General features: G+C 39.5%; 15 protein-coding genes, 1 long non-coding RNA gene, 5 other non-coding genes and 1 pseudogene across 32 annotated transcripts; 4 read left to right on the top strand and 18 right to left on the bottom strand.

Annotated features, from left to right (window-relative positions):
• Positions 1–2,597: 2,597 nt before the first annotated feature.
• LOC135622640 (ubiquitin-conjugating enzyme E2 36) lies at positions 2,598–6,794 on the bottom strand. 2 transcript variants are annotated; one of them, XM_065124654.1, is made up of 8 exons: positions 6,632–6,794; positions 6,414–6,441; positions 6,148–6,234; positions 5,246–5,304; positions 3,777–3,818; positions 3,630–3,703; positions 3,085–3,182; positions 2,598–2,940 (listed from the first exon to the last, which is right to left on the bottom strand). In XM_065124654.1, exons 1-8 carry the CDS (start codon positions 6,665–6,667, stop codon positions 2,903–2,905), a joined length of 462 nt encoding a protein of 153 aa, XP_064980726.1. In that variant the 5' UTR covers positions 6,668–6,794; the 3' UTR covers positions 2,598–2,902. The 2 variants fall into 2 exon arrangements, with proteins under 2 accessions (XP_064980726.1, XP_064980727.1); XM_065124655.1 differs by lacking the exon at positions 6,414–6,441 and having other exon boundaries at positions 6,632–6,755.
• A 787-nt stretch (positions 6,795–7,581) lies between these two features.
• Positions 7,582–11,958, bottom strand: LOC135622639 (14-3-3 protein 9-like). 2 transcript variants are annotated; one of them, XM_065124651.1, is made up of 7 exons: positions 11,761–11,958; positions 11,351–11,657; positions 11,175–11,262; positions 9,818–9,927; positions 9,592–9,740; positions 8,041–8,102; positions 7,582–7,872 (listed from the first exon to the last, which is right to left on the bottom strand). In XM_065124651.1, exons 1-7 carry the CDS (start codon positions 11,831–11,833, stop codon positions 7,870–7,872), a joined length of 792 nt encoding a protein of 263 aa, XP_064980723.1. In that variant the 5' UTR covers positions 11,834–11,958; the 3' UTR covers positions 7,582–7,869. The 2 variants fall into 2 exon arrangements, with proteins under 2 accessions (XP_064980723.1, XP_064980724.1); XM_065124652.1 differs by having other exon boundaries at positions 8,041–8,099.
• A 2,535-nt stretch (positions 11,959–14,493) lies between these two features.
• On the bottom strand, positions 14,494–15,925 carry LOC135622638 (uncharacterized). Its single transcript, XR_010491130.1, has 2 exons — positions 15,261–15,925; positions 14,494–15,176 (listed from the first exon to the last, which is right to left on the bottom strand). It is a non-coding gene; the product is annotated as an uncharacterized LOC135622638 (long non-coding RNA).
• Positions 15,926–16,215: 290 nt separating this feature from the next.
• Positions 16,216–24,495, bottom strand: LOC135622637 (phosphoenolpyruvate carboxylase 2-like). The gene is made up of 10 exons (XM_065124650.1): positions 24,075–24,495; positions 23,114–23,505; positions 22,453–22,537; positions 22,057–22,279; positions 21,806–21,909; positions 21,592–21,679; positions 20,054–20,208; positions 18,837–19,835; positions 17,789–18,175; positions 16,216–17,087 (listed from the first exon to the last, which is right to left on the bottom strand). Exons 1-10 carry the CDS (start codon positions 24,234–24,236, stop codon positions 16,791–16,793), a joined length of 2,892 nt encoding a protein of 963 aa, XP_064980722.1. The 5' UTR covers positions 24,237–24,495; the 3' UTR covers positions 16,216–16,790.
• Positions 24,496–26,093: 1,598 nt separating this feature from the next.
• On the bottom strand, positions 26,094–30,921 carry LOC135622635 (trihelix transcription factor ENAP1-like). Its single transcript, XM_065124649.1, has 2 exons — positions 29,679–30,921; positions 26,094–26,395 (listed from the first exon to the last, which is right to left on the bottom strand). The coding sequence occupies exons 1-2, from the start codon at positions 30,559–30,561 to the stop codon at positions 26,382–26,384; spliced, it is 897 nt and encodes a 298-aa protein (XP_064980721.1). The 5' UTR covers positions 30,562–30,921; the 3' UTR covers positions 26,094–26,381.
• Positions 30,922–31,426: 505 nt separating this feature from the next.
• Positions 31,427–32,621, bottom strand: LOC135622636 (uncharacterized; annotated as a pseudogene).
• A 767-nt stretch (positions 32,622–33,388) lies between these two features.
• LOC135622631 (uncharacterized) lies at positions 33,389–38,180 on the top strand. 5 transcript variants are annotated; one of them, XR_010491129.1, is made up of 5 exons: positions 33,389–34,962; positions 35,050–35,910; positions 35,987–36,104; positions 37,777–37,832; positions 37,989–38,180. XR_010491129.1 is itself a non-coding variant. In XM_065124642.1 (3 exons), exons 1-3 carry the CDS (start codon positions 33,865–33,867, stop codon positions 36,023–36,025), a joined length of 1,998 nt encoding a protein of 665 aa, XP_064980714.1. In that variant the 5' UTR covers positions 33,389–33,864; the 3' UTR covers positions 36,026–36,440. The 5 variants fall into 5 exon arrangements, 1 of the variants encoding a protein (XP_064980714.1); XR_010491128.1 differs by having other exon boundaries at positions 37,777–38,180; XR_010491126.1 differs by lacking the exons at positions 37,777–37,832; positions 37,989–38,180 and adding an exon at positions 36,169–36,440.
• Positions 38,181–40,314: 2,134 nt separating this feature from the next.
• LOC135622633 (CBL-interacting protein kinase 19-like) lies at positions 40,315–44,420 on the bottom strand. Its single transcript, XM_065124643.1, has 2 exons — positions 42,613–44,420; positions 40,315–40,666 (listed from the first exon to the last, which is right to left on the bottom strand). Exon 1 carries the CDS (start codon positions 44,048–44,050, stop codon positions 42,617–42,619), a length of 1,434 nt encoding a protein of 477 aa, XP_064980715.1. The 5' UTR covers positions 44,051–44,420; the 3' UTR covers positions 40,315–40,666; positions 42,613–42,616.
• Positions 44,421–50,128: 5,708 nt separating this feature from the next.
• On the top strand, positions 50,129–56,191 carry LOC135622634 (shaggy-related protein kinase eta). 4 transcript variants are annotated; one of them, XM_065124645.1, is made up of 12 exons: positions 50,129–50,496; positions 51,464–51,550; positions 51,643–51,702; positions 51,777–52,049; positions 52,124–52,198; positions 52,378–52,434; positions 53,704–53,844; positions 53,934–53,984; positions 54,072–54,167; positions 54,893–54,976; positions 55,162–55,263; positions 55,895–56,191. In XM_065124645.1, exons 1-12 carry the CDS (start codon positions 50,383–50,385, stop codon positions 55,988–55,990), a joined length of 1,236 nt encoding a protein of 411 aa, XP_064980717.1. In that variant the 5' UTR covers positions 50,129–50,382; the 3' UTR covers positions 55,991–56,191. The 4 variants fall into 4 exon arrangements, with proteins under 4 accessions (XP_064980717.1, XP_064980719.1, XP_064980716.1 ...); XM_065124647.1 differs by having other exon boundaries at positions 52,124–52,202; positions 52,382–52,434; positions 55,878–56,191; XM_065124644.1 differs by having other exon boundaries at positions 50,131–50,496; positions 52,124–52,202; positions 52,382–52,434.
• A 481-nt stretch (positions 56,192–56,672) lies between these two features.
• On the bottom strand, positions 56,673–56,758 carry TRNAY-GUA (transfer RNA tyrosine (anticodon GUA)). The gene is given in 2 exon segments: positions 56,673–56,708; positions 56,722–56,758. It is a non-coding gene; the product is annotated as a tRNA-Tyr (tRNA).
• A 139-nt stretch (positions 56,759–56,897) lies between these two features.
• TRNAY-GUA (transfer RNA tyrosine (anticodon GUA)) lies at positions 56,898–56,983 on the bottom strand. The gene is given in 2 exon segments: positions 56,898–56,933; positions 56,947–56,983. It is a non-coding gene; the product is annotated as a tRNA-Tyr (tRNA).
• Positions 56,984–57,122: 139 nt separating this feature from the next.
• TRNAY-GUA (transfer RNA tyrosine (anticodon GUA)) lies at positions 57,123–57,208 on the bottom strand. Its single transcript is given in 2 exon segments — positions 57,123–57,158; positions 57,172–57,208. It is a non-coding gene; the product is annotated as a tRNA-Tyr (tRNA).
• A 139-nt stretch (positions 57,209–57,347) lies between these two features.
• TRNAY-GUA (transfer RNA tyrosine (anticodon GUA)) lies at positions 57,348–57,433 on the bottom strand. Its single transcript is given in 2 exon segments — positions 57,348–57,383; positions 57,397–57,433. It is a non-coding gene; the product is annotated as a tRNA-Tyr (tRNA).
• An 80-nt stretch (positions 57,434–57,513) lies between these two features.
• Positions 57,514–57,599, bottom strand: TRNAY-GUA (transfer RNA tyrosine (anticodon GUA)). Its single transcript is given in 2 exon segments — positions 57,514–57,549; positions 57,563–57,599. It is a non-coding gene; the product is annotated as a tRNA-Tyr (tRNA).
• Positions 57,600–58,666: 1,067 nt separating this feature from the next.
• On the bottom strand, positions 58,667–61,211 carry LOC135622137 (probable protein ABIL5). The gene is made up of 8 exons (XM_065123782.1): positions 61,085–61,211; positions 60,916–60,998; positions 60,692–60,839; positions 60,205–60,304; positions 59,920–59,959; positions 59,625–59,752; positions 59,254–59,342; positions 58,667–58,910 (listed from the first exon to the last, which is right to left on the bottom strand). Exons 1-8 carry the CDS (start codon positions 61,193–61,195, stop codon positions 58,815–58,817), a joined length of 795 nt encoding a protein of 264 aa, XP_064979854.1. The 5' UTR covers positions 61,196–61,211; the 3' UTR covers positions 58,667–58,814.
• Positions 61,212–62,761: 1,550 nt separating this feature from the next.
• Positions 62,762–70,214, bottom strand: LOC135623387 (protein tesmin/TSO1-like CXC 5). Its single transcript, XM_065126306.1, has 8 exons — positions 69,767–70,214; positions 68,932–69,039; positions 67,077–67,254; positions 66,130–66,486; positions 65,691–65,785; positions 65,481–65,575; positions 63,588–63,989; positions 62,762–63,163 (listed from the first exon to the last, which is right to left on the bottom strand). Exons 1-8 carry the CDS (start codon positions 70,000–70,002, stop codon positions 62,946–62,948), a joined length of 1,689 nt encoding a protein of 562 aa, XP_064982378.1. The 5' UTR covers positions 70,003–70,214; the 3' UTR covers positions 62,762–62,945.
• Positions 70,215–72,348: 2,134 nt separating this feature from the next.
• On the bottom strand, positions 72,349–74,845 carry LOC135624062 (rac-like GTP-binding protein 2). Its single transcript, XM_065127535.1, has 8 exons — positions 74,430–74,845; positions 74,093–74,180; positions 73,892–74,001; positions 73,483–73,546; positions 73,326–73,390; positions 73,164–73,229; positions 72,934–73,040; positions 72,349–72,601 (listed from the first exon to the last, which is right to left on the bottom strand). The coding sequence occupies exons 1-8, from the start codon at positions 74,526–74,528 to the stop codon at positions 72,568–72,570; spliced, it is 633 nt and encodes a 210-aa protein (XP_064983607.1). The 5' UTR covers positions 74,529–74,845; the 3' UTR covers positions 72,349–72,567.
• Positions 74,846–75,383: 538 nt separating this feature from the next.
• LOC135623311 (protein NRT1/ PTR FAMILY 1.2-like) lies at positions 75,384–77,542 on the bottom strand. Of its 2 annotated transcripts, XM_065126128.1 has the most exons (4): positions 77,403–77,542; positions 77,103–77,320; positions 76,486–77,036; positions 75,384–76,410 (listed from the first exon to the last, which is right to left on the bottom strand). In XM_065126128.1, the coding sequence occupies exons 1-4, from the start codon at positions 77,482–77,484 to the stop codon at positions 75,507–75,509; spliced, it is 1,755 nt and encodes a 584-aa protein (XP_064982200.1). In that variant the 5' UTR covers positions 77,485–77,542; the 3' UTR covers positions 75,384–75,506. The 2 variants fall into 2 exon arrangements, with proteins under 2 accessions (XP_064982200.1, XP_064982199.1); XM_065126127.1 differs by having other exon boundaries at positions 75,384–77,036.
• A 6,884-nt stretch (positions 77,543–84,426) lies between these two features.
• On the top strand, positions 84,427–87,797 carry LOC135622630 (auxin-responsive protein IAA21-like). Of its 2 annotated transcripts, none has more exons than XM_065124640.1 (5): positions 84,427–84,978; positions 85,999–86,228; positions 86,511–86,652; positions 87,053–87,114; positions 87,436–87,797. In XM_065124640.1, the coding sequence occupies exons 1-5, from the start codon at positions 84,626–84,628 to the stop codon at positions 87,471–87,473; spliced, it is 825 nt and encodes a 274-aa protein (XP_064980712.1). In that variant the 5' UTR covers positions 84,427–84,625; the 3' UTR covers positions 87,474–87,797. The 2 variants fall into 2 exon arrangements, with proteins under 2 accessions (XP_064980712.1, XP_064980713.1); XM_065124641.1 differs by having other exon boundaries at positions 84,433–84,978; positions 87,405–87,532.
• A 1,664-nt stretch (positions 87,798–89,461) lies between these two features.
• Positions 89,462–92,353, bottom strand: LOC135622629 (uncharacterized). Its single transcript, XM_065124639.1, has 4 exons — positions 91,951–92,353; positions 91,114–91,558; positions 90,703–90,818; positions 89,462–90,026 (listed from the first exon to the last, which is right to left on the bottom strand). Exons 1-4 carry the CDS (start codon positions 92,267–92,269, stop codon positions 89,608–89,610), a joined length of 1,299 nt encoding a protein of 432 aa, XP_064980711.1. The 5' UTR covers positions 92,270–92,353; the 3' UTR covers positions 89,462–89,607.
• Positions 92,354–97,001: 4,648 nt separating this feature from the next.
• LOC135622190 (uncharacterized) lies at positions 97,002–98,366 on the top strand. The gene is made up of 4 exons (XM_065123832.1): positions 97,002–97,256; positions 97,526–97,593; positions 97,666–97,735; positions 97,809–98,366. Exons 1-4 carry the CDS (start codon positions 97,071–97,073, stop codon positions 97,902–97,904), a joined length of 420 nt encoding a protein of 139 aa, XP_064979904.1. The 5' UTR covers positions 97,002–97,070; the 3' UTR covers positions 97,905–98,366.
• Positions 98,367–100,716: 2,350 nt separating this feature from the next.
• On the bottom strand, positions 100,717–103,675 carry LOC135622628 (mediator of RNA polymerase II transcription subunit 22a-like). The gene is made up of 4 exons (XM_065124638.1): positions 102,183–103,675; positions 102,044–102,109; positions 101,732–101,972; positions 100,717–101,242 (listed from the first exon to the last, which is right to left on the bottom strand). The coding sequence occupies exons 1-3, from the start codon at positions 102,336–102,338 to the stop codon at positions 101,733–101,735; spliced, it is 462 nt and encodes a 153-aa protein (XP_064980710.1). The 5' UTR covers positions 102,339–103,675; the 3' UTR covers positions 100,717–101,242; position 101,732.
• Positions 103,676–111,704: the final 8,029 nt, after the last annotated feature.

Genomic DNA, 111,704 nt, shown 5'->3' with positions numbered 1-111,704 from the left:
CGACAAGGTTGACAGTCGAGGTGAGCGAGGCCATGAAGAATGTCGCGCGTGTAGGATCGAATCATGACCTCTTCTAAGAGATCGTCGTGCTTTTTGATATAGTCCGAGAGCGATCATTCAGAGGTGTACTTAGCCATGAGGGGCCTTAACGAAGATGTTAAAGTCGAGGTAGGAGACGATGTTGGGGTGGTGCAGATAAAAGAGGATGGCTTGTTCTCTTCTCATGAGAGCTCGACAGACTTGACGGAGAAGAGGTGTCCAGATGTACTGCCACCGAACCATCGGTAGCGGCTCCACTACAACTATCTCGCTTGCCATGGCCTCCCCCCTCCGGACACCTCTTCTCTGTCAAGTCCATCGAGCACACTCTCTCCGTTCTCTTGAGAAGAGAGCAGGTCATCCTCTCTTCTTTGCACCACCCCAACATCGTCTCCTACCTCGGCTTCAATGTCGTTGCCGAAGCCCCTCGTGATTAGGTCCTTCACCACCTCTTCTTGGAGTATACCTCCGAAGGATCACTCTCGGAAGGACTGTATCAAGAAGCACAACGACTACCTAGAAGGGGCCGTGGTCTGGTCCTACATGTGCACATCCTTCGTGTTCTCGCTCACTTCCGTTGCCAACCTTGTTGATGTCTACTTGTTGAGTAAAGATTTGGGACAGAAGTGAATTCAACGCAGGGCAAAGTCCACGTGGGTCCATTTGTAACCGATCACATATTTATGGGTGAAATGATAAATTTATCTTGTGCAGAGAATTTCATCAAAGATATAGATAGAGCAAATTATAACATTTTCAAAATTATGTAATTGGCTCAGCTCAAAACTTTCCTCTTTATAAAATATCATATATATTTGTTTAAGGTGATTTAATCTTTTTTTATTTGATTTATTTTTGTTTGGGTTCTAAAATCGATGGTCACTAGATTTAGGTTTATTTAAAATTATAAAAAAAATTGAATAAAATGATACAACAAGTTTGAAATTACATTGGGTCACAATAATTTTGAAAATACTATAATTTTGTTAATTTTTAATGTCTTTCTTTGTTGGAATCCTCTACATATGATATCACGTGCCAAATTGGTGATTAAGTGAAGGGCAAAACATTCATTTTACCTACAAACGAGCGGTTGGCTTTGAATGACGCCACATCAACTCTTCACTTCTGCATCGAATATTCACTCAACAAGCAGACATCGACAAGGTTGACGACGGAGGTGAGTGAGGCCATGAAGGATGTCGCGCACGTAGAACCAGATCACGACCTCTTCTAAGCAATCATCATATTTTTTGAACAGTCCAAGAGCGATTCTTTTAAGGTGTACTCCCAAAAGACACCGGTGATAGAGGACTCGGCCATGAAGGGCTTTGGCAATGCTGTTGAGGTGGTGCATGGAAGAGAGAATGGCCTATTCTCTTCTCATGAGAGCTCGAGGGACTTGCGGAGAAGAGGTGTTTGGAGGTGCCACCTCCGGACCATCGGTCGTGACTCCACCGGAACTATCTTGTTTGCCATGGTCTCCTCCGAATACCTCTTCTCCGTCAAGTATGTCAAGCTCTCTCCCCACTCTCCTGATAAGAGAGTAAGCCAAGCCTCCTCCTCTCTTCTCTACACCATCCTCTCGGCTTCGACGTAGTTGCCAAAGCCTCTCATTGTCAAGTCCTTTAACCCCTCTTTTTGGAACACTCCCGAAGGATCGCTCTCAAATTATATCAAGAAGCACGATGATTGCCTAGAAGAGGTCGTGATCCGATCTTATTTCGACATCCTTAATTGCCTTACTCACTTCCACTGCCAACTTTGTTAATATATGCTTGCTGAGTGAATATTTGAGGTAAGTGAAGATTCGATACAAGCCAAAGTCCACGCAAGGCCATTCAAAACCAATTACCCATTTGTGGGTGAAATGATAAGGTCTATCCTTTACCTAATCACCAAGACAACACAATATATCACATGCAAAGAATTTCATCAAAGAAATAGATGGCACAAATTACATATTTTTAAAATTATGAAGATCTAATATAATTTTTAAAAATCCAGAAACCAATGCTAAAAGGGGCAACTCCAAGGAAAAACATGTAATTAGCCCAACTCAAACTTTCCTCTTTATGGAATACCAAGCATATTCTTTTAAGGTGATTTATTTTTTTCCATTTGATTTAATTTTTTTAGGTTTTAAAACTGATGGTTACCAGATTTAGTTTTATTTAAAATAGTAAAAAACCTTCTGATAAATGATATAACAAGTCTGAAATATATTTATTTAAAGCAATAAAAAATTTTAAAAAATAATAAAATAGCATCATTCACGGTGAAAACTCTATACGGAAAACTTCATTACTGGAGACTATGGTTGGCAAGCGATCTACTTGGCTCATGCTACCAAGGGAATCATAAAGGATTGCCATAAAGCATTGGAGGTTGGAGAGATAATAGGATTTTTGCCATTTTGTTTGAGGGCTATAAAGAATTGCCGTACTGAGCTATTCATTTCAAATACAACTTAGATATCCAGTTAATGAAGCCGAAGGTCAGATATTTGATTATCCAATCACATGCTTATTAATTTGCTACTTATATGTTACCGTTCCTAACTACATAACAGCCATCATGATCCATGTTATATAATAACAGCAAGAGAGCGCAAAATGTGACAACATAAGTTACACGAACACAGTCAAGAAATTAAAGGGTATGGGCATAATAAAAACCCTGCTAGCTAGAAAGAGACGTAGGAATATAACTTCATGACATAAATATATGAAGAGGTACCTTCAACTCAAGAAAATGATATACACCCTGCGATATGACAGTGTGACGGCCACCCTTTTTAACTGTCAGCAGCCGGCGTTGGACAAATAAACTTAGACATGTTATTAGAACTGCCTGAAGAGTTTTATGCCCCACTAGCATAGAGACGTGTCCATTCTTTTGCTGCATTATCAGATACAGTCCATAAAAAGAACCATGGTGAGAAGCTTAATACAGAGTCAAGACAACCTGATTTTACTATTTGCTGGGAATAATTAAGAACAACAAAAGCAAGGCACAGATGCAACAATAAGAGCATAATCTTACCAGTTTCGACAGCTTCTGCTTCATTTGTCTTCCAATGTTTTGCAATGTTTTCTGAAAGAGGGTCATCTGGGTTTGGGGCACTAAGAAGTGCTTGTATGCTGAGCATGAAAAACAATAATCATGCAAGATTAGATAAAAGAAAAATAAAAATTATGCAAAAACTGCTATCATTTTCCAAGCTGAAAAAGACAATGATTCTTATCATGATTCTATCAAGATTTACAGCAACACTATTTTCTAGTTTGAAAAGAATAAATTTAATTTGTAACAATGTCCTTGTTAGAGCTTTTTCTTTTAATTTAATGCCAAGAAAGAGTGTCGAGCTTAATATGACAAGTCCGGATAAGTCAAAAGGAATTAGGAAATCCATCAGTTTTCCATGTTTATCACCTCTTGTTCAGTTGCAACAAGTAACTAGATTTATTAACAGCATATAAAGAAAGCCAAAGAGAATCAATTAAATCAAATTCTATTGCTATTTATTATTTGGGAATATAATAATATTCTAGTGGTGTAAACACAATCAATTAAAACAATCACATTACCTAAGTAGTACTGTTCGAATTTGGAGGGCTGGACTCCATTTGTCCTTTAAAATGTCAAGGCATATTCTTCCAAGCTGCAGATGAAACTCTTGGATTATAATTGTTTTTCTGTGAGAAAGATAAAAGGGAAGAAATGCAACGCCTTGCCTTGTCAATGTTGGGATGATAAATTTTGGTGAGAAAACGGACCTGTTTCAAACTCAATGAAAAAATAATAGACGGATTAGTTAGATAGATTAAAGAAGCACCGACAGACAAAGACTGTCAGGAGCATGAAACACCTATATACAGGTAGTATAATTTATGTTGTCCTGCCATGTTGTCACGGACAAACTTCTAAACAAGGTGTTTGATGTAATGCTTATGTATGTCCGTGTCGTTTGGCATGTTCATGCCTTGTACAAAATGTAAAGGGGCGGCCGAAGGCTTAATAGTCCCATTTTAGTTGGGTTGGTGGCCTCTTTAGGCTTGTAAATAAAGTTGTGTCATGTAGACACGTGCGAGAGCTTTTCGGTCTGTAATGGACCATTTTACCCTTTGTTGTGCCACTGTTCAGAGCTTGTAAAGTCTGTTTGTAATTTGCATTGTCTATGAAGTGTTTTTCGGACATGTCTGCTTGTGGATCCCGATTGAGGCGTTCTTTTTAACCCGTTCTCTCTTTGATTGGTCCTAAGGGACAATGGGAGGCTTCGGGGAGGCTGACCTTTGCGGACGGACGCGCGAGGGTGCCGCACGACTTAGGCAAAACCAGCTAAGTTCGTGTCAATGTGGCAAGAAGAAATAAAGCCCAGTGCCAAAAGAGGACAAGACTACAAAGATAATACATTTAAACAGAATAGATGATTTTGTAATCCGTGGTCATGGATGGCAGGAGAAAAATGAAACTAAAAAAAAAGAAAAATAAAATGTGGCTTTTGTTTGTAACTTATAGATCAACTTCAGAATTAAGACTAGTAAACTTCCAAGTTCCAACTACTATTTAGAACATTATATTTTAAAAAATAAAATATATGTGCTGAAAACATGAGTGCATATGCAAATAGAGGGAGAGAGGGAGGAAGGGGGAGGTAACGAAGAGGTGAAACTATCAGCTTCTTGGATGTCCATTTATTCATAACTCACAAGTTCAAACTTCCTACCAATCAAAATGTCAGCAGCAAAACACAAGGATGAGGAATTGATAGCTGGCCCTCATTTCAAGAACTTAAACTCAACCAGTAAAATTAGTTTCATAACACAGCAATATCAGCAAAGAGGATTTTCAGAATGCACCATTTATTTTTTTTCTTTTGAGCTTTTGGATTAGTTAGAATTTTGATGCAGTTCCTAAAGGCTTAGGAGTATGCATGCAGCCATAGTTTGGTAATTTTATACCAAAGCTTGCTGTAGAATAGTTTCAGCTTGGTGCTGTATTGAAAAAGCAAACCAAATAAGAGAAAAAAAACACTTGGACATTGGCGACTAATTAATTATACATAGATTATCAGCCTTCTGTTTTGGTTAAAGTGTGAATGAAAAACTTCCAAAAATGTAACCGAGAAAGAATATAGGAAAAGAACCAAGACAATCGCCTTACCATTACATGATGGGCATGACATTAGCTAGTGTTATCTTACCTTTGGGGCAGCCATTGGATATTCCTCAGGCAAAAACAACTCGAGCTTGAAAACCCCTCCTGTGTAAAGGTAAAAGAAAAATAAAGTGACTACTTCAGGACAGAATCCATAGAAGATCAAAATATTTATAAATATTTGCTAACAGAAAAGACCTTTTTTTTTTTTTCAATTTATCGTCCTTAAATTATAAGCACAATTAGATAAATTAAATGCCCTGTGGTTTGAATTGTGAAATTGATAAGCTGTGCGGTAATGCAAATGCCAAGATGATATCCTAGTTTCATTCAAACCTTTCACTTCCGACTTCAACTCTAGATGCTACATGTCCTACATGGTATCACCCCTGGTACTAAGAATGGTGAGCTCTTAGAATATTGGTTCCAAATCCAAATCAGTTGGCATTAGAGATCATTCCTTAAAGATAATGGAGAAATTAGGTTTATGGGATATGGACTAATTGATTCATGTAGCCGACCCAAAATAGTTGAAACTTATGGCTTTGGTATAGTTGGATATGGACTAATTGATCTTGAATAATAAGAGTAATTTCAATTGATATCAGAGCAAAAGTACTTACAACAAATGAAATTACATGTAGAAAAAATCATTTGCAACTGAGACGGTTTCGCAAGATACACATCTATACACTGCAGTAAGTATTCATAAGCTAGACAAAGATTTAATCGCCAATATGCATCAACGAGAAAGCCAATGCCTATTTACAACTGCAGCCATACACAAGTGATTGGATACTTTACAACTCACACTCCATATCTCTAAGGCACGTTACTTCCATCAGTTTGAAAAAGAAGAAGGCGATAATCACCTAGCACTTATTTCTCATAAAATTATGCGTGAAAGATCAACAAAAGGATCCATGCTATCATTAGCAAAGTAGTCACCTTCATACGGAGACTGAGTTGGCCCAAGGATCATCACATTGAAGTAGCGCATGTTATCCTCGGACGGAGATGCACTTATGCCAGGAGCTGCCACAAACAAAGCAACGCATGAGCCAAAACCCTAACACAACAAGCAATCCCGGGATCGAAAACCTAAATCCAACACCCTGGTGTTCAAAATCTGACCACCTTGACTTGAAATTGAAGACCAAAAAACCAATTATAATGTGCAAGAAACATCCCAAAGAAGTAACACAAAATAGTACCTGGTTCGCTAAGAAGACGCTGCGTTTCCTGTCCGACCAAAAAGGATCAAGTAGCCAAGATGAGTTAAACCAAACCAGTAAGTTCCCAAGAGAAAAAGAGATCAAAACCCCATCTCTTCGTGGATCGGGATCTTGACAAATCGGAGAGTAGACGAAGAAAAAAATGAAGAAACCACGGTGACAAAATCGAATCAGAAGCTCTCCGATCGAGGGCTTACCTTGATGATCCGTCGAGGGAGGTTGCTGTTTGCCATCGGGACGATGATCTCTCTCTCTCTCTCTCTCTCTCTTACCGATCTAGACCTTCACTCTCGTATGGAAAGCCCCCGGCAAAAGAAAAAGGGCACGGCCTCATGTCGCTCGAGTGGAATGGCTTTATATATAGCCTTCTCTCCCGGCTAAAATTAATTTCTTCTTGTAGTATTCCAAAGTGGTTAATTTTTATAAACGTGAATAATAAAAATACTTGACCGTGTAATTCAAATTCGGTTCCGCGTGTAAACCTTTTTGGGCTTCTATGACTCTAGTAGAAGTTTCCGGAATCCTGGCAAATCTGTTGGAGTTGGCAGTTAACCACTCGAGCGGACACTGCTTGGCAATTGCTTAAATGACAAATTTGGAGAACATAAAAGTGAATCATATACAAGTAGTATGTAAAGATGGTCGGATAGGGTTGAGGGGGAGCATGCACCATTCTTTTACCAAAAAGTTTCAGCATCTCCCCTGCCAGCTTAGTGGACGAATCATCAGCAGGCACATGGCTTTCAGGTAGGATAGTAGTGGATGGCCACCGTGACAAAGTTCCTTCGCAGATCACATCGTCCAAGAGGAACCTTCCGGGATTCCTTCAAACGGTCAATCGATAGACCACCTGGGTAAGCAAGGAAGAGCAAGCGTTTCCCTACGCTACCAGCCAGCCCCTGTTTTGAGAAGGCTGTAACATGGGTTGCGAGTTTTATGCTCCTATGTGAAACACTAGGTAAGATGAACCTAAAATATCGACTCTGGTCTCCTACAACATGGAAAAGGTTGACCCACACAGAATAGGCACACATCCGCTTGACCCTGCACCTCGACATTGTTGAACAATGATACTATTGTCTCTTAGTGCATTATTACATTAATCTAGCGGAAGAAACTAAGGCAACAGATCCACCACAACTGATCATTGCAGAAAACAAAAAACATTGATTCAGCAACAGGGAACGCTCATGACATCACATCTCTTTAGGCAGCCACCAAACAGATCAAACACTATAACATGATAGTACCCGGACTAGACACGGAAGCAACAAGATCTTCAACCTCCAAGTTCAGATAAATTTCCTAATTCAAGTCGATTAAAATGAGTACAGGAACCAATAACAGATAATCTAAAAACTAGACCAACCGGAATTCAAATGATAAGAACAGCTTCCAAATAGTCATCCACTGGGCGTACCCAGTTCGGGCATCCTCACTGCAAAACATTTTTCAATATTGAAGGTTAGAATTCTTGGAATAATATCAGATTCAGCAGCAACTCATCTCATGCCCCTGAATAGTGCATATAACTATGCCATGGATGTGGTTTACCACGATGGTGCCGGGCAGGCACGAATTGAGATTAACATATACAGAAACCAACCTCTGCATCTTCGACTGCACCAGGCTTGCCATTACTTTCCTTTATAGGATCTTCTATTGCTGCTTAAATCAGGGGAAAACATTAAAATTGATTTAGACTTTTCTGGATGAAACCCAACAAAGTCGTAAGCAAATACTGATGTGAAAAATTAAAATGGTTGCTTTAGTAATTTATTATACAAATTACCAAGAAACAAGCTCTGTTTAACCAATTATATCGTGTTTCATACAAGATTAAAGAGTGGAAAATTTGCAGGGTTCATAAATTATTCAATCTCCAAATAATGTTCAGCACATGACCCGAGCATGCAACACTTGGTTAAAAACTAACATTGCAGTGAAGAAAATGGTTCGGGTATATTTGGCTGTGGGAAAGCATAGGGAAAATTCCAGATTCAATCAAGCAGCCATATAGTCCAATTTGGTGGGGATTTTGCATGGTATTTAAAAAAAATAACTCCAGGATGTATCAACTCATACAAACTCAACTGCAATTTTCTTCTTTATTTCTCCCCAATCAATGGTTCATTTGTGACTTCAAATGCTAATCAAGTTGGAGTCTTGTAAGTTATAACATGTTATGATCCAGATGATGAATTAATTAGAACTCTTGAATTAGCTACCCAAGAACTCAATTATCTCTTACCAATCGTTTCATCCTCATCAGACCTCTTTCTGGGCTTTTTTTGTTACCACCTTTTAACTCTCTACATGTTGGCCTATGTCATATTATAACAACTACAAGCACGAACCCACCTCCATGAGAGCTTTGGATTACTACTCCTATGAAGTAGGACCATTGCTTGCATCACTATCACTCCATAATCAAGGGTATAATTCAAATTATTCTAAAAAACAAACAAGTATGATAAAAGAATCTAAAGTCCAACACAAGCAACATTCATTGTTTTAGAACATGAATCTTTTTAAGAGAATAACTAGGGATTTCAACAATCAAAGAAATAGCAAACCTTCTTCAGCGATATGATTGACACACAAGAACATAATGTTTGGAAACCAATTTCTTTGGTAATGACATATTAATACGTTTTAATGCTTGATAATAAAAATAAAAAGTTGAGATAATCTGAACCTAGATTAAGTTCTTTGCATTGCGTCGGAGGAATTTTTCACCTATAATGGGAATAGTTAAGCAACTAGCCACAACCAAACATGCCAATGTGGCCATCAGCCACAAAGTTGACAGATGCTGGATCAGAAACTAAGAAGCATATTTTATCCATTAAGGACAATCTCACAGCATATTTTGATCTTTTACAGTAACACTAGAGACAAGCAAGACATTGAGGCATCCATCAGTCCTAGACAATCCCAAGAATCTCTTGTGCACTTCTAAATTGAACCTAAGTCCATCTCAAGAATTTCTTATGCTCTTCTTATTCTAAATTGATTTAAGCTAAAGCCATATTACTACAAAGCTTTCCTTGCAAAAAGATAGCAAATCAATCAACTAAAACAAAATTAACCTATCCCAAAAGCATGTTCTTTCAGATGCCAGCAAAAATAACCTTTGTAATCAGTTAAATATTACCTCCATCTTCAGGGATGTCAGATGTCCATAAGGTAAGGTTATCCCTCAATAGTTGCATAATCAATGTGCTGTCCTTGTATGATTCTTCACTCAGTGTGTCAAGCTCAGAAATAGCTTCATCAAAGGCTTGTTTTGCAAGGTGGCAAGCCCTGAGTTTAGAGAAGTCATTTGAAGAATCAGATAATGAGCATACATCTAACGTGCTGTTCTATAGGATGTGGCATACCGTTCAGGTGAGTTCATGATCTCATAATAAAATACAGAGAAATTCAATGCTAATCCCAATCGAATTGGATGAGTAGGAGCGAGATCTGCCTCGGCTGTACTTGTGGCTGCCTGCAACGCGATACAGGTAATACTACTTCAGCAAAAAGAGACAAGCTTATTAGAGCAACATCAAATTCACTGGGCATAAGAAAAATAATCCAAAACATCCATGAGATCAAAAACTTCTCTCCTGCAAAGCAACATGAAACAATATAAAAAATAAAAGAAGACTTGAGAGGAAATACATAATACATATATGTCCTAAAGGGCAGTCCACGAGCCATAAAGCCATATTACAGCTGAGATGGTAGAACTTAATAATGTACTTCAGTGCAAACTTGTGCATGCATCAGATATACCTCCAACAGTTTAAAATCACAAATCTAGACTTCAAAAACCATGTGAATGTTTTTAACTACCCACAATTACCACCTCTGAAGCTCGCAAGAATTACACTGTGATAATTAGTTATATACGATAGAGAGGTACGTAGTTCCTGCTCCTCATTTAGCTCCATCAATTTAACCATAGTAATGAACATGAATTAACTGAAGACAAAATTTCAAACCCAAATGCAAATTTGAGCAACAACGACGACATATGCAAGCTTCAGTTTCTTGAATATAACAAGGTTAAATAGTAGTCATACCCTTCTGAGAAATTAAAATGTTACTGCAATCATCAACTACTGAAAGGGATCCAACAAGCAACTAACTACAAGTCCCTCAGATAAAAGAAATAATCCTCAGCCATCAATATCGCTAAAGAGAAAACAGAAAAGTGATTAATGTCGATCTTATTCAAAAATAGTGATATTTTTTAACCCTCTTGGTCCACAAGGAAAACAAAACACAAGGGAACCACCACAAAATATATAGGTAAAAAAAGAGTAAAGTCAGCCTGCGGCTGACAAGTTCATTAAAACATGATGTTTACATAGTAAATCATGATGAAGATAACAACTCGGTACCACTGTCTACTGTCATTCATTAATGTATAACTACTCTGTTTAAGCATGCATGTTGTAATCAATGCGAATGCGACGAATAACGGGAGCTTGAACTACTGCAAAATGAGCACACACAAGAATGATGTTATATTATCATGAGATATTCTGGTAAAAAATTCTGCTAAATTATCGGATAGAATCATACAATAACAACAGTTCTAATGGAAACGGAACAATGGTTTTGGAGGAAGCAGATTCTAATAATGCAAAATGCTTACTAATTGGAAATACAAATGTTCTCCAACGGGGCAGTCAAACCAAATCGTAAGATACAAATGTGGGAAAGGCAAATAAAAGAATCTTGGACCTGATACGCTGTTAGAGACTGTTCTGCTACTTCTTTCCTCTCATTCCCAGCCTTGAACTCCGCCAGGTAACGATAGTAATCGGCCTTCCTGCGATCGAACCATGACGTGACTTCAGACCAAAAAAGAACAGAAGGACCAGCAAAACAACATGTAGACGATTTCAGATCTGACTCACATCTTATAGTAGAATACAGAGGATTCCCCGGCCGACGACGAAGGGATGAGGTGCTCATCGATCAGGGTAACAATATCAGTGCAGATGTTCGAGAGCTCCAACTCCACCTTCTGCCGGTACTCCTTGATGTTCTTGACATGGTGCTCGTTCCCTCTCGACTCCTCTTTCTGCTCGATCGAAGAGAGGATCCTCCAGGAAGCCCTCCGTGCGCCGACCACGTTCTTGTAGCCCACCGAGAGCAGGTTCCTCTCCTCCACGGTGAGCTCCACGTCGAGCTTCGCGACCTTCTTCATCGCATCCACCATCTCTGCCACGAGCAACACGGATCGGATCGAGGGACGGCAAAATCCCTCACCATGGGAAGAGATGGGAACCCTACGGATCGAGATCAGAGGGAAGCAAACACATACCGTCGTAGCGCTCGGCTTGCTCTGCGAGCTTGGCGATGTAGACGAAGTTCTCGCGCTCCTTCTGCGACGCCATTTCCGATCCACTCGGGGCTCTTCCCCTCGATCTCTCCCTCCTCTCCCTTGATGCTCGCTTCGGTGTCGAGAAACCAACAGGAGGACAGGGGAGGAAAGGACGGCGATGAAGTGTCTGAGCAGGTGCGGCAGCGGGGCTATTTATGGCAATTGACAGCGGTAACTTTTAGGATTGACCGGGGGATGGGATCGGGATGGACGGATTAGTTGAACCAAATCCCGTATATGATTAAATAAGATAAGATAAAATAAAATAAAAAGTCATAATAATAAAAAGGTGTAAATTTTCCACAATTGCGAGGTAATTAAAATTTAAAATAAAAATCACAAATAAATTTACTAAAAAATCAAAATAAAAAAAATATATATGAAAAGGTGAAATCCCGAAAAGATCATTAGATTTGGTTTTTTTTTTCTTCCCACAAAGAGATTTGGTCTTCTTTGCTTTTTGTTCACAGAGAATTTTCTTTTGTTTTTACTTTTCAATTTTATCATATATGTTTTCCCCCCTTTTTTTTTTTACTTTGTTTGGCCCATTAGATTTGATCCATGGGTTCAATTCAATAAATTCCATATTGGTTCAAATAAGACTGAAAATACTACTAATAATGCATGCATTATTATTCCTCGTGTTGTTTTTTTCTTAGTTGAGCCCATAGATTAAATTAAAATTTTAGCTAAAATATTAAAAGCTTTAAAATAATTTAGAATACTTGTCAAAATTAATTTCAAGATAATTTAGTGTACCTTTCAATTTTAATATTATTTTGAAAATCAAATATGTATTAAACATTGTTTATAGGTTTTTATAATTTTTAATACGAATTCATGTTTTTCTGCTTTTTTTTTATGCTTCTTGGTTTTTGTTATTAAGAATACTTTGGCGAGAAAGGTAATCGGTTATAAGAAGGTGAATGGCCATATTTACATTGCTTCGAGTAGATGACTAATTACGTGTTACCTTGTATGCTTCAATCATATTAGTATTGCGATCCCTATTCTTAAAAAATTTATATTATGATCCTTATAGTTCTAAAAGTGAAATAAATAATCTCATTTATCTTAACATTATTAATTGTATTAACGAAAACACAACATGTGAGACTGGATTAATACAAAAATGATAGAAAAAATATAAATTTAATATATTTTTTTTCTGTTTTCAACAAGTGAGATATTAAAATTATCTTTTTATCGCTAAAATCGTTGAAAATGAATTAGATAATGAAATTATCTTCTTGCTTATCATTTTCATATCGATCCGACACGTGATGTCATGTATTGTATTTTTATTAATATAGCTGACGATGTTAGAAAAACAAGATTATTTACTTTATTTTTAAAATTATAAAAAAAAAAAATAAAATTTTAAAGTACAGAAACTATGATATCAATCAAGTAAAAGAACGAATATATAATTAGCATTAGAGTAGAAGGGTTATCATTTCTTGAGGTTTATGATTGATTGGGAAAAAGCCTATGACGTGAGGTTGTTTAATAGAAGAAAGTCTTCCTAAAGGTGTCTCTCTCGTAGTTTGTGTATTTAGTTCGGACACTACATGACTTCTTCTTCCTACTTTGGTATAGTCTTAAACAGTCAACACACGCATGAATCATGTGTTAATAATACATGGATAAGTTCTTTTTGTGAGCCACCAAACTATAAAGTAGAGCAGCATCAGGCATCACTTATCTTTCTATGGTTCCACATTGTCTCTAAGAAACGTGTATGCATGGAGGTTATGGGGCAATCGAGGCTGCATGAGATTAAAGTATAATTGACCCATTGGAAAAATATCAGTGCACATCTTAGATGGGTTCGAACCCATACTGACTGAAACAACAAAATCATAACAAATGACACGACCACAATATCATAAGAATGCCAAAAATATTATTCTTGGTAGGAAAGCTTATGTTCCTCTTCAATGCAAGGCATGATGTTTATAGTTCCAGACTATGGCTTCATGCACTTGGATTCATGTTGTCATAACTGCGTATGCTTCTTATTTAATGGACGTATACGTGTATGAAATACTACTTTTGTCTGATCTATGGATTTTGTGCACGTACTCGAACACTCGACACCCATTTCATTCGTCAATGTCATATTCGGACGTTTGTGTTCGTGCAATAAGAGTTTCAATACAACTCTAACTCTCTGTCTTCTCACGTGCAAGCAAGTAGCGGATAGGCATGCCGTCAGTCATCATCCGACTAATTAAGGACGGCTTATATTAAATGCGCATGATGATGGTTGACGACAACAATTTTATGATCCAATCGTGCTGTACATAAATGACATTTCATGCGTGCATCATAAAAAGGAGCACTGTTAATGGCAGTCAAAGCAGATGACGCGTTTGTTTGGTCGGTCAACGAAGCTATCTATCTGTTCAAAGTTGACTTTATTGAAGGTACAGATGCAACTGTGATCGCTTTGCCGTCCACTACAGATTTGGCATATCAACAATTATGAGTCGAGTTGTTTCTGAGGTGTATGCAACTCCTTTTTGTTTCTCCTGTTGTTACGTGACATGGGAAAGGCTGGTCAACCTTTCCTTTGACCTTTTACTGGAAGGAAGAACTTGGTTGAGTCCTAAGCATCTTACTGAATTGTGAGATGGGCTTTGGTTAATGGTGAGTCTGTACAAAAGAAGCTTTTCATGGCGAAGTAAAGGAGATGTCCATTTCCACGGTTGGTTAAAAGATCACAAACATACAGACATCCTTTGGCTGTGGGAGCCGTACACTGTGACTCGAGGAGTAGATCCTCGAGAGTCAACGAGGTCCACGATTGTGCGTGCGGTCAACTATCGCCGGGGCCTCTGGTGTCAGGAGCCAGCGATCCATCGCCGCCGCCCCGTCAGAGTAGCCAGACGGCTGGCACACCAGGACGCAGACAGAAGGGATGGATGCGGTTGATGCGGCGGCGGAGGAGGCTCCTATGCGGTGTGCGGGGCGACCCCTCCGGCGGCCAGCGCCGACGGGAACGTTTCTGCGGAGGGTGCCGCCGGCTGTCCAGTAGCGGTGGCAGGCCTTGCAGAAGTGGCGCGGCTGGTTGACGTTGTAGTTGTTGAAGTAGCAGAACCTGGTCTCCTTGCTCTTGCACCTCGGGCACGGCAGCGCCGCCGCCTCTTCCTGCGCCTCCACCCGCTTCTCCTCTTCCTCCTTGGCTTGTCTGTCCCCCTTTTGGATCACCGTCCCGAAAAGTTTGAAGCTTACTGCTTCCTCTACTTCTGCCATCAGTTGGATTTGTTGTAGTGTTAGGCCGAGAGAGAGAGATAGAGTTGTAGTGTTTGGTTGAGAGGGATAGGGGGAGCAAGGAGAAGTGGAGAGCAATACTGCAGAGGTGACACATAAATGGTTATGGATTAGCCAAAGAAAGCAGAAAGAAGAGTACTCAAAAGAAAAGCAAAAGGAGTGACTTTGTCAAACAAGACTTGTAGTTTGGTGTGAGGGAATTGTTCTTCTCCATTCCCTTTGTAAGGTAATGGAATGGGCTTCTACTACATATAGAGGAAAGGGCTGTGTGGAATGGACATTTCCTGAGGGGGAATTTAAGATATCCGAAATGGGTATAACTCTGTTTTTGGCTTTTTATCTCGATCTTCGTCTGAAGACTATCTCCGATGACTTCTCGACGTCTTGTTATATCGATCTCATCTCATCTCATCCTATCTTGGTTAAACATGAGAGCTTACAATTGCATCATCGCAACACCTATGTATGACATGACCCTTTTTTGCGAGTTGTGACCAAGTCTTAGTTGGCTACGATCACCTCAGGAAGCGTGTTTAGCACAACTAGCCAGCTCAAAGGAAACATCCTATGGGCTTCTTCCCAACCTCCTTACTGGGTCGAGAACCAAAAAGTCGACAACCAGCAACCTCAACTTGAAAGGTGTATAGTGACTTATTCTGGAGTTTCTTTTGGAGAAAGAAAAAGTTGGGCAAAACATTTGAATAGTGTAAGACTGGGGATTATTAATATGGTTCCATTTGGACAAGCAAAAGCAAGATAAGTATGTGAAAAGTGCAAGTTGAGGAGTAGGGTAAGCAATTGCACTCGAGAACCATTGACTATAGGCATTTCTCACCTAGCAAAGTGCATCCAAGTGGTCATCCTCACAAGGGGATATGCATCTTGTGACAATCACCACATATTCTTCTTCACTCACACGATGGCTCCTGCAAATATGAAAGGGTGAGCAAAGGATAAGATCGAGTAGGGAGGAAAAGAGAGAGCAAATAAAACAAACAGGAATAGAATCAAAGTGTACTCGCAAAGAAAGGCTTTTTTAAGATGTTAATTATGATGAACGAGCACTTGTCACAATATAGAATCGAGCTTGGTTTTGATGAGAGAGAAGAGAAACACGGATTGAAGCATCAAGAAAACACATTTAGAGCAACTTCCTAAACCAGTTATCAATCAATACATAAAAGATAGGCAGCAACAACTACTCGTGAATACTGTGAACAGCTGACACAGGCAAAGCAGAAATATTCCAGTTATTCTAATCACAGTCTCTGACCAACTTAGAACGATGGCTTTAGTCCCTGGAGCACCTGTAAGGTGTAATGCAAGAGCGGAAGAATGAAAGTTAACAGAAACCTCAGTTCTGACATCATCCCAGGAAATGTATCAATCTGAGAAGCAGACCAAGAACATCTGATTAAATCATATAGACAAACAGTGCAACATATCAGAATGCCCCAGTGTGGAAGATTGGAAACATGAAAGCTCTTGGAGAGAATTAATTTTGCCATCAGCTTCCCGAACAAGGCTTATTTCTTGCCATTAGTAATCAGGTGGCAAAGCTGAAAGTGTTTCAGAACTACTGGTTGCTGTCTTCGGGAACCACAAAAGCAGCAACGCTGCCATGGCAAAAATTAGCTACATAAAATAACAGTAGTTTGCGATGCTTTATTGAGGAGATACGCAGAGCACATAATTCAACCAGTGTTCTGCAGTCCAGCAGCAATACCCTTCATCGTCAAAATGAGGGTGTCCTCTAACCCAGGGGCGTATTCGCTGCTTGGATTAAGCTTCACCAGTTCTGCAGCTGGTTTGCTGGACTCTGTTATCTCCTTTGAGAGATGAGGTCTCACAGTAACATGGTACGAAGGGTCTCTGATCCTCTTCAAAGTGTAAGCTTGGCAGGCATTCAAAGTTGTAATGTAGGCATCACGCAAGCGTAGTCTCTGCTTCAGATATGGATCCCCTTCTAAAAGATCTTTGTGACCAGCAACCTAGAATGAATAATTGCAGTAGCCTTTTCAGAACTAAGCATTTGAAAATTGATAACATAAACAATGAACTCGTAACCTTTTCTTGAAACATATTTCGAGATGATATTTCCCGAAAGGACGGACATATTAGTCATAACAGTCTCATATATGATAGTTATGCTTGAACACGCATATAAAGGGACTCTTAACTAAAGTTGACTATATAAAAGCACCTACGATCGTATAAGACATGCTGATAACAAGAGCAATCCAAGGATACTTTAGCAAACATTTGATGTGGTAGAATTACCGTGATCTCTTTCCTGGATGCTTGAAAGGAAAACTTACTTCGGTATGCTACCCAACCTTCCTCTAAAATGCATTCCATATATCTTTTTAATTCAAAGTTAAACTAATAAGAAGGATGACGTTAAAAGGAATTAAAAATCTTACTCCGAGTATAATTTCCCCTTGGTGTATTCGAAGTCATTAAGTATAACTGCTAATATTGGATAAAGTAATTTCCCTTTTTCTGAAAATATCATCTCACCATGGAAAATAAGCTTCAAACTGATGTATATTTAGTTGTAGATCAGATTGATTGGATGCATATAGATTAAAACCAACAATGACAATTTAAAGCAATCAAAACATCTTAACTTTTTGTAACAATCACAATGATCCGACTTGCAATTAAAATAAAGGTTGATGAGAGAATTTGCCTGAAGAAGAAGGCGCTTTGTTTCTTCATAGTTGGCTCTAAGTTGCTCCCCAAATTTCCACAAATCTTGAGAAACCAATAGTTTGTCATACAAAGCAGCAATTCCAGGATCTCCCTTAGCAAAAACCATCTCAACCAAATCAATTGTGACTCTGAAAAATGGCCATTTGTTGTACATCTCTTGAAGAGTATGAAGATTCCTGATATCTTTTTGCATAACATGCTTGAATGCTGCACCAAAACCAAGCCACACTGGTAGGTGAAACCGTGTTTGTGTCCATGCAAAGATCCATGGAATTGCACGTAGTGATTCGATGCCCCCGCTGGGCTTTCGTTTCGATGGCCTGCTGCCAATATTCATCCTACCATACTCCAGCTCAGGTGTAGCCTGAAAAATATAGCAGCAATTACAATATGAAGAGGGAGAAGAAAGGGGGGAGGTGTCCTATCAGGAGGATTGACAACTGAGGCCTCAGTCCATTAGGTAAAAGCTAATTATAGAAGCTTTAAATTGAAGATCAAAATTTTAGTAAACATCATCTAACAATTAAAGAACCCAAAACAAGCATCATGTAACCTGTGGACCTTTTTGTGTGTTCAATGAGCCAAAGACATACATGGAATGCAAAGGTATTTGCTAACTAAAATATGAAAATTAAAAATCAAAATCATTGATCTCATTCATAATCTTTCAAATAATACAAACACGGTACAACTTTTTTAATTTCTATATGTTAATTAAATATGCATGTACTTGTTAGTTGTTACAGAACAGCAGACGGATGATCTTTTTAATTCAAAAGATCTACAATGTCAATGATCATGTTCACCAGTCTTTGATACTCAATTTAGAGCCTCCACACACACATATACACACAAACAAAAAAGAAGTATCATTTCAAAGGTAGATGTAGTTTTTCCATAAAAGTATTGTCATGGTTATCCAGGTACTGAAACTATGGTGGGGAACTGTAATTTACACATGCTAGCTACAGGCTCAATGAATCATTTTTAAGGAATATTTCAAATAAAAAAGCTAGATTACTTACCAGGCGGAAATATTCAACAAAACGTGGTTCTCGGAAGACAATAGATCGATATTCCTCTGTGGCGACAACAGCCATTTCGTCCATCAAAGCCCGCCATTCTGGCTTTGGGGATATAGGGGGATGCATTCCATGCTCAAGAGTAGCAGCTGTGAAACGTTGGAGTGTCCTGAAGCACAAATGTTCTTCCCCAAAAGACTGCTCGATGACTTCACCTTGAACGGTAACCCGAAGAGACCCATGAACTGTGTCAGGTGGCTGAGATAGTATAGCAAGATGAGTAGGACCACCACCTCTTCCAACAGTTCCCCCACGCCCATGAAACATCATCAGTTTCACTCCATAATCCTTTGCAACTTTTATGAGCTCCTCTTGAGCTTTATATAACTGCCAAGCTGCAGAAAATCGCCCAGCATCCTTCCCTGAGTCCGAATATCCAATCATGACTTCCTGCTTCCCACAGATCCTGTTCTTGTACCAATCTATCGAGAAGAGTCGGGCTAAAGCTGCAGGAGCAGCCTCAAGATCTGCAAGTTTTTCAAACAATGGGACGACTCTCAATGGCTTTTTCACATGGCACTCACGTTGCAACAGCTCAACAGCCAAAACATCTGATGGAGCAGTCGCCATTGATATTATATAAGCCCCAAAGTTGTCCGAAGGAAGTTCTGCTATGACATGGAGAGTATCTAACACGTCAGAAATTTCATCAGTCTTGGGTAAGTCAGGGCCAAACAACGGGCGTTTTCCATTAAGTTCAGACAACAGCCATTCCTGGCGTTGCTCCTCAGGCCAGTCACGGTAGGAACCGATTCCCAGATGTTTAGTGATAGCATCAATAACATCAGTATGCCTGTCAGATTCTTGCCTAATATCAAGCCTGACAAGAGACAGACCAAAGGTCGACACTTGGCGCAAAAAGTCAAGAAGGCTACCATCAGCAATAGGCCTATCACCACAATCACAGAGTGACCTATAGCAGAGTTCAAGAGGCTCCAAAAACTGCAAAATGGCCAGTGAAAAATTAAAACAGACCATTAACAGGATGTAGCATAAATGCAGTGAAATATAAGTCCTCTTAGCCATATTCCAAGTCTTGTTTCCAGCAGATGTGTGGAACAAAATCTACTTCAAAAGATGAAGCTCCAGATACATCTTATAAGATAGAAAGATTCAACAACTCTATCAGAGATAAAATGAATACGGCTACATCACAATACCTCCTCCACATCAGTGAAAGTTGCTTCCTCAGGAATGTCAGAATATCCATTGGAAAGTAAATGGCGGGAGCGCTCACGTGTGTTGTATAATTTATCTCTCACGCCGCTGAGTATAACACGATAAGGCTCACTTGAAGGAACTTGCTTCCAGAACTCTGTGTTCGAAAGACAATGGAAAGTGAGTAACACATTAATTGATGTCCATATGTTTTTAAATTCATAAAAGCATTTGTCTCTAATATGATCAACATAAATGATATATGAGATCATTGTACAGAATCAAATATAAAGCCTTCGCTTGGACATATTAGCCATCGAATAAATGCAAATGGATTCTAAGCTACCAAAAAGGGCTCAGAGGAATAAATCAGTAAACTGTTAAGGTAGTATATACAATGTAGTTACTTGGAATGTTGAATATTCAAGATCAGTGTACAAATGCCAATACTGGGTTTGCCAATTAAGCTTGCTTCATGGTAAATCCAACTTCTTCCCCCTCGCCTACTCATCTAGCTATCGCGTTGCCTCCGTCTTTGCCAACTCACAACAACTACAACCGAATGAGAACAATTTTAGTCTAAGCACCCTCCTCTATTGCATACCATACCCTTACATCTTGAATCATTCAATTCACTGGTAAGGATGATGAGAAGCAAACTAAATCTAAAGCTCATCAATTTTTCAGATGTTTGGGTTGACTTATATTAAACCCTCCATTTACATAATTTTTCATATGTTAGTGCTTATGTTGTTTTGAACTTTCCTTAAATGGATTCAAGTAGAAATGTTTGATACACATTTCATTTATAAGTTTAACAGTAATTCCTAATCGATCCACCCAATCATATATTTCCCGTCAAGTCAATATGCAAAAGAAAACCACTCATGACTCCTTGTAGATGATCTTGCTACAGGACAGCCTCAAAAGGACCTTGAACTTGCATGGCACAAATTCCCCTTTCATGTTTTACCATTATTTTTCCCTTTCTTACTTACCTTTGGTTCCTTCCTTTACAAATGTTGGCACATCTACTTTATCTAAACCACTAAAATTTCATGATGAGATCTTATCCATAAAAAAACAGTAATCAATTTGCTGGTAATTACGATTTCCTATTTTCGAAAGTAGATCGAGACATGTCTTGGATGTACGAAGAAAATCAAGACTTCATATGTTGTATTTATGAGCACCACATGCTATTAGGATCATTTTGGAGAAAATAAAGTGACATGCTAAATTACAGAAATTATGGGGAAAAACCATGCTTCAGAAGAAACGAAGAGATCATTGAGGGCAGCGGGAAACCCACCTAGGAACAGACCATAAGCAAACTCATTAAGATGCCTTGGATCTTCACAAATGATGCTGATTAAATTTGAATCTTGAAATATGATTTTAGTTCTTTTTTTTCAGATTTCTCAGAAAATGGAGCCAAGTCAACATATGTCAAACAAAATAAGTTACGAATACGGCTACAAGGAAATAGAAACTATGCATATCTAAAGCGTCAGACCATAACAAAGCAAAGTGAAGATACCTATATAGTGTTTTGCATCCTTTTTTGAGGAACGGTGTAGTTCATCTGCACGTACTTGCAGTTCTGTATTGCAGCGCCACATAGACAGCTACAAGAAAATATTAAGTCACTGATGTATAAATCAGGAAATCAACAATATCTAATATATAACTTTCTGATTCACAAGGATGCAAAGGAAATTTCCGATAACCACAATGAGGAAACAATTTAGTACCTCAAACATTAGATCCTCAATCTGTGAATAGTACAAATTTGCAGCCATCATTCTAGCCAACAAGCATACATCTCTTGTTACTTCTGGAGTAACTCTAGGATTTCCTGCATGCATAAAGAAGCATTATAACATTATAAGTATCCCTTTCTAATTACATAATTATGTATTTTGTGAAAAGAAAAAATGGTCCTAGATAAGTAATTATTAACCAAATGAAGGTTTTTTTTAGAAATAAGGGAGATGATCAATACCATCACGATCCCCACCCATCCAAGAAGAAAACTGAATAAGAGGGGCATTATAAGGCACACGTTCATTTATCCCAATGTTCTTCAATGCTGTATCAACACGACGTAAGAATTTAGGGACACCCTTCCATATGGTTTCATGGAAATAGCTCATCCCAGCCCGCATTTCATCTTGAGGCGTTGGAGGAGTTCTTCGGATTTCATCAGTCCTAAATGCTGCTTGAATCTACACAAAATCAAACCAATTGAAAAGCAGAACAGTAAGTACATAAGAGGAGTTGGAAAGGGAGTGATATTAGAATGCAGCTTCAGGCTCAAGGAAAAAAACAATTAGGATCTAGATTGATAATATGCAATGGTTCATGACTGAAATTAAGTGCACATGTTGTGAAGAATTACCTCTCTCTGAAGGGCCTCATCAAGCTCCTGCTTGTCGTCAGGGGTAATATCTTTGGCATACAACTGAGTTAAACAAGTCCTTATCCTGAATAAAATGTCCAGTATGAATAAAAAACTGTCCCTTTTTCAGAAGATGGCACCTATTCTTACATTACAATTCCATTTGCTGGTTAAAATTCCGGGGAATGGTACACAAAAGGCATCTCTAAGACTTTCAAAGAAACATCTATCAAATCTCTGCCTCTTAGAGACATTGTCAGGATTAAAACACAAGTATGTTACACTTGCAGAGAAATTTGTAAAGTACAATAGTTCTTTGATAATAAAAATTGTATATGTTGGAGATAGGAAGCAAATATTGTCCAGTTTTACCTGGGATAGTAAGGGCAAAAGAAACTGACATGTGCCCGAAAATGACTCACCTTCGATGCTGGTATGTATTGTTAAAGAAAGACTTATGTCAAAAAGAGTACAGGAAGAAAAGGAAAATGGGAAACCAAAAAAACATAAGAAAATGATTATGCATAATTTTCAGGTATTTATACCACAAACAGACCAGGTCAATCAATGCATCTACACCGGTAATTAAAAATTGAAAAAATTTAGAATTATATGTGCAGGAGGCATTTGGCAAGCAGATGATTATCAATAAATAGCAAACCTGGCATGCTTCTGAAGCAAGGATCTTCTGACTGACTGAGTTGGATGTGCAGTCAAAACCAGATCGACTGTCTGGTTTTTCAGAGCATCAAAAACCTCTTCTTTGGACTTCTTTAGCTGCATCACGAGACGCTTGAGTGTTTCTTCTATGTCAGATTCAGTAATTGCAGAATTTTCATCAGCAAAATCTCCTTTTTTTAGCTTGATCCTCCTACGATAGGCAATCTGCACCTCCTCAGCCAAGTTGGCCAAGTTAAGCATGTGTGAGAATGATTTGGTGACCACAATTGTGTCACCCGCATCCAAACTAGTCAGCACATTCCCCAGCTCCACCAGCTTCTCAGGATCATGCTTCCCTTCATATTCAGCAGACAGCTCATACAAATCTTGAACCTGACAGCATACGACAGCCCCGGGTTAACCAGTAGTTTCGATTTGCAAAAAATTAACAGTCAATTAGCTCCCTCAGAATTCAAGAAAGATGGCATCAAATAATGAAAGCAAAATATCAAAATTGAGAGAATAACAAAGCTAAGACGAGCTTCAAATCTTCGCGTCTAATAATTACTTAAAATCACGATCAAATGACAAGGATCACGACAATATCCTTGCGTGCATTGGAACTGGCATTAGCATTTCCCCAACATCAGCCAGACAAATCTTGAATCAAGCTAAATAAATTTATTTAGAAGTTAAAAATCAGATACAAAATCACTCGAAATTCAAAAAGTCAATCCACCAACCATTTAACGGAAAGGGAAAACAAGATCCGATTCCTCCACAAATAAATGACGGATCAACAAAAGTACCATCGGACACAATACTCATCAAGCCAGTCGACCCGACCAACGGCCGTTTCCCTCAGGAATCCTCTCATTTTATCGTTCACGTCAAATCCATGGCAAAGATCGAATGAAATTATGAAGGTCAGATAACAGCGAATAGGAGCAGAGTTCGTATACCGTTTCTCTGATATCACCGCCATGCAGATCTTGAAGGATGTCGAGGAACCGATCCAAAAGGAGGGCGTCGTACTCGACCAACTTGTCGTCCTCGGAGACCTTCCCGGGGGCGAGAAGCCTCATGTGGGCATCAATGGATGCCATCTTCTCCACTCGAGACATCGCCGCGACCAATCTATCAGAACCTCGGCTTCCTGTCAATAAACAACCGTAGATCTCCAAACAAATAGCCACGGGACAAGGAGCAACGATGGGCACGAGAAAGCCGCCTTCGAAGCCCTAGATTTCTTCTCCACTCTTCGAGAGGGGAGTGAGGAGAAGCCCGTGAAGGAAGAGCAGGGGAAGGGTGGGAGAAGGCGACGGCGTGGGCTTTCGCGGGGGTCTATTTATAATGAACGAACCACCTTTTGCTGTCTCTCCTCTACCGTTTCGTTGCCAGTTAGCTTTACTCGCTGTTTCCTCACGACGAAATCCTACGCGCGCTTTATACGCACCAGACACGTTTATTCTATCCTTTTACAGTTTGAATGATTTTCCAATATACATAATATATATTAATTAAAGAGATTTATATGGCACTATAAATTAAAAGTGGTATGTGATTTCTTGATTTGTGATAGTAGTTATGATGTAAGGTGATGGTGGATGGCATGCTCTCTTATCCGACCGACATCATGAAACATGGGGCGGCATGGTTTGATAGCTTATCATTCCTCTCATTAAATTACGTAGGGGTCGTTGTTCTCATCTCCGAAACATGTTGTCTTGATGATGCCAAGCTGCACTATACGATCGGTATTATTTATCATCACTATTTCCTCAAGTAGTGAAAACCACTCATTTGTTAGTCAACTGAGGTGGCGTCACTAGCGCAATAATGCAACAAAGAAAAGAAGGGAGGCGAATGGGAATCACAAGCGTGACTCATGATGTTTCACTTCTCGATAATTGGTCTAAATAATTATTATGATACTAAATCATATGCATTGGACCAACTCTTATTATTATTATTATTATTATTATTATCTAACCATCTCCGATGCCTATAGTGTTAAACTTCAAGAGCAGGTTTTCAGGTATCAGATTCCTTGCAGGAACAATAGGATATCATGAAGCTAAGGAACGTCTTATCAAAAGAAGCCAACTAGCATATGCTTTAATGTCTCTATTTCAAGGCTTGCAGATGCACCAAAGGAATTAAATATATGAAGGCAAAGCCAGCTTTTTTTGGTCTTTATACTTGCAGAAGGCAGGCAACGTTGACAAGCACCCTCTGCAGCATGGTCTCCACCGAAGCATCTATTGATTGCACTTGTTGTGCCACTTGGTTATTCTAATTGCACGGAAAAGATAGCAGCGGAAGACAACTTTTCTTCCCACCAGATTAGGAAATGGAAACTTCAATAGAAAATGTTTCTCGATGTGTGATGCAGAAGGCTCAGACAAAACAGGTGTAGCCAGAGAGATATGGCCAAACCCATGTTGTCTCATTATGATGGATGGATAGGTGATTCCACCAAACTTTAGATATTGATGATATGTGGCTCTAAATAAAAGGTCGAGGACAGCATTCCACATGAGTTTTGCTTTTCCCCGGGAATTGCTGCAACAGCATTTTGTTTAGTCAAGAGAGAGAGAGAGAGAGAGAGAGAGAGAGAGAAGCACACAATAGGTACATGATTGACGTAAAATAAGTGCAGGTGCATGTTGCTCCCACTACTTTAGCTCGAACGGGATCAGTGCATGAAAGAAGAGCAATTATATTAGTAGTTATATTTTGTGGCCTTGCTGCAATCATTAATTCAAACAGTCGAGACCAACGATAACATGAACATAACTAGACACATCATACTATGTCTTAGTATCAAAACTGAAGGAATTCCTCGATTGTTCATCCAAAAACAAGAAAGGAACAAGAAGAAGAATACGTTGAGATGTAGATGACTCACAGCCAGATTGGTGTAAAAGCAGCATCGAGCGAGCAACGATGACGAGCTTTGTGTTCATAACCCCATGCAATCATGCGAATAAGAATATTTATGTTCTGGAATCTCGACAGACACAATGTTTCACAATGCATCAACTTCTACCTCTTCTGCCACCTAACTAATGAAAGGGTTTTAGAGTCACTGATATTTGGGCCCACAAACAAAACACAATGGTGTCATGTCAACTTACAGAACCAGCTACTAACTCTTTAGGAATACTGGTAGTGTTATGTCAAACGTGTCATCCAATTCAGGATGAAGATGGAGTTGCATGGGTTCGGCATGCATCCAAGTAGTGGCACAACTCACTGACTGCGATCTACATGTAACCGTCTGCAACATGAGAAGTACAAGAAATATCAGATCAGAACCGCTGGTCAAGCAGAATTACAAGAAAGGAAAATCAATGAGAGCTCGGACTTTAATCAGTAATCATAACAATCTAAATCATTAAAAGACATGGTACAACAATGTTCTGTCTTATTTCTCTCAACATCAGGAAAACAATATACTTTTCTCAACATTGTATGACAAAATTTTGACAATTACAAGAAAAAACTAGGATTTTTCGAATTTGGAATCCAGCTCTCTCTTGGAGGCAGAATAAGCTGCCTGCAAAGCACGACACCGTTCTTTGGCAAGCAACAGCATGGGGAATTAATATTATACATTCTGTTACTCGAGATCTTGCAGAAACGTTTGGTTTGAGTCAACAATCATAAAGAACCATAGCTACTAAGAGAGTAAGAATGATGTCTTCTCAAATGTGTTGTATCCGAGATACATACATTACAACAGCAGGAACGATTTATCTAAATATTATAAGAATCTATGGACACAAAATAAAGTAAGGTGATTTGTTTACTAAAGTGAGCTAGACTGATAAATAAAAGTCATCAACATGTCCTTAACAGAGGACAACTCCCCCAACATATAGATATACAAAATATCATATAACTTAGAATGAGAAAATAAGAGACATGTTCAATTTTGTGATTTCCAAATATCACACTGATCAGTAAAGGAAATGCTACAGCTAAGATGCAGGCAGTGCATGGACAAAAATTCAAATACAAGTTGACAATAGTTTTATGGAGCAGTGGCGAAAAGTATAGGGCTAACTGAACCTATCCCTCTAAATCATAGCAAGAGACTTATTATATTGTTTAGCTCCACAAAGCTATTGCTGGCTATTGTATTATTTGGCTTCACAAAACTTTTGTGATGAATATGAAATTAAGTACGGTCTGCCTTGCTGGTTCACACCAATGTACCGACCAACCATTGGTACAATACATACCAACCTATACCAAGGTATCGACACACTGTACAATGAAATGTATTAACAGATCAGTATGTACCACCTATACCAGCCCTCTATCAGACCGGTATGTACCACGTATACCGGGCGGTACACTATGGTATAACGAACCTTGAAATTGAAAACCATGAAAATATTCCAAAGTAAGAAACCTCTACAAAAGTAAATGGGTATTGTGAAAGCATGGTAGAAATAACAATGCTACATTATTAAATAATGAGTTATTATTGCTTCGTAAGGCTAGAACCCTAGAACCACTTCACAGTATGCCTACATTAGGAGGAACATTGCAGGAACAGGTATTCAGCACAGAACCACATCCATCATGAACTAGTCTGTGTTGAAAGTCATGTTTATATTATGAGGTTTTAGATGAATACATCTAAAACAAGCTAGATACCAGCAGTTTTGGCTCTTGGTTAGGATTATAACAAGAAAAGGAGAGTTGCACAAACTTGCATTCAAGAAGTGGAGCTAATATTGGCAATCTAGGAAGAAGTTCTATAAAAGCATCCTATTGATCTGATTAATAGAATTTGCCACATAGTGAAGGCATGACAAGAAGCAGATACAACTCAGAAAAGCAACTATTCTAATTTCAAGTCCTAAGAATTCAATTATTGAATGCAGTTAAACCAACTGGGAGCCAGTTGACACATTTAGTAAACTGTTTACTGTGTTGATTGCATAGTCTAAACCAAAACATAAGAGGATTTATAATAGCAAAAAAATCCAAAAAAAAATCTAAATATAAACACTTGAAGAACAATGTCGTGGCCAAAAATCAAGGAGATAAGCTGAAAGAAGTGCAGGGTGCCTCCAGTTATTCACTCAAAATGCACTATTTCAGGTTGGCCCATGACAGATCAATTCATCAACAGAAATAACAGACCTTCATAGTCCTACTCAGGCTTAACCTGATATGCAAATTTCAATATTTTTCTCATCCAATGCAGATGGACTTTAAACTAATTAATCAGACAATTCCTCATAAGCATATACAGCAATACTGTTGGTGTGAATGTAAATTATATTGGTCTTGAAGCCATTTTATTATCATTGGTTCCAAATTGGACAAACCTAATCATGCCTCCTCATAGAACATACATATACATGTCTCAGAAAAATATGAGGGGAAAATTCATTTAAGATAGCAAACTTGATGAATCTTAGCTTCTTCTTTTCCTATAGTTCATTTTTTTTATCACAATCCAGTTCTATCTGACATCCATCATCTACATGTTACTAAAGAGATTGGCAATCAGAGACCAAGGTAGGCACTGAAAAAATTTAGCTGGAAATACACTCCAGTTTTGTTTAGCTCGTCAGATGGAAGGAAGCTAGAAATATGTTGATATGATTAAGCACATCAACAACAACCATGTACTTCTTACTATGGTGTATTTAACAAATTGTAGCCGACTATTTATCTCTTTGCTCTGTCATTTTTTGCAAATAAAAAAGCTCAGTTCGTAGAGACCAGCAAACATGACATTTGAATTATCAAATGCTCTTCTAAGAGTGCTTATGCAGCATAATGGCATGAATAAATCAAGTCTGCAGTTATAAAACTGAAGTAAAACATTTCTACATACAAATGCTGTTCTGCCATTCCGACTTGGAACTTTATAATCTCTTATCCAGCCTAAGAACAAGTAAATAATGTGGGTCTGTTGTCTTCTAAAGTCATTCTGAGTAACTTTAACCTCTCACTCACACCATTCTCAGCTCCAAACAAGAAGAAAAGACAATATGCTAAATCAGATTGTCCATGAATTTCGTCACTCCTTTACATTGTTGCCTTATCTTTCGATTCCTCCTAGCTCTGACCGACAATATCAGATTGCTAGAGGATACTACATATTTCATAAGATCAAATGAGAGCTTACTTAAAACTAGATATCTTATGACATCATATGCTAAATTGTGATAAGTTCAATCCTGTTACACTCATGCTAAAAGGTGAGTCGAGGGGCTTAAGTTGCTAACTTAATGAATTATATATGAAGATATCATGGATACAAAACGAACATAAGGCTAAAAGGAAAGCCAATCAATATGCATCAAGTGGTCTTCTTTCCATAATAGCTCCATCCCAAACTCATCCGTAGACAACCTTCACATATAACTAATGTGTCTTGACACAAACGACAATTAGAGGATCAAAAGAGAAATGGAATAAGAAAATACTCTTAATTAGCGAAAAAAAAACAAAATTGATTCACGATCTACCCTAGCAATCAAACAAGCAAGAATGGAAACAGGGTAAGAAGAGGAAAGATCCAGCTGGGTTACCAGTATCTGATCGCTTAGCACGCTTAATCTTTGCAAGCTGGACCTGTGAATCCATAAAGATCTGCATCCGCTGGAACTCCAGCTCCTTGGAGAACTCCATCCGCTTCTTCTCCAGCTCCATCATCTGCCGCTGCTTCGCACCCTCCACCCTCTCATACATCTCAGCGAACCTTTCTATCGCCCTCGCCAGCTCACGGATTCCATCTCCCTCCTTGTCCCGAGCCCTTCTCCAACCCCGTGCAGACCTGGATGACGAACCAGAAGGCGACCCCATATCGTCGTCCTCGTCATCGTCATCATCTTCTGCCGCTGCTGCAGCAGCGGCCGCCCGCCGAAAGATCGAGTCGTCCACGGAGAAGGCAGTGGCCGCCGGGCGCTTCTCCCTCAGGTCCAACGGCCGGACGGCCGCGGCGGCAGCAACCGGCAAGGGGAAACCCTTGCGGTGGTAGGGGAGTGGCACGGCTAGCGGAGGCGAGCGGGAAGGCTTCTTCGCCAGCGCAGCGGCGGCAGCGGCTGACGATCCGATGAGGGTGTCAAGGCGGGAGAAGAAGGGCCACTGGCTGGCGGCGGCAGCGAGGCCCCCTCCGGTGACGATCCGGGCCTTCTCGATCTTGTACTTTTTCTTGAGGGTGTCGATCCGATTCTTGCACTGGACGTCGGTGCGCGGCGGGCGGCGGCCGGACGCGCCGCGGCGAGAGTTGACAGCGTCAGCGACCTCCTGCCAATGCTTCTGGCGGAGGTTGCCGCGGTTGAGCTCTAGGTAGCGGTCGCCCCAGGCGTCCACCAGCTCCGATGTTTCGCCCTCGCTCCAGCAGTCCTCCCGGTACGGCAGCGCCGGGTTCGGCGGCCGCGACGGTGCCGTCTCCCTCCCCTCCATCATCATCGATCACCCAAATCTACCTCAGATCCAGCCCTAATCCCTGGCCTTCTCTATTTTTCTCTCCCCCTCCCTTGTCGTGTTGTCGACGGAAAGAGAGGAGGGGGAAAGGGGGCGAAATAAAAGAGGGGGTGAGAGAGAGCGGCGAGAAGGGGACGCCGGCTGGCGAGGGGTGGCACGTGAGGGGCATGCGAGGAAAGGGGGGGTTGGAAGTCGCCGGGGGGCGAGACGCGTGCGCCGACGTGTGAGGGGATGGCGTCAGTGATGGACGGGGCGCGGGGTCCATCGTGGCGACGGGGCATCACCGCCGTTGGTTTTGGGGGGCGGGCGCGGGTGTCGTTGACGGGGGAAATAATGGAGAGGGGCGGGCGGGCGGGGGACGGAAGAATTATTTTTCGGTCGCGGAGAGGAGGGGATAAGGACGAGGCACACCGGGGACAGGCGGTGGCGTACAAGATTACGCAATTACCCCCGGAAGAAGGGGAAGGAGACGGGAGGGAAGAGCGTCGACGACGCAGGAGACGGAGGGGGTAGAGTCGGAAACTGGGGGTTAGATGAACTCGAGAGCCTCGGTTGCGTCGCCTGTCGCCACGCGCACGCACGGAGAGAAGGTGGAGGGGCTTGAGCTGTTACTTTCTCGCCGTTCGTTGTGGGTGGGTTATGGGGTTGGTGAAGGGGGTGGGCGTTTGGTCCGGTCGTCGGCTTGTTTTGGGGTCGCGGACGACACCGCAGGAGGGAAAGGCGCGGAAAGCCACCGAAGAGAGACGAGACACGGGACATCAAGGACCAGCGGGCCCCACCGTTCTGAGACCGCACGTGAGCAACTGCTGCCATCTGTTATAAATGGTAGTTAATGAGTTCTTACATTATCCACATTCATTCTGACATAAGCAACTGCTTGGACACGCTTTTACCGGGCTAGTTTGGGTCTTCTAATTGCCTTTACTGTCAAAGCAATTGATCGTTCATGTCGGTCATCCATGAAGGAGATGGGAACGAAAGACGAACGTAAGAGAAGCCGAGTAAGTGTATCTTTCTATGGACAACTATCACCTCATGAAGAAGCCCAAAAAACGCTTGATGAAAGAGAGATAAGAAATTAAGCAAGAGAGCGGCATGTTTAGAGCTCATTTGAACCCTCAGAGACGCTGGCCAAGTGCAGTCGCCACATCCCAGCTCTTCCTCGCCGCAAGTCCCGATAGCTCGACACCTTCTCCGAAAGGATCTCCGACAGATACCTCTCGTTAAGAAGCACGGCCGTATCGGTTGCAGTCACATTACTCTCTCCTCTTTCTTCCTCCTCCTCCTCGTCGCCGTTGCATCAGACCGGGCCTTCTCCGGCGCCGGCAACGCCACAGGCACGAGAAAGTATATCTTCCCTCTCTCGAGATCAGCATTCGGCGGCAGTGTCATGACTTTCGGTGCTTCGACGCCGCCCAATAACGCCGAGAGCGGCGGCTTCCGGAGAACATTACTTCGGGAACGCCTGCATGATGTCACCTGCGGTAACCGCGCCGCTGATCTCCTACACGCGGCCGCTCACGTGCACGATCCGAATCACGTCGAGCGTGCCGCATGGGAGGATGCAGGAGACGCAGCACCTGATGGCGTCCCTCGTGACCATCTCAGTGTGTACTCTCCTCGCCCCTTCCTTCTCGACTGCCCTATAACTCCGTCTACGATTCAGTGCAGTAGAAAGCAGAGAAAGGAAGCCAGAAAGGAAAGAAATGGATGCGAGAGAGGTAATCCTTTTCATGGTTTCATAGTTGGAAGGATGAGCTTCGTGACTGTTCTTCTGCATTCATCGGTTAGTGCGAGTCCGGGATAAACCTCCTCTGACCAGTCTACAATGGTGCGCGGACGAAGACCGCTCACGTCGCTTGCTGCGTCTGCATGCTGAACATGGTCGGCAGCCACCGTGAGGACCGCAAAGCGACCGCATGAGGACCGCAAAACGTGCCGGCAAATGGACTGGCTCGAGTCGATATGTGGAGCAACGTCGGCCAACTCAGCCACCATGACAAATACAGCTTGTGCTTTTGGTCCCATGGATGTGGCCAAACCAATTCGTCGAACCCCTGCCGAGACACAGTAAATGATGAGTGAAAGGCTCTGTTTTAACCGTACGTGATCGACAAACGCTACGTTAAATTATGATCTGATCATGCTTTGAGATGCGTGGGCCGAATCTTGTGATGCCACCGCGTTCTTCGACCCGGAACACGGTTCGACCCAATAGCACGTGGTCCGGGCTGAGACGTTTGGGTAAGGCTCCTGAGGTTGACCCAACCACGGTAGGCAAACACGTAAACCTGAGAACTATTAATTGTCAACGGTCAACGGTGACCAGCAGCCCGCGACCGACAAGAGTAACTATACGATGACACGATTGCTTCATCCGACGCCGAGGTCCGCGTGATGTGCTCCTTTAATTGCCCTTCTATCATTAGCTCATATGCACCTTCTCAGCATATCGGATTTATTATAATATCATGATTTAATTTAATCTAGATTAAGGTATTCATTTATTAGATTAAATACAAATACTAAATCGGGTTCGAGACATATTGGTATACGGTTTAATTATTAAGCAAGAATGCACTTGGCTACGTTAATCTTTGACCAATAATTAATGACACTAGTTAACTTCTTAAGCAACATGCTGACACACGATCCGAAGACTATATTCTTGAAGCCAAACCATTCGTGGCACGAAAAAGGAAAGGCAGCTAACGCACGTCCTGTGGAATCCACCGACAGTAATTCACCCTCAGCGGTGGCACCAGAGGAGAGCCACGTAGGCTGAGAAGGGTTTGGGGATAGAAATGTGGGAAACGGAGTAGTGGGGCGGTCGTCTTCATCGCTACCAGAAGTTTACGATTAGTTCCACGAACACTTCACAGTAGATCGCTCACTTCCTCGATTTCTACCGGCAGCGCTTTCGGCTTGCTCGTTCTCGACGTGTCTCGTATAAGGAAGAGGTGGGAGAGAAGAAAGCCCATATTTCGCTTCCATCTCAAACAATTCCTCGCCCCCTTTCCCTTCTCCTTTTCTTTTCTTTCCCCCTCGTTGTCGAGTCCTGAACGATTCCTTCTCCCCTTTCGTCTTTTTTCTTTTGTTTCTTTTGATGTATGTTTGAGATTTGGGGAAGGAATTTTTGATGTTTTAGACGATTGCAAAGGTTATCTGATCTAGCGGACGGTTTCCTTGAAACAGCGGAATGATTTGGTGATAGTTTGGCCGCTCTGTTGGGGTAGGATCGATAGGGTGGAGAAGGATTAGGGTTCGGATACCGGTCGTTGCGTAGAGATGCTGAAGAATCTGATGGAGGACAAGAAGATCGACTTGGATGCCCCGCTCCTCTCCGTCCGGAGATTCTCAGCGGGAGCGGTGGCGGCGTCTTCTCCGACTCCGCCCGTATCCAATGGGGAGGAGGGCGATCAACGGCCTCCGCCGCCGAGAAGGTCGTCGTTGCCTTTCTATAAGTCGGATTTGAAGTCGGGCCCCGTGCGTGTCCCTGGCGTCGTCCCCTTCGTCTGGGAACAGACGCCCGGCCAGCCCAAGGACGGGTCGGTTCGCTCCTCCAATGTGAAACCTCTGGTGGCGCCAAAGCCGCCGCCTGGCAATAGCGTCCGAACTCGTAAAGCTGTGACCTTTGCCTCTGATTATGTCACTGCCAGATCCTCCGAGTCCCCTAAAGACGATCCTAAGATTGTAGAGGGAGAGAATGTGGACAAGGAAGAGAAGGTAGGGAAGAAGCCAGAACACCAGCCCGTTCTGGCGGTGGACAACCGCGAAGAAGAAGTAGAAGAATATGACGATGACAATGATGCCTTCTCCGATGCGCTTGATACGCTATCACGAACCGACTCCATGTTCATGAATTGCAGTGTCAGTGGCCTCAGTGGAGTCCCAGAAGCAGCCAAGCTCTCAGGCAGGTTTCCGAAGGACCCCCCAGTCCGGGACTTCATGTTGGAGAGGTTCTTGCCCGCTGCCCAGGCCATGGCTTGCGAATCACCTCAGTACGCCTTCAGGAAAGCAACTGCCCCTCCACGAGAGGCTATAAAGCCTGCCGATAGGGTCCTAATTAGCGATAATAGGAGGCCTGCTCCTATTCCTTACCAGAACAAGCCTGATTACGTACCGCATTATGCTAAGGAGCTAGAACAAGTGGATAGCTATGATGATGATGAGGAAGATGAGGAATACTATCAGGATGCTGGCAATTTGTCATCGAAAGCTTGTGGTTTGCTTCCAAAGTTTTGTTTAAAGAGTTCCTTTTGTCTTCTAAATCCTGTTCCAGTTATGAAGGTACAACGACACCTGCGCAGGCCACCAAGGGGGAGAACTGGAAACCCCCAGATAAGAAACATGCATCCCTTGTCTCATAGTCGAGTTGAAGAGGAGGTAAATTATTAGTATATATATGGGATTTCTTTTGAATTTTTTTTCACCTATTATTAATCATTGTGATTTTGCCATTTTCATGTTTAGCCTTCATGGGGAGCTGTTTTTAGGCACAAATTGGAGCAGGAACATCAAGCACAAGTGGCAGAACTGAGTAGATTCAGGAGTGAATCCGATTCCCTGACACCTGATGGCTCCTCTCCCTATCAACATTCAGTAACATCTCCTTATCAGAGTGAAGGCCCTCCAACATCACTTCATGAAGAGAAGGGTCCTCTTGGAGTTGTAAGCAGAGAAAGCAAGAGTAGTAAGGCTGATGGTTCTGATGTGGGTGAGAAAGTCGTTGAGGTCCACTGGGAAATAAATCATAGCAGCCGATTGGGTTCAGGCACCATGAGCCCTGCACTGGAGAAAACTCTTTATGTGGATGTAGAGAATAGGCTGGGATCTTCAGATTCAAAGTCAAGTTCTTTCAATACTGTCAAAGACACTAGAAGTATGACGAGCTCCGGTGAGGTTGGTACAGAAAGTAAGAGAATGGAAGAAAGTTTAGTTGCCAAAGTTCATGAAAGGGATGCATTGCATCCGGAAGTCTGCAATGTTGCTGAGCCTGTTTTACCTTTCACTTTAAAAAAATTGAATCATGGGTATATAAATGGTGATACTGACCTCAAACATGGTTACAAAGATAGTGATCCACCAAATCTGAAGAGTAACCAAAATCCTTTGCAGTCACTCCTGCCTCCACCATTGCCTAAATCACCATCTGAGTCCTGGCTCTCTCGTACATTGCCTTCTGTTGCATCAAAAAATCCAGCTCCCCAGTCATTACTAGGCATTCAACTTCATCCTAGGAAACAAACCTTGCATGTATCCTCAATTGATGTGATTCAAGAAACAACTATTAAACCTTCGAAACCACGACATCGCCAGATTCGGTTTGCTGAGGTATTCCTTTCTGAATAGATCTATATTTATGATCTAATTGAGATTTCATAATTGCTTAATCAGTCTATCCTTCTAGGTGTTGGCAAAACCTGAATCTCCAAAGTCAGAAATTTGAGTTGTGAACTTACTCTTACTCACACAAGCACACTCATGTTCTACTGCAACTGTGAACCCAGATGATGAGAAGCTAAAAGGTAAACATAATTTAATTTTGACTGGATGTTTCATTCCTTTATATTTAACTATTTATAGTTATAGGTGGCTTGGGCTCTTCTTGGCTCCCTTCGGTAATCTCAAGTGCACTTGCCATGTTGTTTCCCTGCTTATGCTGCATGTAATTTGAGCTATAGCTAGTTAGCAATATTTAATTTATTGCACAATTTAATGAAAATGATGACTCAGCAATTGTCTTTATCATAGGTTAATCAAATTGTACTATAGTGCAATAAGCATGTTGTTGTAAGTCAGTTGCAAGTTGCAACTGGGTGTACACATTATGAATGTAATGTAATATTATATGTTTTGATGGATTGATTGTGTATTATTAAGCATTCTATTGATAGACATATGATTTATTCTTTTCACCTTTGATGTAGACTATTTGCTCAGTAATGATGTGTGATGGAGAATTTTAATTTTTTGGCTGGTCAGTGTTAAAGAAATCTTATAGCTGATCATCACATATCAGTTGCCAAGAATCATGAACAATTCTTGGGCTTGCTTAAGCAACAGAAATAAGTACATTGTTTTGAACAATAACCCATGTTATCCATGATAGCAGATGCAAGTTCAAACGATCAGTTTCTTGGTAATTGGACATGCGTCAAGTATAACGTTTTTTATTTATAAGCTCTTGAGGATCCTTGGATATTTTGTCGGTTTTTTCAAATAGCAAATGCTTTGTAGACCATCAAGAAGAAAAAATGCGAAGGAAGATTGAGGTTTTAGTATGTGTTTTACGTCTATCTATGAGGGAATCTGTTCAGAGTCATACCAGGTTAGTATTATTTTTAGTACTAACCTGTAAGATGTCTTATGTTGTGGTTCACTAGAATTCTGAAAGAAAGCAGCACAAATTGTATATTGATGAAGTTTATGATCTCATATCTCATTTGACCACAAAGAGAGCCTGGTTTTTGGATGCATCATGCAGTCTGAATTAGATTCCATAAGCTTGCTGAAAGCCCTTCATTGTCAGATTTTTTGTAAGAGCTGCTTCTCATAGATTTTGTCTATGTAGACATGTTGCTAATGTACCAGCATCTTCCTTGTGTATCAGCTATATTTGCTCTGTGGATCTACGTATCAGTTCTGACCAGCCGATTAGACCTTAAATGTTTCTGTTGGACTGATGAATTGTATTTAGAAATAACATGATCATATATGATAAGAAGATATCAATTGGCCAATGGATGAATTCATGTCATCTGTCTCCTTGATGTTTCAAGGAACATCCAAGTAGCCGATACTAGGGTCAAGTGCATCTACATGAAAGAGTGCAAATGAAGGTAACACAAAAAGATTATACTCTATAGAGTAGCTCTTTAGATTCTGAAGAGGATGATTTCTAAAGCAAGGGAGTGACAATTAGGATTCATTATGCAATCAATGGTATTAATATGGATAAAATGTTTCTCTGGACCAATAGTTTGTCTCTTACGAAATTCTCCATTCAGTAAAAAAAAGAAAAACAGGTCGCAAGTTAGTATATTGTGCTGCAGTCTGGACTAGTATTGTTTACTTTCTTCAATTTTCATCTATTCTCTTGTATTCCATTTTATTTTTTATTCTTTTTGTGAATCTTGCAGTTTAGTGCTTATTTTCCCCTTTCATTTTTTAATGTTGGTAGCATTTGATTGTGGCTAGTGAAGGAGTTCCTTTCAAAGATACTGTGATGTTACAAATTTGAGCTGAGAAGGCAGGTGGGCTGCATGTCAAAGAAGATGTGCTTACCATTGTGGTTGTTATTTTATTAAAATTTTGATCAATTGTCTACAATTTGGTTTCCGTTTTCAGTTCAATGAGGCAGTTAAGTTTCCTTTTCTAAATTTTTCTTGGTTTCTTTAATTTCACATCAGGTCTTGGATCATAGAACAGATGAGCTAAAAGAAGGATTTTATGATTGGCATGATTAAGGGGTCATGATGTGTCAATGGTTTGTCTTTTGTTTGAGTGTAGAAAATGGCCTTAACAAAATAATAACTTAATTGGATGCATCGATCCAATTTCTTTTTTCAAGAATTTATATGCACTGGAAATGGTTTCTAGGAGATGAATCTTTTCTTCTGTTTTTCGAAAACAGACTCAACTGTTGGTTGGTGTGATGAAGCCATATCATCTAATTTTTGCTGTATTTTAAGTCAAGGATCAACCTTGTTGTGCTGCCCCATATGCAGTAGGTGCTCTCTGAGAAATTGTCATAGGGTGTGGTATCAGCCTGTTCAATGTAAGATTCAAGTTCTGCATGGACCAGTAACAGAAATGACATGGCACACCATAGGTGAGTGTACTACTGTGTCATGTGCAATTTTTGCAGCATCTGCCTGTGCCACGGTGAGGCAGTTCATGATTAAAATGATGTTACAATTGTGTCATCTCTTTAAAATGGATTGTCTGAGTTCAGTAAGGGACAACTGTTTGTAGATTAGTCATTACAAAATGTTGGATTTGTATTGATGAATTTGCTAGAGTAAATGATCTGATGGGCTGTATACTTATGCAGCTTCTGATGTTAACTACAATGCGATATATCAGTTACCTGATTATGAATTTGTTAGTTGTTCCTTGATCGGAAGGTGTTCCTAAAATAGTCCTATAATTATTCATTTAAGGTTGGTGCCTTAGAGGTATGTCAATGTTGGTTCTGTCTATGAGTTGAGAGGTTAGAGGCACTGAGGATGGGAAATGTTTTCCAAAGGCTTGACACAGAACTCCATCTTGAGTCTTGTGAAAACTGGTTTGAGTTAGTAAAAGAATTCTTTCAGCAACATCCCTATGCACAAGTCAGTCTAATATTGTTGTAGTGACCTCCTATTGCTACATATGGCAATATCATTAGGACAAACCATTATAATCATATTCTTTTCTGCCATTGTTCTATTTTCCACTTGATATAAATTAGCCACAAATCCAGTGACCTGTTGAATTAATATAAAAGCCTAGGCAGTGGTTGCAAAGATGAGTGGCCTTTCTGTGCAATGCATATGGCACTTCTATCTTGTCTCCATTTAGGTTGGATTTGATGTCAACTCTTTGTTTCTTCAGGTGAATATAGGGCAACCTTTTGTCATCATGGCAGATGTTTTTCTGAGCCAATTATGTCATGTCTCTTCCTGCAATCTTGTGGTTTCAGTTCCTTTAGAATAATACATTTGCAAGTTATCTAGAAAATTTCTGCTTGCAAAAAGGTGCTTCAATTTCTATATTGAAGCTCTAGGTTGACCTATACCCGCCACATATATTTCTTTCTTGAGGTGTGCATTCTGCAAGAACACTTCAGAGCAGCAGAGGTGTTTGATCATCAATTTCTGGTTTTGGTAGATATACTAGATGGACTGATTGTTCTATGCAAGTATTCTGAAGTTTGTTACTATTAAAAGTGAGATTGTGTCCGGATGTAGTGTCCTCGTGCCAGTTAGATATATAATGGTGGGCATGGGCATGCATGATTAGTGGAATATGAGGTTTGGTTCAATGGTCGGTGGAAGTCCATTGGCTGCTTGTGAGCATTAGGATTTTTATTCACATCATGCTTGTCAAGGGAAGACGTCTCACTTAAGTAATGCAGTGACATGAGACCTAACTTTGTCCTCTTTGATAGTTCCTTTGTCTACAGGTTTATTAGGTAGACGGGGCATTTCATCATTCGCATCACAAGCACCGAATCATGCGGATGGTGACGCATGGCATGTTTTCAGGTAAGCAGTATCAAGTCTTTTTGATGTAGTGTTTTCCCTGATTTGCCTGCTCTCGTAGGAAGTCCACTGGTCATGTGGGGGATGATTTGTTGCAGTTTGTCTGTCTTCTTCAATAATTCGGTAGTTGCTAATTTTTTGAGTCTTTAAATAAGAACATGAATTTTCATATGAAGTAATTCCAGCTGCAATTTGGTTCCTAAATCTTAAACAAAACAAATAACCAAAAGAAAATAATAATAATAATCAGTGTTCCCCTGTTGCTGTTTTCTTTTTCTTCAATGCATAGTGTATTAAGTTATTGGAGTTTATTTATTAGCCTTTTGTTTTTCCATGTCTTCAGATATATCTTATGTTTCTGTTTAATTTCTTAACCTTTTTTAAATATCTTATTCATGACATAGCTATCAGAAACTTGTTGTTGGTTCTTGTTTTTGACTTAGACAGCATGGAATTATATCCAAAGTAGACAAAAAGATGATACAATTATCAGATATAAAATCCTTACACTAAGAATACTTCGGATTTACATAGATTGATGCAATCAGCATTAATAGCAAAAGAAACACTCATTAAAAAAAGAATTATCAAGGCATTCTCCGCATATGAATGAATTAGAATTAGCATCACAAGGATTGATTATACCACATTATAACATCATACGAGTAGTATTCCCAAAGCTTGGTAGTTCTTTGATATGGAGAGCTCGTTCCGACGGGGTAACTCAAAATGGGTCACCTGAACGGCCTGTGCTCGAGTTCGAATGAATGGGTAACTCATAAAACCTCACCAGCTACACGCAACCCAAGCTCTGAGATTGAAAGGCCTTCAATAAACATTTCCTGAATATAACAGAATGAAGTTATTTAGAAGTCCGTAATTATCTAATATTAAATAGTAAGTTAAGAAGATGGGAAATAGTTGGATAAGAAGATAACATACACTGTCAGATTTATTTTCGAAGAAAAAAATCTATTGTAGACAAGAATGACACAGATACATTCTCCATACAACCTGTCACTTTGTTCTGATTCTTTCAGATGCACTCAAGCAACACAAAAGAATTATACTCTCGACACCAAGGAATCTATAGCAAGAGTATAATGATTTAATGGGTGTTTCTGATGGAATGAACTTCATACACTCATGCAATAACCCGTATGGCTCTCAAAAGTAAAATCTTTTAACTGAGATAAACTCTTTCTGCATATTTCCACTGCCTTAATGATGCATTTTGTCCACAAAAGAGCAGATAATATAAGCAAAAGGCCAACTGATCGGGGGCTGTTCTGTCTTTTGCTTGCTGAAGCAACTTGTTTAAGTAGCAATTGAATGTTATTACTTTTCTTGCTCATTTCCTATGCCAAGTTATACAATCACTACAAACATACAATCTCATTAAGACATTAATGTTGTACAAGTTGGAAGAAAAAAATTGTACTCTCTAACTTGTATGTTCAAAAATCCATAGGTCTACTAACTATATACAAAGTTCCCTCATTTAATTTAGAAATTGTGACACTCAAAATAACCAGTGTTGAACCTTTGAGAGGAATCCTGTGAGCCCAGCATAACTGTATAGCTCATAGCTTAAAAGAGTCATGAGATAAATGAAATAACTAGGACAGTTCAAATTATCAAGTCTAGAATGCAATCAAGTATTAACAATATATTCATTAAAAAAAACATAAGGAAATATAAACCCTATTTGAACAATCAAAATATGCACAAGTTTTCTCACTGGTTTGTGTTACCATGTTGTGCCTAAACACAAGAAAAGCCATGTGTTGCTTCTGAAAGAATAACCAGAAATATGTGTGATTAGGATGATGTTTCTTTTCCATTAATGTTATCATATCTGTGTAGTTGGGTCACAGAACAGAGTCACAATACTACATAAAAATCATGATAATGTTTAAGTGTGTGTTTCCTTGTCCACATGTGTCCTAGCATAATCACTAATGTCCAAGAAGAAACAACATTGAAGAGATGCCTTTTGCCAGGAACCTCTCCCTAATGTTTTAATAGAATACTGATTACTTTTCAGTTAAGAAACCATGTTTCTTGATGGTGGCAATGCATTTACTATGAATCTTTTTTTTTTTTTTTATCAACTTCAAAAGCTTGGAGCTTTTATTCTTTCATGTTTTCAATAACCAAAAACTCCCCAGATAACCACTTGAGTTTTGCATGTTCATGTAGCTACTTCTCATCCCCAGAACTACACTGGTTTTACCAATTCCAAGATTGTACTCATGTTAAGTCATAACCATTGGGAACAGTCTGGCTAAACAAAAGAAGTGGAATCTCTGAGCTCTAATACTTTATTGTGAAACCAAAATCAAATAAGATATTAAGCTAGCTTATTCATAAAATTCCAATTGATTTTCTAGGCTGTCATTTGGGATCTGCCATATGATTTACAAAGGACTTGTCCAATTACAAGGAAACTGAGTTCTTCAACTAAAGTATAGTTATAAAGTTAAATCATTTTGTTTTTGTTTTTTGGTGTGTGAAGAAATAAGTCACTATCTCAACAACCATAGAAAAGTTTAGAAAAATGAAAATGCACATGATATGATCACATATATAAGCTACAGATCCTGACTTTTATCATTTAAATTTAAAGGTACTCTGGTCATGCACATATTGCAGTTTCCTTCGTCTTTGTTTAATTTCTCACACTAAGATCAAGTTGAGACAGGAATCAAATGTAGTAGCAGAGTAAACAGCAAATCTGTGGGATCTACTGTAAAGAACGTTGTAAGTGAGAAGAAGAGGAATTTACCTTTTTAATTAGGGCACTGTTGAGAAGCAGCTTTGGTTGCGTGGATCGACTCGTAGACGAGGTGCCGCAACCCAGGTTTCAGCTCCTTGTTGCAGAACTCCTCGTATGCCTCCCTTTCTCCTGCTTTCTTCTTCACCTCGACCACTACAATTGATGGTGTGAGCTCGAATATCTCGGCTGCAATTGTCAATGGCCCCCTCTCCCCTTCTCTCGTGCCTTCCAAGCTCACTCGACAATCCTTCCTCCTCACTGTGAAACTCACCACCTTGGCGATCTCCTCCAACTTCGATATAATGATGGGTACGGGCTCCTTGGACAGGAACCTGGTCTCCTCCCCGGTCTCTTCGAACAACCCTGAGAGGTCGAATCCCCTGGAGAAGGATATTATGTCGAATGCATTGAGACTTGGCGGCCTCGGCATCCCCTGCCGCGCCGCCCGCCTGTCATCGGACAATGCCGAGGGGCAGGAGACAACCGAGCAGTCGGATTCGGTTTCCCACGCGGTTGTGGCTTCGCTCTGTTCATCGATCTGCAGCAGGGGATCGTCCAGGGTGTGTAGCTGGTCGTCGTCCATGTAGAATTGGACATGGCGGAAGCCTTTCTTGAACCACTTATCCTCCATGATCTCCGGGATCGTGATCCGGGTCCGGGAGTTGGTGTCGAGCAGGCGGCGTAGAAGCCGGACGAGGTCCTGCGAGAACCACCGCGGGCACCTGAAATCGCCTTTGTAGATCTTTCTGTACATCGCCACGATATTGCGGTCGTGGAACGGGAGGTATCCGGCCATCAACACGAAGAGGATAACGCCGCATGACCAGATGTCGACCTTGGAGCCGTCGTAGCCCCTCCTCGACAGCACTTCCGGCGCGACATACGCTGGTGTCCCGCAGAAGGTATGTAGCAGGCCGTCGCCGCCTCGGCTCTGCTCGGCGACGGCCGACAGCCCGAAGTCGGAGACCTTGAGGTCGCCGTTCTCGTCGACCAGCAGGTTCTCGGGCTTGAGGTCGCGGTGGAAGACGCCGCGGGCGTGGCAGAAGGCCACGGCGGAGATGAGCTGCTGGAAGTAGCGGCGGGCGGTGTCTTCCCGGAGCCGGCCCTTGGCGACGCGGGAGAAGAGCTCGCCGCCGCGGACGTACTCCATGACGAAGTAGATCTTGGTCTTGGTGGCCATGACCTCGAAGAGCTCCACGATGTAAGGGTGGCGAACGCGGCGGAGGATGGCGATCTCCCGCTTGATGTGCGCGACGAGCCCCCACCTGACGATCTTCTCCTTGTCAAGAGCCTTGATCGCCACGAGCTCGTCGGTGCGGACGTTGCGAGCGACGTAGACCTTGGCGAAGGTCCCGGCGCCGAGGAGCTTCCCCACCTCGAAGCGTCCGAGGAGGATCTTGGGCTCCTTCCTCGCCCGCTTATCCGGCTGGTTTCTGGCTGCTGCCATGGATACGGAGGCTCTGATCCTCCAATGGCGACCTCGAAGCTCTCTTCTTCCCTGTTTGTCTTGGGAGCTCGTACTCCGATGGGGAAAGGAATCTGGGGAGTAAAGCAAATAGAACAATAGAATGGGAAATGGGAAATGGTGGAAGTCGGGGGTGGTACATATAGAGGCGTTGGCGGTGACTTTGCGAGGGAGAAGAAGAAGGCGACGGCCGATTCGATTCGGAAGGGACGGAAAAGAAGCAGTCGTCGGACGCTCCTCGACGACCGTTAACGGCTCAATACTTGGTGCAAGCTTATTTCATCGCCGCACGAACATTTCCGTTGGACCCCACTGACGGGTGAGCACTGGGGGACGCGTGCGTAGGTTACGAGTGGCGGGAGGAGGTTAGTCTCGTCGTTGCTCAAGTCGTTGCTCGAGCAGTAACTAAAGTCGCGGGTGGCGCGAAACTCCACAAAGCCACGAAATCGTGGTCGACGTCTCCTTTTGCGGTGGAAGAGCTGAAGACGGTTAGGTAATTAGATTATTTTTATTGTGGGTTCAATTAATTTTTGTCCTTATCTATTTGATTAGATGAATTGGCCTCGACTCATTTGTGTTCTCTTTTCTTTATTTAATTATCCCTTATCTACTATTGAATGGAAATTGGATCTCAGGGTTGAATTTTTGTAGAGAAACATATAAATTATTTTGTGGATTGGATTATGGGATACAGAAGAAAAATATATTTTAATTTCATATTATACGTTACAATGTCCATGGATCATGTTCATGTGTTTTCTCGTATAATATTGAGGCACATCATCAAAATAGAGATGTCCTTGTAAAGGAGTTGACGAAGGATATGTTGATTGTAACTATTCAATTAGGTAAGATGCTATGATCCTATTTAATTAAGTAAAATATATTATAAATTTAATTAAATTAATTATTAGTCAATAGAAAGAAAGTCCTTGATTATTATGTATTAAATTTTTTATTTTATTATTTATAGGGTATGTGAATCTAAAAATATAAAAAGAATGATAAAAAAAGATGAGAAAACGAGTATAGTTCAATCGATATCTTTACAACTTTCGAACCCGATGATGATCCGTTTATATATCAGATAAATTTTTTTAATAATATTTAAAAATATCATCTTGAAAAAGTATGATAGGATCCATATAACTTTAGTAACTAAGATATTGAGGCACACCTCAAAATAGAGATGTCGACGAAGGATATGTTGATTGTGACACTATTCAATTAGGTAAGATAGTGTGATTCTATTCAATTAAGTAATATATATTATAAATATAATTAAAATAAGTATTAATTAATAGAAAAAATATATGATTATGTATTAAAGTTTCTATTTTATTATTTATAATGGTCTATGAATCATAAAAGAAGAATAAGAAGAATGATAAGAAAAGATGAATCTAATTCGATGGATATTTCGGACCGATGATGATGATGATCCATTTATATATCAAATAAATTTTTTAATAATATTAAAAAAAATATAATCTTCATTTTGATCTATCGTTATTTGATTTTTATACTGATAGATGCTTAATTCGTTAGAAAATATTTTATGTATCACAATTTATATGTTTTTCTAATAAATTAACTTTTTGAAATTTTTTTTTTCTTTCATGAAACTAGTTGGTTTGCAGAGAATTCCACATCTCATCAAGCTTTTATTAAATAGAAATGCCACTCTTATGACTCATACAATTTCTAGATGATCATGAAATGTCATCTGTCCATTTGTACAACATACTTTTATGAAAGATATTTCTGATAACATAGCAATTCATTACAACTACCGTCTTATTAGTTCAAATCCAGCTCATCTTTCGATTGCATTAATTAAAATCGAGTCAAACACAGATGAATACGACGAGCTTCCAATCGATAAGACTCGTTGCTTGTACATCGAGTATGATCAAATATAATACGCATTCGTTCTTCTCAAACGAAGTAGGTGACATCAATCTAATGTGGATCTGATTTGGCGTGACATAAATTATTAACCTCTTAATGTACCAAAATAATTCTCATTTCAATAGACGTGCAAAAACGTTGATGCGGTGGACACGCAAAGCTACAACAAATTGGCTGAAAAATGTAAAGAATATTAAGAGAAATAAAGCACGTACGACATGGTGGAAGAAACGATGTGAAGTTGACGGTGATCCGTTGATGTTGACTTCGCATCATCCACCTTTTATTTTTGGATAAGGTAGCATATACTCTCTAAATAAAATACACGTTATGTATTTGTACTTGTTGAATACGTGGATACCACGAGGATACACGTGTAAAAAAAGACTTCATAATTATTTTACAGTTCATAAATATTATATTTTTTTATAAACTATATGTTGAAAAAAAAAGTTGTTGGCTTATCAATTCAATATAATCTGGACTCGTATGTATAGGATTCTCTAAAGTACTTTTGATATGGAAACACCGAGAGTTCTGATTGAGTTCGAGAGAGATTTTATGATCCAATGTCCAAATTAGTAAACTGAAATATACAAGTGTAGATGGGAGTGGTAAAAAAAGAATCACGTTAGTATTTATGTGACTTTATAATACATTTGAAAAATATAAACACCAATTGACATTAGAGTAATTTAGATGATAATATTCCTTTAATTTTTTAGATATATATATTTTAGTTCAAGCTTAGTGTTGTTAAGTGTGGTTAGCAGTAAGCGACGGAGTCGATTAGGTCCGTTTTGATGCTTTTGTGGTTTTATCGGTTCAATCTTAGCTCGTTCGACATACAAGCGGACTCGGGTCATGTCTTGATGTCACTGTCGTATTCGGCTTCTCGGATTCTTATGGTGTTGGGTCCAATGCGAGATTGAATTGTGTTTGATTTGATCGATCGGATCTTGAATATTGACCCGATATCATTCATTGATGACCCGTTCGGAGATCGAACCGGTTTAGCTCGACCAAATGCTGAATTAGAACCCGAACCCGTCTCGATCCTCCTCGAGTCGATCGCACGCACGTCTTTTGTACTTGGGCGAGACGGAAGAGGAGGAAGAGAAGGATGATGAAGACGAGACGGCTTTGGAGGCGCCACGAGCGACATTGCGGCGATGGCATGAGTTACGAAACCCTTTGGAGCCCGGTCGCTCGGATCCCTACGCCGCCGCTTTCCGCGATGCTACGGTCTTCGCCCTTCCCCGTCATCTCCCTTTCTCCTCTGCCGGGCAGCAGCTGTGCATCGTGGATCACGCGGATGCTGAGACCGCCTACGTCAACCGAGCCGGAGGTGATGTTTAGGTTTCTTGATTTGTTCGTTTTTCAGTTCAAGATTCTTGAATCTGTTCAAGCAAATTAGCTATTCTCTCTGTCCGTGTTCTTGATTATGTTTCTATTTTGCCTATTCAATCACAATATTTTTTCTGGCTGCACATGGAATTGCTTTATCCTCTACATTATGGGCTTTGGGGATTCGGGTGGATTTGAAACTATACCTTTTCTTGATTCGTGAAACGTGGGACTTGACAGGATGATAAAAATCTTAAGCAGTGGTAGAATTGGCAGTTTTATGGTTGGAGCCGAGGTTAAAGTTCAGGAGCTTACTATTTAGAGCCCTTCTTTACTATTGACAACCTCTTACTATTCATAATCCTTTAAAAACTTAATAAAATAATATTTAATTATTTACAGCCTCTCTAATTCCGATTTTATCATTTTCTTTTTTTCCCTTCCCCAAATCCCCCATGATCACCACTTGTGCACCCTGCCGCTGATCGTCGCCTCCCAGCTCATGCTCCCCGTCGATCGATTGTTCCCCCCCCAGCCCGCGCTCGCTGTCCCTTGACACTGTCATATGAGGAAGAAGATGAGGAGGAGGAGGAAGAAGGAGAGGAGAAGAATAAGAGAGGGGGATGAAGAAGAGGGTATTTATGTCTAATGGGATTGACTACCCTTTCTACAACGAAGTATCTAAATTACCCTTTTTCTAATTTATGCAAAATCACCGCAAAGTTTCCTTTTCACATATTTTCCTGTCCAAATGAAGTATTTGATAGACATGTCAAAGTATTTGATAATTGAAAGATAAATATATGGTTATATAGGGTCGATTTAGGAGGCTAACTGTGTAAGGACAAGGAAATATGACAAAAAATATTGGGTATTAAGAAAGCTCCTGCTGTCTCATATTCCAAAATATTGACTATTAAGAAAGCACCCGTTGATAGAACACCGCCAGGACCTAGTCATGTATTATGCTGATGGATGTTATTGAATCTGTGACTGAAGTTGCTCCGGTTGAATGTGTTGATTAGCATAGTTGGTAAAGACTTTAACAGTTCATCTTTAGATCCTAGGCTCGAATCTCATATTTGTCACTTATCCTTTGTAAAAGAAAAAAAAAGAAAAGATTACTCAGGTTGAAGCTGCAAAAAATGATACTTAAAGCTGCAAAAGGGTGGTTCGTTAAGTAGGTTTCTTCATCTCCATCAGCTGAATGCCCTAAGGAGCTTCCTCGACCTAAGATTTACCTTTTCCAGTTTGCCTTTGTTACTTTTTTTTCTAGATAACTATTGAACCATATAATGTTAATGTCAGATTTCTTTATCGTTTTTATCCTGATATGTGCTACTATGTTGTGCCATTGGGCAAACTGTTGCTTACTGTTTGTCTAATATGCATAATAGCGCATGATGTCTGCAGTCATCCAATTGATAAATTGATGAAAGTTCAGTGTAATTTAGTACTGCATATATAATTTTGTTTATTTACTAGAAATATTTGTCTACTCAACAAAATGTTGTATTGATAGAAGTGACAAAGAGAAAGTGACTAGGAACATATATGAAGCAGCAGACCCATAATAATAAGGATGATTTTGATGACTATAAGGAATTTTTACATATCCTCCTGCATTCATGTAACTTTCTACAGTTTTTCACGTGTTTCTATCATCTCACTTTGTATCGTTTTATGGGGTTACTTCAGGAAAAGATAAACGAGTTCCTTGTGTATAAGAGGGCAGCAAAAAGTTTCAGAGCTGATTTGTGTAACAGGAAGGATTCTTTGGGACTTGCTTCACTAAAGATGTTTCTGACCCTCTTGGATATGACAAAAGTGACTAGGTTGATGAAATTGGTCATTGACAGTGCCTTTGATCTTTCATCCGTGCATAAGAAGGCTCTCTATTCTGAGTTGCAGACGGCAAAATAGAGGAGAAGCAGAGATAAAGAAGTCTGGTGTCAGAAAGTTTGACAAAAGATCATGACGCATTCAAAGTTACTGGAGATTTCGGAGAGGTGCTTGATCAATCTTCAACATTTATGGTCAAATCACTCCTATCAGTAGAAACAATCTTCAACGGTGAAACTTGTCTCTGTGCCATTGCTGATTCTTCCTACTTTTGATGGTCAAACAAGAAAGTTTAATATTCTCACTCTCTCTTTAGGAAATTTATGCCTGAGACCAATTTGTCGCTTTGCAGGAACAAATGTACTTCTTGTACCTCTCTTTTACCCAGTCTATTGGGCAGATACAGGTATTACAGCAAAGGGCAGTGCTCCATGTAGATGCCAAATGTTATAGCTACCCAAGATGATTGATGAAGATCTCCTTTAAAGTGCAAGATTCTTCAAGATGATTAATCAAGAGCTACCCAAGGTGACCGAAGAAGAGCTCCTCAAGCATAAGATTCTTAGTGTATAATCCTGGTGGTCTTCACTTTCATATGTTGTCTGGTGCCAACATGAGATGCAAATGTTTCATCTGCAGTCAGATCACCACCACTCCTACCTGTTGGGGGTATCCAAAGAGTCTGAACTTTATTATCGAGGCTGGACTGTACTAAATTTTGTTTTAGTTCTTAGTATACATTCGGCGTATCTCCCAATTTCCACAGTGGAATGCTTGTTGCAAGTATGGTTGGATTAGCTTATGAGCAGATAGGCTTCGGATGTTGGTGGTCGGACTTTTAGTCGGGTTTGACTGGAATCATAGCCCGACCCAATTTGTCCACGCAAATATTTCTATGCTGGTCAACACGTTGACCGTGTTCTTGCGATTACAACATTTTAGTAGATTTCTGATGATAAGAATAGTTGTGTTGGAAGTCTTGTTCAGGAAGGTTGGGTGGTGGTAGTGGCAAAATGTGTCATTCACATTTGTTCCTGTATGGAACTATAATGGCTTGAGAGAATCGTTGGAATTTTCCGTAGTCTGCTGCCTACGTTGGACCGTCTTAAGTGGCAACCAACCCAGGGAGGGAGAGCGAGAGAGAAAGAGAGAGAGAGAGAGAGGTGCAGATCATAAGATCGCCGATTCCCGTCTGCATCATAAAAGCGTCCCACATGGCTTCGCTGCCGCTGGGACCTCACCATCCCCCACCACCGCCCGGCCACGCCGCCGCCGCCGCCTCCCTGAACCTCGCGCCACCTCCCCGTACGGAATTGGCCGACAACAAGGTCTCCCCCTTCTCCCTCCCCCATCTAACCTCCTTTCCTCCTTTTACTTTGGGATTTCTTTGCAATCAGCGCAAAAGGCGATGTGCGCAGAAATTCCCTTCGTCGGAGCGGACCGCTATGGCATGTGGAGAGAATTCTTCGTGTTTTTGGATTTTCTGGGGATAATATCTGATCTTTTTCGGGGTTCTACTTGTTAGAGGATCTTTCAGTGTTGCTCTTGCGAATCTTGATGACAAATTAGGTTTCAGCTAGGCCGATAAATTAGTGGAATTCTTGTTATTTTCCCCCTCGTTATGTGGTCGGCGTTTTCTTGTTTTTCCTGTTAACAAGCTGCAAGATTTGTTCTTCTACTTCTGCTTTTTCGGCGGCGCTTTATTTGTTTCGTGTTTTCTGTGGATTTGTTGGTGTAATCACATTCGGGATTTTGTCTTCTGATCTTCTCCTTCTGAGCCCCTTATATGTTTTCTTTAGGGTTTAGAAAGTCTTCTTTCATGATTTACTGCTTGTATTATGGTTAGTGTTATTCCTCTGATTCTGTTCTTTCACGTGGAAAAATCCTTCTGTACCATTGATGTTCTTGATCGTCCGGTTGCTTGTTATTCGTACTGTCTATAGTTTGCTTGACTAGAATGTTTCTAATTTATTCCCACGAAACGCTTCTGTGGTGTTTTTCTTGTCTGATCTGCAAACTTTCACCTATTTGTTGATCTTTTTCAAGATCTTGCTTGTCCTTTCAGTTTTCCTTCACAGTCTTAACGTGCCTCCTTGTTGTAAGCTCGGCTGGCGCTTTTTGTCAGCATAGTCCCTGTACTTTTGTTCACGTTGGACATATCATATACATGTTGCCTGTTGGAATATGATTTTTCTTGCAATTAAATTTGCAGCTGCTTCGTTTTATTTATTTTCTTTTATATTAAATGAATTGTTAGCAGTTTCCATTTAACCAATTTCCAACAATTTAGCACAGCAAGCATCTGTTGTCGAGGGGAATGAACCAGTAACTGGTCATATCATCTCCACCACCATCGGAGGCAAGAATGGCGAACCAAAGCAGGTTAGAAGCCAAAGGCACTATGTATGATGATATACCAAGTGCGACTTGCTGTTTTAATTCACATGTTATGATGCCTTTTACTTGGCATGCAGACCCTTAGTTATATGGCAGAGCGTGTTGTGGGGACGGGCTCATTCGGAATTGTCTTCCAGGTTTTGTGTTAAGACATTTTTATAGATGTGGTACCAGTTTATGCTCTAGATTCAAATGTGGTTATTTGTGGCAGGCCAAATGTTTGGAAACGAGAGAAACAGTTGCAATAAAGAAGGTTTTACAGGACAAAAGATACAAAAATCGTGAACTTCAATTGATGCGCACAATGGCTCATCCAAATGTTATCTCTCTAAAGCATTGTTTCTTCTCATCCACAAGTAGAGATGAGCTTTTCCTTAACCTAGTTATGGAATATGTGCCTGAATCTCTTTATGGTGTCCTAAGGCATTATAGCAATGTGAATCAGAGGATGCCACTCATCTTTGTGAAGTTGTATACATATCAGGTATTTTTGCTGGTTTTCTTCCTTATATTTCTATATGATATTCATTCGAATGTTTAGTTGAATTATCTGTGCAGATATTTAGAGGTCTGGCTTATATCCATACTGTTCCAGGAGTTTGTCATAGAGATTTGAAGCCACAAAATATTCTCGTAGGTGTCCATTACTTAAACTATCGAGAAGCTGTTAAATTTTTTATTTTTTTGGTGAAACTGTCTTTTCTCTTTACATTCAATAGGTGTCCATAAGTTAAATTATTGAGAAGCTGTTATATTTGTTCTTTTTTTTGGGAAAAGTCTTTTCCTTTTACATTCAATTGTGCATTCTGCAGGTAGATCCCCTCACTCACCAAGTCAAGCTATGTGATTTTGGAAGTGCAAAAGTTCTGGTATGTTTTGCTTGTAACATAATTTATGGCTTTTTGCTTTTCAATTCTGGACATTTTTTGGTGTATCAAGTTGGTTAGGTAATTATGATTAGTGATGACCCCTCCTGATTGAAATATGCCTACCACCATTCCACATCTAAAATCTAACAATAAGAGAATGGATCCTTAAATGGTTAATCTTGTACCTGAAAAAAAAACTTGGTAACAGATGAGTTGCTTATGGGTTCCCCATTAAGTTGATGAAATGGAAATGCACCCAGAATTTTCTTAGTATGTATCAAGGTTTAGTTCTTTTAAGATACCTAAACAAAAATATGCAATTATCAGAGGAACACAAATGCCCAAAAATTAAGACAATTGGTGCTGTACTAAAACTTTCTTTTTCTGCCTAAGTCACACCTTTTCTTTTTTCCAGATGGAGAGGCATCATGTAAAATAAATGGATATGTGTTTCTAACTGTAAACTGATTGTGTAGGTCAACATAAGAATTCGGGGTCTTGAACTGTCTGAGTCATTCCAGTCTCCCACCCTGTACCATTGCCACTTAGTTTCATTCTGAAGGGGAACATGCATTTATTGAGTAATAATCAAGATGAGTAATCTTATATAACCATATGAATTGTTAAATCAACACTCTGCTTATTAGGTGGTATATTCTGAAGATCATTATGATGATATATCCATGAACATCTTGTCTGGCTATTGGATTTCGTACATAAACATTTTGAGTGTTTGATGCGGGTAACTTGAGTTCTTGTCCTTTGCTTTCTTCTTTCTAGCTGTTTTGAGATTGAAAAGAAACGTACAAGAAATATCTGCACTGGCTTCAGCAGATACTGCATTATTGTCATGGTTGTGTGAAATGATTAGATGAGGCATTGCATTTTCATGTTTCACCTCATACCAGATGTAGATGTTTTTAGCTTATATTTGTTTGTATTTCCCTTGGCATATTTTTTATTGTCAAGCAAATTAATTCTGTTGAAACTCTTGTGGGAGTAAGACTATGTATATTGACCCCCAAATTCCATTGGTGAGAGCTTGTATGTTGGATTGCCCTTTTTCAAATGGTTCCAGGTCAATCATGTAATGCCCCTTGCTTATTCCGGAATATAACGCTTAGCTTTAGAATTTCTGCAACACTTGTATATTCAACATTGTACTTAATTAGCAGAGTATCTTGCACTTATACAGTACTATTCTTGGATACATTCTTTTCTGGTTTCTAATGTCACCCTCATTTTCTGTTAATTGAACTCTTATACCAGGTTAAGGGTGAAGCAAACATATCTTACATTTGTTCTCGCTATTACCGTGCTCCAGAGCTTATTTTTGGCGCAACAGAATATACAACATCCATAGATATATGGTCAGCAGGTTGTGTTCTTGCTGAGTTACTACTTGGCCAGGTAAGCATTATTATAATCTAATGTCATATGACAAATTTTTTAAGATTGTAAATTTAATGTAGCATGACAGAATTTTAATCATTTGTCAGCCATTATTTCCTGGAGACAGTGCTGTCAATCAGCTTGTTGAGATAATCAAGGTTTGATTTCGTGGTCTGCATGGTTATTAACTAATTTGGGATTCTTCTGATCATGTGTAAAATAGGAGATGAGTTGCTTTTCTGTAGGTTCTTGGAACTCCAACCCGTGAGGAAATTCGGTGCATGAATCCTGGCTACACAGAGTTCAGATTTCCACAGATAAAAGCTCATCCATGGCATAAGGTAGGTTCACCCTTTTTCAAATGACTGTATGGCTTTATTTTGTGTAATCTATCTTATCGAATATCATGATATTCAGAACAAAGGTGCTAGCATATCACTATGGTTAAATTTTAACTTTGAATGAACTGTATGATTTGTGAGCTAGCTTTGCATTTCATCAATATTGATTTCTATATCACAGGATCAGCAGAAGTAAGCTAGCCAAGGCTGGAGAATCAGTTACAAGTCTTTGATCTCCTAGGCTATTCTGAAACTGTTTCAGAACCTTATGCAAATCTGGGCATTTCTTTGAGCATGCAGAACAACTATTTTGGTTATTTCCTATATTTTGAGTTTGCCAGAGATATGCATCATCCCTTGAATCCCATGCCAAAAACATTTCATAAGCTACTAAAATGTTTATTGGGCGCCCTTTAGATTGTAAAACTGTGGTTTTCCTCCTCTATATTTGACTTCAGCGAGATGCAAATGTATGGTTGGCATGTCTTTGCCAAATTAATTGGTCACGTAGCTACTATCATCTTTGTCCTGTATATCGAAGTCCGTCTTTGATCATGGAAAAATTGGCAACCATCCAACTTGGTTCAGTAGTTCACAGAGCCAAATAATTCAGATTCACCATCAACATTTCTTGAAAGCGTTCTCTATTGTCTTATTTAGACAGTTTGTTGCAACTGTGCATATTTAATGTAAGTGTTAGAACTATAATAAATTGTGATTTTCAGATTTTCCACAAGCGAATGCCGCCAGAAGCGATAGATCTTACGTCACGCCTCCTCCAATACTCCCCAAGTTTTCGTTGCACTGCAGTAAGTACTCCACTTCTAAGTTACAAAATAACTTACAGCTATCTACTGGATTAGAATTTAAACTGGATTATAATCGGATCTGGAAATTTGTAATTGTGAAATCCTTGATCATTTTGATACATGCATAGTAGAGCGAAGTTCCGTTGTTTTTTCTCTGCTCTTTCTCAACTTGATCTTTTGTCTAGTTGGAAGCATGCACCCATCCCTTCTTTGATGAACTGCGAGAACCCAATGCACGATTGCCAAATGGTCGCCCTCTTCCTCCTCTTTATAACTTTAAACAAGAAGTAAGCATCTAACTTTTTTGAATTCATGTCCATAATTTTTTTTTTCCCACGTGATACTTTTTTTCCTTCACTGAACATAATGCATAAAATGCTAAAAATAAAAAGAAATCTGAATGCTGCATATATTTGTTTTACATTTACATGTTACACACTGCACTATGTTGTATGTGCTTTGCTGTTTACAGCATAGATGCAACACCAATCTTTATATATCACATGTCATGCATGGATGCATTCACTTGTAGACACGGCGAGAAGTAATCTTTATATATCACACCGCATGCATGCAAGAAGGTATCTTCCAGTCATGTTCGGGTCTGATTGGTGATTGCATGGAAGAGTTATAATTTAGAAAAAATTTTGTTTCAACTGATGTGGAGTTTGTTAGCTTTGACAATTGGGAGTTTGATGAGGTGGAGAAATTTGGATTAATCTTCGATACCTGTGAAATTAATTTTTGTGGCCCATTGACATCGATGATATCGCTTGAAGGGATTGTAAGACAAGGGTTGGGATCCAAAACGACAGGAGACCTAGGGTTCTGGTTGTTTATCTGCAGATATTAGAAATTAAGCAATTTGAAAATGCATGAAACCGGTAGACATAATGGCCAGTTTTTTTATCTTCGCAGTTAGCTGGAGCATCACCAGATCTCATCAACAAGCTGATTCCAGAACATGCCAGGCGTCAATCTGGTTTCAGTTGCTTGCATATGGCTGGAACATGAGTTGGAAACACTGTTGCGGTGTTTTTTTTTTTTTCAGTAATGAAAATCTGGGGAAAAGATGAATCAGCATAGTGGGAACTGATGAAAGGTAGCTTATCTATTCAGTCTCGGGAACATGGATGTAATTTGATGGTGCTGGGTGTTGAGATGTATGACCGGTCACAAAGGTGTGGTTCAAGATTTCTCTGCGGTGTTTGGTCCTTTTTTCCTTGCAGCAGCTTGGTTCCTAGGCTATATATATTTTTCACTACGCCGGAGGATACATGCCGGTGTGTAAATGTGCTACCTACCTACCTACCTACCTACCTACCTACCTACCTAACCCAGTGTTTTGCGGGTGCGGAACTGGAAAAATCGGAAATCTACGTAACACGCTCATTAATACGGCTTTTGCTTCTTGCATGTCTCGTGTTTTTTTTTTTCTAACTTGGTGGTGGATGGTGTTTTTTTCTAACAATATTTTAAAAAAAAATCTAATAATATATAATCGAAATTATATAGATATTCTTTTGAACCGCTGGTAATCCGACCTGATGGTGTACGATGTTTTTTCCAACAATATTTAAAAAACATGTTCATCGGTACTAAAAGAAATATAAGACCAAATCCTATCTAAAAGCGATGATTAGAAAATTATATACTATATTAAACATACGATGTTAATAAAAAAGATTATAAAAACTCCGACCTGCCGGATTCGAACCAGCGACCTAAGGATTTATCTGCGACCACTACAGTCCTCCGCTCTACCAACTGAGCTAAGGTCGGTTGTTTTTTCCAACAATATTTAAAAAACATGTTCATCGGTACTAAAAGAAATATAAGACCAAATCCTATCTAAAAGCGATGATTAGAAAATTATATACTATATTAAACATACGATGTTAATAAAAAAGATTATAAAAACTCCGACCTGCCGGATTCGAACCAGCGACCTAAGGATTTATCTGCGACCACTACAGTCCTCCGCTCTACCAACTGAGCTAAGGTCGGTTGTTTTTTCCAACAATATTTAAAAAACATGTTCATCGGTACTAAAAGAAATATAAGACCAAATCCTATCTAAAAGCGATGATTAGAAAATTATATACTATATTAAACATACGATGTTAATAAAAAAGATTATAAAAACTCCGACCTGCCGGATTCGAACCAGCGACCTAAGGATTTATCTGCGACCACTACAGTCCTCCGCTCTACCAACTGAGCTAAGGTCGGTTGTTTTTTCCAACAATATTTAAAAAACATGTTCATCGGTACTAAAAGAAATATAAGACCAAATCCTATCTAAAAGCGATGATTAGAAAATTATATACTATATTAAACATACGATGTTAATAAAAAAGATTATAAAAACTCCGACCTACCGGATTCGAACCAGCGACCTAAGGATTTATCTGTGATCACTACAGTCCTCCGCTCTACCAACTGAACTAAGGTCGGTTGTTGAAATGTTTATCAATTTAATGATCATATATATATCTAAGGTAAACATACGATATTAATAAAAATACTATAAAAACTCCGACCTGCCGGATTCGAACCAGCGACCTAAGGATTTATCTGTGACCACTACAGTCCTCCGCTCTACCAACTGAGCTAAGGTCGGTTATTGAAATATTTATCAATTTAATAATCATATATAATATATATCGGAGGTAAGGGGTCCGCACATCAGTTTATATGGTGGTTCGGGTCTAATAACCTTTGAGCTTTTCCGGTTCAAATCCAAGAATCGTTCCCAGGAATCGAGAAATCCCCAGTCCTGGCGATGGTGCAGCCGGAGAAGATGAGGACCTCGACGTCTTCGCCTACGACATGGTTGCGGATCGTGTGGCCGACTTTGGACGGTGCCGGCAAACTCTGGGACGTCGTGTTGTTGGCGGACGGCGATCAAAGCTAAAGCTGGCCTTTGATGGCGTAGGAGAGCACGTCCATGACCCTTCCTCGTTTCGCAAGAAAATGGCTCCATTGCCAGGTAAAATCTTTGGAGATTGTCATTTAAGTAAAGATTGATAGTTAACATTTGACTATTCCTGACTTAAATAATCCTTTGTTGCAGAGAAAGAGTATGATAGATACATCAGTTTGTTGGACATAGATCTTGAATAGTTGACTATAGCTCAGTAAACATAGTTTGAATCATCAATTATACCTTCATGTTGTCTTCAGCCTGACATCTTAAGAATATGTATAAATTTTTTCATTGGATTATTGCACATCATTAAACAACTTGAACAGGTTATTCTCAGAATGCAATAAACTGAAATAAGTTACCAAGTTATATCATGGGGATTTGCTATATTTTGCCAATTCCATGTTTCATTTGGATTATTGAATTCCCAAATGATCTTTCTTTTGTCATTGCCAATGATGCCTAGTCAATATAGCCTGTTAATGAAGTTAAAAACAAAGGACTTCTACAACTTAGGTTCATCATTTACTCAAGTAGTTTTCTCCTCCTAGAGATTGCAAATAATGCTGAACTATGATTTACCTATAATGGATGGATGGCTCCAATGTACAATATTTTGGATCAACTTTCTTTGTTTTGGTGATGCGGAAAGGTCATATTAAAGGATTCTACAAACAAGAAATATGGTTAGAAGACCTGATTTTCTTGAGGATTTTTTAGCCACAACCCATCTGACACTTGACAAAATCAATGCCACAACCCATTCAAGATGCTAAACATTCACAACCTGTGTCACACTTAGAAGAACATAGGCAGCTGATGGCTTCTAATTAAATGCAAAATTATAGGACCACAAGTAAAATTGATGTTTAAATAAGGGATCGAGTAGCGATATCCATAATGCACTTTTTATATCTTTCTTTTATTAAATCGCAAGAATGACAAAAAGTTGTCTATTTGCACGGGCTTCTTTTTTTGATTGACACCTTCCAGCATATATAGATCCTGCATGGAATTCGACAATCATTATGAATATAACTTTGAGAAAACTGTATATCCTTCTTGTGGTAAACAAACATAACAACAACACAAACTAATCAAGCATAAGTCAGTTCTGCATGAAGATACAGTTCCTGCAAAATGTGTGCATTTGTTAGAGATGACTGGACATGGATTTCTCTGACTACATGAACACCATTTAGGCTCGATGTTTTCTGCATCTAAGTATTAAGCATGTACTAAATCTTGATCTAATAAACTACTTCCAGTTGTAGTTTATGAATTAGAAAATATTAGTTCTCGTTCTGAGGAGAAGCCATTGAACTGATAAAGGTGCTTATAGAATTACCTCTGACTTGCAACTAAATGAAGAATTACGTGGTTTTGAGAGCATGGATGGTCCTTCTAGAACTGGAACTGCTTTAGCAAGCTCTACTCCTGTCAGAAATAATCAAGTGCGTTAAGGTCACACCTTTGGAGGGAATTAACTTTAATGATATAACAAATGCTATTAGGAAAAGTAGGTAACTTAGTAGTCTGACTCTATGCTAGAGTGGCAAATTAATCAATTAACTCTGGAACTAGTATCAGAAATTTTGTGCAGGAGCTAAAACATGCTTTCAGGTCACCGAGATTTTCAAAACAAGTGAACGAGTCATTTCCTAGAGGTTAAAATGGGGAAACTAGCAGACCTGATATTTCACTAGATAGCTTACTTACCCGAAATCGTTCCATTGCTTGCCGGCATGAAATGAGTACCAGCTTGGGAACCCAAGAAATGTTCCGTCACTGATGAATGGTCTTTGGTGATAGGAACTTCAGCTGGTTGAGAATTTGTCCCCTCAGTCCTGTTTGTCTATATTGAATTAGATGCCATGCATGATAAAATATTGTTTAGAGCACACCAGGTTCGATACTAATGAGATGAACCTTGGGCCCTGTGCTCAAATTTCTCTTAAGAAAATAAAGAAAGGTATAACGAAATATAAACTAAGAGGAGGGAAACAAACACAACCTGGAGAGATCATCACTTGACTTCCCAATACACTGGGCCGCTGTTCCAAAGGAAGTATCAATAGATAAAGAGTGTGTGTCGAATCAATGAACAAAAGTAGGCTGTTTAATTATTTAATAGAAAACATTTTTTTCGGTAAGTTTAAGTAAATGAACTTTTCTTTTGTTATCCATTATGATACTATAAAACAATGTTTTTTTTTTCTGGTATATAGTAAAAATATTGAAAATCCTGTGTTTAAGTGTTAGAATTTGGGATCCATCTAACAAGGATAAAAGATGGTACCTGGTGAAACATAATGCTGGTGTTGTCGAGGGAACTTGATGCTTAGTTGCATGCTAGACAATTCGAGACTTGTAGCATAGTGTTGACAGGTGAGAAGTCTCTGTAGCCATGATGACCATTAGATGTGTATTTCATAAATTTTCCTCAAAGACATAACATTTCTTGACATAAAAGAAGAAGGCATACAGAATACAGTAGAAAAGTGTCTGCAAAAACAAAATTTCGACACTGCATAGTCTCAAGGAAATTATAAAAGCATGACATCATTGTATCATCTGTGTTAGACTACTACTACTGTTGTGATGTTTGGGCTGTTTCTTTTAAGTGTGTGTGTGTGTGTGTGTGTGTTTTAAGCCAATTCTTTGTCTCTGCTAAGCAAATCGAGAAAGATCCTCTTGCGTCATAAATGACCGCATCAAGGAAGATAGATCAACTACTACTAACAAGATGACCTCCTGTTTTGTTTTCCAGGGGGGAACAATCTGACCTGCTTCAAGCAATCAATCCTTTGCTCTGTCTGCACAACCACGGCATTGGCAAGGGGACTCTGCTCCAGCTTGGAGGAGACATTTCCTAAATGGTCGACGACTGCCACCATGGCTTCACATATATAGCTCTTTGTACCCTCCAAAATCCTACTCATGTCGCAACACAACATCACCAAAGAAGGTTCTTCTGTGGACTGAAAAGAAAGAGGGGGAAACAACTCACATTTTCTTGTGCTCGGACTTGGAAAACGCAGTCTCGCAGTAATCCGCTGCATGGTGGAGCTGTGAGCGCAGGTCCTTCAACTCCTGGAGTCAGCAACGTAAAAGGAGACTCACATTAACTGGAGCAATCTACGGGTGACACAAAGGAAGAGGAACGCAAGGTTCCGAACCAGTAGAGCATGGTGGAAACGCTCTTCCTCGCTCTCGTACTCCCTGTACTGAGTCGATGGCACTTTGGAAATGACGGTTGTCGACACCTTGGTATCTTTGCCTTCCTCCATCAACCTGTAAGGCGGCAGCAGCAGCAGCAACAGCAGCAGCAGATGGTGGATGCTTTGAGAAGAAGATGACGAGACGTTCCCAGTCGCGTGATCACTTACTTGCCTTCGAATCTATTTTCCACGAAGCTACGGACAAACAAGTCAAGTAAGTACCATATCACACCTCGATTTATGTGCACTTTTATCATAGTATCAGTGTATGATCGAGATTAATATATTCTCTACCACCACCATAGAGAAACATCAAACACTTGGCAACCTTCCATTTGGCCGCCCTCTAGTTGTGGTTGGTAGGGATAATTTGGACGTGGGGATGACAATGGGATGTACACTTGAATTCTTGTGCTAACGCATATTAACTATCAGTGTTTAAGCCTTCAATCACATGAATGATGAGGATGCAGATGACAGCACATTGTCCTTTGGAATTTGGACATCTGGAATGGGTCCATGAATTCCATTCAAACAAGCATGTCATTATTGTCCTTCATGTAATGGGTCCAGCAACCCCCATTTAAACCAGCATGTTCCCAAGCACTAACAAAATTTTGTTCTCCAGCTTTTTTGTCCCCCCTGCGGGATGGGGATGACCATTTTTTTTTCTTCTTTTTTTCCAATTCGGATTTGGATCTATCAAGGAATTTTTTTATAAAAAAAATCAAACTAAGAACTTGCTGATTGCAAAATTTTATGAGTCAAAATAGCTTGTGATGATATCATTAACCTTTTATATTAATAAATTAATAAAAGTAATTATGTTTCGATAATAATTATTAGATCGAATGTGTCAACTAGTTTGGCCGGTAAAAACATCGATAGTATATCGTAAAGTCCTGAGCTTCAATTTAGTTTTTGTCACTTATTTTTTTATTAATAATAATAATATTATTATTATTATTATTATTTATTATATCGAGCGAATGGCTAGATTGAAAAAAACCAAGAACTAAGATCTTCAATCAATTCGATTTTACAAATTAGATTGTTGATGCTACAAAAAGTGGGCTGACTTTTTTTGCTTTCTCTGCCCCATTTTTTTTCGTGATGTATTGGATGGATTCATTTAGATTGCGTCCTCCTTTTTCTTTTTTTTCTTAAATTGGATCCATCGAACCCTCTGGTTTTTTTTAAAAATATAAATAATATCTGTCTTCTCTATAAACGGATAAACCAGCCTGTATTTTAACCAAACTCGACGAGTTGTTTTGCTATTCCCAAAGCTTCTCCAGCAAGGTGTGGATCCCTATACTGATCGGTCCTCTGTCATGAGAAACCAGGCACAGAATATTTCTTAAACAGATACCTGAAATATAACAAATGGTCAAACATCAACAAAAATCATACCAATGATAATATGCCCAAACCAATGAGAGCATAAACCAAGAACTAATCCTGCCCATCTTGTGTTTTGGCTTGACATCGGTATGTTGAGAAATGACAATTACTACCGTAAGTTACAAGTGCACGCACTCCATGGACAGAAGGATCAATTTGTAGAGCAATTAGTGAAAGGCAAAATAATCACACAATAATCACCCATGCCACCTCCGATACACCATAGCACGATGGATAAAATATTTATAAATTGCACTTAAAATGAGTTAAAAAATTGTAAAGGATTCAGTCTACTGTAAATAATAGACTGAGTTACAGTATAAGCTTCCAGCAGCATATCCATGCTGTCAGAGTGTTAGAGAATTAATCAGAAATGAGTTCTGAGAGTAGCTATATTTTCTTTTCGCTTACTCGTTCACATCTCTGGTTTCTCAATCTTAGGTTTGATATCTCCATTCCCTATGATTTGTTGTTCAATCGGAGGATACTTATTAGAATTAGGGGGGACCAGTTTCACTGTCTGAGATTTCTCCGCGGCAGCCGGCACTGCACCTCTGGCAACACCATTTGGAGCTGATACCATATGACACGGCGACACTTCACACTTTGATGACATGGATGAGTATTTCTCTTCTGCATAAATCAGATAAGAATGTATTAGTGCCAGAATATGTAATGCAACAACACAAGGAAGCAGATTCTTGTAATCGACTTGGTCTGAATAAATAAAATCATTATAAGGTCTTTTTTTTTGTTATCCAGAGAAAATGTTTTCTCATTATGACACTAAGACTGCATGTGTCAGTTCGGTTCGGGAAAAAGACCCTTTTTCAACTCGTATATTCGCACATGACAATCCTTCGACTCATACTACCAGACACCCAAATCGGCTAACTGGAGGTAACTAACAGATCACACACATTTCAGAAATGAAGAAATACAGATGAAAGCACAAAATGTCCATGTATCTATCATCCTGAGATAACACAATCAATGGTACTTCAAATTAACTAAACATATTTGATAAAATAATAACTCATGGAAAAAAAATGTTTACCTTTCATTCGTCCATAGGTGACTAACTTGAGGAGATAGTCTCTGAACTCCGTTAATACACACCTCTCTTGCTCCGCATAGACTTCTGATGTGTTGTGGTTGTTGGAAGATCTTGGAGTTGTACCAGTAGCTTGAGATGTCATAAAAACCGTGTCTTGCTCATCACACAACAGTGCCAGTGTTCCAGGAGACATTGGCCTTCCACCCTTCTGTTCATCTCCACAGTCAGATTCAGACTCTTCCATGCTAGTCTTTTCTGCAGGAATTCCACTAGAATGCTCATCGACTGATGCTTTCTGCATATCAGCATCTTTCTGTCTCTGATCTATTTCTTGTTCTGATGGTACAAGAGAGCTTTCAACTTGGCTTTCCTTCTCTGCTAACTTCTCCTGAACTTTTCTGTCTGAATATTTAATTCAGAAAATAAATATATTAGAAACAAATGTTAATGAGTTAAATCAGTACTCAAAACATTAACAGACGAGGGCAGCATTCAGTGAACAAAAGCAGCATTAATAGTTAGCAAACGAAAATTTTTAGAGAGTAGAAATTTGTCAGTATCAAAATAGCTGAGGCCAAAAATTTTTGTTAGAGATCTCTTAGATTCTAATATTCATTAAACTCCAAATAATTAATTATTTACTAAAAATATTCTGCATGATATTGCAAGTGACATGGCATGCACATTTTCGAGAGAGTTCCATCCTATTTCTGCAACATTATGATTTAAATCTGCAATTATAAAAAATTACATCCCACACTCGAGTTATCCAAACTAACTAAATCCTGCCCTTTGTGACAAACTTCTGTTAGCCAAAAGGATAAGCTTATGAAATTATTTTACCATTTAAATGTTTACATTGACAATTCAAATAATAAAGATACTTCTTTCATAATTACAGATAAAATCTTCGTGCTGTTACTACCAGTGTCCTTTTTCCTTCCACTCTTCCCCCTCTTTCTCTGGCCCTCGTGTTTTCCTCCTCACTTCCACCAATCCACTTTGTCTTCATCTACCCAAATTGCTTTCACACATCATACAATCCATTTCCATGAGGCAGTCTACTTGTGTTCAGTGGCTTTTCAAGGAAGGCATTTAAATGGTGTTTTCCATAACTGAAAGCATTTAATGAAATATGAGGATATCTCATGTTGTTAACATGAGGGTAATTTCGTAATTCCATTGATCAAATCTCTTCGGCAAATATCAGATGGGAGGTGGAGCTTAATTAGTTTGGAAAATACAAGATGTTGCATGTAAACTCAGATAAGAAAAGGTCTGACTTGTTATTTTGGGGAGAACACGGCATGAAATGGGAATTTTCTACCGGTTACCACTGTTCTAGCAGCTACTCAATAAGCACATGCACAACCTTCCGTTTCCATGTGTTATCCATTCAATTAAATATTAGATATATACCTAAAGAACAATGACTTTCTGATGGTTGAATTCTTAGAAATAGGAGTAAAAATATTATGATGATTTCAAGACATATATTGGTTACTCAGTTTTCAGAAGCCACTAGTATGATCAGAATAAAGATATCAAAAGAATCAACATCAGTCCAGATGGTCAACATCTAGAAAATGTAAAGAAAGATAGGATCATAACCATTTGCTTTTACAGAGTCATCAGAAAAAAAAGATTATAATGAAAAAAAAATTTGAGATGGAATGAACAAGAAATATATGCTTCGAATTTGCTGCTTTATATATAAATATATTAAACACATTTCGTTATATTGGTTAACAATTTCTTGAGGTATGAAAGCTAAAAATGGAGGTGTTTGCAGGTATAGCTTTTTCTATTCTGTGAAACAATACTCCTCCAGTTGAGTCCCTTATTACAGTATATGCTATTGCAAACTGTCGATCTATATATTATCACACATACCAGCAAATGTCTTGGCAACCTCTCCAGATACCATCACCAAGAGCTTGCAGAGATCCCTAATGTGCTCCGGTTGGACTACGTCTGCTAGTAGAGACCTTCAGATGACCAACAGTAAGTTAAATCTTAATGCATAGAACACTACAGTTTAAAAGCTCTACATTCAAAATAGACCAAATAAAAGAATAAGAAAAGTGAAAGATAGATCTGTACCTGTAAGTGACCTTAGTAGATGCCATTGGAGCAGTATTAATAGCACTAGCTGCAGGAGTGGAAGCAGAACAAGAGGCTGGTGATGAAGTCCTAGCCTGATAAGTATAGGATGTTCCAGTAATGTTATTTCTTCAATGTCAAATAATAAAGCACAGATTGATCAATCACGTCAAATTTAAGTCAAAAGAGTTGTAATAGACTGTGGTTTCATCTCTTTCAATGCTTATAATCAAGTGAAAATGTCAAATTAGAAGAGCCTCTGTGACAAAGCAAATTAACGTAGATCTTGCATGTACAATAATCCAAAGTTGTCAAACTAACAATGCAATGCGGAATTATAAAGAGAATATTAAATTTTTTACTAATACTTTTATACAGATTTCAGGGAGATACCAAGTACAAAGTATTCTTTATAATGTTGTGCATATCAGAAAATTACCTGTGGAAGTTGTGTAAGCCTTTTAGTGGGTTGATCCTTTATTGATGCACCAAAGAAGAGCTCCTGGTTCTTCCTCTTCCTAGATGCTGAAGGAGACATGAATGCTGATGGGCCAATGGCCCCATTTAGGGATGCATTGGCTGCCTGCTGCATATAAAGAGCGCTTCCATGATCACCACGGAAGAGAGCCTTCCTCTCTTCACTCCCTTCGAAGTTCTTACAATCCATACATTTACAATTATCAGAACAGAGAATGTTGGCTTGGAAGCATTCACAGTATTTTTTTAGGCACCCAGACTTCTTACAATGGCATCCTTTATTATGTTTTCCCACCAAAGGAAGTTCTCCTGCCTCATCCTAACACATATAAGCATGTTGATATTAGAATTTGGCAAACAATTGCTATATATATATGTGTGTGTGTATTTATATGATGAAGTTCAGAGAATCTTGAACATTTATCTTTTCTTGTCATCACTTTAAACAATAATAATGAATTTTATAATAATAAAGATGATAGCTAGCTGGTTCAAAAATGTCAATATATACTAATCTAAACCTGAGATTCCATATAAGATATGCATATAAGGCAAAATATGAAACATGGAAATTACTAGGCATGGATATAAAGGATTTGTACCAGTTAAAGAGTCAGCAGCCAAATATTTAGTAATTATCATCAAGAGCAAGCAAGACAACACAAACATTTAAGATGCTTATACGCCATTGTGCTAAATTGATAACCAGTAGTTCTGCCAATTCCTTAGGAGATTTCAAATTCACCAAGATATGTCGTCACCGCAGGTCAGAATTGCTACAAGATATCATGTAAGACAGGATGACTAACTCAAAAAAAAAAGTGCCAGACATGCTTAATAGGCATGCACCTTGTGAAAGAAACCGAATAAGAAATCAGAATTTGTTTTAATAGAAGATTGAGTACATACCCTGCCATCCCGTGATGCATGTGGGCTACTGCCAATCTTAGGCCTAAAGGCATTAGGATTGCGCTCTAGAGTAGCTTCAACAGCCTCATGTCTCGCAGCTTCATTCTCAACATTGTTACAGCAGTTTGAACAGTTGCAGCCATCACAATAAACTCCCGATGCAAAGCACTCACAATACCTAAGTGTGCAATAATGAAAGAACATAAGTACAATGAGCAAGTTTAGGAAGAATATGAAAATACAGCCATATGATCGAGTACTTAATTGCAAAGCTAAGTTCAACACCGAATGACTGAATCAGTATGAATCTTTATAACCACAAAATTTGGTATACTTCACACTGACACTTCCATGTGAGCATTGAATGCTCTAGATGAATAATTGAAACAAGTCAATTCAAAATCGACATGAATTTTTCTACCAACTAATATTTGAATATTTCTTCACTGAGAATTTAATGTGATCATCCCTAGCATAGTCAACCAGCCTCTTGTTCTGTTGCATACTTGTAGTTGTGGAGCCAATAGGCAAAACACTTTCTTTATTCAGTGTGCAAAACAAGATTCACTTCAGAGAAGCAGGTAAATAACCAACTTTTTTCTGCTAGTGTAAGCCTTTTCAAGAATTAGCACAGAGAGCTTTTCCTCGCTTTTTCATTCATCATTACTCATTGTGACACTAATGATTAGCTTACTCTTGATTTTGAAACTTTAGATAGGGATAATGAATTTGACGGAATAATTCCATCAACCACCATTACATTAATTTCCTGAAAATCATTCATAAATCAGCTATTGCCATAGGTTTATCAGAAAACAAGCTATTGCCATCCCAAAGTTTGATTTGTGACAGTCCTATATGCTTGTACTTTTATATTTGACCAATCTTACAAACACAAACCCACTTGTATATGAAACTAGTATCAACCAAGTTATTCAACAACCAAATTGTATGTCTCAGTCATCAAAAGCATGTGTTGCATTAATATAATATCATAATTCCTGTACTTCCATAAGTTTAGGATGTCAATTTCTCACCGGAAGGAGTCGGACAGGAAAGTACTGTCCTTAATTCACCAAAGCTACAAGAGATTTGCTGTTAATTCCTATTGCAAAAAAAAAGAATCAAGTATGATATCCCAGGGTGTTATTGTTAATTCCTTTGGCAGCAAAAGAATCAAGTATGAAATTCCAGGGTAATGTAAAGGAAGGCTCTCATTTTCATATTAGGTTGCTGTTTAGGTAGTTCAACCATAAAGAATAAACTGTTCTGAAAGGAGCTATCCTCATGGACGGTGGTCTATTAGAGCTCACTTATGTTTTGCCATTTACCAACAGATGAGCAAGTTTTGAACTGGGAGCAAGTCTTTATGCCAACTTGATCATGCACTTGAAACTTTACAGTAGAGGCAACTGCAAAGACTGAGATTCTTTATTCATCTCCAGAAACATTTCGAGTCAAGATAACTGACTTTGGCAGATAACAACTGGTGCATGAAGTATTTGCAAAACTAAGATGCCTTATGAAACAATACTTCTTAGGAGTCTTCTAGAGGAGAGGGATTGAAGGATAATGGAAACAAGAATGCTAGTTCCTTATAATGATTATTACAGATTTCATAATTTTGGATCCTATTCTGCCAAGAGACACTGTTTATGGCATGTGACATCTGTCACGTGTGTATGCCTAGGATTATAGATGATATTGAAGAAATAAATGGCAAACAATTATTAGCACATCACAAGTAGCATGTATTTAGTGTGAAGTAATAATGCAATTAGTAACAGCATGGGGCACATATGATACTTCTAAGTAAGCTGACAAAAGTTACATAACAAAAGGTTATTTCACCTACAGCTTCAAGCATTTTGAGTGTTTGCAGTTGCAGTTCTTTTTTCTTGTTGGTGTACCATCTTTTGCATCATATAACAGTCGTGGTCGTGACTTGGGTGATTCTGTCTTGCTGAAATGGATCATAGTAAAATTGTGAGTCAATCCCTTGCAGTTAGTAAATATAACAAATGTAGACATCAAGTAAATACAAAAGCTTATCTACTGCCGAGTAATCCTCAAGAATGGTAACAGGTACATTACCACGATTCTTATGTCACTGTAAACAATCTGAATACAATTCTATAAGCAATAGATTCTCGGCATGTTCAATACCAGAGTACCTGAGAATAAATTTTGATGCATGACCGGGGCACATTTTACATATTAGTCACTGACAATTATGACAGACAAGAAGCAGAAGACCAAAAAGAAAGAGGAAATCTATTAAATTCAACCAATTGAAACACTAATCACATGAGGTAAAAATGCAATTTCCCTCTTCTAATATATCATCATTCTTGACAAGTTTCAATACAGGACGTCTCCAAGTATAACAAGATTTAAATTCGTAGTGTAAAGTGAAAGAGACTTAAAGGGCAAAACAACAACCGAAAATAGCAAAATAAAATCTTTCTTGGGTCATTTTCGAATTTGAAATGAGTTCAAAAACGGGGTCTCAAAATGAGAGCACAGCAGAAACATTTTCGCATAAAGAGGGAAAAGTCTCATGATGATGCCTTTGATATAAAAATTAGGAAAAATCTCAAAATCGATGCACCGAAACCTAACCTAAAATTTGAAAAGAGGTTGCCCGACTCCTAAAAGATTTCAAGAATCAGATAAAACCCGTTACTCACGCGGCTACGGCAATTGAGGAAATTGCGGGTCGCGATATTGGCAGAGAAGCCGGCACGGGCCGCGGCGGTGGCGGCGGCGGCTGCTGCGGTTGCTGCGGCGGATCGATAGACACCGATACAGCCGCGGAAGAGGAAGCTCCGCCGTAAGCCGCAGCCGTGAAATCCAGATGCCGGACGAGCTTTCTCGGAGGGAAATCAGACGGCGCCGATGCAGCCGGCTGACCGCTTTGCTCCATTGGAACCCGTCAATCGCCGATCCAAGAATCGATTCAAGAAGAACGCCAGAAATTTCCCTCCGAATTCCACCTCTTCTGGAGGAATCCGAACCCCCTATGGGTTCCGAACAAGTGGATACCGCCTCAGATCGGGCGTTCGAGAACTTCGAGGTCGCCGCTGAATCTGGGAACAAAGGAAAGGCCCGCGGCGGCGCGGATATCTCCAGCGTCGGAGAAGGAATCGAGCGGCGGCGACCTACCGAGAGGAGCGGCGGCGGCGGGAGATGGCCGAGGAGGAGGATGCGGGGTGGGATTCTTGTTGGGGTGAGGGAAAATTTTCGAGCACGAGGAGAGGAAGAGGGGGAGGGGAGGTGGAAACGAAAGCCTCTTCTCGTTCTCTCTCCCTCTCTGCTTTTGAAATCAAATTATAATATTTGACGGTCGGATCGGCGTCCATTAAAAGATCGGACGGCTGTGTCCTCTTGGAGAGATCAAGTGGTCCAAATTCATAGGGTTCGAGATGTGGGCCGTCCGATTGGATTGGGGACAGCCTTTCCGGTTTATTAATTGATAACTTGGGATGTTAATTTCAGATCAATTTATATCGTGCCAAATCGAATTCCATCGTATTGAATTTGACTAGCTTTAATCAGAGGATGTACATTAAATCTATTTAAGGAACATATTATTCATCTCCAGTCCGAGCCTGTCTCATCCACTTGATCTCAACAATTTCATTTGAACGTTCTTTTCACCATTCTGCAAATGTAATTAAGTATATACTCGTTGTGTATGTTATATATGTTTTTTGATGGACGTTTAAGTCAAGCTGTGGCCGATTGTGATGCAATGGATGAATCCTCACTCTATGGACGCTACGAACGCATCACACTGGATCACCGTCAGCGGTGGAGCCTACGCTTCGGACCAATCGTATGCGGTGTTCCAACTTCGTGTCACTCAGTGAGAGTCTTTTCTGCGGCAACAGATTATATATTGGATAAGACAGTCATCTATGACCGCTGGAGCCCACACGTGGGGCAAGCAACACTTTGATCTTGATCTTTATGCCTTTGTACTTAGTGGCCCCATAAAGGAACTGGGCCACTCTGGAGCCCACAAGTGGGACCCCGTTCCGCTGACGCATCAATAGCATTACCAATCATATGGTAATCTTTGAATATAATTCGTCATGCGCCATGTCAGCTTTATGCTTACGGTTGTAAAATCGCAAGTATTTGAGGTTGGTTATATTAATGTTTTTACATCATTAAATTTCATAAAATATAATATTTTTAGTTAAATTAAAAAAATATTTAATTTTTTTTATTTATAGTTTATAATAAGATTTTTTAAGTCCAATTATCAATATTATTATTTTATTATATCCTCAATTATCCTTTTATCATTGTTTCTTCATATCTCTCTCAATTAGTATCAGACGATCAAACCAATGATATAAAATTAATGTATGTCCTATATCATGATGACATAGGTCATGCAAGAGACTATCATGATTCAAAGGGTCATGAACTCAAGGGAATTTATTGGTCATGAAATTGTCTCGATTCTAGATTCCAACCCTGTACAACTCACTTTCTTGAGACAGCAAGCAGATTGCAGAAGCTGTAGATTCTCTTGTAAAGAAGTTTGAGATGGGGCCAATCTGCGAGACGTGATTGTGTAACTTGAGACTGCGTTGTCAATCTAAACCCTGCTGACTTTAGTCTTCCCAATGAAGACAATGCTTACATGCGAGGAAGTGAAGATCTTAGCTCAGACTCATCATGATGGTGAAGTAGCAGTTGGTAAAGCTCAGCGTTCTAAAGGCGCTATGGGAAGCACAGATGCTTTACATTTCAAGCTTTAAGCTCTTCTGCAGGAATTCGGCTGGCGGTCTGACCTATCTTTGGATGAATGTGTGATTGTATACATATGACCAAGAATGTGCTTTGCCTTTATCTGCCTTCGGCTGTGTCTTAAAATAGCTTTGAAAGCATGTGATGATGTTGATGGTGGAAAAGGTTCAGTAGTTTCAGGACTGAATCAGTTTTGTTTATTTTAAGCTGTTCGATGATGTTTCAATACAAGCAGGAAATATTATTGTAAGGGCAGAAGCGTACAAATGTTCTGACTGTAAGTGATAATGTATATATAGATGAGTTAACATGCATGACAAGTTGTATGTAATTTTGTTCTCAGTTTGTCATGTTGAATCTTCATATAATTAAAGCAAACTTTTGGGTATTGTGGCCAAGAGTGATACAATGGCATTGCACAGGGATTGCAGCTAACTTTTTAGATACTGCAGCTCTTTTTTGAAAGCCTACTTCCCATGTTTACTGAATTCTGGCATTAAACCAAGACTGTGGCTAATAAGAGATTAAAGTCTGCATCGAAAATGGCTAATAAGAGATTAACATTGCAATACTAAGTGTACAGATAATTCACTTGTTACGGAAACTAGAGATGAGCTGATTCCTTAGAAAAGCATGGGAACCTGCAGTTCCCTCTCTATCGACCCGAAGAACAATATTAGTCGGCACTTTCGGTGAACTCAAGACCAAGGTGAGTTTCTTGTCCATTCTAGGTAGTGCATGTGCCTCCACACACCAAGTTCCTGCAGAAGTATTCTGGGATCAATTGTGTTGCAGCACAAGGATGGCAAGAGGAAATCTATAGCGAGTATGTAAAATTTCTTGTAAGTGATGAAGGGTAGTATTATAACATTCGTCGAATTCTTTCATTTTGCTTAACAAGTAAATATTTGATGTGAATTAAATGAGCAAATGTGATTAACAGGGTTCCAGTGTTAGAAAAAACAAACATTTCTGAAGATGTTACTTTCAAGATCTAAGAGTTTGAGAAAAAGAATGGAATCGAATGTAGACACTAATGTATAATAACACAACCATTGATGAATGGACGAGGGATATGTAGTCAGCTACTTACGCCATTAGACAACCGGGGCTTCTTTTACTTTTCTTCTTGGCGACCTCCTTCCTTCGTGGAGGTTGAAGAACTACCTTGATTGCAGTATCAAAGACTGCCTTGATGTTCTAACCAATCCGAAGCAAAGAATAAGACACACAATTATTACTAAGTTATCATGGTTTACAAAAAAACATTGCAGCGGCAATAGTACCGACGACTAATAGTCTAGTATTTTCTGTTTGACACACCTGTTGAGTCTTAGAGCTGCACTCGATATATGCAGCAGCACCAATTTGTTTCCTGAGTTCTTCGCCCTGGAACGATGGCAATGTATTGTTTGGCCTCAAAACAAGCAATAAATTTCAGATGGAAGAAAGATGGTGCAAAAGCTCAATGCAAAATCTATGTACCTGAGCTGGAGTTATGGTAGTTGCACCTGGATGATCAGCAAGATATGCTTTGTCTTCGCGAAGATCTGTAGTTTATCAGATACCAAGGTGATTAATATTCTCAAAGAGCTAATTGCATACATCAATTAAGATGGTGGAACTCAAGATGGCTGCGAACCTAGTTTTGTTCCAACAAGAACAATAGGAATATTTGGTACGAAGCGGCGAAGCTCGGGCATCCACTGGTTAACAAAAGAACAATTACAAGTTTCGTGAATACACTAGTCGATTAGGAGTATCATTGCAACAACGAGTTCCTAAAGTTGTGAAACGAGGAATCAAAAGTCTGAAAACAAATCAAGTCACCATGATAATTCGATCCAGAGACCGATTAGAAAAATAAGATTATAGCTGTACTTATTCTTGAATAAAACATATACATAATCCAAATTTTAACATTCAAACAAAGAAACATAATTTGGATAAAAACAGGTAAAAGATAATTTTCAGCTCGAAGTTGCTAATAGGGCTACCAATGTCTGCAACTTAAATGTAAACGGAATGATGAATTGGCACTTAATTATAACCTTCTTGAGAACATTCTCATAGCTTGCCCTGCTAATTAGAGAGAAAGCCAAAACAAATATATCAGCCCCTCTATAGCTCAGTGGCCTCAATCTGCTGTAGTCTTCTTGTCCTGCAAAGGGAAGTGAAACCATATAGAGTCATTCAACAAAAATTTGCAGATCTAGTTGGAACAACTGAGGAGATGTGGAAGATCATGAAACCTGCAGTGTCCCACAATCCTAAGTTGACAATGCTGCCATCGACAGAGACATTAGCGCTGAAGTTATCAAACACAGTAGGGATGTAGTCCTGCAAAGAACCACAACATCACACAAAACCGGAACAGAATAACTACAGAAAGAAAAGAAAGGAAGTCTATGAATGAAGAACAAATGTAGAAGATCCTGATTCCTATTCTCTGGTTCTAAAGAGGGATACTGATACAGATCATTGACAAGAACAAAAATAAGAGAAATGAAGAAGAACAGAACAATCAGAATCAAGAGAGCAAAGGATGAAGCCTTGTGGTTGCTAAAGCAAAGGGGAAGTGATACATACAGTGGGGAACTTGTTGCTGGTGTAGCAGATGAGCATACAAGTCTTCCCCACAGCTCCATCCCCAACAGTCACACACTTGATGAACTTTGTGGCGCTCATCCTCGCTCCGGCTCCGGCTAGCTATCAGGTGGTGGTGGAGAGCAAAGAAGAAGAAGAAACACGCTATAAACGGAGGCAGACAGCGAGGAGGGAGTTGCTTCGCTTGGAAGGCAGGAGAAGCAAACCGATAAGGTAAAGGACAACAAGGGATGGCAGAAGAGCAGCAGGAGATAAGCTGTGGGCGAGAGGAGAGCTGCTGATCACGATCTTGGGAACTCGGGAAAGAAGAGGACAAGGGCAGTGGAGTTTTTGGTGCGAGCAGGAGATGAGATGTAGCTCTCGGAGTTACATTAGAAGCTGGTCTCCGGTCCTTTTTCTTCTTACGAGGCCACCCATTCTTTTACTTAAACATGCAACGAAACCGACATGTAAATCCAGTAATTCCAACGCGTGATCTATTTCCAAGTCACGACCGTGACACCGGTGCTCCACGAAAACACGGATTACCCTTCGTTGTACCCACTCGCCCATTGATTGGTATGAGGGATGCGTAGGAAACGAAGGTAACGAGGGAAGGCTCGGAGGTCTAGAAGCTTGCACGTCCTCTTCCACGACGAGGAAGTGGGATTCAATTTTCGAATCCGACGTCTCGGATCCGACCGTTTGGGTCGGGCGAGCCGCTGTTGTGGTTGCACCTGCAGCGTCTCTTTTCGCTGCACGAGCTCTGCTGACACGGTAATGAATCGCTGCGCTCACCGGGTTTGGTGCCGTCGCCACCAACCAAGTCAAATGGAGCACCGCCCACCTCGGCGGCGTACCCAATGCCCATGATGCCAGTCTCGAGCAGTAAACACGTTCTCATCGACATTGTTTGGCTTCGGGTGGTGCATTAAATAACTTGGCTGCAGCTTCATCTCCGCCACAAGATTTGGCGTTTATAGATGAAATGTTTTTTAGGTTGCTGACAGAAATCTAGCTCAATTAATAAGTTAAATGGATCTAATTTACGAGCGGTAAACACGTTTCTTTGGTTGCACATCAAACAGCGACTGGTACTTCTCTGGCAGAGTGCAGGTCTTGTTTCATCTGTGAGTCGTCGTCCCAGAACTTATCCTGTCCTTCCTCGCCATAAATTAGACTACAGGCCATGAAATAGAAGATGTTTACGATGCCAAGTAGTGTAAGAATCCAGTAGTAGTAGTCGAGGTGGCCCTTGTTGATGTTCCTGTCGAGCCAGCTCGCGCCACCATCTGCTCCACTGATCTTGTTGACGAGCGCCGTGATGACACTGCTCACCAAGTTCCCAAACCCCAGTCCAAGCGTCAACAGCGACACGGCAACGCTCGCCATGCTTCTGGGGAACTCGGAGTAGTAGAACTCGAGCTGCCCGATGAGGTTGAGGGCCTCTGCTAAACCAGTCAGGCAATTCTGTGGCACCAGCCACATGGCCGACATGTTCACCATCCCTTGTGGATCATCAGCGAGTCCTTGTTCGATGGCCCTTCTGCGGCGAGCGCCCTCCGTGACGGCCGCCGCCGCCGTGGCCATGCATGACAGTACCTGGCCGATTCCCATCCGCTGTCTGAGGCTGAACCCACGAGGTCTCCCCGTGATCTTCGACAGCGGGGGAACCACCAGCCGGTCGTAGATGGCCACCCAAAGCGTCAGAGTGATGATGGAGAACACAACGAAGGAGCCCGCCGGGATTTGGAACTTCGACCCGATGTGGCGGTCCATGGTGCCCGCTTGCAGCACCGGGAACGAGTACTGGCTGATGACAACGGCAACCATGATGCTGGACGACCAAATAGGCAGCACTCGCACCACCGACTTGAGGACTTCCACCTGCTCCACCGTGCACAAGTTCCAGGCGTTTGATGCTGTTCCGTCGGGATTCAGATCCTTCTCCTGATTTCTGATGACACAAGCTTTGTTCAAGAACCTGCAGAAGTTCCAGCGGATGATGCACGCATGCGTACTTCGGGTAATCATCAAAGTCTGATGATGAACGTGGTACCTCAGTTTCTTGGTTGGAACGGTGAGTTTGGAGCCCTTCTTGTTGTGGAACCGCACATGGTTGGTGTCCGGAGGCAAGAATATATGCCGGTTCTTGAGACTCACGACGATGACTTGTGCAAGTCCGGCTAAAATGCTTTTATTTGCCTTGAACTTGATGTAGAAAGGAGATCCCAGAAGAAACAGGGCTGCAGAGATTGCCATGAGCACGACAGGAACACCAAACCCGACCGCCCAGCCTTTGTGATCTTGCACGTACACGATGACCGTCACCGCGACGATGATGGAGATGCCGACCGACGCGTAGTACCAGTTGAAGAAGGTCTGCAGGGTCCTCTCGTTCTGAGGCGCGCCCTTCTGGTCCAATTGGTCCGCACCGAAGGCAAGAGAGCACGGCCGGACGCTACCTGATCCCACCGACATGACGGCGAAAGCGGCAAACAGGAAAGCGAGCTGCGACGAGGTGGGCGACGCGCAGTCGTCGTTCGCGTGGCCGCAAGAAGGAGGCTGCGCCCCAGGAACCACCGCTGTGAGCCAAAGAAGCGCCATGCCCTTGAACGAGAACGCGAGACATGGTTAATGCTGTTTCGTACGAGAAAGCCGAGATGATGGACTTACAATTAGGCTGACGAAGGACCCAATTGCGATCACTCGGAAACGACCAAGAAAAGAATCCGACAAAAAAGCCCCAAAGATCGGTGTGAAGTTGGATGCTGCTCCCCATATGAAGAGGACAATGGCACCAGCAGCAGGGGACATGTTATACGTCTTCGTCAGGTAGACGATCATGTTTGCATGGAGCCCAAAGCTCGCAACTTTCTCGAGGATCTCATTTGCTGCATGAGGAAAGCTGAAGTGTGAGAACTAGGAATCCATTTTGCTTCATACAAACTGTAGTGTGAAGGTAAGAACTCTTACCCATGATACATGGGAGAGTCTTTAGGCCACCCTTCCCCTTCAATGGCATTGGAGCTTCCTCCTCTGCTACAGGAGCTTGCATCTTTCTCTGCCCGGAGGAAGATAAACCAGTGGCGAATTACTCATATTGTGGAATATATAGGACTGCCGTCTGCAAAACCCGTCTTTCCCCTCTCTTTTCTCCATATAATATTGCACATATTGGATCTTTGTTGATTCATCCAGTCTCTAGAAATTCCACTGGGCGACCGAGGCGAGATGAGCAATGTTTTTGCCTCTACCGGGTGAACAAACCAAGAGAGACAAAAGTCTCTTAACTTGGGGTTCATCGCCTTGCAGGCATCAGGTTGATTTCTCGGACACAATAACAAACGAATCGAGTGACAACAAGATGCAGCATCAGACCCACAGTCGGGCAGCTCAATGATTCGTCCTGCAAAGCCATGGCAGACATGCAGTCTTCAGGTAACTGGACAGATTTCTAGCTTCTGACGCAGCATCAGATAACAATGAAATGAATTGGACGACGACTTCGACAGCATTCTCGACTGCCAAATTGGTGAACACGGCAGCAGCATGCTGGGATTGGAAAGATCCGCCTCCCGAAACAGCTCTGAAAGCTATGGACGGAAGTCCTCTGCTGCAAGCAGGCAACGAGTGCAACAGCTGCGCTCTCGATATCCAACGTGGTGGCGTTGAACTTGGAATGCAAAAAGTGCTTGCAGGCCATGTTGCTCAAGAGATTACCACTGCATCTCCTTGTCACCAACACCACCACAGGACTCCTCGGTAGGCATACGTAAAGTTGACACACCCTCTTCGACTTCAGGCCCTGTAAGTACAGAAACCCTGTGTTTCATCAACTCCTCAAACCCATGTTCATTCATTAAGATGAATGAAACAATCAAGTCTCGTATACCAATCATACCTCAAGCTGCTTTGAAAGTGCGTAGTACTTGTTGTCGACAGCAACCCAGAAGACATGTCTGACTTCCGGGACTCCATGGACAGGAAAGATCTCCTCTGGTTGGTACCAGACTCTGTTGAGGAGACTTCCATAGGCAACTCCAGTTTCAGTAACATTGCTGTATTCTCAGAAATCCAAGTAACCAAATTTCCTGGTATAGTCTCCGTTGGATTCCAGTCCTAACTCATCATTCGGTCCATCACCATAAAGCTGTTCCAGGAAATGTTCTTCTAAAACATTAGCACTCAAAAATAATGCTAGTTTACCAAGAATAGCTGATTGTAATGCATCAAGAAGGCATATTCTGCTTAGTAAAACCTCAACAATAAAATTAAATCTGATTCAACTAACAAAATAAAAAGAATTAATTTTAGAATTCACCCAAAATCATATTTTACAGTATCCTAAGAAATGATTCTAAACCTTCACGTAAGTGTGTGATTAAATTCATTCTCTTCCAAGGATAAGACAGATTCCTCTTTTACCGATACCACAGCATCATCAGAAAAAAAAAAACCCAGAAGAATAAAAAATATTCTTTATGGAAAATAAAAGAATCTTAAAAGTGAGAAGAGAAGTTTTTTTTTCTTTTTTGTATGTCAAAACAAGCGACAGATCCAAGAATCTATGATTGCTAGGTTATAATAATGATCATAATGCTAATATAACGTTGATGTATGATCATTGCCAATATCGTCAATTAAATCAAGAAAAAGTAACTGACATGATTAAAGAAATAATGGACACAATTAAAAAAAAAATTAATAAAATAATAAATAATAAATCTCTAAAATATTATGCAGCGCTTACTGCAAACAAAATTGAGATCATTAAGAATAATTTAGAAACACATGTATTTGCTTATCCTTTGAATAGGTTCAGCAGCAACTGAGTACTGAGACCAGCATTCAGCTGCACCAAGAATAAAAGTCAAAATAATAACTGGTTTGCGGAGAAGGGGAGTGTTCCCTACTGTGAGATGACTATTGTCATGGATGGCTTACGGATTGCTGCTAAGGATAAAGTCAGTATAATTCATGTTGAGTAAGACTTGGAGATACTAGCGTGGATCCTATGAAAGACAGTTCTCACTCCTTGGATAATAAGAAACTACATTGAAGATATCTGACATGTTCTCAGGGTTTTGATTCCTTTCTTGTATCTCATGTATATAAGGAAGGGGATGAGACTGCCAATTAGCTAGTAACATATGTTAGAATAACCAGAGAGATATTTTTTTAGAGAAGTGTGACCCTGTCAGCTGATCAGTTTTGTGCGTTTTGATCTACAGAGTTGTTTTCTGCAGCTTAGTTAAAAAAATTTTACTTTGCAAGAAAAACCAGTAAATGAGTGTTGAATGAGTGCAGAAACTTGATGTAATCTGCAAACTCATACCATGCTGAGTCCAGTCATTACGACTATCACCTTTTCCTTTCCAATACTTCCAAACCGGAATCTTCTACCTTCAAAAGCAACAAAATGGATGTCAACAGATGGATCAATCTGCAGAACATGGGGGACAGAATTTACGAGACAGTGAATAGGTATTCTCCTACTGAATCAAAGCATCCAAAAATACATGAACGCATGCATCATTTACTTGCCTGAAACATCCAAGTAAGGGAGCTGTGGATCCTGGACGAAGCCAGTGAGACTGCAGAAGAGGTGCCATCTCATAGGCACTGATGATCTTTACCTTTCTCGCTTTGCTCTTTGGTATTTCACCGTTCGACCTTCTTGTGCCGGTAGATATAAGCACGAGCAGAGCTCGGAGGAGGAGAATAATCTTGCAAGAATCCATCTTTTCCTCACAAGCAGCGGCGGCGGCGGTGGCACAATGGAAGCAGAGACCTGGAACCTTAAAGGATCAGGTTACTGATCCAAGCATGGACGATTTGGGGCGAGGTTAATGTAACGCATCAATCTGCAATGTCGTTTTCCCCTCTCTCTGGGGATGGGTTCGGTGTCTTTTTCTCGAGTTGCCCTCAAGAAGCTGCTGCCGCTCCTTTTTGTTCCCAGCACGCCGACGCCTTGCCCTTCTCATAGCGTCAGGTAACCTTTAAGTCGCCTGTTCACTTACAGAAGAATCCGCCGCCGGAAGCCATGGAACGCGCCGCGCATGATCAGGCAGCCTATGGATTCCAAGACCAAACTCGCTTGTCTCCGGCCTCACTAAAGCAGCCCGTGCGCATGGCTCCCGTTGTTAGCGTTGCGTTCGACGTGAGCTTATCAGGCGGACACACACACACACATGATCAGGAAGCCTATGGATTCCAAGACCCAACTCGCTTGTCTCCGGCCTCACTAAGCCCGTGGGCCGACAGCCGCGTACTCACCGCTGCGCATGGCTCCCTTTGTTAGCGTATATATATATATATATATATGAATGAGCCACATCTCATTGCTATAATAGCAGAAGATGGCACATATAATGAATCAAATAAATTCAACTCTATTGGCCAAACCGAACGACATGCATCATTTGTTTGCTTAAATTATTATTTTCACATGTCCAATCAAGCAAAATGCTGATGTAAAGCGACTATAATTTTAATTGGAAAATGATTTAGCATTACAGATTTAGGATACAAGAAGAAATTTCTGTTGCTTCTCTTCAAAATCCATCCAACAGACAATGGTAACCTCATCAGTCATGACACCATCTAAAAATGTGGCTGATTCAGTGACAATGGTCGGACGTGGACTTTTCAGTGAGTGTTGCCACAAGAAATGACACTTGAAGTAGACCTGCCAAAAGAAATCAGAGCAAAGAAACGAAGACAAATCGATCGGAGAGCAAAGTCAAAGGCAGGCAGGCAGGCAGGCCAGGAAGAACAAGAGAACAGAGTATATCGATCAGAAATCAAAGTCAACTTCAAAGTAATCAAATCCGTATACTAATACAGTAGCGACCTGCTACCAGTGAGTGTAGATGAAGGAACGGAACGAGACGAAATATGGAGGTATCTTGTCACATCATAGTTCTTGCAGCAACAAGGATTTGCCATGCATCAGTTCCGATACACCTTCTTTCTGGGAACTCCTTTTTTGCTCGTCTCGATAGAATCTTTCATGACTTTATCGTTGTTGTTTCAGAGCGGCGCAGAGAAAGAGAGAGAGAGAGAGAGGATTAGCTGGTTTTGTCCCTGCTGGGGGAGTGAGGTAGAGACCTTTGCAGGAACAAGCTGAGGCAAGGAAAATGTCAAATTACTGGAAGTAGTAGAGTAGAGCAGATGCAGAGCCGAAGCCCGTCTCTCCACAATCTGCAGCCTGTAAAAGATGACTAGCTTTCTCTCAGGTGTTGACCGAAACAGGCCAAGGATGTGGACTCCTCGGTAAGGTGAAGCCATCGGTTTCCCCACTGTTTCCGCCACTGGTGCTTGTTCTGACAACGAGTGGCATCAAGGAGCACAGACCTGAGCTCCGAATCGAGCCGAATCATACAGCAAAACCTTCAAGATCTTAGCTTTCAAACATTGGAAGGTTTCATAAACGTTCTCTGTGTTCTTGTTCTTGATTCTCTACTTGACGGTGTTGCCACTGCAGAGAGCCTCATGAACGCCTGCAGCTGCATCCTTCGTACAGGGATCCATGTGCAGTGGTTGGTGTCTCCATCTCGGTGGTTCTGCCTCGTACGTTTCTGGTTGAACACACTCGCTCTATCAAGCAGTGGCGATGTACTCTTTTGCTGTAATTGGTGTACTTTCTGCCGTAATTTCATCATGCTTTACGGTCTCGTTAAGTACCAATAAGTACGTGAAGTGCCACTTCTGAAGGTTTTGAGGTGCATTGCTACCTTTGCCGTGTTGTTTTCTGAACTGAAGTTTTATTTAGCAGTTTGATTAGCATTGACAGTCCCACTAAATTTTGATTAGATTATAACAAATTTATAGGATTCATCTAACACGTTCGACATGCCAAATACTTTTGACTATGCGGCTCGATTGATTAGACAACCATTAGCATGAATGATTTGGGAGCATATAAAGTATGGCAGTCTAACTCTCTCGAAAGGTGGTAGAGATCCCCCGTGCTCTATAGATGATGATGACGATGTTTGAGACCTTGGAATAATGACAGTCTGCATCTCCCTTAGTTACTGGTCTCCCAGGCGAAGACGACGACGACGACGACGATGATGATGAAGGTTGTGTTGGGTGTCGAGGTCACATCACCTGATGCATGGTTTAAGCCTCGGGTGGAGTATGATGGCACGTCGTACCAACAAAGCATTGTTTTCCGACCACTCCATTATCCTCGGAAGGTAATGGGCATATTGACTCTGCTGCTTAGTCAATATACACTTGTCTCAGAATCAATTAAGAGATAATTGACTCAAAAATCTTAATTATCGTTGGCAGTGGTGACGGATATTATTTTGGTGGTGGGTTGTGATTAGAACCACGGTATGGTATGACAAGCTTGGCAGGCAAAATGACAAGAACAGCCTCGAGGCAACAGCAAGCGGATCCATGGTAATGTACGGCCAAGATCCTCCGATGCCCCACCCGACGCCGGTGATCACCCACCCTCCTTCCCTCCCTCCCTCCCTCCCTCCCCCACCTACGTACTTGGCCATGCAATCACTGGATCCCAATAAAATCTGTCCGCTTCTATGCCGATTCGTTGATCATAGCCAACCCATCCATCCACACCGTTCACTAAAACTCGTCTCTCTCCTTCTCACATCCTCATGTGGGAATTACTGCGAAAAATATTCTATCTTTTTCTTTTTTGGGTTTTTGTTTATGGTGCTTACATCGAAAACAACATCTTTAGAAGAAGGAGCCATACCAACAGCAAACGAACAAAGAAAGAAACAGTGATCGAACTCAGGTGAACGCACATCGATCTCTGCATGTAAAGACAGATCCAGGTTGTGCTCGTGATTGATCTGCCAGTGCGTAAGTATGGTTGCACTGTCAACGCCGACTCCAACAGCGAAGGGAAGGGTGGGTGTGGCTCCCCCACCCAATACAGCTAGCGCGACGTCCCGAGACTCTCACATGATCGATCCACTGAATCCCTCTCGCCACTGTCCGTTTGTGCAGGATACGAATGGAACACTCCATCTACATGGTGACATTTTGGTGGGGTCTTCCTCTCCTCTCTTTATTAGGTCCCGGTACACGCATTCATCAGTCTCCGCTGCCGCCACCAGTTGGCCTCTTCATCCGTCCACTAAATTGCCTATTGAATCCAATGCGTCAAGACTGTAGCCAAGTCAAATCCAATAATATTATTGTGTATATTAGATAAATATTTTTGTTATTAAAAGAGCGAGGGGGAAATAAAACAATATTCCTTTCTTGGATTCCAGGCGGTCAAATTCCGGTCAACCGTACGCAGTCAATTGACCCTCGAAGCATTGCTGTCGCCGGCGGGATCCGAGTAGCGTCCGAACATGAACCCCACCAAGCCGCTTCCCCCTCTCCCCCCAAACAGCGACGGCCAGAATGCTCCTATCGTCTCTCGACAACCGACCTTCCGTGGCTTACTCGGCAGCACTCGACTGGAAAGCCCGCTGTCTCGTGCCGGGATGTCGTCCTCCGAGGCGTGAAGGAAAAGGGTGACGTGGCGAGATCAAGCGCACGCAGCAGGGGCTTTCCGCGGACGGCGAGCCGTTCGATGCTTCGAAAACACAATAATGACGGATGATGCAGGCGTGGGGTGGCCACCCGCAGGTGGTGTCGCCATCCCCACCCCTCCCCTCTGCGTATTAACTTCTCCTTTTCTCGGCATTGTAGTTAGGAAGGTGTCATTATTGACCCCAACATGACACTCGGCTGCTGGTAATGGTTTGGTGGCGAGAAGAGAAGTCACAGTCGGCACATATCTTGAGGCGCTGCTGCTGGAGCACGAGAGGTTCCCCAGATAAGAGAGAATACAGGAACAGTGAGGTTTACGGTGAGAAATGAGGAAAGAGACGTGGAGTTTTTGCTGGCAGCAATCCTGTCGGGAACTTTCAATCCCCTGTCGGTAGGTTTGCGGTCCCGACGCGTAAAGTCTTCCAACACCCAACCATTAAAAACCACGCAAATATCGCCTCCTCAATTCGCTTGTCATTATACTTCTCGTTTCTTCGTCGTTTTTGGCCTCGCCCATTGTTTCCCTCTCATGATTGCGTCGAGCTTAACTAAGTCTACTCAGCAAAAACAAGCACTTTTCTTGAGCGCTAGCTATACAAGGAGGAGGAGGAATCTTTGCCTGCTGCTCGCACGCCCGCCGCTGGCACTTCTTCTTCCATCTTCGTTCGATGACACCGCCGTTGGAGCACGACTACCTTGGCCTGCCGGAGAGCCCCGGCGAGGTCTCGGGCAACCTCAAGGACACGGAGCTCCGGCTTGGGCTCCCGGGCTCGGAGTCGCCCGAGAGATTCGATGGAGGGGGCGCCGGGCTGACGCTGGGGCTTCCCAAGAACTTCGTCTCCGGCGCCAAGAGGGGGTTCTCGGACGCCATCGACGGGCCCGACGCGTGGGTGCTTCCCGGGGTGAAGGGGTCTGAGGAAGAACGGGGGAAGGGCGGGGAGAAGGCCAATGGGAAGCTTTTGGGGCCGCCCAGCGTGGGGAAGGATGATGGTGGAGCGGCAAAGGTGGCGCCTTCGCCCAAGTAAGCCTGTTTTCGCTTTTTGGTAGCTGCCTTGGTAGATCACGGTGAACCAAATGCGCATGTTTTGCAGTTCTTCTTGTTCATTTTTGGGGCATTTGTGGCCGAGATGTTGCTGGTGAAGTTTGATAAGCCAAAGTTAGAATCTTTATCTATTCAATTAAGATTAGTTGTTCCTAATTGTTTTGATCCAGTAAATAAAAGCTTGCTATCGACTACTGCTATCTTTTTACATGTTGCAGCTTTGTTTGTCAATTTGGGTATGTGAATGCTGGTGTAGAACATAAATGCATGACTCGGATGCATTCACAAGTACCCAATCCTTAATGCTTCCTACGCAGAATTGACAACATAAAAAACATCTCTTGTGAGCCTTAGACTAGCAATTTCGGTGGTCTTGGTTTAGAACTATCCAAATAAGTTGGAACTATTGCAATGTTTTATGGTGCTTAAATCGAGATAGAACAGCTTCAACTGTGAAGTTATATCACACAATATGTCCTTTAATTCATTACATCTATTTCCACTGTCCATTATGTTCTGTTTTGATGTACAAGAAGTGTGTTGCCACTCATATAGTCATACGTCCGAGTGCTATGCCATGGAGTTTGGTTAGAAAGTGCTCAGGCTTATTGCTTATGTAACATAGTACCTCGACTCCTTCAGTATTGGTTATTTGTTGTTCCACTGTATTTTAGTGCATCAAAATCTGGCGCATTGTATGCTTTGATCTTCTTTTTTCCCAAGAAATTTCATGCTTACTAATCATCGTAGAATTTTTTTTCCTCTTGTTTCTTCTGCTAGATGAAGACTTTGTTTCCCGTTTTACCTTTGAAAAAAAAAATTCTTATATAGCTGTGTTATTTCCCGGCGAACTCTAGGCATTGATAACTCATGCCGCCCCATTTTTCGGCGTTGTGCAACCGTTGCTTGCCATCGTCTTGTCTGATGAGCTTCATGCTTTGATCAATGTCCTGGTCTCCCACTTTCTTCGGGATTGTCTAAGCATAATATGTGTCACAGGGCACAAGTTGTTGGTTGGCCACCTATCCGGAGTTACAGAAAGAATACAATGGCTGCAAACCCATCCAAGAACAAGGATGATGCCAAAGGGAAACAAGGGTTGGAATGCCTCTATGTCAAGGTCAGCATGGATGGAGCTCCATACCTTAGAAAAGTCGACCTCAAAACGTACTCCAACTATAAGGAGCTCTCGCTGGCTCTTGAGAAGATGTTTACTTGCTTTACCATCGGTAAGATCTTTTGGTTTATGATGCACACAGACTTAGCTTTTTCATCTTTGTGCTTTTCTTGGGAAAAAAAAGCCTCCCATTGCTTGCTATGTATCAGAATAGGATTCTTTAGCTTTAGTGATATTGACAGCATTTAACATTTTATCCCTAGCTTCTTTGTGATGTTAGAAACTAATAAAAAGACTTGTATCGAGTGATTCAACCATGTGCTTTATTTTTTGTTCTTAAATCACTATACATGACCAAAAGATTTTTCATATTTTTTGTATTTGTGGTTTTCAGGTCAGTGTGGTTCATATGGAATGACTGGCAGAGAGATACTGACCGAGGGTAGAGTCATGGATCTTCTTCAAGGATCTGAGTATGTTCTTACCTATGAGGACAAAGATGGTGATTGGATGCTTGTCGGCGATGTTCCCTGGGAGTAAGTAAAATGCTAAGCAGACTTATAAACTAATCTAGTTGTCAAAAAGGACAATTACCTCAAATGTGATTATGTCCTCCTTTTCAATTTCTTTCTCGGCGATAGTGTCTTAGAAAGTTAACATCCGCAGACCAAAACATTAGCCCTCAATAGGATCTTACAGTTGCAATAGTTCAACTTGTGAAACCAACGATGGCAAAGTGGAAGTAAGCATTATGCTTTCATACGACAGATTTATTATATGACAGATCCAATATATGGTTTGGATCATGTCGCATTGACTCACCTCTTCCTTCTTCCGCTATTTATCAGGCTGTTCTAGTTCAGTTTCTACCAATGATCATTAATGGAGACCTTTTTTTCTTATTTGACTACTGATTGTATGTGTTTGCCATCGCAGAATGTTTACTGATTCTTGTAGGAGGCTGAGGATTATGAAGGGTTCAGATGCAATTGGAATTGGTATGTGTGGATACCATTTTATTGTCTTGCAAATTTTCCTGCTATTAAGTTCTTCGTAAACAAATTGTTGATGAATCCACTCTTAGTGCTATCTTTTTCTCTTTATTGTCACAATTTCCTGATCGACACTGAGTTTCTTTTAAAGGCTTCCAAATATATGATCACTATAGTTTTCTTTTTTGACATAAAGGGACGTCTTTAAGCAAATGACCGATGTAGGCTAGTAGACCTACCGTCGAGTCTGTTGTCCTCTCCTTACATGATACTTACACAAATCCTTGTCACACCAGTTGTGTTTGATGGTGTGTAATATTGTTGCAGCCCCAAGGGCCATGGAGAAGTCCAAGAGCCGGAATTAGCAGCCGTTTCAGCCTCTTTCGGTTGGGTGCATGCAGACCAAATGGCTGCTAGTGGCCTGGAAGAGAACATGAAAGCTACATGTTATTATCGTTCTCTCGCTTTTATTGTGGTTTGTCATAGTGTAGTTTCACTTGTAGTTGACTTGATATTATCTGAGAGCCTTGCTGTTGGTAGATACTGTTGGTCTGTCGTCTGTCATCGAAGTTTTAGATGTGTGCTTGTCATTTTTCTTTAAACGTCTATGGATTGAGCTCTCTGTTTTATGTGTCGTCAGTGGCGTCCGAATCATATTGAAAAGCCTCATATGCAAATTTCCAGCTCTATGGTCTCTGTGTATCTGGTCGATCCGATGAAAGCTCAAACTTCTTGCAATTTTAATTTTAAGTGGGTTATTTCCTGAAAATGTCCTTTTTATGTACTTTTATTTTTCACTTTTTTTTATTTGGTGGTCCTATTTTTTTAATATAAATAATGTTCATCGTCATTTTCCCACCCTTCACCCAATCGTGAGGCCCTCTCACCTTTTGTCACATCGATCGTCAAGCCCTCCCCAATGCATCGCCTTTCCCTCGTCATCGTTATTTGACCCTCAGTTTCATAATTTTCATGAAAGGAGGTTATGAGGGTTGAGGGCAAGAAGGTGGTCACAATGGGGCTTCCTCTCTCTCCTTGTCAGGCATTGCTTGCGTGAGTCCACTCGTCACTTTGCCTCTTAAGTGTCGTCACCTTCGAATAGGAGAAGGCATAGAGGTGAAGAAGGATGACGAAGGGGAACTTGGTGGTGCAACCATAATGAAAAGAGGTAATATGGGTGCGTGAGGTTGGTGACGAATTGGGCGATTTAGATGGGACTATATTGGACAATGAAAGAGTAACCAACTTGTGACATGTAGCATAGGTTGGGTACCGAGTGGCATCGTATTATGCCCGAATGAACTTCATGGATTTCTAGTCAAAGAAGATCTATAATCCCAGCACTTAGACCATTGGTGACTACCACATGCAAGACGATGGTAGTAGCACTCAAGGGGGCGAATCGACAAGTGAATTCATGCGGGTAACACCTAACACGGTAGACCATGTGAGAGTAAAGGGAGGGGAAGCCCTATCGTGATCACCTCCTTCCCCTTAGCCTACTTTCTCACAACCCTTGCAGTATCCTCTCATGGAAACAACAAAATCAAGGGCTAGGCGAGATAATGAGGGAAGAGGAAAAAACAATACATGAGGAGGGCTCGACGATCGATAAGGTGAAAGAAACTAGACGATGGGAGATATTAGAAGTATTATAAAAAGTAAATGATACCAAATGAAAAAGATACTTATTATTCGTAACTCACTATTTACTATTCATGAACCCTTCCTATTAATAATCTTTTAAAAATAAAAAAATATTATTTTATTATTTATAACTCTAGTATTATCGATTTTATACTTGTTTTTTTTTTTTTTTAACTTTCTCACATCTCTTTATTTCATCTCGCTTAGGAGAAGAAAAAAATGAAGTATTTGCCTCTATTTGTAAATGGATAATTTATAAATATTAAAAATTTTATAAATGGGGTTATAGATAGTCAAGAAAGGATTGTAAATAAAAATCTCCATGAAAAAAAAAAAAATCCTTACACACCTAAACAGAGGGATGTTTTTCATAAACCGCAGATTTTAATTTAGTAGCCTCAAAAGTTTAGATGGAGAAACACTGGACACTTGATGTTTTGTCGAGTCTTTTCAGAAGCTCTGCTGGTGTTTACACACCTCTCACCTAATTTGCCTCTCCTGAGAGAGAGCCGGTTTAAGTAGGATTAAATCGTGTAAATGGTAAGATTCTTCGTCAGACTTGGATGAGAAGGTGGATCCTATATTTGTTCTACTATTTCCCACATAAAATATATATACAAAAAAAAAAAGGCAACCTAACCAAGGAGCAACAATTACCTTCCCGAGCACAATTCTATATACTCCAACCGGCATACTCCAGTGCAAATGCATCAAACACAACGAGCAAAGATATTTACACACTGTAAAGTTCTACAAGCGACAACTGCAAACCGAGTCACAATAGAGAAAACAGGTTAAAAGAGTCCCAAGTGCAGCGCATTGAAACGACACCTGACATTTTGCACATACGATCTAAGACGAGGCAGATATTTGAACGTATACCATTTGGGTATATCCATTGAACACTGAAGTTCCAAGTCTTGCCAGGCCGAGCCTTTGGAATAAGCCAAACCTTCCATCTTCGATTATTGGATCAGAAGCACGGGCAGGGTCATATCTGGTTTGGTGAGTGAGCGAGGGACCAGCAACTGGTGGGAGCTCCCAGTACACATCCAAGGCCGATTCCACAAACCTGCTGTTTTGAAAATGTTCGTCATAGGAGATTGCCTTGTTGCTATGGTTAAAATCATCTCTCATATAACCCCGAACACCCCACCATTCTTCATCACCGCCGCATAGTTCATCTCTGTCCACAGCCTTCTCCCAGAACTTCTTCCTTTTCATCCTTATTCGTGCTTCATCACTATCTCTGAAACAGCTATGCCCACCTCCTACATCAAACAAAGCGGAATATTGGCAAAAGTTGAAACTTTTCTGAGCTACTCTTATCAAAATACAAATACAAGAAGGAGAATGCTTTCAGTATCCAGAAATTAAAGACAAAACAGAGTTAACAGTTGAAACTTGAGTGCAAACCATCCCACATGTCGATCTTACAGTGCAGATTGACGGTAGAGAATATGGACGCATGGCAAGTTAGATATACATATCACTAAGATGTACAAAATCTACTTGAGTTTCCAGTGTCAAGTTTCATGATCCTGAAGATTATTATATAATCACAGAGAATGGAAAATTACTTTTGAAATGTTGTTTCATCGACCTAGTTAAAACTAAAGATGAGAAGACAATAATCTAAGGCACTAAATAACGCAACACTTGGTTCTTCTACAAAAAGAATCAAGGGGAAAAAAGAACAATTAAAACTTAAAGAAAGAGCATGGTTCTGTCCTAAAGCAAAAAAAAAAAATGACAGGTAGATACTTAGCTAATAACTTGGATAAGTTCATAACAAGGTAGATACTTATCCAAGCTGACGATGAGTTGGATGCATCACAGGGAGCAAGAATCTAGGTAACATTGATCATAAAAAAAAATACATGTATAGCAGCATGCAAGAATGCACATAAACAGGAATCACAGGATCAGGGATGTGAGCACTCGCACCTCTAATGTAGTCCTGATCACATATCTGTCTTAGTGAGTAATGGTCTCCGGTTCCAGTGTCATAGTTATCCTCAAATATAAGATGCAGGAAGCCAGCTTTTAAAGCCTGTTTCAATCTGTCCAAGCAATAACGAGAGCATCAATTAGATCTTTAATATCAGCTGTCAAAGAATAGAAGTTTGTCGATGTATCTCATACTCTTCTAAATCATCAATATTTCATGTTGATGAAGATTACCGGAAAGACTACAGTAAATGACAATAAAGAAGGTATAAATTCCTAAAATAAACAGAAATGTTAAAAGCACCATAAAAGAAAGTAAAATATATAGAAAGAGTAGTGTTCATGAATATATCCAGAGATGGATGAGCCCTTCAAAGTTAATCAAGAAGTATAGGGAGATTCTCTTACCTTTTCAGTTCATTCTGGTGATCATCAAAGAATACGAGAACCCTACTAAGATCAGAAATCCCATGTTTCTTCATCACGCTCGCCCAATCAACGCTGCCAAAATCCACAAAATCCTTCCCAGCAAAGTAGGTGCAGTTCCCATCAACGTAGGCTGGCCCCTTCTTCAAGTACTTCTCCGGGTGCCGGGGCGACAGCGATATTATCCGCGTCTCCGGCATGGCCTGCCGCAGGACCCACGTAGAGTGGCCCTTAAAGGCGCCACTTTCTATCATCAAATCTGGCTTAAGCCATCGCGCCATGAACCACAGACCGAAGCTGTGGTCGAACCCCATGCCGTACATGTTGTTCTTGATTGGACGAGTCTCGTAGATCGGCACGAACTCTTCCAAGCCTTTGAGCAAGTCCTTCCGAGTCCACTCTACTGCTTTCCCTTGTTTCGATCTGCCTTTTGCCAACAAACAAGAATTAAAAGACAATGCCATCGACCATCACATCACATGTAATGTAGTCCTTTCAATTCTACCGAGAAACTAGATCTAAAGACTGAAATCGCGGACGAGATTACTCGTAACCAGCTACATCCATTCAGAATCAAGATAGAGTAACACCAATCTTGCAAGAAAAGCAGATCGCCGCGATCCCATACAATTAAAGAACCAAGAAACCTTCACAAAGGCAAGTAACTCTCCAAGATCTTGGAAAACCCTAACCACTCTTCGGACTCCGAACAGTCAAAGATTTTATCAGATTTGTTTATATCAGAAGCGACCATCAAGAAACCAAAGCCTCCGAAGTCCCAAAGAACAACTGCGTGCGAAAAAGAACGAGAGGGCTTACACCAGGGCACGCCGAGGGATCCGAAATCGGAGGCGAGGCCGTCCAGGGTGGCCCCGAAGAGTGCGGTGCGGGCAAGGGAATCGTACGGCGAGACGCAGACGACGGGGCGCGAGATGAGAAAGGAGGCGGCGGTAGCGAGGAGGATGAGGAGGAAGATCAAGACGGCGGCGCACTGGCCGGAGAGGGCGGCACTCGCGTGCTTGGAGACCCTGGTGGCGAAGGGGGTGGTGTTCTTCCTCGTCTTCGACTCGTCGCCGTTCTCCTCGACCTCCTCGGGGTCCGGAGGGGACCGCCGAGACGACAGCACGCTCTCTTGCATTCCCCCTCTCCCGCTTTCCCAAACTCTTTCTGCGGGCACGACGCACACGGCGCGTATTCTTCTCTTCCCTACTTTGCTGTGCTCTGTGGAGTGAGGAACATAGCAGTTTACGGGACAAGTTTTTGGGCTTTAATGGGCTAGACGTGAGTAATAGAATATATTTGGGCCTAAATGGGCCATAATGGGCCGAATCAAGTTTTTCTTTATTTTGGATGAATTAAAGCCCTCATTTTGAAATCCTATATTCCTAAAACGTTCTAATTTTATTATTTTATAAAGTATTTTTAGATTAACAGAGATATTTATATACAAATACTTTTTTTTAAGGAACAATCATTCATTTTATAATACAAACTAATTATCGCCCTTGGTAGGATTTTAAATAAGTATTAATTATTTAGAAAAAAAGAACATATAAAAAAAATTGACTTCTATGTCGATCATAATATTTTTAATATGATTATAGTATTTTTATTATCTTCGCAAAATATTATAATTCTATACAATACAACTAGATCGATTAATCTTTTTATTCAATAAACTAAAAATATATATTATTAGATTATCAAAGCACAAAAAAAACTCTTCTAGCATCGAAGTGAAACAATAAAGCCAATTGAGATGCCAACTCCACTCTTAAAAAAATAGTTATTTTCTCTCCCGTAATCACTTCATTTTGTTTCCTACGAACAATAAGAGAACTTGGTAATAGAATGGATCGTAACCTTAGACGAATCCAATACAAAAAATAGGGGATTGTTTTCGAATACCCAATAGGCATTTTTAGGACTAAAGGAGAGAGAAAACACTGATGGAAAAATAATTAAAATAGCATCTCTATATATATATATATATATATATATATATATATTTGGTGAATCTTTACGCCGTGGTCGAGGTGTCAGCATGGCTTGGTCTAGTCCCAGATGCACAAAGTTGCCCATGTGAATGCTCGGGTCACATCAACGTTGGGTCGGGTTGGGTCCAAGTGTCGTCTCCTGAGTGCGGTTCTCCCTCGACAGGTTGTTGTTGCTTCATTGTCGATTCTTGCATAAAGGTCGAGGTCGGGAGGGGGATTTTCTGACTCGACGCATCTGAAGTTTAAGTCATTGTTGAGTGGAGTTAGGGGGAGTTGAGTGTTCGAACCCCCCCTGATCAAGGAGGGTTAGCTTTTATACCTGCATGGATGAGTTGGTTATACATGGTTAATTAATTGCGGTCGGCTTAAGCTTCTGTGCGAGCGCCAATCGACTTGTACGGATTGGCATCGCCTTAAGCTTTTTGGAACGACTATACCATGATGATGTAGAGAATGACGAGCAGCTGCCCGCCACATGTGTGCTACGCGTCACATCGGACTTGAAGGCTTGTCTAGGTCCACGTGGGCGATACCATATATATATATATATATATATATATATATATATATATATATATATATATATATATATATATATATATATAATTTCAAACCCCTACCGTAGACAACAACGTGATGTCGAAGCATATAAATTATACAACCTCGAAGAAAGTCATTCCTCGATGCTGTACAGTGGTAGAGCTGTTTACAATATACCTAACATACCGTACTAATCTGTTTGCTCGGACTATAACTATACATATAAATGTCGGTGCATTATTATGTAATCGAGTCTTTGAGATTTGAGTCTCATGTACGCATGTCATGAGATCATCAAAATGTCCTTCTCGCGACTCTTTCTATTACCATCGAACATTATAATATCTTTGTAGTCGTTTGCATCGCATACAATATAATATATTATGATGATCTTAATTTCTCCAACGTCACTGCATCTTCCATTGCTTCGACCTAGAACGTAGACATGCAACGCACCGAGATGGATGGAGACATCGTCGTACGTCGTGATGCACGCAATCACATCCATCACAAGCAATCACGCACCCCCCCCCCCCCCTACACTTAGTTCTAGCCAAGTATGTAGTTAATTGAAGATTGACATTAATCGATGGGTCGTCAACGACTTGGAATTCAATCGCGATCGATATTAATGAGCTATCAAATTGGGTCTACATAATGGAGCATGCCATCCACGTTCGCATTTTGATATGTTTGTCGACGCTTGTCTCCGTGTGGAGGAATCCACTCCCAAATTGCGTGTGTGTTTTGGACTCCTTTGAACGGTCCACATCTTTGAATCGACATCACATCACACATAGGAAGATCTCAAGATACTTATATATTGACCCAACGTTTATCTTAAGATCCTAAAAGCATACAAAATGCCCATACATAAACTCGGACCGATGATTTGTACAATAATATATTTAATCTTACGAGTGATTATTAGGTGAATATTATGGAATAACTAAGTGATTTAGGTATAATGATTGATTGATTGATTTGAAGGAATTAGATATTCTTTGAGACGAGGAATGCTTGTGGATCATCCGATTCGATCGGCATCATGTGGGCATAATCTTCATTCGGTGCTCAATGTCTCGTCTTTCCAACGCACCGAGATTTGATCCTCTTTAAAATTAGCCATTCATCACCTCATGTCATATAGAACATACAATAATGCATGTTGCTCTATTTCAATTGGCATCGTCGCCATGAGGTCAAAGGTCAAGCCGACCACTTTGTATCTGTTTTCCTATGGAAAATAAACATTAAATTCATATAACACACATTATATGAATATCGATAACGTAAATTAAATTCATATAATACACATTATATTTTATAAATAACAAGTTATGAGGATAAGATTTGATTCTTAAATCTTACTATCAAATAATTCAAGTTTTTATCAACTAAATTAGCTTGCGTTCTTGATAATAATTTGAATCGCAAAGGAACCATGACATGTAATTCTAGTCTCAATTAACTCGGCATTTTATGCTTCCACATGTAATGGTCATCCTCTCGGTATTGTATGAATGTATAATACACGCAAGTGATGATCATCTCCTCATAGTAATAGACTTTAGAAAGACCCAATGAATACCCTATACTTTATTATGGTAACCCACTGTGATGGTACGATTATAGAATCGAATTTAGCAAATTGAGAATCTAACTTTTTGATTTATTATGTGGAGAATCTCATGGCAAAGTTGATGTGAGGAAGAAAGATTTGTATACAAGTGGTATATCAGAGATCCAATTATCTTGAAAAGTATTAATGATTACAAAATTACCTATAAATTTAGAAAATCCTCCTCACATGTTCCATAGGCATAGATAGGCTGTATAGAATACAATATAAGCATTTAGTATTTTATTTAGTATTAGCAATAATTTAGTATGTTATTTAGTATTAGATGTCACCCAAGTGTGACATCTTAGAGGAAAGTGCTACACACACAATAACATGGTCTATATCATCCATCATGATGTTGGACCCAACCTTAATGTAATGCCCATTCATATATATTATATACTTTTAATATGTCTCGAAATTGAGTTAAATACGCTATGTAGTATTGGATGAAAAAATAATACTTAAAATTTTTGATAAATCATGATCGGTACGAATCTCATGAGAAATTATTAGAGGTTTTATTTTTAGGACTCTTCCGATAATTTATCGAGAATCTTTATGCTCGTATGTTCGATAAATAATAATATATCAAAATTGATTATATATAAACTTTTACCTCCCATTCTTTCTTACTTTTGTTATCGTTGAGAGAATTGTATCTTACACATTATATATAAATAACTAAAAGATTGTATATAATTTTTTTTATCTCTTCTATCAGCTAATTATTTATCGTTATTACCATATAGATAGTTATGGATCCTCCTAAATTGTTATTGCATCTTATCATACTAATCCAACTCATCATTGAAGGAAGCTCCTATCAAACACATTTACTAAAATTAGTGAATTGCTCATGAACACAAAATCATCAAAATTTTCCTGTAAAATCCAAATCAAAACATTCGCTTTCCATTCATGCGACATCTTAGATTCGATACGAGGAAATCCAATCCTCTATAAGATTTTCTTTTTACAATAAAAGTTTATCTTATCAAACGTCCGTATCTAATGAACCTCATCAAACGTGCATTAATTATATTTGTCTACAAGAAACCAAATTCATATACGGATTTAAGGATGTCAACGACGAACACCAAAGTATACCTCGTGATAGCAATTATTACTGCAACATTCCGTGTCTTCTTTTAATACAAATTTAATCCAAGTTTTCATTGGTTAAATGAGAAATATCTATTGATGACACATTTTTAAGGGAAAGAGAGATGGTGGCAAGATATCCTCTAATTTAAAATTTATTATATGCATTCTCAGAGAATGATTTATACCGAAAATTACTTAATATGACAAGATGTTAAATATGTGTTACACTATTTTAGTGGGTATCTACGTAAATATAGGAAGGAGATCCATTGCACCTTTTATTAGACACATCATTTGGTAAATCTATATTTTCTGTTGGAGAGAATCTAAGTTTGTAATTTGGGTGAGATAATAGCCTTTTGACATATCTATGAGTGTAGAATATATTTTCGGTGATTGGGTTTGGATACGACTATTGGTTAGGTGATCAAGAGACTATGGATCGAGAATAAAATAGTCGCGGGACACACAAGTAATGCACGGCAAAGCAAATAAGATCGCCCCGAATCCACATAAATATGAGCTTTCGACTCTTTAAATGCGTGTTGGCGACGCATCTTTTTCACTCTTGGACTCTTTGTTTGCTATTCTTCTTCCTCCTCCTGTCTTCTCTTCTTGTCGATAGAGGCGTGCTGTGGTTTAGGTTTGAAGAGTGGGGGGGGGGGGAGGGGATGGAGAGCAAGTCCTTAAGTTTGGGATTGGGAAGTGGAAGGTGTGGCTCCTCCAAGAGGGGCAGAAGGAGCAACTCGGAGAAGGCAAAGCGACCCCAAAGAGGACTTGGGGTGGCTCAACTGGAGAAGATCAGATTGCAAGGTCAACTGAACCAACATGTTTCGATCCACAATAATCTCTGCATGGTAATCTCGATATAGTCTTTTGTACTTTTCTTCAAGTATCTCTATTCACCTCTATCGGTCTCTCGTTAAACTATTATATCTTTTTGAAGATTCGGAGTAACAATCTATGTGTTTTCGGAATAAACTAAGAAAAAAAGTTAGATTTAGTAAATAAAAAATAAGAACAATTTATAGATTCATCGTATGTATGTTTTTAATCTTTGGATGGTGTTTTGTTTATAATCATTTATAGATGATTGCACTAGTAATTTCTATTATCACGGTTGTAGGAGGAATACGACGACGATGGAAAAAGAAATATTATCGATTGCGACGAACATTGGTTTGATACAATCCGGTGTGTGATCTATTTTGATTATATATTTTTTTCTATTTTTTTCAGTGATTTTACTATAGTCTCATCCGACAGGAGATCACGATCGAATGTACCTCTCGTGACGTTACCTCTGATCGAACAATTGCTCGAGCAGTCCATTAAGGTTGTCTTGATTTCTTTTAGTATCTCATTGTATTCTAAAATCTTTTCTGACGAAAGATTTATTTATCGTACAGGACTACTCGACGCAAAAGAAGCATTCGATCATCCACAAGTATGATCCAAATGAGGCCGTAGAAGAACTAGATTTGGAGCTTAAACTCTCACTCTAAATGCTTGCAAGACTTTTTTTGGACTTGTTCGTATTCCTTCCTATCAAAGTCTTGTTCGGCTTACCGAAATTATTTCCAACAAAAATGGCTTATTGCACCACAAATATGAATGTATTAGTCTCACAGAACGAGTGATGTTGTGGAGAGCACAGATGCAACGTTGAGTGCCGTAAGTAGGCACGATGTCTGTGAAGTGGAGGAAGCTTTCTCTGACTCGGTTAAGCGGCAGACAAAGGTGCAGTCAATCATTTGCTCCTTCTTTTAAGTTACCTTATCGAGTGAGGCCAGTAAGTGAGAGGTCAATTTACGAACAGTAAGAGCCTCGTGATACACTTGTAGGGTTTTAGGTGGTCTGCAGATAATGCACGCACAGTTCGTCTTGTTTGAGTCGTGTCATCGGTAGGACAGACTACTGGTTAACGTATATCTTTAACCTCGATCACTTACTTGATCAGCGTTTCATTCGCTCTCGTCGTCTTATCAATACTCTCTCTCTCTCTCTCTCTCTCTCTCTCTCTCTCTCTCCTTCACGCCGAGAAGAACACACGCAAAAAGGAGTCTTTTCTTAGATACTATAGATTGGATTATTCTGGAGACCTTTAGGAGTTTTTTCTTAGATACTTTAGATGAATTCTGTAGGAAGGATTAGTGCAGGTTGCTATCTTAACATCTTTAGGAGTTCCTATTTTGTGAAAAGAGTTTGACGTCGGCCATCCTATATAGCTTTTATACGATCTTGAAGTGTATTTAGAATAAAAGACCAAGTAACTATTTAGTAGATTACATCGATACTTTCACATATTAAGTAGGAGACTTTTTTTTTTTTTTTTCTCTCTCATGGGATCTTAATTATCAATGCTTAGAACCATCAAATTAAATGTGAATAATCTGATTATATACATATTTCAAATAAAATTTATCTTTTTCATATTACTATCTCTAGAGTCAATAATTTTCTATGAGGAATTATTGAATTCAATCATTTGCTAGTATTGATTAATTATTTTATACCCATATCGCATAAAGATATTCAAATTGGATAAGTGATCGATTTCTAGGTTTCGTCGTAAATATAAATGGTTACTTTTAATTATGTAAATCAATAATTCAAACCGCACTCAAAGGTAGAACATTTCCCATAATATAATTCAGTTTATTTTGAAGACGGAGATTATGCATTCAAGTAAGAAAAAAATCTCAGTGAATTAAGATATATTACTGTAAATAATCCATGAGTTTTTTTTTCTTTTTTTCTAGTGAATCTTTAGAGAAATGGTGAGAATTTTTTTTTCAATGTATATATGAGAGACAGCAGCATAAGGGGAATTTGTGTTTGAGCTGATTAACTCGATGAGTATGATGAAAAATTTAGTTTTCTTGTAAGAATGTCGAACCATATTAATTTTGTATTGATTTTCTCGTATATTACTTACTTATTGATCTTTTGATTTCTGTTTCTTTCTTCCCCAACATTATTCTTTTATCGTTTTCATGCAGGAAGTTTATGTCTATTGTTCATGTATTCTGAATCCTTTTATTATCTATTATATCGTCTTTTGCTCCATATCATGAGCATATATGCTGTTCCGGTAATCGTTCTATTGTTTCTTCTATACCTTACTAAAGGAGAACAACATCGATAAGCTCTATCATTTCCTTTGGTTTAGTCAATCAGCTCACATAGTACACATGTATCAGATGGATACTGACCATATAGACCAAGAGCTAACCCTGGTTACTTTGTGGAAGGAACATCATTAATCTTTGATGTTGATAGTACAACCTCTCGATGCACGTTTGTCGACGCTTTATCCATCATCTTAAAAGGTGAACTAGATTGGGATATGGAGCCCACTCCAAAAATCTTCTCCCTTCCCTCATAATTAACATTTAGTGCGTTGCACACGAGAGATTAAAAGCAATATCATCATGACACATCAGACAAGTGGATCATATGGTTTAGCATGATGATGTTAATAGTGATGCCCAAATGTTTCGACCGACTCCCCCTATTCGAGTAATGGTTGACTTTGCTAAATGTCAATTAGGATTGGAGACATCTATAAAAGAGCCTCAGGTATGTTGGGTCAAACCAAAAGAAAGGGAAAAAGGTGTTATGCAACAGTATGATAGGCACCCAAAGTTTGTAGATGCTTGAGCTTGTACAGTGAAACTCTCTTACCTTATAATGGAATATCAAGCTTCCACTGGTAGAGAAATGGAAAAAGTAATTCCTAGTATGAAGAAAAGAGAATATATGAACACCCGAAAACACAGGAAAGCCCATAAAAAGGACACTCTTATAAAGCTAAATGGTCGCAAACTTAAGAAATTTCATTCATGGAAGCATTCGAAATCTCTAAAAGCAAGTTTCGACAACACATGCAGAGATCGGAATGTTGATAAATCTACTCAGAAGCAACATCGAACAAGAAGATATGTGGCAATACGATCTTAACACACGAGAAACTCGTATCGCGGGAGTAACAGAACACCATCTCAATGTTGATAAACCTACTCAGAAGCAACATCGAACAAGAAGATATGTGGTAACACAATCTTAATACTGGAGAAACTCGTATCACCAGGAGTAACAAAACACTGTCTCGATGTTGATAAACCTACTCAAAAGCAACATTGAACAAGCAGATATGTGGAAAAACTATCTTAATACATGAGAAACTCGTCTCAACTTGCTCGCATGATGTGCTAAGTTAACTAGGTGATTTGGAAATCAATCATATGAGGTATTTCAAGTGGCACACATGCCCTCCTCCAAAACAGATGTATCATCAACATAAAGAACAAACAATTGACAGCAATTCACGTCGTTTCTGTGATTTAAAGAACAAACAACCTACCTCAACTTACATATTTTCCATCATCTTTTAGCCATATAATTAAATGTCTGTACCTACTGACTAGTGCTGTTTTGCATATCCCAATTCACATCATCTCAGTGATTTTACTGAACCAACCATCTGAGAACATCCGATAAGCTCGCCTATCTATATGGAGGCAGTCCTCCGAATCGCTGTGATGATCTAAGAACAATGAGAAACTATCAGGCCTTTCCATGACTTAGTCTCTGAACATTCTGAACAGGAGACTCGGATTATCCGACCAAACTATTATATCGGATCATGAGAGAAAGCAAACATCGATCAGAATATAAAGGACAGCATAATGATTTGTTGAAGTTGGTCATCCAATGGATATGGCAAGCATGCAACGAATTCGACCTTCCACCAAATTGTTGTCTTGCATGAAACATATTATCGCTTTAGGCTCTGATCCCAACTTACAATTCACTACAAACGTCTTGTGCAGTTTTCACTCTGCAGCCATGAAATAGAAAAATGATCTGTAAATCTACAAAATGTGCCAACTTTATCATATTGTGCTACATATGAATGTCTATCACATAGTCTGAAACTAAATGAAAGAATCATGTAATAAATGGACAAAAGGAAGATAAACTTTCCATAGCATTTCTTCTGAATTTTCAGAAATGAAACAAGATATGAATCAGAAATATGTTCCCCTGCTTTTTCAACAAATAATTCAGCTCTATACGAACAAACTATACCTTTTATTCACAGTCACAAGAAACAGTATATAAACTGGAACTGATCGTAGCATTTTGTTCATATACCAAACTGAGCCACATCAAGCATTCAAGCAAAATCCAAAACCAAGTGAAGACAACAAAGGCAGGGAGATAAAGGTGTTGCTTTGGACCTCATGAGCCACATCAAGCATTCAAGCAAAATCCAAAACCAAGTGAAGAAAACAAAGGCAGGGAGATAAAAGGTGTTGCTTCGGACCTCATGGGCCATCGCTTGGGCTCGTCCTCAGGACCGACGAGTAGTAGTGCGCCTCCAGCTCCTTGAGGCTGGCCGCGGCCTGCTCCCCGACCCTCTCAAGAAGCCGCTCCGAACCCTCCTCCAGCCGGTTGAATTCGGCGATCCGCCGGTCCACGTTCTCGTTCAGCGAGCCGAACCCCGAAAAGATCGCCGTCTGCTTCAGCTCCGACACCAGATTCCTCAACGACTCAGCCGCTTGAACCTGCCATCGAAATCTAACACGATGAAAACAAGAAATCGAACGGGAAGGAGCAGAGAAGAAGGGTTTCCGACCATCCTTGCGGCCCGGATCTCCATCTGGAACGCTTCCTGCGAGTTGCGAACCGGCGGGTCGTTGACCTAAAATCAAGAGGCCGAAGGGTGAGCGACAGATCGACAACAGGGGGATGATTACGGAACGAAAGATAGAAACCCTAGCGAGGTTGACGAGCTGATTAAAGTTGTCGACGATATTGGTCACGTCGGTGTCGGCCCTCTGCAGCAGGGTCTTCTGCTTCTGCGCCGCCGCGGCCGCTGCCGCCGCCGTCGGGCCGCCTCCTCCGCCGCCTCCTCCCGCGGCTTTGTTCATCCTTTTGGGTGGAAGGCTACTTGCGAACCGTCGCCCCACGCAAAGCTATATCACTATGACGGCCTATCATGGCCCAATTAATTGTCATTCCTATGTAAGGCCTATTAGCCCAATAACTATCGACATAAATATGATAAGCACGACAATTGAGGGTCATTAATGCCTCTATAAATCACATATAAAACATTCGTACGATTTCAGTGCAATTCATAATATATTCTGACACAGATCGAGAAACCATAGCGAGAAGTTTTTGATCGCAATTTGCATCTCCATTTCATGTCCTTTACAGCGCTAGATTCGCAACAAGCTCTGCTTCCCTCTGCAGCTCCCTGAGAACCTTCACGACCTCACCCAACACCGCCGCCGGCTCGTCGGACTCTCCCATGCCCACCATCGCAGCCAACACCTCAATCTTCTTCCTCACGGCCTCCACGTTAAGGAGATCGGCGATGGTGTCGTCATCACCGATCGTGGAGCCTTTTAGTGGATTAGGTGATCCTTCTTGTGCGAGTGGCTCGACTCCGTCGAGATTCTGAAGGTGGTGCCCTGTTTCCGGTGGGAAGGAGGTGAAGGCGCAGCCTGAGAGGTCGAGGAAGGCATATGTAGTTGCCGATGGTTCCATGGTCACAGGAGTGCTAGCAGAAGAGAGGAGAAATAGAGATAGAGAGTAAAAGCTAGTAGGAAAGTAATTAATGATACGTTTCAAGGCGGGCTTTTAGGAAGACATGGTGGACGACAGCTAATCTCTCCCTGTACTGAGCGAGAGGAAGAAGAAAGGGAATGGGACCGCAACATCGGCTGCTGAGAAGCTATATATATTAAGGTCCGGTAATGGAGGTTGATTCATCCATGTGGAAATCCAGCCACCGTTTCCGGGAAACATGTTCCCCGTTCGAGGGGATTTCCTCTGTGTTGCTGTTCCCAATGCGGGGTGTACGTGAAGGGGAGTAGCCACGAAGGGGGGCGAAGAAGGCGAGGCTTTGTGTTCTGGTGGCGGGGCACTCGAGTGGGTGAGCACGTACGTCAAACGACGGTCGAAGCCCGTGCTTCTCCGCGGGCCCGACGAAGAAGGCGAAAGGGGCGGGGCGCGTGCAGGCGGTGGCGGAGGAGGAGACACGGGTGAGTGGCGACGCACGCACGCACGCGAAGCCCGGTCTCTGCAAGAGTGTGCGACGGGGGGAGAGGGCGACGCGCGCGTGGGTGCGTTGGGAGGCCGCCGTGGAGAGAGGGTGTCGTACGACTGTTCCCTCTGCTGACCCCATTGACGCGCACCGAAGTCAAGAAAAGGTCGCGTGAGTTCCCCGTCTTCCCACTCCACTCTTCGTTCGACCTTCTTCTTCGTCTCCATGGCTGATGACCTCAACGTAGCATCATGCAATTACAACTCATCAGTGCTTTAAGAAGAGCGCATCATCTTGATTATGCTTTAAGATTAGTGCATCGTCTTGATTAGTGCTTTATGTCAATTGTGTCGAATAGTTATGACATTTTCATAACTATAATATACTATAATGCGGAATTTGAGGCTATAAAGAAATATTCCAATGGCCACCTATAACAATGCAACAACGAAGTGTTTGAAATGGTCACGGAAACAAAAAGGTCCAATGATGTTTTCACCTCGATCCACACACACAACGTTATCTTTAATTTGGACAAGGAAACAAAAAGATGCAATGATCTCTTATCCTTCCTCCTCATTCCAATAGCGATTGATTTGTCACGCTCGATCAAACCGAGTGAGGAAAAGGATCGAACGATGGCGAGAGATGTGCGATTTGATTTGAGGTTGCACCTGAGATCATAACAAGCTTCCATGGCCAAATCCAATAGCCACACAAATTACAAGTGCTTATCGGTAGCTTCTCCGAGCATCCGAGGTGATTAAACCGTGGAGTGCCTCCCCGATCCCCATCCCTTATCCTTCTCCTTCATCATTTCTTTTTTTGATAATTTCTTTTTTTATTATTAAAGCTTATAAATATATTATGTTCTTTAAAAATTTTAAATTATTATTAATTATTTCTATTTCCTCTCATCATCAAATTATTATTATTCATGAATGAAAATATTTAATTTTATATTATTTTCTATCAACTTCATACATCTAATATTTAGATTCATAAAATATGATTGATCGAATATTATCTTATAAAAAATTATTTTTATCAAATTAATATAAATACGATAACAACAAAATCATATGTTTCGATTATTTAGAATCGATTATATAGATCTTTTATCGTCATTGAGATATACAAAGAATCATATGTTTAGTTGGGTTCAAAGTATTTAAATTTTTATTTATAGTTTTTGTTAAGTCTTTTTACATCTTCTGATATATTTTTTTTTCGTATAACTAAAATTAATTATTTTATCTTTCATGACTTTCACATGCAAGATGAATAGATGGTAGAGTGCCCCTCCAACCCTCATCCCTTATCCTCCTCGTTCATGACTTTTCTCTTGCATAATAAATCGAGACAAAAAAAATTAAGAGTATATAAGACAAAGAATGATAGCTCCACCCGAGGGGATGCTTTCGATGTTTCCTTCTTTGTTATTAAAGTTTATAAATATGTTATGTTCTTTAAAATTTTAAATTATTATTAATGGTTTCTATTTCCTCTCGTTAATAAAAATATTTAATTTTATATTATTTTCTAATAACTTCATGCATCTAAGATTTAGATTCATAAAATATGATTGATCGAATGATTATTTTATAAAAAAATTATTTTTAAAAAATCAAATTAACCCTAAATATAAAAATAACAAAACCGTAAGTTTTAATTATTTAGAATTGATTACATGCCCTTATTGAGTTATGTAAAAATTCATATGTTTAGTGAATTTTATAATATTTAAATTCTTATTTATAGTTTCTATTAAAATCATTTTAGATGTTCCTTTACCTCTCGTAGTATAACTGACATCAATTATTTTATCTCTTTTAACTATTACATTTTTTTTTTCTAACCATTACATCGGAAGGTCTCCTCAGCATATGTTTATACTATCTTAAACAATTTTTTTCTCATATTATTCTTTATCAAAACGATACTTAATTGTTCACAAATAAATATTCTTTCTATCTTTTCTATTAATTTCATATATCTATCTCAACATTCTCATATTTGTATTACAAGTTTTTTGTGTATGTTTTTTTCTTAGTTATTCAACACTTAGATCTATAAAATATTGTTGGTCTCACAACTAACTTATATATTTTTTTTTTTAATCTCAAAGGTATCTAACAATTATATAAGACTTCTGATATCCCTTGTCATTTTAACCATCATATTTTTCACTCTATGAATAATAGCTTCATCGATCTCTTCATCTTGTTGAATGATTGATCCAAAATGTCTATAACTTTAACTTAAAGAGATTTTTTATCTATCTAATTTAATTATATTCTCTAATTTATTTTTAGATTATATAAAATTATATTATATATGTTCAGTCTTATTATTACTTAACTTATACTTACTTCAACTTGAGCTTCCGAGATAATATGATCGGTAAATAATATATACTATAGAGATTTATCATTTAAGTGACTAATAAATTTATTCGTGTGAAAAAATAACAACTTAATATGAATCTTTTAGGTTACCCAATAATCATATAGAAAAAGATATTATAATTTATTATGTAGCAAGGAATCTTTGAGGTACGGCAAATGGTATTTTGGGTCAATGCAACAACGATGTGTTTTAAATAGACACGGAAACAAAAAAGGTGCAACGACCTTTTCACTTCATTCCGACAACGTTGTGTTTTGATTTGGACAAGGAAATAAAAAGGATGCAATGATCATTTTAACCTCCTTTTCAACGGCGATGACCATATGTCATATAAATCGATATTTTGTATTTGGATTTCGATTTATACGACATATTTAGTGATTTTATTTTGTCTTGTTTTACTGATTGGGCTGTTTTGTTTGATTGTAGGCAAATATTTTTCATATATATTGAGACTTTGGTGTAATCAAACTAAAATCTATATAAAGTTCTAATGTCTCAATTAATTGGTTTGACTACATGAATAATTTGTAAAAGTATTAGTAATGATTTCTAGAATAATATTTTTTATCTCTTCTCTCAATTAATTATTCACAAATGAAAATATTTATTTATATATATATATATTATTTCTTGACATCTTTTCACATGCATCTCAATATTTCTTTTTAATCTTCTAAATATTCAGCTTTATAAAATATGATTGGCCAAATAATCATTTTATAAAAAAATTACTTTTATGGAATTGGTTTGTGTAGTAAATAAAATTGGACAAGATGTTTCCAAAAAACTGTTTTTAATATAGATAATCTTCCCACTATGATATATAGATAGCTCTCTAGAAAATAATAAATAATATTTATAAAAAATATAAATTTAATAAATAATATTATACTAAAATTTTATAGTCCTTTAGTCTTCAGCATATATGAGTTTATATAGACATGGAAAAGAAGGTAAAACTCTATTTCAATTGTGACGAATAGTTATGATATTTTTTAACATCGTGACACGTTAAATTAAAATTTTAAGTTATAAGTACTTTTCATAATCATTCCGCCTCATTCTTTTTCTTTTTTTTTATGCTAAATTTCTTGTATAGAACGAACTTTGGCACCCGATGATATATAAAACCAAGATTATAATATACTATAATGTGGAATTTGGGGCTATGAAGTAATATTCCAATGCCACCTATAACAATGCAACAACGATGTGTTTGAAATGGTCACGGAAACAAAAAGGTGGTGCAATGGTGTTTTCACCTCCATCCACACAACGCTATCTTTTATTTGGACAAGGAAACAAAAAGATGCAATGATCTCTTATCCTTCCTCCTCATTCCAACAGCGATTTGTCACGCTCAATCAAACCGAGTGAGGAAAAGGATCGAATGATGGCCGGAGATATGCGATTTGAGGTCACACCTGAGATCATAACAAGCTTCTCCAAGCATCCGAGGTGATTACACCGTGGAGTGCCTCTCCAACCCCCATCCCTTATCCTCCTCCTTCCTAACTTCTTTCTTTTGCTTTTTCATTTTTTGTTATTAAAGTTTATAAATATGTTATGTTTTGTTCTTTAATTTTTTTTATTATTATTAATTTATATTTCCACTTATCATCAACCATTATTTACGAATAAAAATATTTAATTTTAAATTATTTTATAACAACTTGATACATCTAATATTTATATTTATAAAATATGATTGATCGAATGATTATCTTATAAAATATTTATTTTTATCAAATTGATACCAAATGCAACAACAATAAAGTCGTAAGTGTCAATTATTTAGAATCGACTACATAGATCTTTTATTACCATTGAGATATGCAAAAAGTTATATGTTTAGTTAAGTTCAGAATATTTAAAAATTTTATATTTTTTTATTAAATTTTTTTTTTATCTTCTTCTATCTCTCATCGTGTAATTGATATCAATAAATTATTTAATCTCTTTTGACTATCATATTCGAAGGTCTCATCAACATATGTCCACATCATTTTAACGATTTTCTTTCATATTATTCTTCATGGAAGTGATACTTAGTTGTTCACGAATTAATATATTTTTTTATTAACTTCATATATCTATCTCAATATTTCTCATCTCTATAGCAAAAGCTCTTTGTATATATTTTTTCTTAGTTGTTCAACACTCGGATCTATAAAGTATTGTTGGTCTCACAACTAACTTATAAAATATTTTTAATTAATATCAAAATATCCAATAATTATATAAGACTTTTGATATCATTTTAACCATTTTATTTTTTTACTCTATGAATAATAGCTTCATCAATCTCTCTATATTGTTGAATAATTGATTCAAAATGAGACTTTTTATCCATCTAATTTAACTATATTTTTTTAATATATTATTAGAATAACTAAATTATATTTTATATATTTAGTCTTAGTCCTACTAAATCTAAGACATTTAGTTTCTAAGACTTTATCTTTATAGTTCAAGCGTATAATTAATTCAACCTAAGTTTTCATCAATCAAAATAATATCATCAACAAATAATAGAGATTTATCATTTAAACAACTAATAAATTTATTTATTATTAATATGAAAAAATAATAAGAATCCTTTAGATTACCTAATAATCATATTAAAAAAAGAATATTATAATTTACTATGTAGCGAGGAATCATTGTGCTTCGACAAATGATATTTTGGGTCAATGCAACAACGATGTGTTTTAAATTGACACGGAAAAAAAAAAGTGCGACGACTTTTTTCACCTCTTTACGACAACGTTGTCTTTTGATTTGGACAAGGAAACAAAAAGATGCAATGGTCATTTTAACCTCCTTTTCAACAGCGATGATGTCCCTCTCTAGCTTGGACCAAAGTGAGGAGAAGGATAAATGGAAGGTTGCCAAAGTGAGACGAGCACTCCTGAGATCATAGCCCAACAAGCTTCCATTGGCCAACCCAATACAGCCACATAAATTATGACTACTTGTTTCTTGGTTGCTTCCCCAAAGCATCCAAGGTGATAAGACCATGAAGTTGCCTCTCCAACCCTTATCCTCCTCGTCCATGACTTCTCTCTCTCTCTCTCTCTCTCTCACACACACACCACGGATTGAAACGAAGAAATTAAGACCGACGACAGAGAAAGATAGCTTCACCCATCCATAAGGGATCGTTCGTTCTATGGATGATGGTATCAATGATAAGTACATTATGAAAATATAAACAAAACGTATATTATGATGACATGACAAATACCTTATCATCTTATGGTAACATATAGTGGACGCGTCGATCACCCGAGGCCACATCAATCGCACGCAGCTGGTTGACGACAAATTGTTTGGGTAGCATGTCAGCACCATGTGACGATACATGACAGATGCTTCGATCGCCTGAGCCCATCGATGATCACACATGATCGTGTCAACGTATCTCTAGTCTAGATTGAGCCGGTCAAGGAACGTATTGGACACGTTGCCATTAGTTTGATTAAGCATGAATATATAGCATGTTCCCCATGATAATCTCAAATATAATGATATTCAAAGTCACTTATTAAAAACGACCCCTTAGTATGTTCTTGATACACTGAACAATTCTCTTCACTATAATTAATCGACTATGAATTTATTTGATAACTGTGTCGATTCATTGATTCTACGGATTGCATATTCGATCAGTCTGAACTCAAGACTATCTTAATCGTCGAAAACTTCATTTCACGAGTTAGACACTTTGTAAGTGATGATATGACTTAGAAAGAACCCTAGTTGGATTCGAACCCCTCTTCCAGCTTAAACAATCATAATTTGCACTAACAAATTTGAATTCTACATTTATCCCTCTTTTTTAGTATTTAATTAGAAATTTTAGAGTTGCGTTCACACTTCAAGTTAAATCACCTTTCAAGTGAGGAAAAATTGTTAAGATTAATATACATTTCGAGACTAATTTGTGGTAATCCAATAAAAATATTGCAGATCTTTTAGAGGGCAAAGTTTGTAGATCTCTTGTTAATCAGCCTATCTGATCTAAGAATACATATCTAAAAATAAAGCACAATTACCTTTTAAATCCTTCCAACAATTGAGCAAATTAAATTGATGCTCATTAGAACCTATCGTTCTACACCTTTTTTTTTTTTTGTTGACTAATCTCTGTTGTTGTATTATGTTGACCTTTTGCTACGCGAAACAATTTCATTGTAATACGAACGCTTTTTTTCTCTTCCAACATTTATGATGATTGCATGGGTTACAACGAGACACGAACACTTATCACGGAGAAGTCGATGAAAGATCCGACCAACCTCTACAAAGTAGATTGGGCCACCAATGGATCGAGCATCCCAATCTTACTTTAATGTTGACAAGGATGGTTGACGGCGTTCCCTTTGGATTTTATTCCATCCAACCTTTCCTTGAGAGAATCGGTAGAGTGACCTTATCGGTTGGACAAAAGAAAGACCTAAGAAAGATATTTTAAATTCTCTTTATTGTGTGGGTAGATTTTTTTTATGGTATGAAGTGATGACCTAATCATTCGCATAGATTATTTAAATCAAGATGATTAAAAAAATATTATTTTGATATTGATTTAATAGTAATATTATAATATATATTTCCTTATATGTTAATTTTAATTTGAATGTCGATATCTCGTTAAACATTTTCATGCTTCAATATTATTCATTTTTCTTTCTTTCTCGTGTGACTACCTAATGATTCGAAAATCAAAATCCATGATATTATTTCTTTTTCTTTCATAAACACGTTAAATTGAAAAGTCAAATCGTACTACATAGCTAATATCGAAAAAAAAGCTATTCCTTTTTTTCTAAAAACATATGTATATCTCCATATACACTAATGGAAAACTCAAAAAAGAACTTACCGAATGTACCATCTAAAACATAACTCGATGTGAGAGTTGAGTGGCATCGAAGAGTGACTTATTGCGTGGAACATTCAGTCGGGTAGCTATGTGGCTTCGAGGAATAGTATGATATGTCGGCATCGGGCATTAAAGGATGGTCCGATCGAGGCAGTACAAACAATGATGCTGTGGAAGGATTCTTCATGTTTCCACAACTTTATCCAACCTTCCAATTTGATCCACGTTGGGACATTCAATTAAAATTTATGAATAATCGATTTAATAGTTTTGGTTAAATTAAAATTTTTAATTTTAGTTGGAAATTTTATGTATTGTAACCATCTTAACCGATTTCATTTTTTATAAATGATTCATATAATCGATACTAAATAATTAATTTTTATGATATTATCATTATTATTATTAGTGAACTTAATCTTTCGTACTTATATGTATGGTTTTCGATCAAATCGATATACTTGGATTCAATATTTTTATATTCTTTATTCTTTTACGAGGTTTCTTGGGGATTATTTTTTTTGTTTTTTTTTTCTTTTCTCGAGGAGAAAATAATGAATAGGAGAAATAAAATTGAGATATAGAGAGAAAAAAGCTTGCCAAAGTAAATTCTTGATAAATAAGTGTGATATTTAAAAACGAATTAGTGGAGATTATTTTAGGTAAGTTGCTCCTCCATCCGTGTCACACATCAATATAGCACACATGTATCACGCAATACTAAGATCCTCTATATATGTCACAAAAATCAATGAGGAAAATATAGCTCAACCACTCACATACCTTTTAATGTTTTTAACCTCATGTTTCTTTATTGAAATATATTAATATAAATTTTAGTTTCAATTATAATTTATTTATAGCAACTTATGGAGATTAATTATATATATATATATATATATTCGAATTTCGAGAAAAAAAATTGAGCATTCCAACTTTGAAAAA

Source organism: Musa acuminata, chromosome BXJ2-9 (assembly GCF_036884655.1).
Source record: "Musa acuminata AAA Group cultivar baxijiao chromosome BXJ2-9, Cavendish_Baxijiao_AAA, whole genome shotgun sequence".
Lineage (NCBI taxonomy): Eukaryota > Viridiplantae > Streptophyta > Magnoliopsida > Zingiberales > Musaceae > Musa > Musa acuminata.
Note: the sequence above shows the minus strand (reverse complement) of the source record. Positions and strands in the feature narration are given on the sequence as shown.

What these genes read in the sequence shown, in the direction of transcription:
- LOC135623387 (XM_065126306.1), bottom strand. Translation starts at nt 70,002, where the DNA reads ATGGAGCAAAGCGGTCAGCCGGCTGCATCGGCGCCGTCTGATTTCCCT. An exon ending in CACTCAAAATGCTTGAAGCT is followed by an intron (nt 67,255 to 68,931) that starts GTAGGTGAAATA and finishes TTGCACACTTAG; the next exon opens with GTATTGTGAGTGCTTTGCAT. An exon ending in GGTTGCCAAGACATTTGCTG is followed by an intron (nt 63,990 to 65,480) that starts GTATGTGTGATA and finishes TTAAATATTCAG; the next exon opens with ACAGAAAAGTTCAGGAGAAG.
- LOC135622633 (XM_065124643.1), bottom strand. Translation starts at nt 44,050, where the DNA reads ATGGCAGCAGCCAGAAACCAGCCGGATAAGCGGGCGAGGAAGGAGCCC.
- LOC135622628 (XM_065124638.1), bottom strand. Translation starts at nt 102,338, where the DNA reads ATGAACAAAGCCGCGGGAGGAGGCGGCGGAGGAGGCGGCCCGACGGCG. An exon ending in AGCTCGTCAACCTCGCTAGG is followed by an intron (nt 102,110 to 102,182) that starts GTTTCTATCTTT and finishes TCTTGATTTTAG; the next exon opens with GTCAACGACCCGCCGGTTCG. An exon ending in AGATCCGGGCCGCAAGGATG is followed by an intron (nt 101,973 to 102,043) that starts GTCGGAAACCCT and finishes TTTCGATGGCAG; the next exon opens with GTTCAAGCGGCTGAGTCGTT.
- LOC135622637 (XM_065124650.1), bottom strand. Translation starts at nt 24,236, where the DNA reads ATGTCTCGAGTGGAGAAGATGGCATCCATTGATGCCCACATGAGGCTT. An exon ending in GCGGTGATATCAGAGAAACG is followed by an intron (nt 23,506 to 24,074) that starts GTATACGAACTC and finishes GTATGCTGTCAG; the next exon opens with GTTCAAGATTTGTATGAGCT. An exon ending in GATGGGTGGGGATCGTGATG is followed by an intron (nt 21,910 to 22,056) that starts GTATTGATCATC and finishes TTATGCATGCAG; the next exon opens with GAAATCCTAGAGTTACTCCA.
- LOC135622629 (XM_065124639.1), bottom strand. Translation starts at nt 92,269, where the DNA reads ATGCAAGAGAGCGTGCTGTCGTCTCGGCGGTCCCCTCCGGACCCCGAG. An exon ending in ATCCCTCGGCGTGCCCTGGT is followed by an intron (nt 91,559 to 91,950) that starts GTAAGCCCTCTC and finishes TGTTGGCAAAAG; the next exon opens with GCAGATCGAAACAAGGGAAA. An exon ending in TGATCAGGACTACATTAGAG is followed by an intron (nt 90,027 to 90,702) that starts GTGCGAGTGCTC and finishes TGTTTGATGTAG; the next exon opens with GAGGTGGGCATAGCTGTTTC.
- LOC135622634 (XM_065124645.1), top strand. Translation starts at nt 50,383, where the DNA reads ATGGCTTCGCTGCCGCTGGGACCTCACCATCCCCCACCACCGCCCGGC. An exon ending in CGGAATTGGCCGACAACAAG is followed by an intron (nt 50,497 to 51,463) that starts GTCTCCCCCTTC and finishes AATTTAGCACAG; the next exon opens with CAAGCATCTGTTGTCGAGGG. An exon ending in AGAATGGCGAACCAAAGCAG is followed by an intron (nt 51,551 to 51,642) that starts GTTAGAAGCCAA and finishes CTTGGCATGCAG; the next exon opens with ACCCTTAGTTATATGGCAGA.
- LOC135622635 (XM_065124649.1), bottom strand. Translation starts at nt 30,561, where the DNA reads ATGATGATGGAGGGGAGGGAGACGGCACCGTCGCGGCCGCCGAACCCG.
- LOC135622640 (XM_065124654.1), bottom strand. Translation starts at nt 6,667, where the DNA reads ATGGCAAACAGCAACCTCCCTCGACGGATCATCAAG. An exon ending in GCGTCTTCTTAGCGAACCAG is followed by an intron (nt 6,235 to 6,413) that starts GTACTATTTTGT and finishes TGTTTGTGGCAG; the next exon opens with CTCCTGGCATAAGTGCATCT. An exon ending in ATTCGAACAGTACTACTTAG is followed by an intron (nt 3,183 to 3,629) that starts GTAATGTGATTG and finishes TTTCATGCTCAG; the next exon opens with CATACAAGCACTTCTTAGTG.
- LOC135624062 (XM_065127535.1), bottom strand. Translation starts at nt 74,528, where the DNA reads ATGAGCGCCACAAAGTTCATCAAGTGTGTGACTGTTGGGGATGGAGCT. An exon ending in TCTTGTTGGAACAAAACTAG is followed by an intron (nt 73,391 to 73,482) that starts GTTCGCAGCCAT and finishes GATAAACTACAG; the next exon opens with ATCTTCGCGAAGACAAAGCA. An exon ending in CTACCATAACTCCAGCTCAG is followed by an intron (nt 73,230 to 73,325) that starts GTACATAGATTT and finishes CCATCGTTCCAG; the next exon opens with GGCGAAGAACTCAGGAAACA.
- LOC135622639 (XM_065124651.1), bottom strand. Translation starts at nt 11,833, where the DNA reads ATGGCGTCGCAGAAGGAGCGCGAGAACTTCGTCTACATCGCCAAGCTC. An exon ending in GCAAGCCGAGCGCTACGACG is followed by an intron (nt 11,658 to 11,760) that starts GTATGTGTTTGC and finishes TGCTCGTGGCAG; the next exon opens with AGATGGTGGATGCGATGAAG. An exon ending in ATCATGAACTCACCTGAACG is followed by an intron (nt 9,741 to 9,817) that starts GTATGCCACATC and finishes CTCTAAACTCAG; the next exon opens with GGCTTGCCACCTTGCAAAAC.
- LOC135622190 (XM_065123832.1), top strand. Translation starts at nt 97,071, where the DNA reads ATGGAGAGCAAGTCCTTAAGTTTGGGATTGGGAAGTGGAAGGTGTGGC. An exon ending in CATTGGTTTGATACAATCCG is followed by an intron (nt 97,594 to 97,665) that starts GTGTGTGATCTA and finishes CTCATCCGACAG; the next exon opens with GAGATCACGATCGAATGTAC. An exon ending in TGCTCGAGCAGTCCATTAAG is followed by an intron (nt 97,736 to 97,808) that starts GTTGTCTTGATT and finishes TTTATCGTACAG; the next exon opens with GACTACTCGACGCAAAAGAA.
- LOC135622630 (XM_065124640.1), top strand. Translation starts at nt 84,626, where the DNA reads ATGACACCGCCGTTGGAGCACGACTACCTTGGCCTGCCGGAGAGCCCC. An exon ending in GTTTACTTGCTTTACCATCG is followed by an intron (nt 86,229 to 86,510) that starts GTAAGATCTTTT and finishes TGTGGTTTTCAG; the next exon opens with GTCAGTGTGGTTCATATGGA. An exon ending in GTCGGCGATGTTCCCTGGGA is followed by an intron (nt 86,653 to 87,052) that starts GTAAGTAAAATG and finishes TTGCCATCGCAG; the next exon opens with AATGTTTACTGATTCTTGTA.
- LOC135622137 (XM_065123782.1), bottom strand. Translation starts at nt 61,195, where the DNA reads ATGGAGGAAGGCAAAGATACCAAGGTGTCGACAACCGTCATTTCCAAA. An exon ending in CCAGCATTATGTTTCACCAG is followed by an intron (nt 59,960 to 60,204) that starts GTACCATCTTTT and finishes CCTTTGGAACAG; the next exon opens with CGGCCCAGTGTATTGGGAAG. An exon ending in CATTTAGTTGCAAGTCAGAG is followed by an intron (nt 58,911 to 59,253) that starts GTAATTCTATAA and finishes AATTCCATGCAG; the next exon opens with GATCTATATATGCTGGAAGG.
- LOC135622631 (XM_065124642.1), top strand. Translation starts at nt 33,865, where the DNA reads ATGCTGAAGAATCTGATGGAGGACAAGAAGATCGACTTGGATGCCCCG. An exon ending in ATAGTCGAGTTGAAGAGGAG is followed by an intron (nt 34,963 to 35,049) that starts GTAAATTATTAG and finishes TTTCATGTTTAG; the next exon opens with CCTTCATGGGGAGCTGTTTT. An exon ending in GCCAGATTCGGTTTGCTGAG is followed by an intron (nt 35,911 to 35,986) that starts GTATTCCTTTCT and finishes CTATCCTTCTAG; the next exon opens with GTGTTGGCAAAACCTGAATC.
- LOC135623311 (XM_065126127.1), bottom strand. Translation starts at nt 77,484, where the DNA reads ATGCAAGCTCCTGTAGCAGAGGAGGAAGCTCCAATGCCATTGAAGGGG. An exon ending in GACTCTCCCATGTATCATGG is followed by an intron (nt 77,321 to 77,402) that starts GTAAGAGTTCTT and finishes TTCCTCATGCAG; the next exon opens with CAAATGAGATCCTCGAGAAA. An exon ending in GGTCCTTCGTCAGCCTAATT is followed by an intron (nt 77,037 to 77,102) that starts GTAAGTCCATCA and finishes TTCTCGTTCAAG; the next exon opens with GGCATGGCGCTTCTTTGGCT.